The sequence below is a fragment of the Delphinus delphis genome, chromosome 15 (assembly GCF_949987515.2).
Source record: "Delphinus delphis chromosome 15, mDelDel1.2, whole genome shotgun sequence".
NCBI lineage: Eukaryota > Metazoa > Chordata > Mammalia > Artiodactyla > Delphinidae > Delphinus > Delphinus delphis.
In genome coordinates, this window is record NC_082697.1 from 69188786 (window position 1) to 69310681 (window position 121896).

At 40.5% G+C, this 121896-nt stretch overlaps 1 long non-coding RNA gene across 1 annotated transcript; it reads left to right on the top strand.

Moving 5' to 3' along the window:
• The first annotated feature begins 9925 nt into the window (after positions 1-9925).
• LOC132438813 (uncharacterized) lies at positions 9926-113418 on the top strand. Its single transcript, XR_009522226.1, has 4 exons — positions 9926-9959; positions 41124-41216; positions 49398-49487; positions 113094-113418. It is a non-coding gene; the product is annotated as an uncharacterized lncRNA (long non-coding RNA).
• Positions 113419-121896: the final 8478 nt, after the last annotated feature.

The following is a 121896-nucleotide window of genomic DNA, read 5'->3' on the forward strand; positions in this document are numbered from 1 at the left end:
CAGTTTTCTCTTATTGGATTAAGGTACTTGTTGATAATATTGCACTAACATAGATGCAGCTACTGAGCCGCTGGACTGCTCGTCCAAGTTTTGGATTGAGGCTGTATCTACTCCCTCCTGCCCGCCTCGCTCTCTCATTGTAGTAAGTCTCAGCTTTTTCAGCTTTCTTTCAGAGACGGGAAAAGATAGTCTATCTCCTGGGCTCGAGCAGTAATCTTGGCTCTTGTCCCCTTCCTGTCATGGGGAGTGTTCAGTCTCCATTTCCTTGCAGGAGCCAAACCCCTGGCCGCCTTTTACTGCTCCAGGAACCCCTTTACCATCTTCCGTTTCTGATGACACAGACTGGAGGGTAGGACTTTTATTTTGTAGTTAAAGGAGAGGTTGATTTTTCCCCTCTCTCATAGGATACGAATAAGGAAGCCTGTTGCTCTAATTAGTATAGAATGTCATCTTATTGCTGTAAAAACCCATCTTGTGCCCACAAAGAACTTTTGTATTAGGGCAATGTGTCAAACACACGAACATATCTTTTTAATCTTTGTTTTTTTGTATCATATGTGAATGTGCATCTTTGCTAATTACTTTTTATATTTTGTCATTTGTTGCCATGTATTTGGAATAGCAGTAGGGCTTCAAGACACCTACCTTATAATTCTCCCTTGACCAGAAGTCAAGCTATACATTTTCAACTCCACTTCCTTGTGTGGAAGCAGTGGTGAACTGCCCAGATTCCCCTCAGGACTAAAGCACTCATTCCTCAGCTGCTGGGAGTTTTGGCTGCAGACAGCTCACAGCTGAGTCACTCTGCCAGAATTGTTTTCAGCTGAAGGGAGTTGCCTTGCCAAAAGTTATAGCCTTTCCTCAGGAGCAGTGAAATTCTAGTGACTGATCAAGTGAAGGCACACAGGCCTGGCTTCCTCGCTTCAATTCAGGATCATGACAAAAGGCCATCCCCCCTTCAGAGCTCCCTGTAGGACAAGCTCAGGCCTTTGTTGCAACTGCATTTCTTTTTTTGTTTTTTTTTTTGAATTGGGGACAAAACATGCTTTTTATTTATTTATTTTTAGCATCTTTATTGGAGTATAATTGCTTTACAATGGTGTGTTAGTTTCTGCTTTATAACAAAGTGAAATCAGCTATACATTATACATATATCCCCCTATCTCTTCCCTCTTGCATCTCCCTCCCACCTATTTCTGTTCAACTTCTTCCTTTTATCAGTTTTGCTTCACTCACTGCTTTCCAGGTGCTAATTCCAAGAGCACCTCAAGTAATCTCCATCTCAGTAGTCTGTGTCTTTAGGGAACTTTATTTAAGACTCTGCTCTATGGGTGGAGAATATCTAGGTCTCCCTAAAGGCCTCATCCAGCTGCTTCCTCAGAGTAGACATTCGGGAATGTGCATGGAATAAATCCATGAATAAAAGCAAAGTTAGTCAAACTTGACCTGCTCAGTTTTCCCAGGCTACATAATTTTTTCTGATTTTGCTAACAAAACTTGGACCTTCAAAGTCTGAGAAATTAATCTTGGGCCTAGGTAAGGCAACATTCACTTACTCTGCAGGTTTCTATTTTAATTGAACTTTAATGTTGCCTGGATGAACCTAGCATGGTTGACACTTTTGTAATACATTGGAAGATGAATTACTTGCACACAGAGTATTAATGTGGGAGGTGCAGGCAGATAGCAGTGTGATCAAGAACTGAGCATGGGCTGTAAATCGAAGTTAGGCAGTAGAAAGGAAAGGCAGTGTTGGAAAATAGTAATAATGGTCATTCTTTTTCAGATGTCACTGGGGTTGGGACAGCATCATGGCTTTACCCCTCATAAAGCTGACTCAAAATCTTTGCTGGGGACTCGCCTCTTGGACTGGCAATTAAGAGCCTCCAGGCAACTTTCATCTCAGAGGGCACATTAAGTGGAGCCTACTCTCTGTAGGGAGGGAGTATAGAGAGGGTGATTGATGGGGAGGCCCGCATCTGGAGAAACAGTGTGGTGTGGTGAGGTGAGGAATTTCCTGAATGTGTTGTCAGGTGCTTGAGAGTTCTCCATGAGGATATTTAAATAGTACATTGCCATGTTGGCATTAATAGTAATTAAAATATAAGCATGTCCTGGATCACCCAACAATGGTTTACCTATTGTGTCCTATTTCCCAGTCATCTTTTCCAAAGCCCCATCTTTTCTTCAGGTATGCCCATGCCTCACTCAGCCCATGTTCTCAAGTTGGATTCTGGTTTCTTTATGCAAATCATTGCAATCCTATTTCCCTTGCAATTATTTGTTTCAGAAACACAGATTTAAGTAAGTAAACTAGCATTCCCTGATGACTTAAAAGTGTGGGGTAGGCTTGAGATTGCCAGGATGACTTTTTATATTGTGGTTGGGGGGAAGGTTTTTCTCCCCTCTCATTCACAGGATATAAAAATGGGAAAACTAGTTTCCCTAGTTGTCTCTAGTGACCATGAAGGAAGCCATCTTGTGTACATGCAGGAAATCATCTTATATACATGCAGGAAGTCATCTTTTTTTTTAAATTAATTAATTTATTTGTTTTTATTTTTGACTGTGTTGGGTCTGCATTGCTGTGCGCAGGCTTTCTCTAGTTGCAGAGAGCGGGGGCTACTCTTCATTGTGGTGCGCGAGCTTCTCATTTTCGTGGCTTCTCTTGTTGGGGAGCATGGGCTCTAGGCACGCAGGTGGGCTTCAGTAGTTGTGGCACACAGGCTCAGTAGCTGTGGCTCGCAGGCTGTAGAACGCAGGCTCAGTAGTTGTGGCACACAGGCTTAGTTGCTCTGCGGCATGTGGGATCTTCCCGGGCCAGGGTTCGAACCTGTGTCCCCTGCATTGGCAGGTGGATTCTTAACCACTGTGCCACCAGGGGATCCCCAGGAAGTCATCTTGTACACATGCAGGAAATCATCTTGTACACATGCAGGAAGTCATCTGTGTACATGCAGGAAATCATCTTGTATACATTCAGGAAATCATCCTGTGTATATGGATGAAGTCATGTTGTATACATGTAGGAAGTCATCTGTGGACATGCAGGAAATCATCTTATGTACATGCAGGAAGTCATCTTGCATATATGCAGGAAATCATCTTGTATATAGGCAGGAAATCATCCTGTATACGTGCAGGAAGTCATCTGTGCACATGCAGGAGGTCATTTGTGTACATGCAGGAAATTGTCTTGTGTAGATGCAGGAAGTCATCTGTGCACGTGCAGGAAATCATTTTGTATGTATGCAGGAAGTCATCTGGGTACATGCAGGAATTCATCTTGTATACGTGCAAGAAATCACTTTATGTACGTGCAGAAAGTCATCTGTGTACATGCAGGAAGCCATCTTCTGTACATGCAGGAAGTCATCTTGTGTTCATGTAGGAAATCATCTTGTGTAGATGCAGGAAGTCATCTGTGCACATGTAGGAAATCATCTTGTATACCTGCAGGAAATCATCTGTGTATGTGCAGGAAGTTATCTTGTATACATGAAAGAAATCATCTTGTATACATGCAGGAAGTTATGTACGTGCAGGAAGCCATCTTGTGTACATGCAGGAAATCATCTTCTTTACATGCAGGAAGTTGTCTTATGTACACACAGGAAGCTGTCTTGTATACATGCAGGAAATCATCTTGTGTATGTGCAGGAAGCCATTTTGTCACCGCATGGAAGCTAATGTGAGTCCACATACAGAGGAAAGCAGTCAACAAAATCTCAAAATTAAACAGTCCTGATTTTACTCACTGTGGGTTCTGCCTCCCCCTGATTTAATGATATATGAAATAATACATTTCCTTACTGTTTAAACAGATTGAGTTGAGGTTTCCCTATTACTTACAGGGAATACCATCGTATTTGACACATATCCTTATGATCAAGTACTGTCTTTGCATGTGGTTTATAATTTCACCAAGTAATCATTGGTGCCAATTAAAGGAAGCATTTACCTTTAAAGACCTAGGTAAGCATATCAGGCTGGCAATAGATTGGCATTTCTGATGCTAAAGTAACAATAATGACTTCTGGTTGAAGTTGACTGTTTGACAACATGAGTTTGTTCCCTTTCTCTACCAGTATCTCAGTAAAACGATAGTAAAGGAATGAAAATGATGTCTAAATATTCAATGATAAGAAGATAAAAAGAGAGCCATGAGAAGAAAGATTTTATCAAATTTCTGGAAGATGGATAAGATATGAAGAATTGAAAACTGGTGAAACAGAATAAGGAAGCCACAGCCCAGAGTATGTACAGAAAGGAGATTCAAATAAGGAGGGAGGCAATATGCCCTTCCACGTATTTAAGGGCCTCAGCACTATGAAATATCATGTATAAAAGAGGGTAGGGGGCTTCCCTCGTGGCACAGTGGTTGAGAATCCACCTGCTGATGCAGGGGACACGGGTTCGTGCCCCGGTCCGGGGAGATCCCACTTGCCGCGGAGCGGCTGGGCCCATGAGCCATGGCCGCTGAGCCTGCACTCCGCAACGGGAGAGGCCACAACAGAGAGAGGCCCGAGTACCACAAAAAAAAGAAAAAAAAAAAAAGTGTAGGATTAAAATTGTGAGGTAGAAAACAATGTGATTAATCAAAAGTTTATATATGAAACAGTCAGACCCACTCCACTCTGGAGGGCATAATTCTTGGAAGCTAAGCTTCTACTCTAATACTTTTTTAAAAAGGAGTATTTTCTTCCACAGAAACTGGAAGGCTCCAGAGAAATGTCTTTTACATTTTATCATTTAGGGGCTCACCAGGTTATGGTTTACTTGCTTCCCCAAACTGCTCTCACTTAGAGCAAATTGGCAAAATGAGCAAGGTTCATCTATACCACAGGACCCTCATCAGGTTTAACTGACTTCTTCTTGAGCATGAAAAGTCAAAGGTCTTCAAATGAGAGACCCTCAAACATGGAAGAGAGACATCAAAATGAACAGCCACACAACAGGGAACAGGATTCATGCAAAGAACAGGAGGGAACTTCTCCAAACTCTAATGTGTGTCCTCAGGGAGATTTGAGAAAATATTCAAACAAGCATAGAACACAGTGAAAATGGAATAAACACATACTAAGAAATTCTCTCCTAGATAGTAAATATGTATTTGTCAGAAGAGAAAATAATTCAATAGCAAAGTTGGAAAATTAGATCTGGGAAATATCTCAGAAGAAGAACATGAAAACAAAGCGGTGGAAAATATGAGAAGGAAACCCAGAGGGTCAATGCAAGAGCACTGAACATCTGACCAAGGGAAAAATGATAGGGGAAAGTATCAAAGAAGTAATGAGGACAGTTCTCCAGAACTGAAGGACTTTTAATGTTCAGATTGAAAATGTACACCTAGTGCCCAGTGAATTGAAACAAAAACAAAAAACCCACATAGAACATTACCACAAAATGTCATAACATCTATGATAAAAGGGAAACCCTAAAAGCAAAAAATGAGGAAAAAAAAATCAAAATGAAAACAAGAAGTCAGCATCATACTACTCATCATCAGCTCCAAACATTAGGAGCTTTTGACTTTCAGAGGGACAACTATTTTGATTTAAGATTCACTACATAGCCCACTTCAGACCTAGGGACACATATAGACTGAAAGTGAAGGGATGGAAAACGATATTCCATGCAAATGGAAATCAAAAGAAAGCTGGAGTAGCAATTCTCATATCAGACAAAATAGACTTTAAAACAAAGACTATTACAAGAGACAAAGAAGGACACTGCATAATGATCAAGGGATCAATCCAAGAAGAAGATATAACAATTGTAAATTTTTATGCATCCAACATAGGAGCACCTCAATACATAAGGCAAATACTAACAGCCATAAAAGGGGAAATCGACAGTAACACAATCATAGTAGGGGACTTTAACACCCCACTTTCACCAATGGACAGATCATCCAAAATGAAAATAAATAAGGAAACACAAGCTTTAAATGATACATTAAACAAGATGGATTTAATTGATATTTATAGTACAATCCATCCAAAAACAATAGAATACACTTTCTTCTCAAGTGCTTATAGAACATTCTCCAGGATAGATAATATTTTGGGTCACAAATCAAGCCTTGGTAAATTTAAGAAAATTGAAATTGTATCAAGTATCTTTTCCACAACGCTATGAGACTAGATATCAATTATAGGAAAAAAATCTGTAAAAAATACAGACACATGGAGGCTAAACAATACACTTCTTAATAACCAAGAGATCATTGAAGAAATCAAAGAGGAAATAAAAAAATACCTAGAAACAAATGACAACGAAAACACGACGATCCAAAACCTATGGGATGCAGCAAAAGCAGTTCTAAGAGGGAAGCTTATAGCAATACAATCCTACCTCAAGAAACAAGAAACATCTCAAATAAACAATCTAACCTTACACCTAAAGCAATTAGAGAAAGAAGAACAAAAGAACCCCAAAGTTAGCAGAAGTAAAAAAAATCATAAAGATCAGATCAGAAATAAGTGAAAAAGAAATGAAGGAAACGATAGCAAAGATCAATAAAAGTAAAAGCTGATTCTTTGAGAAGATAAACAAAATTGATAAACCATTAGCCAGACTCATCAAGAAAAAAAGAGAGAAGACTCCAATCAATAGAATTAGAAATGAAAAAGGAGAAGTAACAACTGACACTGCAGAAACACAAAGGATCATGAGAGATTACTACAAGCAACTATATGCCAATAAAATGGACAACCTGGAAGAAATGGACAAATTCTTAGAAAAGCACAACCTTCCGAGACTGAACCAGGAAGAAATAGAAAATATAAACAGCCCAATCACAAGCACTGACATTGAAAATGTGATTAAAAATCTTCCAACAAACAAAAGCCCAGGACCAGATGGCTTCACAGGCAAATTCTATCAAACATTTAGAGAAGCGCTAACACCTATCCTTCTCAAACTCTTCCAAAATATAGCAGAGGGAGGAACACTCCCAAACTCATTCTACGAGGCCACCATCACCCTGGTACCAAAGCCAATAAAGATGTCACAAAGAAAGAAAACTACAGGCCAATATCACTGATGAACATAGATGCAAAAATCCTCAACAAAATACTAGCAAACAGAATCCAACAGCACATTAAAAGGATCATACACCATGATCAAGTGGGGTTTATCCCAGGAATGCGAGGATTCTTCAATATACGCAAATCAATCAATGTGATACAGCAAAATAACAAATTGAAGGAGAAAAACCATATGATCATCTCAATAGATGCAGAGAAAACTTTCAACAAAATTCAACACCCATTTATGATAAAAACCCTCCAGAAAGTAGACATAGAGGGAACTTACCTCAACATAATAAAGGCCATATATGACAAACCCACAGTCAACATCGTCCTCAATGGTGAAAAACTGAAACCATTTCCACTAAGATCAGGAACAAGACAAGGTTGCCCACTCTCACTACTATTATTCAATGTAGTTTTGGAAGTTTTAGCCACAGCAATCAGAGAAGAAAAAGAAATAAAAGGCATCCGAATTGGAAAAGAAGTAAAGCTGTCACTGTTTGCAGATGACATGATGCTATACATAGAGAATCCTAAAGATGCTACCAGAAAACTACTAGAGCTAATCAATGAATTTGGTAAAGTAGCAGGATACAAAATTAATGCACAGAAATCTCTTGCATTTCTATACACTAATGATGAAAAATCTGAAAGTGAAATTAAGAAAACACTCCCATTTACCATTGCATCAGAAAGAATAAAATACCTAGGAATAAACCTACCTAAGGAGACAAAAGACCTGTATTAAAAAATTACAAGACACTGATGAAAGAAATTAAAGATGATACAAATAGATGGAGAGATATACCATGTTCTTGGATTGGAAGAATCAACATTGTGAAAATGACTCTACTACCCAAAGCAATCTACAGATTCAGTGAAATCCCTATCAAACTACCACTGGCATTTTTCACAGAACTAGAACAAAAAGTTTCACAGTTTGTATGGAAACACAAAAGACCCCGAATAGCCAAAGCAATCTTGAGAAAGAAAAACGGAGCTAGAGGAATCAGGCTCCTTGACTTCAGACTATACTACAAAGCTACAGTAATCAAGACAGTATGGTACTGGCACAAAAACAGAAATATAGATCAATGGAACAGGATAGAGAGCCCAGAGATAAACCCACACACATATGGTCACCGTATCTTTGATAAAGGAGGCAAGAATATACCATGGAGAAAAGACAGCCTCTTCAGTAAGTGGTGCTCGGAAAACTGGACAGCTACATGTAAAAGAATGAATTTAGAACACCGCCTAACACCATACACAAAAATAAACTCAAAATGGATTAAAGACCTAAATGTAAGGGCAGACACTATAAAACTCTTAGAGGAAAACATAGGCAGAACACTCTATGGCATAAATCACAGCAAGATCCTTTTTGACCCACCTCTTAGAGAAATGGAAATAAAAACAAAAATAAACAAATGGGACCTAATGAAACTTAAAAGCTTTTGCACAGCAAAGGGAACCATAAACAAGATGAAAAAACAACCCTCAGAATGGGAGAACATATTTGCAAATGAAGCAACTGACAAAAGATTAATCTACAAAATTTACAAGCAGCTCATGCAGCTCAATATCAAAAAAACAAACAACCCAGTCCAACAGTAGGCAGAAGACCTAAATAGACATTTCTCCAAAGAAGATATACAGATTGCCAACAAACACATGAAAGAATACTCAACATCATTCATCATTAGAGAAATGCAAATCAAAATTACAATGAGATATCATCTCACACCGGTCAGAATGGCCATCATCAAAAAATCTAGAAACAATAAATGCTGGAGAGGGTGTGGAGAAAAGGGAACACTCTTGCACTGTTGGTGGGAATGTAAATTGATACAGCCACTATAGAGAACAGTATGGTGGTTCCTTAAAAACTAAAAATAGAACTACCATATGACCCAGCAATCCCATTACTGGGCATCTACCCTAAGTAAACCACAATTCAAAAAGAGTCATATACCACAATGTTCGTTGCAGCTTTATTTACAATAGCCAGGACATGGGAACAACCTAAGTGTCCATCAACAGATGAATGGATAAAGAAGATGTGGCACATATATACAATGGAATATTCCTCAGCCATTAAAAGAAACGAAATTGAGTTATTTGTAGTGAGGTGGATGGACCTAGAGTCTGTCATGCAGAGTGAAGTAAGTCAGAAAGAGAAAAACAAATACTCTATGCTAACACATATATATGGAATCTAAAAAAAAAAAGGTCATGAGGAACCTAGGGGCAAGACGGGAATAAAGATGCAGACCTACTAGAGAATGGACTTGAGGACGTGGGGAGGCGGAAGGGTAAGCTGGTACAAAGTGAGAGAGTGGCATGGACATATATACACTACCAAATGTAAAATAGATAGCTAGTGGGAAGCAGCTGCATAGCACAGGGAGATCAGCTCGGTGCTTTGTGACCACCTAGAAGGGTGGGATAAGGAGGTTGGGAGGGAGGGAGATGCAAGAAGGAAGAGATATGGGGATATATGTATATATATAACTGATTCACTGTGTTATAAAGCAGAAACTAACACACCATTGTAAAGCAATTATACTCCAATAAAGATGTTAAAAAAAAGTTTCAATACATAGCTAAGTATCAATAAATAGTATGGTAGAATAAAGACATAATCAGACATTATCTCCAGGGAAACGGGAGAACTTGATAGGATACTAAATTTAAAGGAGAGGTTGAACAAAATTTACAATATGCCAAAAGTAATTAGTTCCAAAAAAATTGAACTCCAGGCAAAAAGTCATACGAGAAAGAACATTTAACTGTAGAGAGAAACAGTTGTGGTGAACCACGTTTTCACAGTCATAGTAATGAAATAACTATTGATTTTCATTTTCAGAATCAACCTACTGATAAAGCTCAGAGGAATTAATTACCATTCTAGAACCAAATGTAAGTATTGTAAATGTGACAGTATAAAAGTAACAATTCAGAAGAAGTTTGGGAAGTAGCGATGGAAACAGAACTGATATTTTATCTATATTCTCACATGAGGAAGTAGGAAATAAAAATACACTGTTTTGATGGAAGAAAAAAATAGTTTTTAAAAATGAATTTTAAAAATTAAAAAACAAGATGGCACATAATTTTGCATCTTCCGGTTCTTGTATTCACTTAGAAGTATTTTGGCAGGAATAAAAACAAAGATTCCTTTTTGCAATCGAAAGATACTTTGATGAAAGAAGACTTCAGCTTCTAATGTAATTATTAAATGAAAATTTTGATTTGTCATCATGAAAGCGATAATGTGTGACTTTCATTGTCACAGGCTAATGCAAAAATAAGAGAGGTGAGCATAATAGATAAAGGACGCTTTTGTATCAAGCGAAGGCCACATAACATCGTTGTGAGCTGTACAAAACTAAGTTTTGCAGTTAGTTCACACTAAAAATCGGAGGGACATTGCTAAAAGGAAAGGAAACTTGGCTATAGTAATTTATATCCCGCTCACTTAATGGGTGCTGATTTACCACAATATTAAACATATTACCATCGCATTAAATTGATGTTAAAAAATTAACTTTATTAGTTTTGTGGTTTTGCTACATTGAATGTGAAATTTTTTTAATTGTGAAAAGCAAGGCATTTTAGTTTCATTTGGAGAACTAAGAAGAGACCCATGTGGATGGCTGTGGGGTCTCATTTCCTTACTACTCTCTTCTCTGCTACTGTAGCAGTGAGTTGGTTCAGCAGCTTTGAATTTGCTCAGTGGCAGCATAAGTTGAGACCAGAGCCGGGCTACTCTTTCCCCACAAGGTCAGTTCTTTAACCACAAGCTCCATTGTTATATAGTTGCCTAGATCCTTACTACACATAATGTGATCTGTGGACCCACAGCATTGGCATCCCCTTAGGGATTTTAAGACGTGCAGAATCTTGGGCCTCACCCCAGACCTACTGAATCAGAATCTGCATTTTTAACAAGATCCCCAGCTCATGCCCCTTGCACCTAAATGTCTGGAAGGCACGGACGCTGCCCTTTCCCTATTACCATGGTCAAGTAGAGGAGCAGCATCCATCTCTGTGGAATCCTCACCCACGGTGCTTCTAGCCTATCTCTGCCCAGTCTGAGCGTCATCCCTCCTTGAGGACAATCATAGCTCAGGGGATCACGTGTGCTCTTGTTACTGAGTCCAAACTCGTTCTGCTTGCTGCACGACAGGCCAATAAATCGGGAGACGAGTTGTTGGGGCGAGGAATAATGACTTTATTTGGAAAGCCAGCAGACCGAGAAGATGGCAGACTAATGTCCTAGAGAACCCTCTTACCCCAGTCAGAATTCAGGCTTCTTTTACACTAAAAGGGGGAGGGGTTGTGGTTAGTTGTTGCAAACTTCTTGGTGTCGGAATCCTTTGTTCTTGCAGCTGTCCACATAGGTCAGGTCACAATGTTCCTGTAAACCTCCAATGAGTCAAATGTTATTCTCTGTTCAGCAACTTTTTATCTCTATATGAATGGAAGTGTTATACTCTTAAAGGTCAGAGCCTTGAGAATGGGCTACCCTGTATATTTCAGGATATAGGCAACATTCTTAACTGGAAGCAAAGGCAGTAGAATACAAAGGTTAAAGTAAAAGAAACAGATCTAATATGCAGTCAGATTTGTTCTTCCCTATTACACCCTGTCACTTCTCTGCTTGTATCTCTTAAACTCTCTACTGATGAGTATGCCTGAGCCCCCATTTCCCAACACTTTGTGGAACTGTGTTGTTTTCATCTGCCCAGATTCCTCATCTGTAAGTCAGAACAGTAATAACAATTTTCTCATAGAGTTGTGAGGCTTACATGGAATAATCCGTATAAAGCACTCCCTGCACAGAGTAACATCTCAATAAATGTGGTTATAATTATTAGCTATTATCAAAGAATCCCAGGGGATAACATCAGCAGGAAATGGCTTATATGTTAATGGTCTCCAGCCTCAGCTGTCGTCAGGTTCATTTCCCTCATCAATAGCTCATTACTTGATTGTCAAGTCACAGATGCTATAAGCCACACACCATCACACCGAATAATAGCAATTCTTGCAGGCTTAATGTGTAAAGCATTGCAGAGCCGGTATCCCTTTAATCCTGACAGGGGTTTGTCTGCTGGGGGTGGTGGTGATGCGGAGCAAAGCCTGTGTCGATGGGAGAACTCTCTCACCCTCACGGTCCAGTCTCATGAGCTTCCAAGTGATCCTGCCCTGGGTCCCAATGTTTTACAAAGTCATAACAGCTCTTTTCCTTTTGTTCTTCTTTTACTCATTTCTTTTTGCACTGCCTTCTCCTTAGTCAGCCAGGCATGTGTCCACAGGTGCTGTGTTAGAGCACAAATCTCACATGCTGTGCTGAGAAAGACCTTTTCGCTATTACCACTTCCCACTCTCAGATTGGAGCATTGTAACTGAATGAAACCCTTTCCCCAAGACCCTCTTCTTAAGATAATCCCTTTCCCAGATGGATCCTCAGTCCCCCAGACAGGCTTCCAGAAGTCCCTCTCTACCACAGCTGCAAACACACCTCCTCGTCTTGCTTGAAACCCAGGAATGACTGGGGTTAATGTCCATATGGGGGTCCCTCTACACTTGACCGGTTCCACTGAGTCTGGAAAAGAGAACACCTGGGGAGATATGAACATGGTTTCTTAATTTTGGAAGACTACAATGTGAAAGTGAGATTTGATATGTACTCAGGAGGGCATTCCCAAGATGAATGGAGAAGAAATAATAGAAAGAATGGAAACCACCACTATGACCCCCTTACTTCCTATGTGAAAGGGACAACATGCTGGCCAATGTCATCACATTTAATTCCTCAAACGAGTATCTGTTTAATAGATAAAACTGTGGCTTGCACAGGCTAAGTAACCAAGCTGGGATGAACTCGTATTTGTTTTATGCTAAAATCTACATGCTTTCCATTACATTATATGGCTTCATATGATGGAATCATCTGATGGGTGGTAGTAAATTCCTTGTCATGGAGAGCATTACAGCAGAGGCTGGAGGCTGGAAGGCTTGGACAGCCATCCCCAGGCCTGGAATGAAGTGAAGAGCACCTGAGCATCAGAGCCTGGGGTAATTCCTAGAGCAACACTATAAAGCAAGTGGTCTGGAAGAAGGTTATCGATTCCAAACAAGGTGAGAGAATAAGGAAGAAGCAAAACATAAAGCTAAAAGTATCGAGAAGCACAATCAGCTGGTATATTATGAGATGAATTGCAGAGATGAAGGAAGATCCAGAGCTGAAAACTGACAGCTCCTTGGCGAAAATCTGCCCATAAACATATCTTGTTTTGTTTTCAAGCATTAATTCCCTTTTATGTCATTGCCAACATCCCAAAATTGGTAGATTTACCCACAAATCCAGATTTCAAAACTTCTCTTGAAAAATGGAAAGATCTGGCAATCCTGGGCCCACATTTCTGCATGGCAACAGCCAGGTGGTGGTGGGTTCTATAAGCAGGGCACATGCTCTCTGATTCATAGGCTTCCACAACCTTATATTGCCTTATGTCTTTCTATATTTATTTGTTTACATTATCTGCTTAGACTCTGAAAATAACCAAAACGATTTATGTTTTCTGCTGCCATGTGCAATTCAGCTTAGAAAGGGATAGGCTGCATTTGCGGCACATCTCAGAGACTCACGTTCCCTTCAAGACTCACTTGAAACTGCACTATACAGAGAGTCTGAAAGACAAGCCATTAGGATATTTGCACTGATACAAAACCTTTACTAAAGCATGCCCCAAACAGTGAGCTATGCCAGTCACTGAGGGATGGAGAAGTGGGTGAGTTAAAATATGGAAGAAACCAAGATAGGCAAGAACTAGGGCATACATATTCCTAGCTACCACTGCCTAAAGACAGTAACAATATCCAGTGAGAAGACACCAATGGTTATTATTAAAATTGTGCATTAGGGACTTCCCTGGTGGTCCAGTGGTTGGGACCGTGCACTTCCACTACAGGGGGCATGGATTCAATCCCTGGTCTGGGAACTGGGATGCTGCATTCTGCCTGGCTTGGCCAAAAAAGATTGTGCTTTAGATAGTCTTGATTTCTATGGGGGGATCAAGAGAGAAGAGCTATGAGAGCGAGAGCGAGCGAGAGAGAGAGAGAGAGAGAGAGAGAGGAAGAGAGAGAAGGGTAGTGTCAAATTGCATGTAATGTTTTCTACAGCGTGGATTCAGTTATTTTCAACTAATTGTTTTATTGTTTTTATCAAACTGATTTTTTTAAAAAAACACTCCAAGTTTTGGTAAGATGAGATACCCAAGCCAGCTTAGTGACCAGATAGGCTGAGAAGCAGCTCCAACATTAGTGGAGGTTCTTGGTTTATAAGTAGTAAAAATTGACACCAGTAAATAAAAACAAAAGAGGATTTTATTGGAAGTATGTTGAGTACTCATGGCATTGATGGCAAGGCTGGGAAAAGGGATATAGATATAAGTAAGCACCCAGCAGTTCCTGTGGATAGAAATGTAAGTAATTCTTGGGTCCGAGAATCAGAAATTCCTCCCACATCTCACAAGGGTGCCAAAGCTGGAATAGATGAGTCCAATCATTTTTAGTTATTGTGTCATTCTGTTTACAATCCTAATTCCATTGAAGGAGCTTGACAGTTAGCCCCGCTTAGGCCAAAGGTAAGCTCCATAAAGTCAGAAGTGAGAAGACTATTAATTATCAATCTATGTTTCCAGCACCAAGGACAGTACTTGAAACAAAGTAGATGCTCAGTATTTGTGAAATGAACCACTGAACGAATGACAGAATGTTTTCATGCTATGACTAGGGTAAGATAAAAAAAGCATCTGGGAAAATAGTCCCGAAGCCCAAAGCCAGCGAGGAAGAGATAATTTTCCAAAGGGAAATCCAGGTGATATTACCAAGAGACCATTGAAGAGGTGCTGGGCAGCCAATAGAGTGGAATATGTAGAGAGATACTTTTAATTTCCCAGCAAGGTTTATATATAACATGGAAAATTTCAAATCTCTCCCAGTGTTTCACATTTCAACATAGTAACAGAAAAATCAGGGTCAAATGCATCTAAATCCATCCTGGTTTTCCTGTACACACACAGTGGTAGCCAGATTTGGGGTGCTGTTGACTGGTAACCTGAAGACCCATTTCCCCGCTGTTCTGGTTCTGAAAGGGAAGGCCGTAGGCTAGTGCCAGCCCCGCCCCGAGTGAGTTCCCAAAGATGCAGGCACATCTCCTCCAAGAACATGCCATATGTACAAGAGGCTGTTCCAAGGAGGAGCAAATTTGCACATCCCACTCAAAGGGGGAATGGAAAGGATGGGTGTGAGGAGCCCCCGGATTTTCTGCTCTTCCTCTGAGGCACTTTAGGAAGGAGCACACAACTCATTTCAAAGGATCGAGGAAAGAACACCACCTGGGGAGTGGGAAAGGGTCAAGAAGCCTCGGAAAACAAAGCAGCTTTAGGGTTGGTAATGAAGCAATGTCGCTTTCTTAAGTTGATCTGACTGATCATTGTTTTATGGCCCAACACACTCAGTTCACCAGCTGGTCATATATAATTTAGCTCTTAATTATAACTTGTCTTGTGAGGTCCTCAGAATGCTTAGTATGTGAGCTTCATTCCAACAGCTGGAGCACAGGCTCAGAGAGTCCTTCAGAACATTCCTTTCAACAAAAGTGGGCTTGCTTTCCAGCCTCTGTTTCAGCTGTAAGTTGGAGACCTTTGTGGATTTCTATTACTTAGGTTGGAAGCATGGATGCTGAGTACTGCGAGAACTTGTTTGGAGAAGAAGGGGAAAGAGAGCAGAGAGATCTGAGGGCTCATGGACCTAATCTGACAATATGCTTTTTTTTTCGCCTGGCCTAGGATTAACTTTTTAAAATATTATTTTCAAATTCTATACAATTTGGAAGTTTTACATACAAATCTGTATTTCTAATTTGTCTTGGAAGCATGTAAATTCTTGTGATAGCAGGCTGGCTGTCTCACAAGGGAGCGGAAGTGGAACTGAACTGAATAGTGGTGGCTGCATTTGGACGGGGCCTGAGCTCTCCACTCGGCTTGGTCATAACACAAGGTGTGTGTCTGTGTATGTGTGTGGTGGTGGGGCTACGTAGGTATATGAGTGTGCAACTCCCAATCTACATCTTTATTCCTAATTGGGTGTGTCCTAGGTCTTATATTACTAAAAGTCTTTTTTCTGCCTCTTTGGATGTGACTAATGACTATTATGGGATATGCATGAGGGTTGGTTAATGACTTGGGATCAGACCAGGAAGATGTAACATGGGGCCACGTCTACATATGCCTTGGGGAAAGTTAACCACACTCTGAGTTCGTCTTGGCACCTCTTATATTCTGATTTCAAGTTTTTAAGCAGGAGTGTGGCTTGTAGATAAGACCTAAATCACTTCATTATATGATGCACCAGATCATGAAAGGCCTTAAATACCATGCTAAGGGTTTATATATGGACAATGAATTTGAAAACACCAAAGCACCCCAAGTTCTTTCACCCCAGAGCGGTTTTACTGTGTGCAGTGCAGGGCCGTGTCATGCCAGACACTCTGTTTGAAGTCAGCTGCTCCCCACTGATGGCCAACAGAGCCATGTAGAATGACTCAGAACTCCAGGGACCCATCACCCACAGAAGGACGTTCATTTTTTTTGTTTGTACTTTCATAGCTTTTGGCCCATCGTCTTCCGTTTTGTGAATTTATGTCACAGATATTGGCATATGTGCACGATGACATATGTATGACCTATTTGCAGCAACCCTTTTGATAACTAGAGCCTGGAAACAATCTAAGGGCCCATCAGTAGGGAAGCTGAACTACTGGGGGCACATCCACACAGTTGAATACTGTGCAGCTATGAAAGGACTTAGATGTCTATGGCTCATACAGAATGATCTCTAAAGTATATTTTAAGTGAAAAGATCAAGGTATCGATTAGTATTTTTACTGTGTTTCCATTCATTTCAAAAATGTGCACTCATTATATAAGGTGGCATAGTTTTAGGAGGTAAACAACTGCTGGGGAGAGAGCATGGGGCACGAGTGTTGAGAGATAGATGTCCTTTTCATGGTATATCTTTCTGTATTGCTTGCTTATTTTTCCATGTTCATATATTGGTTTTTTCCCAATAATAAATATCAAGTTGTGTGGTTGTGGGCACTTAATTTTGAGCTTCATTTCTCCTAGAGACTGCTTCATTTCTTTTAGGAAAACATCTACACCACACAGTACAGTTTTCTAGAAGGAATCACTGGCCCTGCTGGCTGGCAGGACAGAGCAGGTCATCCTGGGCTCCTGCTGAGAGCTGGGGGTTTTTTTCTTGGAATTCTGGGTGAGAAGAGCTCTCGGGTACTACATGGTACTTCATGGAGCTGCTCAGTGAGTGGGCCAAGAAGATACAGAGCCAGATAATGATTCTGTGCTACCTTCCACATCTTGTCTTGCTGTGACAACTCCTGCCTGAGACTGTCTCCTTCCACGTATCAAATGGACATGATGCTATTTGTCCTTCCCACTCTGGGGACATTTCAGGAAATAAATAGTGGAGATAAAACTCTATCTTGGAGGACTATGTCCTCTCTTGCGGGAGACAAGGGATGTCCTTTGTCCCCCTCAAAGGACAGAGGATGATGGATCTCTTGCCTCAACACTTAGGATACAAGCAGAGTAGGGTAGGGTGAGTGGGACCAAGTTTGAGACCATGAAGGACTGGCAAGGGGATTATAGAAGATAAATTGCTCTGCAATCAAAAGAGGAAAAGGACTTCTGGGGAAAGGAAAGGAAAGGTACACACGCATCTTAGAATTGGTTGCATTTTAGGAAAAATGAGTAGCTCAGAGTGGCTGGGACACTGGCTGAAATGGGAGAAGCAACTAGGGGTGAGGCTGGAAAGTTCGGTAGGGAGTATAGAGTTTATTCTGGAAAAAATTGATTCCCAGAAGGTTTTTTAAAGAATATTTATTTATTTATTTATTTTAATTTTGGCTGCATCAGATCTTAGTTGCGGCACATGGGCTCTTTCGTTTCAGCACGTGGGCTTCTCTCTAGTTGTGGCACGCGGGCTCAGTAGTTGCAGTACGTGGGCTTAGTTGCCCTGCGGCATGTGGGATCTCAGTTCCCTGACCAGGGATCAAACCTGCATCCCCTGCATTGGAAGGCAGATTCTCAACCACTGGACCACCAGGGAAGTCCCCAGGAGTTTTTTTATATAAGAGAATAATGATATAATTTTATTTGGCGAAGATAACTAGCATATATATAGGGTATAGTTACTAGAACAAATTCCTCCTGGCTAGAACCAGGAGAGAGACAATTATTGTAATGATGCTTTCTAGCTCCAGATAATAAACCCTAAAGGAAGGCTGTGACAGTAGGGATATAGGGGTGAGGGCTAATCTGAAAGGGATTTGTGGAGTAAAATCCAATAGCTTGGTGAGAGACTAAATGCAGAAGTAGGAAGAATGTCAACAGTGACTTTGTTTGGCTTGGAGAAAACAGTGACTTGGTTCCAGGAGACAGAGCACACAGCTGGAAGAATAGTTTTTGACCCACAATAAGTGTTGCCTGTGAGGGAATGCCCTCTGATTGCATGAATTTACTTGACCAAACATTTACTGAGTCCTCACGCTGGGACCTGGAACAGGGATTGTGTCAGGTGTGAAGGTCAAGAAAGTCTTTGGAATTTAATATTTTAGATCTCTCTCCCCCTCTTCCAATAGAACCAGAAAAGATATTTCCTCCCTTCCAAAAAACCATGAAAGCATCTATAACAATTGAAAAGAAATCACATTATTTTTCTTTGAAGATCAACTTCAAGCCCTGCCACTTCAGGGCAATGTCCCTTCTACCTCAACGGCAGTAACTTGGGGATTACCCAGGAAAGACAGCAAGGAGCTGACTAAATTATGAGCCAAATCAGTCAAGAAAGACCGAGCAAGACTAGCAAGGATCATAGTTGCTGAGTGGGAAAATACTTTCCCTTTGTTGCAAGCAGCTCAGACCCAAGGGAAATGGGTGAATCTTTGGAATTGCTGGGAGGGACAAAGTGAAACAATGGGGTATCAACCCTCAACTGGCAGACTGGCTTCTTTGGCCACTGAGGGTCCTGCTCGGTGACACCCTGACAAGGCATCTTGGCCCTATTGGGATATGGTTGTCGTGCTGTCTTGGTGAGGGCAATTCCTCCTCTTGACAGTTTCCTGGAATCTGCTGGAATTTCTTTTGCCTCAAGCAGGATTTAACAAGCCGGGGAGGTTTTTGCTCTGTTGCTTTTTCTGCAACTCTTTTCTTGTTCAGGTGCCAGCGGGGCCCTCGTCCTTCTAGGATTCCAAGCTGTAGCTTCTGGGAATGCTGATGTAATGGTTCTCAACCTCAGAATAGAAGACCCACTTCCTGATAGATCTCTCTGGTGTACGTTCACCTTGCTGACTCTTCTTTCCTCACTTATCAACCCTGGTAAAGACCTACTGACACTTGTCAGCATCTTCCCCATGAAGATCCCTCCTTGGACCGCCTTTCCTCTCTGCCTATCACTCTATACTTGGGCGGCTCCATTAAATTGTATGTTTTCAGCTAATGGATCTATATAAGGAGACTCCAAAACACTCATTTCCAGGCTCAAGTTCTTGCCTGAATTCTGGCCCAGCATTCATTCATTCATTCAGAAAGTGTTTATTGATCGTCTATACTACACAGGCTCTGCCTTAGGCACTGGGCATATAACAAGACGGACACGGTTGACCCTCATGGAATCTCTGTCAATCTTCTAGCTGTCTGTTAGACATTTAGGCTTGCATGTGCCTCATTCCCGTCCTAGACAAGATATATATCTTTGTCCATCCAACCTATCCCTTTTCCTGGCAGACTTCTGTTAAGGGCATCACAATCTTCTAGTCGTCTGAGGTTGAACTTCATCTTCATTCTTCACTCCTCTCTCTCTTAACCTCATATCGAATCTGTTGCCGAGCTTTATTGATTCTGCCTCATTTCCCTAATTTGATTCTTCCGCTTCTTGCCCACCTTTACCACCTTAGTTAAGTTCTCATCATTCCTCACCTGTAGAGCTTCTTGACTGCTTTCAAAGATCCTGATCTTTTCTCCCCTCCACTCAAAATTGTTGCAGACCTTCTTGTTATTTAATGACCATCCATGGCTCCCCATCATCTTGAAATAAAACCCTCAGCCATGGTCTCTCAGCTGCATGATCTGCTCCTGACCTGCCTTTTGGGATGTATTGTAGCCTTCAGCAGAGCTTCCCTGGAAGAAGGAAGAAAGAAGGAGAGTAGAGGAAGGAGGGAGACAGGAGGAACAGGATATTCAGGCACATTGGGAACAGCAGATTGAGTGTCTACAATGTGCGTGGTTAAGCTGTGCTAACCTGTGCTAAACACTTTATTTTATTTTATCTTTTTCATCCCCCCCGCCCCCACCCCCCACTGTCCCCCCTTGGTGTCCATACATTTTTTTCTCTACATCTGTGTCTCTATTTCTGCCTTGCAAACTGGTTCATCTGTACAATTTTTCTAGATTCCACATATATGTGTTAATATACAATATTTGTTTTTCTCTTTCTGACTTACTTCACTCTGTATGACAGTCTCTAGGTCCATCCACATCTCTACAAATGATCCAATATCATTCCTTTTTATGGCTGAGTAATATTCCATTGTATATATGTACCACATCTTCTTTATCCATTTGTCTGTTGATGAGCATTTAGGTTGCTTTCATCACCTGGCTATTATAAATAGTGCTGCGATGAACATTGGGGTGCATGTGTCTTTTTGAATTATAGTTTTCTCTGGGTATATGCCCAGTAGTGGGATTGCTGGGTCATATGGTAATTCTTTTTATTTGTTTTTCAGAAATATTTGTTTAATGAATGAATAAGTTGACTCCTCTCCCAACAGATATTGATACACAGGGATGCGATTCCAGAGAAAGTTCCTGTGATTAATAGAAATACAAGATGAATCATAATAACCGCGATAATAGTGGCACTGGTGGCGATGGCAGCTACTACTATTTTTCTTGAGTGTAATAAGAGTGTCTGAGTGTCAGGAACTTGATATATATAACATGTCAAATCTCTTTAAAACCTTTAAAATTAAGTGTTATTATCCATACTTTACAGCTGAGACAAGTGAAGCCCAGATAGATTGCATAGCCTGCAGGGGGTGGAGCTATTGACCCCAAACTCTGCTATGTATTGTATTTCTCCTGTTTGTTTGTTTTTTAACATCTGTATTGGAGTATAATTGCTTTACAATGTTGTGTTAGTTTCTGCTGTATAACAAAGTGAATCAGCTATACATATATATATATATATATATATATATCCCCATATCTCCTCCCTCTTGCATCTCCCTCCCACCCTCCCTATGCCACCCCTCTAGGTGGTCACAAAACACTGAGCTGATCTCCCTGTGCTATGTGGCTGCTTCCCGCTAGCTGTCTGTTTTACATTTGGTAGAATATATATGTGCATGCCACTCTCTCACTTTGTCCCAACTTACCCTTCCCGCTACCCGTGTCCTGAAGTCCATTCTCTATTCCTGTCCCGACCCTAGGTTTGTCAGAACATTTTTTTTTTCAGATTCCATAAATATGTGTTAGTGTACGGTATTTGTTTTTCTCTTTCTGACTTACTTCACTCTGTCTGACAGACTCTAGGTCCATCCACCTCACTACGAAGCTCAATTTCATTTCTTTTTATGGCTGAGTAATATTCCATTGTGTATATGTGCCACATCTTTATCCATTCATCTGTCAATGGACACTTAGGTTGTTTCCAGTCCTGGCTATTGTAAATAGTGCTGCAATGAACATTGTGGTACAAGACTCTTTTTGAATTATGGTTTTCTCAGGGTAGATGCCCAGTAGTGGGATTTCTGGGTCATATGGTAATTCTATTTTTAGCTTTTTAAGGAACCTCCATACTGTTCTTCATAGTGGCTGTATCAATTTACATTGCACCAACAGTGCAAGAGGGTTCCCTTTTCTTAACACCCTCTCCAGAATTTATTGCTTGTAGATTTTCTGATGATGCCCATTCTAACCTGTGAGGTGATACCTCATTGTAGTTTTAATTTGCATTGCTCTAATGATTAGTGATATTGAGTGGCTTTTCATGTGCTTCCTGGCCATCTGTATGTCTCTTTGGAGAAATATCTATTTAGGTTTCTTGCCCACTTTTGGATTGGGTGGTTTTTTTTTTTTAATATTGAGCTGCATGGGCTCTTTATGTATTTTGGAGATTAATCCTTTGTCTGTTGATTCCTTTGCAAATATTTTCTTCCATTCTGAGGGTTGTCTTTTCGTCTTGTTTAAAATTTCCTTTGCTGTGCAAAAGCTTTTAAGTTTCATTAGGTACCATTCGTTTATTTTTGTTTTTATTTCCATTACTCTAGGAGGTGGGTCAAAAATGATCTTGCTGTGATTTATGTCAAAGAGTGTTCTTCCTTTGTTTTCCTCCAAGAGTTTTATAGTGTCCAGTCTTACATTTAGGTCTTTAATCCATTTTGAGTTTATTTTTGTGTATGGTGTTAGGGAGTGTTCTAATTTCATTCTTTTACATGTAGCTGTCCAGTTTTCCCAGCACCAATTATTGAAGAGACTGTCTTTTCTCCATTGTATATCATTGCCTCCTTTGTCGTAGATTAGTTGACCATAGGTGCATGGGTTTACCTCTGGGCTTTCGATCCTGTTGCATTGATCTATATTTCTGTTTTTGTGCCAGTACCATATTATCTTAATTACTCTCTGATTTCAGAGAGTCTGATTCCTCCAGCTCTGTATCCTGCTACTTTACCAAATTTATTAATTAGCTCTAATAGTGTTCTGCTGGCATCTTTAGGATTCTCTATGTATAGTATCGTGTCGTCCGCAAACAGTGACAGTTTTACTTCTTCTTTTCCAGTTTGTATCCCTTTTACTTCTTTTTCTTCTCTGATTGCTGTGGCTAGCACTTCCAAAACTATGCTGAATAATAGTGGCAAGCGTGGACATCCTTGTCTTCTTCCTGATTTTAGAGGAAATTCTTGCAGGTTTTCACCATTGAGAATGATGTTTGCTGTGGGTTTGTTGTATATGGCCTTTATTATGTTGGGGTAAGTTCCCATATGCCCACTTTCTGGAGAGTTTTTATCATAAATGGGTGTTGAATTTTGTCACATCCTTCTTCTGCATCTACTGAGATGATCATATGGTTTTTATTCTTCAGTTTGTTCATATGGTGTATCACATTGATTGATTTGCATATATTGAAGAATCCTTGAATCCCTGGGATGAATCTCACTTGATCATGGTGTATGATCCTTTTAATTTGTTGTTGTTTTCTGTTTGCTAGTATTTTGTTGAGGATTTTTGCATCTATATTCATCAGTAATATTCGTCTGAAATTTTCTTTTTTTGTGACATCTTTGTCTGGTTTTGATATCAGGGTGATGGTGACCTCATAGAATGAGTTTGGGAGTGTTCTCTCCTCTGCAATTTTTTGGAAGAGTTTGAGAAGGATGGGTGTTAGCTTTTCTCTAAATGTTTGATAGAATTCACCTGTGAAGCCATCTGGTCCTGGACTTTTGTTTGTTGGAAGATTTTTAGTCACAGTTTCAATTTCATTACTTGTGATTGGTCTGTTCATATTTTCTATTTCTTCCTGGTTCAGTCTTGGAAGGTTATACCTTTCTAAGAATTTGTCCATTTCTTCCAGGTTGTCCATTTTATTGGCATAGAGTTGCTTGTAGTAGTCTCTTATTATGGTTTGTATTTCTGCAGTGTCCACTGTAAATTCTTTTTCATTTCTAATTTTATTGATTTGAGTCCTCTCTCTATTTTTCTTGATGAGTCTGGCTAAAGGTTTATCAATTTTGTTTATCTTCTCAAAGAACCAGCTTTTAGTTTTATTGATCTTTTTTTTTTTTGCTGTACGTGAGCCTCTCACTGTTGTGGCCTTTCCTGTTGCGGAGCACAGGCTCTGGATGTGCAGGCTCAGCGGCCATGGCTCACGGGCCTAGCCGCTCCACGGCATGTGGGATCTTCCCGGACCGGGACACAAACTCGTGTCCCCTGCATCAGCAGGTGGACTCTCAACCACTGCGCCACCAGGGAAGCCCCAGTTTTATTGATCTTTGCTACTGTTTTCTTTGTTTCTTTTTCATTTATTTCTGCTCTGATCTTTGTGTTTTCTTTCCTCTACTAACTTTGGGTTTTGTTTGTTCTTCTTTCTCTAGTTCCTTTAGCTGTAAATTTAGATTGTTTATTTGAGATTTTTTTTGTTTCTTGAGGTAGGATTGTATTGCTATAAACTTCCCTCTTAGAACTGCTTTTGCTGCATCCCATAGGTTTTGGATCATCATGTTTTCACTGTCATTTGTCTCTAGGTATTTTTTGATTTCCTCCTTGATTTCTTCAGTTATCTCTTGGTTATTTAGTAATGTATTGTTTAGCCTCCATGTGTTTGGGATTCTTTTACGTTTTTTTCCCTGTAATTGATTTCTAATCTCATAGCGTTTTGATCAGAAAAGATGCTTGATATAATTTCAGTTTTCTTAAATTTACCAAGGCTTGATTTGTGACCCAAGATGTGATCTATCCTGGAGAATGTTCCATGTGCACTTGAGAAGAAAGTGTAATCTGCTGTTTTTGGATGGAATGTCCTATAAATATCAATTAAATCTATCTGGTCTATTATGTCATTTAAAGCTTTTGTGTCCTTATTAATTTCCTGTCTGAATGATCCATCCATTGGTGTAAATGAGGTGTTAAAGTCCCCCAGTATTATTGTGTTACTGTTGATTTCCTCTTTTATAGCTGTTAGCATTTGCCTTATGTATTGAGGTGCTCCTATGTTGGATGCATATGTATTTATAATTGTTAGATTTTCTTCTTAGATTGATCCCTTGATCATTATGTATTGTCCTTCCTTGTCTCTTGTTTGTTTATTTCTTTATTTTCTTTATTCTTTATTTTACAGTCTATTTTATCTGATATCAGTATTGCTACTCAGGCTTTCTTTTGATTTCTATTTGAATGGAAATCAAAATCTTTTTCCATCCCCTCACTTTCAGTCTCTGTTTGTCCCTAGGTCTGAAGTGGGTCTCTTGTAGACAGCATATATGTGGGTCTTGTTTTTGTATGCATTCAGCAAGCCTGTGTCTTTTGGTTGGTGCGTTTAATCCATTCACGTTTAAGGTAATTATTGATATTTATGTTCCTATTACCATTTTCTTAATTGTTATGGGGTTTTTTTTGGTTTTTTTTTTTTTTGAGGTATGCGGGCCTCTCACTGTTGTGGCCTCTCCTTTTGGGGAGCACAGGCTCCGGACGCGCAGGCTCAGCGGCCATGGCTTACAGGCCCAGCCACTCCACAGCATGTGGGATCTTCCTGGACCGTGGCACAAACCCGTGTCCCCTGCATCAGCAGGCGGACTCTCAACCACTGCGCCACCAGGGAAGCCCTGGGTTTGTTTTTGCAGGTCCTTTTCTTCTCATGTTTCCTATTTAGAGAAGTTCCTTTAGCATTTGTTGTAGAGCTGGTTTGGTGCTGAATTCTCTTTGCTTTTCTTGCCTGTAAAGCTTTTGATTTCTCTGTCGAATCTGAATGAAATCCCTGCCAGGTAGAGTAATCTTGGTTGTAGGTACTTCCCTTTCATCATTTTAAATATATCATGCCACTCCCTTCTGGCTTATAGAGTTTCTGCTGAGAAATCAGGTCTTAACCTTATGGGAGTTCCCTTGTATGTTATTTGTCATTTTTCCCTTGTTGCTTTCAATAATTTTTCTTTGTCTTTAATTTTTGTCAGTTTAATCACTATATGTCTCAGAGTGTTTCTCCTTGGGTTTATCCTGCCTGAGACTCTCTGTGTGTCCTGGACTTGGTTGGTTATTTCCTTTCCCATGTTAGGGAAATTTTTTACTATAATCTCTTCAGATATTTTCTTGGGACCTTTCTCTCTCTCTCCTCCTTCTGGGACCCCTATAATGTGAATGTTGGTGCCTTTAATGTTGTCCCAGAGGTCTCTTAGGTGGTCTTCATTTCTTTTCATTCATTTTTCTTTATTCTGTTCTGCAGCAGTGAATCCCACCATTCTGTCTTCCAGATCACTTATCCGTTCTTCTACCTCACTTATTCTGCTATTGATTCCTTCTAGTGTATTTTTCATTTTGGTTATTGTATTATTCTTCTCTGTTTGTTTGTTCTTTAATTCTTCTAGGTCTTTGTTAAACATTTCTTGCATCTTATTGATCTTTGCCTCCACTCTTTTTCCGACGTGCTGTATCATCTTCACTATCATTATTCTGAATTTTTTGGGAAGGTTGCCTATCTCCACTTTTTTTGAAAGGTTGCCTATCTCCACTACATTTTGTTGTTTTTCTGGGGTTTTATCTTGTTCCTTCATCTGGTACATAGTCCTCTGCCTTTTCATTTTGTCTATCTTTCTGTGAATGTGGTTTTCATTCCACAGGCTTCAGGATTGTAGTTCTTCTTGCTTCTGCTGTCTCTGTGCCATACGCTTTATATACAATAGTCCTCCCCCACCGCATCCGTGGGGGATTCTTTCCAAGATCCCCAGTGGATGCCTGGAATGGCGGATAGTATTGAACCCTATACCCAAGGGTTTGTACCCTAAACACAAGCACTGCAGTACTGGGACAGTCCATCTGATAACAGAGATGGCTATTAAGTGTCTAATGGGCAAAATATGCTGGACAAAAGGATGATTTATGTCCCAGATGGGACAGAGCAGGACAGAGTGAGATTTCAGCATGCTACTCAGAACAGCGTGCAATTTAAAACTTATGAACTGTTCATTTCTGGAATTTTCCATTTAGTATTTTCTGACTGCAGTTACCCACAGGTAACTGAAACCACAGAAAGTGAAACTGCACGTAATGGGGTGATTAATGTATACAAGGCTATGTAATAATCCTCCCCAAGGGGAAGATTTTTATTCCTCTTTTTTTTTAATTGAAGTATAGTTGATTTACAATGATGTGTTAATTTCTGCTGTACAACAAAGTGATTCAGTTATACATATAAGGGGCAGATTTTTTTTAATATCCCATTTAACTATAAGGAAAGAGAAATTCTGAGAGTTTAGACAATTTAGCCAAGGTAAATGAGATAATAAATAATAGTGGCCCACATCCGTTGAGAATTTAAAAGGGTCAGGCGCTGCCAAGTGTTTTACCAACATTATCTCCAAGAGGTAGGTGCCCTTAGGAGTCCCATTTTACAGATGATTAAACTGGGGCACAGAAAGGTGAGTGACATGCTGGGGCTGAGGCTTTCCACCCTCTGTGTGGTGTAGCTAAAACAAACTTTCATCCTATGTCAAAAAAATTTTTAAAGCAATTTAAATAGATACTGAATTCTTCTATAGGAACAGCAAAGGGAATTCTATTGCTAGATATAAAGAGAAGCCTCTTATCCTCTCTCTCCACCTTTCTTCTAAGAGTTCACACATCATAAGCATGGCTGGTACCTATAGTTTCTCCCCCAATTCCCCCATTGCTACCCCCCCACTTTCCTCCTTCCATCTCAGATCTCTTGTCTCATGGAAATAGTTCTGTTCCTTTTAAAATAAAAATCCATCGAGACTTTCTTGGCTTTATCCAGTTCTCCTCTCTACACCAAATACCCCAAACCAATGGGCTGTATTCAACCACCCCAAGTGTTTTTGTCCGGTGAACACAATTTTTAAAATAATTTTAGGTAACACTGAAAAATCGGTGGCTTTCACACTGACTTGCAAATTTCTGGCTTGCCTTTGCCTCATTTCTGAAAGATGTAGTAAGAGTGGTCCTGCATCCCTGGCCACCCAGTCACACACACTTTCCAATTTGTCTCATCCTCTCTGTTTATCACCACTGTCTCCTCATCTCTGAATCTTGATTCCATCCATGCTTGTTTCCAGGTATCCTTAAAGATAAGAAAGTGAAAGGTAGAGAGACATGTTGACGCACTGCATGTGTCAAGACCCCATATTTTCCTTTGGATGCAAACAGTACTCATCCATGTTTGAAGATTAAAAAGAAAAAAAGAAGATCAAGGGTCTTTGAAAAAAGAATACAACCCTGGCTTCTTCCTCATCTACATATTCCTGTTGGCACTTGAGTTTATGAGCTCTAGATCAGATTGACAGAACAAAAAGACCCCTTCTCACCCGCCCAAGCCCAGAACAAACGAACAACCAAGACCCAGTTGATCAGACAAACACAGAAACCACTTTAGGAGAGGACGTGGGAGGAGAGAATTTGTGGATTGCATGTTGATATTTCCAGCCATTCTAGTTGGAACTTTCAATCGCCCTTACCTTGTAACAAACAAACAAACTCCTTCCCAGCAAAAATCCCCAGCTGTTAAGTGTTCTAGATGTTATTTGAACTTAAGTAAAATGACTTCTTTGGCAGCTACCTGGCAGCCCACAGCTTTTACGACATGTTTTCTGATACAAACCGTTTCACAAAGAGCTTGTATCTTTTTACTACCAAGCATTACATTCTGAACAGAAAACTTAATAAGATTTTCAGTGGCAATTTTAAGAGGATCTATGGTACGACTTAACAACAACAGTGATCTATTCTTTTTAGCCCAAGTGTAAAGACCTGAGAGAAATAGCATTTTCAGTTTGACTTTATGGCCCTCCCAAGTTGTGTTCAAGTTAAGTGAAAGTTAAAACTTGGTGCTGGGGAAAGAGCAAAGATTTTGGACTCAAACTGATTTGAATTCCACTGTTATTCACTTATGAACTATTGCACTTTGGGCAAGTTGCTTAAATTAATTTGTGCCTCGGTTTCCTCATCTATTAAAGGGAGAAATTCCACTGTATAGGATTGTTGCAGCAAAGCTTTGTGGTACAGGGCCTGATACATAGTAGTTGCCCTAAATGCTTTAAGTTGTATGTGACAGTAGCCCAACTCAAGCCAGCTTAAGGAAAAATGAGAATTTCTTGGCTTGCCTAACTGAAAAGTTCGAGTACATTGGTTTCAGGCATAGCTGGATCCAGGGGCTCAAGCAATAGCTGGATCCAGGGGCTCAAGCAATAGCTGGATCCAGGGGCTCAAGCAATGTCCTCAGTACTCAGTCTTTCCCCACCTCTGGGCACTGTTTTCTTCTGTTTGACTTTGTTCTTCACTGAGCCCAGCAAACTAACTTGTTGTTCTTCACTGAGCCCAGCAAACTAACTGGTTATTTTTTGGAGCAAGCAGAACAGAGCTCTGAAGGAATATAGACCAAGATATGTAAAGCCTGGTTGACAGCCCTCTTTAGACAGGGCAAAGCTAGTTTGGGCAGCATGGTTTCCATGTGGGATGTCCTAGTGGGAGTGGCATTCAGGGCCAGCATAAGGACCCAAGACATTGCATCTTCATCAAAGCCACACAGAATAGGCAGATCCAAGACTATAATTTCTGTTTGGCAGATAAGGAAACTGAGGCTCTGTATTAGCTTCTTATTGACGCTATAACAAATTACCATAAACCTAGTGGCTTGAAACAACACAAAAGAAGTTCAAAATGAATCTTACTGGGGTAAAATCAAAGTGCCAGCAGGGCTGCATTCCTTCTGAGGCTCTAGAAAAGAATCTGTTTCCTTATCGTTTCTGGCTTGTAAGGGCCACTAGCATTCCTTGCCTCATGACCTCCTTTTCACATTCAGAGACAATAGCACAGCATCTTTAAATCTCTCTGACCCTGACCCTCACCCTCCTGCCTCCCTCTTTCCTCTATAAGGACCTTTGTGATTATATTGGGCCCACCTAGATAATTCCGGAAAATATTCCCATCTCAAAATCCTAAACTAATGACATTTGTAAAGTCCACTTTGCCATGTAGGGTAACATATTCACAGGTTTCAGAGATTGACATGGACATCTTTCAGGAGACCATTATTCAGCCGGTCACAGGCTGATAAAGGTAGAAGCTTCCTGGTCACTCCTTAAGGTAACAGCTGAGTCATGACTAGAACTGAGGTTAATGGTTCTAAATTAAGACAGTGCAGGTGAGAATCCTGGCAGAGTAGCTGGATGGCCTCAGTTAGGCTTCTCTGAGCCTCTGTGTCCTCATCTGTAAAATGGTGATAATGTTATTAAATGAGACACTATTTTAAAATGTCTAGCATAGCATCTGATATGGAGCAGGAAGTTAGTGATGCTAGGCATTCCTACTATTTTTAACAGCCTTGAACGAGCAGGTGCCTTTGAACATTTGGCTCTGGGAAAACTAGGGAAGAGCCAGTGGCATGATGGGGTGCAAAGAGCGTGGGATTTGAGTGTGCCATATGACCGTAGAGAACTTGAAATTCTCTTGAGTTCCAGTTCCTTATTCATACATGAAGATAATAGGTCCTTCCCTCACAGAAGGAAGTGGAGAATGTCTACCTGGTGCTTGGCATCCTCAATCAAACACCTCCCTCTGTCACTGCCTTCCTTTTATCTTCCTTCTCAACTTGTATCTTTCACTTTTTCTTTTCTCCCGCTCTTCCTTGCTGTCTTTCTTTCTCCTGTTTTCCCCTCCTCCCTCCATCCTGCTCCGATTTCCTTCTCTCCTTTCTTCCTCCCCACCTCCTTCCTTTCCTCTCTCTCTCCCTTCCCTTGCCCATTCTTGAGATGCCCATTTAAGAGCAGTTGATCAATTTCAGGGACTTCTGGTGTCGGCTCTTGGTCTCCCCTCTTATGGGTCATAGCAACCCATTCTTCCCACTCATCAGTTTCTCAGTTGTGCAATCTAAATGCTAATGATCCCTGCCTAACCTGCTCCTTTATCCCCGTCTACTGATACGACTAAACACACCCTAGAAAAACTGCCCAGAAGTAAACAGGATCTACTCCCCCCACCGCCACCCTTTGTGCAGGGTGTGGGCTGGAAACCTTGCCATCTTTGGAAACTTCTGACAGTCCAGAAAGGCGGGGGGAGTCCTTCATCTGGAGACCCCCAGAGCTTCTTCCTCCCCAGCAGGACCCTGTTTATCAAGCTGCCCGATGCCCACCCAGATGCCCTCATTCCTTTCATGCACTGGTGGTTTTCAGTCTGATATTGAAAGTGCAATATGCTTGCCAGTAATGATGTCTTATTGGAGTGTAAAGATTTTCCCATTTCACTGCTTTATCCTGAATTTAAAGTGTTTTGAAATTCATTTACATCGGAGAGGACCAGCAGCTGAACGTTTGCTGTAAATAAACTGGGGGCTTCTAAGGTGTTATCTCTGAAATAGGAGATGGGCTAGGTTACTGCTCTCCTGTGGGCTGGGCAGAATCAGTGGCAGAGTTTTTCCATCACAAGGACCCGGCAGCTTTTATGCTTCCAAGTGCTGGTCAGGGTATGAGGGCGCTCTGGCCTTGTGTTTTGAATCTATTCAATTGAAGTTTGTCCAAGGTGTTGAGTTGGAAGATCACTGAGCTCTTGAACACCTGCTTGGAAAAATCAGAAAATCTTACAGCTAATGCAGAGACTGACAGTAATTCAAACAGTGGGTAGTGGCGGTGATGGCTCTTATTATTGTTGCTGTTGCTATTATGATCAGTGAACATTCATTGAATGCTCTGTATTCTGCACCAGGCGCTCTGTTAAGGGCATTGCATTGATTATCCTCACCTAGCCTCTTAACAACCTGTGAGATTGTTGGGATGCCACCCAGTCTGGCTGGCCAGACAGATCTGATGCTCCTGGGAAATTTCTTAACATCTAGTATCAAGGCCATGGCCACAGGTGTCCATGGAAAATAAACCAGGGAAACTCCTCATGCAGGTTGCCTTAGTTGCTTAGATTTACTGATGTATTGCACTGGCCCATTGTGACCAGCGTGGCAAAGAGGGATGCCTGAGACTCTGGACCCAAAGGCAGTGTTGTGTCAGCCACCATGTATGACCTGGGGCCACACATCTCTGGGCCTCCGTTGCCTCTGGGCCTCAGTTCCCTCCTCTGCAAAATGTGAATAATCGTGGTACCATCTCATTGGGCTGTGTGAGGATTCCATGCGTCACTGTATGTAGAGCACTTGAACAGCGCCTGATATGTGGTGAAGGCTGTATAAGTATTTCTTTATTAAAACCTTTAAATACTGCTTCACCTTTTCAGTACCAGTGATCTTCTGCATTGTTTCCCATGGGTTCGGGTCAGTGCTATGTCCTGGATGATAAACAATAGAAAATGGGGCTCTAAAGCCATCTTTTTCTCTTTTCTTTCCTGTCCTTTCCCAAGGGCTGGATGTGGGAAGGTTGTGGTAGTATAGGGTAGCCAATTCATCCTGGTTTGTCTTTCCAGGTGTTAGCACCGCAGTTCCCAGGTTCGGGGAACCCCCTCAGTTTCAGACAAATCAGGAGGAAGTAAGATATGCTGACTTGCGGGTTTTGTGAGGATAAGTGTATGATTGGAGACTGTATTCATTTGCTAGTGTCGCCATAACAAAACACCAGAGACTAGGTGGTTTAAATAATAGAAATTTATTTCTCACAATTCTGGAGGCTGGAAGTCCAAGGTCAAGGTACCAGTGGGGTTGGTTTCTCCTGAAGCCTTTCTCCTTGTGTGAATGGAGGTGTAAGTCCCCTGTAGGGTCTTTAAGGATCACTCCAACACAGCCATGGAAATTATACTTGACGAGGCATAGGAAATTAGAGGAATTATTATACTTACATGTCCTAGAAGGGGAGGCATGGCACACTGCACAGGGGGACACATGGGAGGGGAATCCAGGGAGCAGGTTCACCCAAGCAAGCAGGTAGGGAGCTGAGAGAGAGAGAGAGAGAGAGAGAGAGAGAGAGCACGGGAGAGGGAGAGAGAGGACTGTAGGAAGTACCTTGACTGGGGGTCAGAGTGGAGTTACAGAAGCAAAAGGCATGAAGGGGGTTCATTGGTGCATTTGAACGTCACTAGGTTACACTCAGAGGAGGGCAAGAGGGGGAACTTGTAGAAGCACCAGCCTTATCACACGGGTATATGTGGTCACCTGGGCAGGTGCTCACAGTCTGTTTGTGGGGATGCTGAGGCATCAGGAAAATTAAGTTTTTAAAATGTACAAGACATACCTTGGCTTGCAGATGGCTGTCTTCTCACTGCGTCCTTACATGAGCTTTTTCTCTGTGTGCAGGCATCCTTGGTGTCTCTTCCCCTTCTTATAAGGGCACCAGTCATATTAGATTAGGGCCCCACCTTTATGATCTCATTTAACCTTAATTACGTCTGTAAAGGTCCTATCTCCAAACAGTCACATTGGGGGTTAAGGCTTCAGCATATGAAATTGGAGGGAACGCAATAACAGCCTCTGTGAGTTTTAAAGCAAAGGCTTTTCAGAGCATCCTTTCCTGCATCAGGAACTCAAGGCAACTGAAAGTGCTCTCTGCACATTGTTTTTCTGTCATTTCCCTGTTGGGGGCCTCTGTGGCACATGCAGTGATCTTTAATTGGAGGGCATATCTCAGTACCAAACTAGCACCAGGTGGAATTTTGATAACAAATTCAGATCCACTGACTCTAATGCTTCTAAAGCAGAATAAGGCCTCTCTCAACCTCTGCCTGCTCCAAGCCCTACGCAGCTGCCCACACTGGAGCAGCATCCCAGCTCCTCAGCTCCTAGAGGCCCTGTGCCATCCATGTGCCTCTCTGACCTTGACTCACCCACTTGCTGATGCTCCTTTGCTCTGCCAGGTCACACTGGTTTCCTTGAGAATGTTAAACTGGTCTCTCTCAGGGGACGTTTGCATTTGCTGTTCCTTCTGGTAAGAACTCTGTTCCCCACATCATCCCCTGGTGGCCTCTTCATTATTCAGGACTCCACCTCTTTTGCGTTCTGTCCACTAAATTCCAATGTTGGAGGCGGGGTGGGGGGTGGTCCCTCCCATACATCCAACAAGCAACTCTATGGACATCAACCAGGTGTCCAACAATTCAACTGAATTCCGACACTATCAATCCGGGTACAGTCAGATTCCACAGGTTAAGAGCTTAGTCTTACCCTCTCCAACAACTTCAGATGCCAGTCGAAAGCCCAGGTTGTTGTCTGTACTTCTGACCAACTGGCCATAAATCAGAAGTTCCCACAACCCCCTTCTCGGGTTTGATTAATGTGCCAGAGTGGTTCACAGAAATCAGAGAAATATTTTACCTTTTAGATTACCAGTTGATTACAAAGAATTTAACTCAGGAACAGCCAGATGGAAGAGATGCACAGGGCAAGGTATGGGAAAGGGACATGGAGCTTCCAGGCCCTCTCTAAATACACCACTCTCCCCAAATAGCCACATGTTCACCAACCCAGAACCTCTCTGAACCCAGTCCTTTCGGTTTTTTATGGAGGCTTCATTACATAGGCATGATTGACTAAGTCACTGTCCATTGATGATTGAACTCAATCTCCAGCCCCTTTCCCCTCCCTGGAGTTCGGGGGGCGGGGTGGGGGGGGTGCGGTAGGACTGCAAGTTCTAACTCTCTAATCTCAGGTTGGTTCCCCTAGCAACCAGTCCTCAACCTTAGGTGTGGTCCAGAGTCATCTCTTTAACATAACAATAAACACCTTTATCACTCTCAACACTAGGAAATTCCTAGGGTTTTAGGAGCTGTGAACCAGGAACCATGGACTAAGACCAAATATATATTTCTTATTATAAGTCACAGTATCACACCACCCAAATGCCACCTCGTTTAAATAACCTTCCCTCTGTGTCTTAGCCATATTACTCACCACATTTAACTTCTTCTGTCACTTCTAGGTGGTGGGAAAGATTAGGTGGGTCCTTTTGTCCGTTATCTATTTACTGGGATCCTCAGGTACTAGGCAATGGAGATTCAACAATAAACAAGAAATTCCCATCTTCTCCAAAGACCTTATATTTTGGAGTGGGGATAATAAACATATAAACGTCCAAATATAAATGTAAATATAAATCTCTCGTTCAGTGGAATGCTTTGAAAAAGCAACATGTAAAACTATTAGTCCTTCTGGAAAATTGCTGGACTAGTCCATGTGGCCTAAAAATCCATGTCTAAGATCCCACTTGAGTACACAGATAGAATGTTATTCTTGGGTCAGTTTTCAAACAAGGATAGCTGGGGAGAACACTTCCTTTCTCACCAGACGTCTCAAGCTACTTCCCTGTAGGAGTGGCTTTGGGCTGTCAGAACATTTCTTGGTCTAATATTCAAGCACAGCGTTGTTGATGGGGGTGGAGGGGATAGCCTGTTCAGTCTCTCTCCCCTTAGCTTTCCCGGATTCAAGGCAAGGAGCATACTTACAATAGCCATGAAAAGGAGGTCTGGTCTCAACAATGGAGGAAGACAGTAAAAAGAAGGTATTTTGCAGAGAAATAGTGCAAATCCCAGAGCCCAGCAGTGAGGAAACAGGCTTATATCCGTAACGGCTTATATACAACACTGATGACAAACTCTGGAATCTGCATGCAACTTTCCATATGTGCATCTGACTCTGGCTCTGTGTTGGCATGCTTGTTTCTTCTGAACTTGTATAGTTATAAATTATAGTGATCTTAAGAACGGTGAAGGCAGGAGAGAGTGTGTGTGTATAAGAAAGAATGTGTGTGTGTGCTCAGTTTGTTAACAGTGTGCTTATCCCGTATCTAACATTGAGGATAAAGAAAATGAAGAAAATTTTATAACAGCTGGCAGAGTACTCTTCTCCAGAGGACCCCTGGCTCTTAACTGAATATAAACTTGCTATGAAATCAGTGTCTGTGTCCCCTCCACATTCATGTGTTGAAGTGATGGTATTTGGAGGTGGGGCCTTTAGGAGATAATTAGGTTCAGATGAGAGAGGGGCCCTTCTGATGGGATTAGCTCCCTTATAAAGAGACATCAGGGGCTTCCCTGGTGGCGCAGTGGTTGAGAGTCCGCCTGCCGATGCAGGGGACATGGGTTCGTGCCCTGGTCCGGGAAGATCCCACGTGCCGCGGAGCCTGTGCTCCGCAACGAGAGAGGCCGCAACAGTGAGAGGCCCGCGTACTGCAAAAAAAAAAAAAAAAAGGGAGACATCAGGAGAGCTCAGCTCTTTCTATCTCTTCATCCCACCCACCACTTGAGGGTGTAGTGAGAAGGCAGCCGCTTGCAAGACAGGAAGAGAACTCTCACCAGAACCCGACCATTGCTGACACCCTGATCTCAGACTTCCAGCCTCCAGACCTGTGAGAAAATAAACTTCTGTTGTTTAAGCCACATGGTCTATGGTATTTTGTTACGGCAGCCAAAACAGACTAAGACAGAGCTCAAATCAGCAAATATTTACTGAGTGTCATCAGGCAATATGCCAAGCCCTGGGGACATAAAATAAAAAGGCCTTTGCCTTGGAGGAGCTCATAGTTTAGTAGTGAGACTGAAAACTAGATTGCACTACACAAAGAAAATTCTCTCAAGTGACCTCCGCCTACTCTTTTTCAGGGATTCTCCACATTTTCCCATTTCTTCTGTAAAACACTGTCGAGGGGCTGAACTGTGTCCTCCTCTGATACCTATGAATTTGGCCTGATTTGGAAATAGGGTCTTTGTAGAGGTAATTAAGAAACTCAAGATGTGATCAGACTAGATTTAGGGTGGACTCCAAATCCAATGACTGGTGTCCTTATAAGAGAAAGGAGGGGGAGACTTGAGATACACACAGAGGGGACAACCATGGAAAAATAGAGGTAGAGATTGGCATCTATCAGGGAAGGAACCCAAGGATATCCAGAGCCACAGGAGGTCAGAGAGAGGCATGGTTCCAGAAGGAACCAACCCTGCCAACACCTTGATTTTAAACTTCTGGCCTTCAGAACAGAGAGTAAATTTCCATTGTTTATAGCCACCAAATTTGTAGAACTCTGTTACGGTTATCTCCTGGTTGTTGGAGGATTGAATGAGCTAAGATGTGTAAAGGGACTAGAACAGTGCCAGGCAAGTGGTGAGTGCTACATAAGTACTAGCCATCAGCACTCAGTGATTTCCTCATTCTACAACTTTTTACCGAGCATCACTTTTGGGCCAGCACTGTGATTCTACCTCAATTTTGCATTGAAAGGTTTCAATGGATTGCATGTTAGTGTCCCCCCCGAAATTCATATGTTGAAATCCTAACTTCCGTTAGGATTTCAGTACCATCAATGTGATGGTATTAGGAGAGGCGGAGCCTTTGTGAGGAAATGAGGTCATGAGAGTGCAGCCCTCGTGAATGGGATCAGTGCCCTAATAAAAGGGACCCCAGAGAGTTCTTTTCCCCTCTTTCCACCACATGAAGACACAATGAGAAGTCTGCAGCCCAGAAGAGTGTCTTCATCAGAACCCGACCAAGATGGCATCCTGATCTCAGACATCCAGCCTCTAGAACTGTGAGAGATAAATTTATTTTGTGTATAAGCCACCCAGTCAGTGGGGCTTTGTTATACCAGCCTGAACTAAGACAGAGGTGTTTGTTTGTTTTTTTGTTTTAACATCTTTATTGGAGTATAATTGCTTTACAATGGTATGTTTCTGCTTTATAACAAAGTGAATCAGCTATACATATACATATATCCCCATATCTCCTCCCTCTTGCATCTGCCTCCCACCTTCCCTATCCCAGCCCTCTAGGTGGACACAAAGCACCGAGCTGATCTCCCTGTGCTATGCAGCTGCTTCCCACTAGCTATCTATTTTACATTTGGTAGTGTATATATGTCCATGCTACTCTCTCACTTCGTCCCAGCTTACCCTTCCCCCTCCCCGTGTCCTCACAAGTCTATTCTCTACATCTGTGTCTTTATTCCTGTCCTGCCCCTAGGTTCTTCAGAACCACTTTTTCTTTTAGATTCCATATATATGTGTTAGCATACGGTATTTGTTTTTCTCTTTCTGACTTACTTCACTCTGTATGACAGACTCTAGTTCCATCCACCTCACTACAAATAACTCAATTTTGTTTCTTTTTATGGCTGAGGAATATTCCATTGTATATATGTGCCACATCTTCTTTATCCATTCATCTGTCAGTGGACACTTAGGTTGCTTCCATGCCCTGGCTATTGTAAATGGAGCTTCAATGTTTCGTGCTAGGATTATGGCATGGCTTATTTAACCAAACATTTAAATTAAAAAAATTTTTTTCACTATTAAATATGCTATTGTGATGATAATCTTGTTGCATAAACTCACCCCCTCCCAGTCCCCAGCCCACCACCAGTATTTCAAGTGACTTCATTAAGCTCCATATTCCAATGTGTAATTGCTGGATCAAAGGGTGTGACCATTTTAAGGCATTGGATACACACTTAAAAGTGCTCTCTTAAAAAAGGCTGTGCCAGTTTACACTCTGATATGCAGTGTTAAGTACATACCCATTTTGCCACACTTGTGTTAATATACCTATTATCATTTTAAAAGACCAGCTAATTTGAAAAGCATGAAATGTGGTTGTTTTATTTGCATGGCTTTGATTAGTAGTAACATTGAACATTTTTCCCATGTTTGTTAAACTGTAACATTTCCTCTCTGGGGAAATATCTGTTTAGACCCTTTCTCTATTCATCCATCAGCATCTTTGTTTTTCTTAAAGATGTTTATTAATTCAAATATAAAAATACATGGTTCCTTTTTGTTATATTTGCTTCAGATGTGTTTCCCTGTTTATTGTTTTCCTTTTAAGTTTGATTTTTTTTTTTTATGGACAGAAGATTTAAATTTTTTGTAACCACATCTGCCCATCTTTTCCTTTGTGATTTTTTTAATCTTTTCTAAATCTACTCACTTCTCTGCAGAAGCTTGATATTCATTTCTCTTTTCTTGTTGTTTATTTATGCTTCGATTAAAAAGTAACTCTTTGCTCTATCTAGAATTTGTTTGGGTGCATGACATTGAAGAGACTTTTCACGTGGCTAATCATTTGTCCCAATATGATTTATTCAGTAATCTTATGTTTTCCCTTCTTTATTATATAGTAAATTCTCACATATAGTGGAGTATAATCTAAGCCATATGTTATGTTTAGCTGAACCAATGTACCACATTGTTTAAATGACTGTATTTTCAAAGTCTGTTTAAATACCTATTCATGCTGGTCCCCAGGTAGTTCAGGTTTAAGGAGAGACGTCTGGAATGAACTGTCTTTACTCTTTCTCCTGCCTCACAGCAAGAAACCTGTTTGAAGACAAACAATGGTGATAGTGACGTCACCATAAAACAAAGAATAATGCCAATCCCAGGAAACATGTCCACCTGAAAAGATCTTTTGTTCTTTTTCTTTTCATTTCAGCTTAATTGAAGTATATTTGTACAAGATGGTGATTTGATATACATGTACATTTTGAAAGGATTCCCCTGACCTAGTTAATTAACACATCCATCACCTCACATATTTATCTTTGTGTGTGTGTGTGTGAGAATATTTAAGTTCTATTCTCTTAGCAAATTTCATTTATACAAAACAGTGTTATCAACTGTAGTCACCAGGTTATACATTAGATCCTCAGACCTTATTCATTTTATAACTAGGAGTTTGTACCTTTTTACCAGCCTCTCCCCACTTCCCCCATCCCCAGCTCTTGGCAACCACTTTTCTAATCTCTGTTGTTATGAGTTTGACTTTTTTTTTTTTTTAAGATTCCACATATAAATGATACCATGCAGTATTTGTCTTTGTCTGGCTTATTTTACTTAGCATAATGCCCTCAAGTTCCACCCAAGTTATGAAAAATGGCGGCATTTCCTTCTTTCTCAGGGCTGAACAATATTCCATTGTATAAATATACTACATCTTTATCCATTCATCCATTGACAGATGCTTAGGTCATTTTCATATCTTGGCTATTGTGAATAATGCTGCTGTGAGTGCAGATATCTTTTGGGGATAGTGATTTCATCTCCTTTGGATGCATACCCAGAAGTGGGATGGCTGGTAGCTCTCTTTTTAATTTTTTGAGGAACCTCCATACTGTTTTCCGTGTTGGTTTCACCATTTTTCACCATTTCACCACCAACAGTGCACAAGGGTTCCCTTTTCTCCACATTCTCACCGACATGTGGTACCTCTTGCCTTCTTGAGGACAGCCATCCTAACAGGTGGGAGGGGATAGCTCATAGCGGTTGATTTGCATTTCCCTGATGATTAGTGATGTTGAGCATCCTTTCGTGTGCCTGTTGGCTATCTGTTTGTCCAATCACTGATCCTTGAAGATGATTTTGTGTCCAGCTCTCCTCTGTTGTCCACCCTGACGTCTACTCTTGTTACTCCAAGTTGGGACTGGGAGTTGAAAGAGGACGAGCTTCCTGGAGATGAGTTTTATTCTCACCCTCACCATGTGCAGCATTGTAGATCCCTTGGGTGACCAGAGCTCACTTCTTCACTAGTTTTTCTTCCATTTACCTCTGCCTGAATTTCCTTCTTCCCCTCCAGCCTGACAAGTGCCTTGCCATCATGGGCACCCACTGACTTGCTTTCTTTCTCAGAGGATTTCATTTCTTCCTGACAGGAGGCAGATGCCCCCCACCCAAGGTCAAAACCTTATTCTTAAATCCTTGGAATACATCTTTGTCGACTTCCTTCCAGACCTGATGATTTTCAGATTTTGTTACTTCTAATTTTCCTCACATATTCTCAAGTCCTTTGTTACACACAGCAGGGGATGAGAAGAGCTAAATTAGGGGGATGTAGAATTCATGGTAGGAAAGGGGGACCAAGGAGCTATTCCATAGGAAAACCCTCCAGGCTATCTAAGTGGAACTCCACGTGTCCCAGAAGTTAAAGGAGCAATATTCAGTACACATGCTGCCCAAAACAGTCAGGCAGGAACCTCTAGCTAACAGGGCAAACAGATCACAGGACATTAATACTCCACCATATCTGCAGGCCAGCTCAGACTTGTCATCCTCTCATCTTGCTATAGGAGCTGATAGTCTCTGTTTAGCATTTTGAAAATGAATTCAGATTCTAAAAGGGCATGTTTTCAAAATCCATCAGAACAAAGCCCATGAAAGGTCTGAGCAGATCATACCACTATGGATCAGATATCAGCAAAGGCGCCAGGTGTAGTAAAAATACCCAGGGCAGGATTTATTTGTTCACTTGTTTACTTATTCATTCATTCATGCAACAAATACTTACCAAATGCTTACTCTGTGGCAGGCATTCTTCTCATCCTAGAACTTGGGATCCAGTGGTGAAATCAGCCTGGTCTAATGGAGAAAGCATTCTAGTCAAATCAAATGGAGGAGACAGGTAACACAATGCATTATTTCTCCTTCAGTCTTCTTTTTCAACCTTCTCCATTAACGCTTATAAATGAAATGTGGAAATCTAATCTGGTTGCGGTTTACTGGTAATCAGTAGAGATACTTTCCACACAGGCAACGCTGCTGGAAGCTACGTGGTGAATATGTATTGTGACTCTTATAAATATGTTTCTGCTTAGCACTGCCTCTTGAGAAGAAATGATTTCACACCCACTGGGAATCTGCATCTGAGCTATTTTGCTAGTAAAACAACCAAAGGACAGATAACAGACAGTTCTTCCCACGTGGGATCAGAGAAACTGGAGATGTCTGAGGGGGTGGCAGAGTCTTTTCTTGTAGATCCACCCAATATAGCAGGTTGTTTGAAAACAAAGAAAAAAAATATTTTTCTTTCCCCTAAGGGGTTAAAAAAGGGAGGGTGGGGGGGGGGAAATGAACATTCAAATAAGGAAGATTCAAGATTAGTTATAGATACTTTATGAGCTTAACTGAGAGTTGGGAAATTCTTAATTATAAGTTAAAATCTCTTGACTTCTTTATTTGATTCTGCAAATCCATACTTAGCCATGGCTTATTATTGGCCTCGCACAGTGTTTGGCATAGAGTGGGCCCTAAATGAGTTTCTTTCTTTCTTTTCTTTTCTTTTCTTTTTTTTTTTTTTAAACAGGGCACTGTGACAGGTTCTGGAGATATAAGATACTGCCATTAGCCTTAAGGAGGGAAGACAATTTTGTGAACAGCTAACTCTAATGCAATAATTACCAATGTTTATTGAGCTCTTACTGTATTCCAGGCACCAGGCTCAACACTTAATGCCTGTTACCTCCTTTAAATCTTGTAACAATCCTATGAAATGGGCACTAATGTCTTCTTTGGTTAAGGATGAGGACACAGATGCTGAGAGAGGTTCACAATACTACACAGGAATGGTGATTGGAACCCAGATCTTTGTGATTCAAATGTCTACATGCTTGAGTACCCAGCTGCCTGGCCTCTCTTGCTGTCTCTGTTGCCTTGCAGGTATGGGTAATGTCTCTAGAAGGCAGGACAGGGAAGGTGGCTGGTTCTCCTGGAGGAGGGTTTGGAAAATGTTCACCGGGAAAGTGCATTTCACTAGGCACCTTGAAGGTTTCTAGCGTGGGTGAGCTGGGTGATTCAGCATGCCTTTAACTGAGACGCTGGACACTGTACCACATCATTTTGCTGCTAGTCTGGTTTTGTCCTGGTGACCCCAGCCGGGTAACTGCAAACTCATCCATCTTGATGGGCACCTCGGTGTCTGGATTGAGAGGAGAACTTGGCCCCCCTTCCAGCCCCTCTTCCTCGATCAGTGACTGAGGCTGTCTCCCTGACAGTGGGGCCTTCCTCCCTGTCTGGATGCCCTCTGGATCTCCATTTCTATTGTGACTTCATGCCGGGCAGTGCTGACTTTGGGCTGAGCTACCACTTCTGTTATTGACAAACGCACACTGGAAAATCGACCCAGTCGTCTAGGTTTTCTCTCTTAGTCTGTAACCAACCTTCACTCTGCAATCCCATCAGTGTGGATTCCAGTGCAGTGGCTCCATTAAGTCCCAGCTAATGGCCTTTTCATTCCCCTTCTATCATGCAGCTCACCCCACTTCAGGCCATAGGGAAAGGGCTGCAGCATTGCTCTCGGAGCTGGGCAAGAAGGATCCCCGTGCTTTGGAGGCCCCATCCTGGTTCCTCTCTGTCTATGTCCCCCTCCCCACACCACCCACACACATTATGAAAACTTGTCATGCCAAGGAACATACATATCCAGAGGCAGTGCCCTCCTAGACCACAATCTGCTCATCAGAATCCTGCAATTCCCTGTTCAAATGGCCCCATGCCCACTTTCAGGACCTGTTCGGGGGTCTTCCCGTGTCTGTCTTCCAGAGGGTGGGTTATGCTGGTATGTGCCTTCCTAGGCCTCAGGGCTGTTTGTGGCAGAGTGTGGACAGGCTTGGCCATGCAGTCTAGGGTATACACAGGCTTGTACAAGAGGATGTGGTGTAGAACAGAGCTGAGAGTGGGCCAAGGGCTCAGAGGTGGCTTTCCCCACACATGGAATGGGTTTGAGAACTCTGCAAGTGAACTTGGCCTTCTAGGTTGTTGTGAAGGTATATTTATCAAGGAAGCAGGCTAGAACATATGTTATTTAGGTTTTCATTTTGTTAACTATTTAACATATGGTATATGGGCCTTGTGTTTTTACTCTTGCCGTTGGCCCTTGCGAATCTTAGAGGTGAGCAGACCATTGTACTCTTATCTTTTATGAAGGAACCAAATCTGGACAATTTTTTTCTTTCTCCCAGGGAAAGGTGCATCTTGGTGTATTTCTTGCCAACATGAAGATGTTAGTTCTGGGCACAGTCACAAGATGCCAGATGGTAGCCAGGTACCAACTGCTAACTATTGATGAATTATACCATTTAGAGACTAGAAAATCCTGACTGCTTTCTATATGGCCCTATGGTAGCTCATGGGATGTGGGAAAGATTTACTGCCTTGTTTAAACAGAAAGGACCACATGTCAAGTGAGCAGGGAAATTCACCTCTCAAAGAGGACCCTTCCTATGTTTTATCACAAATCCCTATTATCATAAACCAGCCATTATGGTAAGCCAAGCACTTTCATACGTAACTCACATGAATTACATTTTATGGAATATTATTGGGAACGAATCACTCTTCTTTCCTCATTCAGCCTCTTGGAAATAACCCACATAGAAGTCATACACTCTTATCACATTGCTTTTGCTAAGAGATCTTGTATTAGTTATACACTGCTGTGTAAGAAATTGCCCCCAAAACCTAACAGCTTAAAATAGCAGCACTTAGGAATCCGGGTGTGGCTTAGGTGGGTTCTCTGGCTGAGGGTCTCTCAATCAGCTACAATCAAGTTGTGGCCAGGGCTGCTCCATAAGGCTCAGCTGCAGGGGAGGGAGTCCTCTTCCAAGCTCACTCACCTGGTTGTTGGTGTGAATATGATGGGCTGGCACTCCCATGATTCTATTACATCATATGGCCAAAAGGATTTTGCAAATGTAATTAAAGTCTTAGATCAGTTGACCTAAAGATAGGGAGATTATCTGGGTGGAACTGACCTAATCACATGAGGCCTTTAGAAGGGTAGCTACCACATGTGTATTTAATGAGTCTGGGTCTCAAGGCCAGAGATGAGGGAAGTCAGAGATTCAAAGCACAGGAAGGGTTAGACATGCTCTTGCTGACTTGAAGATGAAAGGGGCCATGTGGCAAGGAATGCAGGTAGCCCCAGCAGCTGAGAGCAGCCCACAGATGACAGCCAGGAAGGGAACAGGAACCTTAGTGCTTCAACTGCAAGAACTGAATTCTGCAAACAGCAAGAATGGGCTTGGAAGTAGATTTTCCTCCAGAATCTGTAGACAAGGATTCAGCCTGGCCCACACCTTGATTTCACATTCGTGACACTTAGAGCAGAGAACCCAGGTAACCTATACCCAGATTCCTGGCCCACAGAAAGAGTGAGATAGTAAATGCGTATTGTTTTCAGCTTCCCTGTGTGTGGTGATCTGTTATGCAGTGTTATAGACAGAATTGTGTCTCCTACCCTCAAATTCACATGCTAAAGCCCTACCTCCCAGTGTGATTGTGTTTGGAGATAAGAACAATGAGGTAATTAAGGTTAAATGAAGTCATAAGGTGACTGATCCAAACAGAAAGCTCACTCACTCTTTCCATACACACTCACCAAGGAAAGACCATGTAAGGATGCAGTAAGAAGGCGGCTGTCTACAAGCCAGAAAGAGAGCTCTCACCAGAAACCGAATTGGCTGGAACCTTGATCTGGGACTTCTAGGCTCCAGAACGGTGGAAAAATAAATGTCTGTTGTTTAAGCCCCCTCATCTGTGGTATTTTGTTATGCAGCCCAAGCTAATATATGCAGTGATAGAAAACCAACAGTAACTTTGCATCACTGTTGCTGTTTTGTTCATTAAAGGTAAAGTCACTAGATCCAGCCTACACTCAGGGGGAGGGGTTCCCTAGGGTGTAACACTAGGTGATGGGGATCATTGCATGCCAGCTTAGAAGTCTACCTGCCACAGTTATATTTAACAAAAAATACAACAACAAAACGAAAATATCATTTAGCACATATACCAAACATTAAGTAGGTGAACTGCACCCTGAGAATATTGGGGTAATTCCAGTCCTCAACACCATCCACTCCTTGTGCAGTTGTGGCAGTTTTCTATTTCCCACGTGGGCACGGCAAACCTTGGGGCAACTTGCTTCTCTGTTCAGCTGGGTGGCAATGTGGCGTAGTAGTGCTTGGCACATGGTAAGTTAAAGTCCCAGTTCTGCACCTTCCTAGGTATGTGGTCTTCTTGAGCAAATTACTTATATATTCTGAAACTTTGTTTTCTGACATGTAAAATGGGCATAAGAAGAATACTTGACCCACAACATCATTAAGAGGAATAAATATGCTGATGCATGCAAATGTAGAGCACAGTGCCTGGCATATAGTAGATGCTTAAAATTTTTATTTATGTTAACAAAATTTAATCTGAGTATATTTTAAAGATCTTATTGGCTTTATTCAATGATTCATGAATTGGACAGCATCCAATCTAGCAGATGCAAAGGAGCTCCAAAGAGCTGCACAAGGAAAGAGATTTTATAGGCAGAAGGAACAAGGAAGTTGGTTAAGGCAAAAAGCCAATTGGTTATTGCAGGTTTACTAGGGAATGGCAGGGGTTTATCAGACGATTACCTAATTAATTCTCATCAAGTCATTTCTGAGTGGTTGGTTTAAGATTCCACTTCTGGGGACTTCCCTGGCAGTCCAGTGGTTAAGACTCTGTGCTTCCATTACAGGGAGCATGGGTTCGATCCCTGGCTGGGAACCTAATATCCCACAAGCCATGCAGCATAGCCAAAAAAACAGAAACAAAAACAGAAAAGATTCACTTCTGGGAGAGCTGAAACATTTATTGAATCTCGGTTTGGTGACATGGGACTTAGCACAAGTGATTCCATTTTGGGTCTGTTGTCTTGTCTTTAATGTCTATTATTAATATCATTATCAGGAAGGTCTCCTGGGCTACCTACAATGCCACAGACACGTGATGGTGTCTGCTCTTCATCGGAGTAAACAGTTGATCTTATTCATATATTTTATTTCACTTAATCTTTACAGCACACCCTATGAGATAGGTATTTATTATACCCAACTTACAAATAAGAAACTTATTAAACCGTAGGGAGGCTAAGCAATGTCATACAGCAATTTAGCAATGAAGTTAGGATTCCCTGACTCTGAATCCCATTGCTTCCCACTCCACTGAGCTGCCTTTACTGATATCCTGATGCATTTACTGACGCCTTTACTGGGTTTCATGGGGCTCCAGATTTTAGCATCACCAGGTTGCATAAAAGAGCTCATCTTCTTTACATAGAGAGCACTTTTGGCCCAAGCAGAGGTTTGCCTTCATCCTGGATTCCCAGGTCACCAGGACAACTGAAATTATTTAAATTTTTTACCATTCCTCACTTTCACTTTTTACATTCTAAAACACCTCAAAAATCCAGGCCTGTTGGGAGGATTCCACACAGCTCTCTGGGGGAGCATGTGAGTGGTTGGAAGGGTGGGTTTGAAGCCAAATTCTCCAGATCTTCCCCAGCCTGGCTTGTGTTTCATCACCTACAGCCCTGGGGCTTTGTGTCTGAGGCTGAATGTGGGGACGGGGGAGGGCTGGGTGTAAATTCTTCCACCCCCATCAGTGCTGCTGGGCCTCTGGGAGCACTGTAGAGATGCAGTCCATTAAGGAATTAGCTTGGTGCTAATGCTTTCCACTGAGAAGCTATTCTTCTGGGGCCTCCCGAGGGGTAGCTGAAAGTGTTTCATTCCTATTCATTCTATTCTCTGCATTCCCCAATTTAATGAGGTCTTTACTTTTGCCTTTAAAGAGTGCTCTCACCCCTATGGTGTCTAGCTGTTAGCTGGAATTTGAATACAGAAGGGAGCAGGGAAAGAAGGGAAGAGAGGGAGCACAAGGGTAACCCCACGTGCACTGAGAAGGAGCTGGCTATCTCTGGCTCCCCATCTTTGGTCAGCCCTGCTTCTGCCTTTCCTGAAATTCCAAATTTTGTGTCTCAAAGACCTCCCACCTACTGGCTGAACCATCCCCAGTTACAGAGCAGACTTCCTTGGGGGCACAGAGTTTGTTAATTGTCTCCACCCCCAGACCAGTAGGGATCAGAATAAATTCATATTCTCAGAAAATAGAGCCAACACAATAGCTGGGCCTCTGGCTGCCTCCACTGTCTCTGCTCCTTCCCAGGCTCTGTTGGCGGCACTCAGACAACCCTCACTGGACAGAGAGTTCCAGCAGATACTTGGATGCCCACAGAGTGTTGAAGGCAGAACTTCTGGAATATGGAGTTTCATTCAGTGTTTATTCCATTCAAGAGACAGGGCTTCTAGCTTGATCGACCTTCCAGTGATACTGCTAAATGCTCTAGATTCACCCTTAGCCTCAAGCTCAAAGCCAGCATAACTCTCCAGAGCCCTCTTTACTCTTGCTACTTTCACCCACAATGGGCAGGTCTCCCCATTCTATAACCACAACTTGTCAGACTCCTAAATATTCCCCAGGTGACTGAACTTCTTGTTACCATGGCCTAAGTGATCGCTTCCCCATCTTTTACAGATGCCTCCAAGCATTAGTGTTGAGAGAGTCATATAGCCCTGGACTTTGTCTACATTGTTTAGTTCCCCTCTCTGTGCCAAGTTAGTTTTATCAGTGCCAGTCCCAATTTCCTACCATCATCCTATGACATCAGAAGAAATCTCAGAAGCTGATTTTATTCTTTGCTCTCTGTTTGTATATCTTTATTATAACCAGTACATTTCTTTCAACCTGGAATGGACTTACCAATAACAGAATGGAACTGACCTTAGCTTCTGGAAGAACTCAATGCAGTAAGCCACTGCAGAAGACTGTCTTTACATAAGTTGCTGGTAATCAGTCACCAGGCATCAAATTCAGAGTCCCAGGCAATTTTTCAATGCCCACATGGTCTGAAAAAAAACACTTCTTGCATATAGAGCTTGGCCCAATTTTTACTTCATTCAAGAGATTGGGCCTCCATCTTCATTGGCTATGCTATAGTCCTCCCAGTGACCCTACTTAATGCCATAGACTCAGCTTTAGCCACAAGTTCAACCGCAGCCTGTCTAGAACACTTAGACATGCTCAGGTATTCAGAAACTGGGTCAACAGCAAGGAGAAGTAAACTAAGATACGGCATGATGGAAGATTGAGGCACCACCATGAAATCAGTCTGATCCCTGTCCAACTACAAGAGAGTGACAAACTCAGGCTGGGACTACCCTATCAGTTAGTGTTCAAAGTCAGGCAGCTGTTGGCAGTGGTGTTATAGGAGAATGGTTCCTTCTTAATGTCACCTGACCTCATCTGAGGCTAAACATGGTTCTTTACTTTGGCTGCACATTAGAATCACCAAGGGAGCTTTAGATATATCAGATGCCTGGTCTCCATAAACAGAGATGATGACTTAATTGGCCTGGGCATTAGCAGTTTTGGAAAACTCCCCATGTCATTGTAATAGGCAAGTACGCAATGATGAGAACTACTGACCAAAAATGAATAGGACTCAGGTATTGATGGTGGCAACCAGACTGAAGGCTCTAGCTCTGACTTGGAAATGGAATATGAGGCAGAAGAAAAAAACAAACCTAATCATAGACTAGGCCAACCTAGATAAATTGGGTGATTTCTTCCAAATCCACCAGTTGCAGTCTAGCCAGGTCTTCCTCCCCAACCAACTGAAAGGCTGAGGTTCCTAGTGGACCACAAGAAAACTCCCTGGTGCGTTTTGGTTAAAGGACTGGACTGAACTGAGTTTAGGAGTGAAGGGCCTCACTGACCACACCTGGATGAGTCAGGGACTGACATTTTGGTAACATCACTCTTCCCATTAACATTACATCCTTAATATTATTCTCTGGCATAAAATCCTTCCAGGAGTCTCCTTTAAATTGTTACAATAAGAGGAGGCTATAGACCTGAGATGCATAGAAGATAAAATGGGCCATTGAAGAGCCTTATTTTTTGAGTGAAATGGACCAACTATATTCTTTTTACACAGTTAACCAGGAAAGAAAACCATCTGAAAACAAACCTTGCGGATGATGGCAACTTGCAGAGAGGAGATTGAGCCTGGAATGTGGTGTAGGAGGTAAGCAATGCTAACGGCTAATGATCCATTAGCTTGTGGAGTTGAGCAACTATTGGGTTTGCTACCAACCGCATCCAAGTGGGAGCCTTTCAGGGACGTGCAGTGGCTGTCAGTCCTCGGAATAAAGCTGTGTGAGGCTGGTGGCTGTGTGAGCTGTCATTGGCTGGTTTCAATGAGCAGATGTTGCCTAACATAGCTCAGTCTCATTTCCATACAAGCTGCCCATGCCCATCCCAGGCAACCTCTGAGCAAGGGCCTTTGCTTCCCCACAATCGGCAGTGCCTTGGTTCTAGGTGAAAATGGACAGAGGCTGCAGGGGTTGCTCCTAAAACCGATTTGGGGGGAGGGAATAGATAAACTCACCACTTAATCATACACTTTTCTCATGGCTAACGTGTTGTCCCTCACAGTCTACTTTTTGCTGGGACAGTACAAAGAATCTTATGTTTATTTATATAGAATATTTATCAAGTGTCTACTTTGGGAAAGGACTATTGTAGGCACAGAGGATGGAGCAGTGAGCACAATAGATAAGCTTCTGCCTTCAGAGTGCTAATCGTCTAGTGGGAGACAAAAAAGAACCAGGGATACCTATAAATAAATAAATATCAGTAAGCATAAAAGCCACGAGGAAAACAATACAGGGTGACCTGAGTATCAAGAAGTCAGCACAGGGAATGATAGAAAAAATAGACTAATTGGACTTATCAAAATGAAAAGCTTTTGTGCTGCCATGGAAGTGATGCAGTGAAAAAGGCAACCTAATTTTTATTTTTTAAGTAAAGGGCCAATGATCTGAATAGATAGTTCTCCAAAGAAAATGTACAAGTGACCAATAAACACATGAAAAGTTGTTCAACATCATTAGCCATCAGTCAAGTACAATTTGAAACTGTAATAAGATACGACTTTACACCTATTAAGGGAGCTATAATAAAAAACACAGATGAGAAGTGTAAGCAAGGACATGGAGAAATTGGAGCCCTCATATGCTGCTGGTGAGAATGTAAAAGGATGTGGCTACTTTGGAAAGGGTCTGGCAGTTCCCCCCCGCCCCCCGCAAAATTAAACATAGAGTTAGCATATGACCCAGCAGATCCACTCCTATGTATATACTCAGGAGAAATGAAAACACGTGCCCACACGAACACTTGTATGTGAAAGTTCCTAGCAGCATGACTGTAGTAGTCAAAAAGTGGAAACAGCCCAGATGTCCATCGAATGATGAATGGATAAATAAAATGTGGTATACCTATACAATGGGATATTACTTGGCAATAAAAAGTAATGAAGTACTGATACATGCTACAACATGGATGAACCTTGAAAACATTATGCTAAGTGAAAGAGGCCACTCACAAAAGCTTCCATTGTCTGATTCCATTTATATGAAATGTTCAGAAGGAGCAAAGCGACTGAGCCAGCAGGTAGACTAATGTTTGTCTAGGGACAGCAGGAAGTGGGGAGAAGGGGAGTGACTATGGGTTTTTGGAGGAGAGAGAAAAACGTTCTAAAATTGATTGTGGTGATAATTGCACAGCTTTGTGAAGATACTAAAAAACCACTGAATTGTATTCTGTACTTGAAATAGTGATGTTCTATGGCATATGAGTTACGGCTCAGTAAAGACTTTATTAAAAGAAGATGAAGAAGAAGGAGAATAAAGTAGCAGCATGTGCCCCCCCTCCAGCCATAGAAGGATTAAGGATTTGGGGGAAGCATTCTGTGCAGAGAGAATAGGTAATGTAAGTGCCCTAGATTTTCTGTTTGATATTTTGTGGTAAAATAAAAAGAACATGGGTTTGGGGCCAGGCACATCATCGTCTGAATCCCATACTGACCATTTACCAAGATTAGCTTCCTTTAAAACTTTTTTTAAGCTTTCTTCTTTGAGAACTTACTGTGTACTAGATATTGCGCTAATAGATTTCCATGCACTGATGTAATTTCCTCCGAGGGAGGTGGTATTATCTTCTTCTTACAGGAAGATGAGACCCAAAGTGCCTGTAACCACTACATGATACTGAGGGAATGACCTGGGATATGCACATCATCTTCTTGGCTCTTAAGTGTCTCATTTATGAAGTGGAGATAATATCTACCCAACATGGCCCTGTAGATGGAAACCCATGTGTACCTAGCAGTGTGCCTAGAATTACTTTAAAAGTTTTTTTTTAAGTTTTTATATTAAAAAAAATTTATATGATTATTTTTTATGAATGTCTTATTTCCACATTCGATTGTGAGCATTTTTAAGAAGTGGCAATGATTTACATGCCTTTCTAATTTTAACCTTATGGTACAACAAAACTGGGTTTGGTATTTGTGGCAGGTTAAATAATGGCTTTCCCCTCAAAAGATATGTCCAAATCCTAACTTCCAGATCCTGAGAATGTTACTTTATTTGGAAAAAAGTTCTTTGCAGATGTCATTAAGATAAAGATCTTGAGATGAGATCATTCTGGATTACCCATATGGGACCTAAATAGAAAGACAAGTGTCTCTATTAAAGACACAGACACCAAGGAGAAAGCCATGTGAAAATAAAAGCAGAGGCTGCAGTTATATATTCACAATCTAAAGAATACCTGGAGCTGCTAGAAACTGGAAAGAGCAAAGAAAAATCAGAGTGGGGCCCAACCAACACCTTGATTTCAGACTTCTGGCCTCCAGAACTGTGAGATAATACATTTCTGTTGTGTTAGGCCACCCAGTTTGTTACAGCATCCATAGGAAACTAATATGGTACTTATGAAGAGTTAGATTATGAATAAATAAATATTAGATTATGAATAAATAGCTATTGATTGATTGAGGGTGTTAACAACAAAGGCCACCAAGAAACAAGGAATAAAGGGAGGATTGTAATTAGTAATTTTTGAGCACAAGACACTGTCGTGATACTTTCACAGCTATTAACTTCTCTCTCGCTGGAGCCAGTCAGTATGGTTAATTGTATGGATTTTGAAGTTAGAGCCAGGCGCAAGCCTTGCTCCCACCACCTATTTTATATATGATACCAGGCAATCAGTGTCATTTATGTATATCTCAGTTCCTCCATCTGTAAAATGGGAAAAATCATTGCATCTAAGGTGGCTGTGTAGAGTAATGAGAAGTAAAAATATTTGAGACAAGCTATTTCTCTGATGAAACAGACAGTAGGGTCTTGAAAGGCTAACACTCCTACACAGAGATGAGCTCTAGACAGACATTGCTCCCAGAATTTAGTTATAGATTTTCAGCAGTCTGATTATGATAGGCCCAGGCATGGTTTTCTTCATATATGTTTTGTTTGCTGACCTCCTTGATTCTGTAAATTTATGTGTTTCACCAAATTTTGGAAGTTTTTAGCCACTATTTCTTCAAATTATTTTTTCTACTCTTTGTTTCAGCAACTCTAAAAATCCATATATTAGATCTTTTGATTCCCACACTCCCAAAAGTCCCTGTACATTTTTTCCAGTATTTTTTCTGTCTTTTCTTCATTTTAGGTAATCTTTATTTATCTATCTTCAAGTTTACTTTTACTGACTCTTTTCTATGTCATCTCCATTCTGTTATTAACCCCATCCAATAAATTCTAATTTCAGATACCATGTTTTTAGTTCTAAAATTTCCAGCTGATCCTTTTTCATATTTTCAATTTCTCTGAGTTATCCTATCTTTTCATTCATTATGAGAATATTTTCCTTTACCTGTGGAGCATATTTATACCATTTTAAAGTCCTTGTCTGATCATTTTATTTTTTATTTTTTAAATTTATTTATTCATTATTTTTAGCTGTGTTGGGTCTTTGTTGCTGCGTGCGGGCTTTCTCTAGTTGCGGCGAGCAGGGCTTACTCTTCGTTGTGGTGCACGGGCTTCTCATTGTGGTGGCTTCTCTTGCTGTGGAGCATGGGCTCTAGGCATGTGGGCTTCAGTAGTTGTGGCACGTGGGCTCAGTAGTTGTGGCTCACGGGTTCTAGAGCGCAGGATCAGTAGTTGTGGCGCACAGGCTTAGTTGCTCTGCAGCATGTGGGATCTTCCCGGACCAGGGCTCAAACCTGTGTCCCCTGCATTGGCAGGTGGATTCTTAACCACTGTGCCACCAGGGAAGCCCTGGTAATTTTAATACTTGAGACATCTCAGTGTTGGCCTCCGTTGACTGTCTTTTTTTTTTTTTTTTTTTTTTTTTTTTTGAGAATGGGTCACATTTTCTTTATTGTGTATATGTTGACTGGTTTGGAGTTGTGTTCTGGACATTGTGAATGCTGCGAATTCAGTTATATTTCTCCAAAGAGTATTAATGTGTATAACCTGCATTAATTTGGTTAGGTGGGTGGCAACTCAAATCTCAGTTTTAATATTTTATATTTAGCTGGGCTATTTATAGCCCATGCATATGTGGTTCAGGCCTGAGACTTGGGGCAGATTCTGTATGCAGAATTTAGTGTTATTCTTCTCTGATTCTCTCCTTATTTTGAGATTGCCTCCTCAGTCTTCAGCAGCCATAGTTGCTCCAGGTTCCATCCCTTTGTTCCTTAGGTCAGAAAATTGGGTTTTCTATGGTTTTAGATTCCCTAAATTATGACTGGAGTCTGCCATCAGGTCAAAGCCCCTATCCCCAGTGGGAAACTCACTTTATCATGATTTCATCTTCCAGGTTTTGACTCTCCTCCAAAATCTTTTGCCTTTGTTCACACTCTAGACCCTTCAGGTGGTTGTCTTAGGGGGTACTTTGTCCCAAGTTTATAGCTGTTTTCTGTAGGAGCATCAGTCTATTGAAACTTACTCCTTCATCATGGAGATAGAATCTTGCATTTAGCTATAGGTGGAAAATATAAGAAGCACTTAAATAACGTCTAGCCCAAGGTAATCCTCAATAATAATCACTACTTATTATTCTCATCATAACAGTGTGTAGGATTAGCATTATTATTCCCATTGTGCAGATTAAGAGTAAGGGCTCAGAGAGGTTAAGTAACTTACCCAGCATCTTATAGCTAGTAATTTGAGATTTATCAAAAGGAGTACATTTCAGTTTGGAGTTTTGGCTAGATATTTCCATTCCTGTTCTCTCTTGAATCTTCAATGACCTTGAATATCTAAGATTCATTGATTTCCGTCTGTAAATGGAGATTCATAACTGTGCTGCTGAACCCCTGATGCTACTTTTCATGAAGAGAAATGAGCTTGAAGAATGTCAGGCTCAGGTTCACCTTATGAGCAGATATAATAAATAACCACAATGACTATTTAAATGGGGATGAGAAAATGACCCAAAGCCTTTACTTGGCTACCACAAAGACACTCAGCTCCTCCTTTTATTAACTATGTGGCATTGATCAGTAATTTCTCCTTGAGTCTCAGTTTCTTCATCTGCGAATCGGGTGTAATAATTCCTAATCCCCACGCTGGGAGAGAATTCAGTGAGAAAGCTGACTTCCCCATGCCGGACTTTGTCCTTCACAAATGGCAGGATAGATTTAAGTTAGCAGAATTGGAATAGTGACTCCATAGGCAGTCCAAAGAAAGAGGAAACAGAAGTCAGTGGCACAGAGGAGACCAATAGTTTCTCTGGGGTTTCCTGTGGTACGGTTTTCCTTTTCAGATGGCTGGGAATGAGGCTTCTGCTTGCTGGAGAGGCCAGTCCTCGACAACAGTCCATTCTCCTCACTGCCACACACGACCACTTTTCCCCTTGAGTGGTCTCTGGCTTTGGCAAACAATTAGGCAATGGACAACAAGACTGCACACGGTTTCTGGGGAGGTGGCTTCTTCTTATTACTTGACGCTTCATTTTTATTTTTAGTTTTCTTATCTTTGCTCTCATCCCAGGGGAATCTTCACATATGCTGTATTACTAAATTCTTGCAATGGAGCAATGGAACAATGGAATAAGTGATAAAAAGTAGATTTTGTAATTCCCCAGTCTCTCTTGGGATGGGCTTGAATAGTCCAATCCTTTGGACTTATATTTGGAAATATTGGTTCATCTAAAGTTTATCACATAGGTTTTATTATCCCCCATTTAACAAATAAGGAAACTGAGAGGCAGAGATGGTATAACTTGTGCCAATCTCCACAGCTTCTTAGCGCAGAGCAGGTATTCAATGACATTAAGGGCCATGGAAAATTGAATGTAGCCGGAGGAACACCATTTCTTTAGACTCTGTCTCTGGCTTTTACTTATAACTTTATAGCTGCAGTCTAGATTAGAGACTTAATTTTATATTTTCTCAAAGATTTTGCTTTGGATTTTTTGTATGGGAACTTGGAGGGTGAGAACCCAGTGTGTGCATCCCTTTCAATTTGGAGATTGCATTTTACATGTCTGTGGGATGATACAAGAATAGACTTATACTAAACTGTTTATTTCAGGTCTGTTTACACTTCCCATTTTATTTCTGACACATAGCTCTTTTTTCCACTGCATCACAGCTCCGTCCTTTCCAGCACAATTCTTTCCTGTCTTCTGTATGCCCAGGAACCACATAAACAAATAAAAGACATAGAGCAGCACATGTAGACAGTGTCCTCTGAAAGTTGAAGTGAAATCCCCCGAGATGAAAACCTCAGTTCTCCAAACAGGCTCACCTCTTCCCCCACATGGCTCTGCTAAAGGATTTGTCTGGGAAGGTCTCTGAGTCCATGTCTGTTTGGTGACAGCTGTCCAAATGTAAGAGGTGTTATGCATTTGGAGAATGAAGTTATTTGGCTGAATTGATGGTGTGTGACCATGAGTGTCAGATGTCTGTTTTTGTGCTGGGCATTACATCCTCACTTCTTTTGGTTTCCAAAGCAGACATGTTGGAGAGAGATGAATTTGAGGCAAACATCATTTTCCTTTGTAGGAAAGAATAATATTATTCCCAGCATGTGAAGTCCTGCCAGGAGGGTATCTCCTAGAGTACAAAAGGAATCAATGCAAAAGGACACAGTAAGAGCTAGTCAAACTCTCTTTCTTAAAATTACAGTAGAAAATGAATAGAAGGGACCTTGCCAGAACTCAACCATCATTTACTGGTTTAGAAGGGGAATGGCTGGAGGCTGGAAGACGTCTGAGAAACATTGGAGTCTAAATCCCTTTTCACTACTCTTGAACTTTGCAGAGCTCGGAGGCCTCAGAGAGAGAGTGGAGATACAGCGCTAGGAAAGGGAGCCAGCTGTTACCACGTGTGCATGGGGTGAAGACAGGCCAAACAGAAGATGTCAAATTCTAGGTGATTGCTAGGTTAAGAAGTTGTAGAGAATATCAGTATGATGGTTGGGTTATTGGACTGCATAGCTCTTAGTATGTCTTCCTAACCTGAGAATATTTGATTGTGTGAGTTAGACCAAAGTTAATTCACTCTATATTCAAGTTCTCTGTTGCTCTACAGGTTTTGATCGACTGCCCCAAGGGAATGAGATGGAATATACACCAGAAACATGCTTTCAGAGAGAGTGAAGCATTGATATAAGTTATAATTCAACAAATTACATATATTTGAACACCCACTGTATACTAAGTCATGAGATTCCAAAGATGAAGAATAGATCATCAAATTTTAGATGGACTTAAAGTCAGGTAGCAAAGAAAGACAGTATATAGTGTCTTTATATACTTAGGGTATAGTGTGATTAAATGCTTTAATAGACCACTACTTATAGTGCTTGGAAACACAGATGAAGAATAATTAATCGGCCTCATGGAAAGCTAGAGAGAGGAGATGATTTTTTTCTGGGCCTTGAGTATTAACTCATGATATTAACTCATCAGACATTATGAGAAGAGAGAAAGTAATGTAATATGACTGAAACATGCAGTTAGGTAAGGGAATGGTCAGTCATCAAAGTGGAAAGATTGGTTGAAGCCAAGTTTTTTTGCCATGCTGAGGAATTAGTACTTCATTCTGCAGGAACTGGGGAGCCATTAAATTTACCTCTTAGAAACCCCATAATGGCAACATATCAAAATGGACTGAAGACTTCTAAGTAACATGGTAAGGGGAGTACATCAGAGATCTCTGCCCTCCAGTCCAAAAACATAGAAATGATCAATAAAATGCTTTGAAAATATAAAAATATATAGATGTGCTACAAATAAGCAAAAATAAACAACAAAAATACCTCCTGCCTTTTTCAATTCAGAATTCAACCGCAGGCTGTTGGTGGTTTCTTCATTCTGGTTCCTACTGATCACCACCAAAGATTTCAAAAAACTCAGAAGCATTCAAATCTTATTAGATTAATAGATCCCCAGAACTTATTCATCTTGCATAACTGGAACTTTTTGCCCTTGAGCAGCATCTCCCCATTTCATGTACAGCACTATGACTGCAGTTAATAATACTGTATTAGAACCTATAGGGGGAAAGAATCTGAAAAAGAATATATATATGTATAACTGAATCACTGTGCTGTACACCTGAAATTAACATGACATTGTAAATCAACTATACTTCAATTAAAATAAGTTTTAAAAAATACTATATTTGGGCTTCCCTGGTGGCGCAGCGGTTGAGAGCCTGCCTGCCGATGCAGGGGACACGGGTTCGTGCCCCGGTCCGGGAAGATCCCACATGCCGCGGAGCGGCTGGACCCGTGAGCCATGGCCGCTGAGCCTGCCCGTCCGGAGCCTGTGCTCCGCAACGGGAGAGGCCACAGCAGTGAGAGGCCCACGTACCGCAAAAAAAAAAAAAAAAAAAAGGAAAAAAAAAAATACTATATTTGATACTTGAAATTTGCTAAGGGGGTAGATATTAAGTATTTTGTTTTGTTTTGTTTTTGTTTTTTGGGGGGCTGAGCCATGCCGCTTACGGGGATCTTAGTTCCCCAACCAGGGATGGAACCTGTGCCCCCTGCAGTGGAAGTGCAAAGTCTCAACCACTGGACCACCAGGGGATTCCCGATCCTAAGTGTTCTTACCACAAAAAAGAAAAAGAAAATGGTAACTATGTGAGGTGATGGATGTGTTAATTAGCGTGATTGTGGTGGTTATTCACAATGTATATGTACATTAAAACATCAACTTGTACATCTCAAATATAAACAACTTTTATCTGTCAATTATACCTTAGTAAAACTGGAAAAGAAACTAATAGGAATAACTATTTTAACTGCTCTCTATTCTGTGCCGATCTAATGAAGATTAAGGGGTCCTTTCACATTCTTTGCTTTCAGATTCTTAAAGCAGAAATGTTATATGATTCTAAGAGAGGGACTCCTAATCATTTTCTGTGCCATCGGCCCCTTTAGGAGTTTGGTGAAACCTGTAGACTCCTTCTCAAAATAATGTTTTTAAGTACTTAAAATAAAATACATAAGGGAGACTAATTATGTTGAAATACAGTTATCAATTACAGAAAGAACCCCAAATCTGTAATATGGGAATATATGTGCTTTTAATTAACATATTAAATAAAAAAGATCCAGCTGTGGGTCTAATAACTCATTTTAAAGTGAGGAAGAGCATCAATAATATTTCTATATATCTGCAACAGCGGTAAAATGGTACGAAAATATCTGTGATTTTTATTAATGACAGAGTCACGGATACTAGTAAGAGTCATACTCAGAATTCAAATTTACACCTTTAGTTTGAGAATCAAACCCCACATAAGGCTTCTATGAAATCATTTCCAATGTTGACCCAGCAGATTTTGTGCACCTATTAGTGGTGGGGCATGTCCAATGACTATATGAATACCTGACACAAGGAAGGTACTCAATAGATATTTATTGATGAATGAATGAGTGAATGAATGAATGGAGCTGATCTACCTGAAGAACAAGCAAAGGAAAGTATTCTTCCCTCCTGCCCACACTTTCTGTCTCTGTCCTCTTCCTCATTCCTTCTCATCCCCACTTGTATATGCACACATCACTGCACTGATATTTATTGGGCAGATACTGTATTAAAGTCACTGTACTAGAATTTGTGGTTGACACTCAGATGAATGAACAAGTTATAAATCTGGCCCTAAGATAGACATAGTCTGGGAGGATGTGATGGGAACCCAGAAAAACCGTCCTCATGTTCAGCACATGACAATGTTTTATTGATTGCCTATTTTTTCCTTAAGCATTCCTATAAAACCTGGGAAACCATCAAGGCAAATCTCAAAGTTGGCAATAATGAAATAGCAGCCAGGTTGCAGTCTCTGAAAAAGAAACCTGTCACACACAGGGCCTTTTCAAACCATGCAATTTGCAAAGCTGAGTTTGGAAGAAGTAGGTCAGTTTGCAGAGTTAGCTGCCATAAGATTCTGCAAACAGCTGCCTTAGCTGGAACCTGTGTTAGCCAGGGAAAAATCACAGATGGGACATCTTTAAAATATGCCATAGAGTGGGGCTTGCTATTGGATTTTCTAAAGATTGTTTTATGAGATGTTTCCATACTGACTTTTTGAGAAATAGGTCACTTCTCCCACAAAATTTGATAATATCTGATTGGATGTGCAGACTTTCTTCTGTATGCTACCTCTAAACTTTCAGTAACCCCGCTCTACTGGTGGTTGATGAAGACAGCTACACAAGGGCAAATGTGGTGCTGGTTGGTTGTTGGGGAGACCTTTCCTCCTTCCACAGTGGTCAGCTGGCCTGTCAAGTGTAGATCCACAGCAGAACAGAAAATCCTGCCTGTTTTCCATTTTCCTGGTGAAGAAGTCCATAATCTAGAAGAGGGGTTGGCAAACAATGGCCCAAGGGCCACTGCCTGCTTTTGTCAACAAAGTTTTATTGGAATGTGGCCACACCCATTCATTTAAATTTTGTGGACAGCTGCTTTCATGCTACAACAAAAGACTTGAGTGGTTGTGACAGATACTTTAAGGCCTACAAACCTAAAATATTTACTCTCGCTCTTATTATAGAAAAAGCTTGCCAACACTTGCTTTAAAAGGCCAACAGTTCAGATGTGTCCTCTTGCTCATGGGATGGCTGGGATTCCCAGGACATGTTTGGGAATGCTGGGAAGCAATCTTATGGGCTGACTTAATTCAAACTTGCTTTCCTTTTTCAATCTTAAGCCCTGTAAAGATGCTAGAGGCTATCAAAATCTGCCCCATCTAAAGAGGAAGTATTTTTATTTTGTATAGGTATAGGTAAAATAAGAAAGGTCCATAAATAACTATAACATAAAGATCAAAGTAGTAAGAGAGATACAGAGAAAAGCACTCTCGGAGCGCAGTCTGGGAAAAACTACTTCAGACTTAGGGGAACAGAAAAATCTTTACAGGAAAAAAAAAGTATTTAATCCAGGCTTTGAAGCATGAATAGATCTGAACAAGAACCTTATTAAAAGGATCAGAATCACAGATCACATATGATCTGTGAGGATTGGGGGAGATCATCCAATCTCTTGGGTCTTCTACATTCATCTGTCTATGCATCCAACAAATATTTATTAATTTTCTACTAGGTCACAGGCATGGAATTATGGAGATCCAAAAACAGTGGTCCAACTCTTCTCCCTCTTCTCTCAATTTCTAAGGTCTTGCCAAAAATGACCCAAGGAGTACACAAAGAGATGTATAAGGGAAATTAGAGAAGATGGCGTATACATGCTACAAACATCAAGAAATTTCTCCTAGAATTAGAGAAGCTAGGACTAGATTAAAGGCAGTGTGATGGCTAATTTTATGTGTCAACTTGACTGGACAATGGGATGCTTGGGATTGCTGGTAAAATATTATTTCTGGATGTGAGAGTCTGTGAGAGTCTCTAGAAGAGATTAGCATTTGAAACAGTAGACTGAGTAAAGAAGATCTGTTCTCACCAATGTGGGTGAGCATCATGCAATCTGCTGAGGTCCCACATAGAGCAAAAAGGCACAGGAAGAGTGAATTCTTTCTCTCTCTTCTTGAGCTGGGACATCCATCTTCTCCTGCCCTTGGCCATCCCCGCTGTTCTCAGGCTTTCAGGCTTTGGGACTTACCCTAGCAGCTCCCCCTTTTCAGGACTTAGGGCTCTGACTCAATTACACCACCAGCTTTTCTGGTTCTCCAGCTTGCAGACAGTATATCATGGAGCTTCTCAGCCTTCATAATTATGTGAGCCAATTCCCACAATAAATCTCTTTTATACCTATATGTATTCTATAGGTTCTGTTTCTCTAGGGAAGCTTGACTATTACAAGAAGGCAGCAAAGGTCACAATAAGAGATGTGCAGAGTTAAGAAGAACACTGCACTGCTTTTCAAATGTGAAGAGGAACTGTCTAGAGGGAAGGATAAATCATGGTATGTAGGGGAAAAACTACATATGAATTTCATTTATCAGTCAAGAAGCTGCTGCTTCCATGGTCAAAGGTGGTAACAGCTAACGGAAGCTGGAAAACAAGAAGACTCGTCCATGACATAGTATGATTTCCCCTGATCCAGTTGGCAGCATCACTAGGAAGGTCAGTAGAACCACTGTGTCTACTTGAAACAGAGATTAAGATTCATAGACTATAAAATGAACATAACTGGTGCCCAGCTCAGTAGCTTTTCCAAATACAAAGAAAAAGTAAGGCAGAGACCTTCTATAGCACCTTGATTCTTATCCAATCTGTACAGTCTGTTAGATCCTGTAACTGATAATGAAAAAAATCATGATGCTATTGAAGCGTCCAGATGGACAGGAGAGAACTTAAGGAGATGGCTCACACTATCTTTCATAAATATGAGGCAAGGATCGAAATATCTTCCATCAAGCCTAAAAAATAAGAAAAAGAAACAACTTGAGACCCACGGAAAGATATTTCAACATAAAAAAGGAAAGAAAATATAGGATTCAAAAGAAGATATCTTTAGAAAAAAATAGAAGTACATTTTAGGTAACACGTACCTTCCACTCTCTATGAAGTGAAAGTAGAAAGACAGGATGATATCACAGCAGTCTGTGATGAAATTGTAGCCTGGGATAAAGGGAAAATACAAGAAAACCAATAATGGCAGTGCAGAATTTTAAATGACATTAGAAAACTAAGTCGGTGATATATGACTCATAAACTTGGGAAGCTCTAGAATGCAGAATACAAGAAAAGGCAATGAAAACAAAGAGAAGAATGTTACAACTTATGTCTAGAGGCTAGAGGCTGGAGATTCATGATACAAAGAATTAGTTGTTGGGAGAAAGAGAGAGAATGAATTTTATATAATAAAGACAAAACTGAATACAGCACTCCTGAACAGAGAATGAACCAAACCTACTGATGTACAGGTTCCAGCTAGTTGTGGGAAAATTTAACAGAAAGAAATGAACTCTGGGCTATCTTTCAGGATAAAGAAAATTCTATAAGCATAAAGAGTGTATGAAAATGATTACCTACAAAGGCAGATTATTAGGCTGGCAGGTTTTTTGAATATTGCCTTTCCCTTTCCTCATTCTTGAAAAAGAAGAAATCTTTCCAGGCTCAGGAGTTCATAAAAATCCCACATTAAAAACTTTTTTTTCTCTGTTTACCCTTATGGTATCTGAATCCCCTCCATCCATTCATCCAACCACCCATGCATTCTTCATCCATCCAACGAATATTTATTGAGCACCGACTCTGTGCCAAGTACTGTTCTAGACACTGCAGTTATATCAACAGACAAAAGAGACCAAATTCCTACTCATGTGGGAACTATATCCTAGTTGGGGGGAGGAAAATCATTAACAAATATGTGTGATAAGTGCTATGGAAGGGAAACAAAGCAGCCTCAAGGAAGAGGGGCAAACAGCTCTTCCCTAATAAGTTGGCATTTGCGCAGAAACCCAACAAAATTGAGGAAACAACCCTGGCAGATATATCCTAGGGAAGAAGGAACCATAAGTACAAATGACTTGAGATAGAAATGGGCTTGTCTGGAGTGTTTGAAGAAGAGCAAGAGGTGTGTTTGGCTGAAGCAGAGTGAGAGAGAGGAGAGTGGTTAGGATAGGAACTCAGACACATAGGTGGGTAGGGGTTCGACCACTACGGCTTTGAGACAATGGTTAGGAGTTTGAATTTTATATCCAAGTGACATGAGAACCATCCGTAGCATTTTGAGCAGGAGTGACATGATCTGACTTACATTTTAAAGGAATCTCAGTGGCTTCTGTTTGCAAGATAGACTATGGGAGGCAACAAGGGAAGGAGCAGGGAGACCCTTGGGGAGCCACTGAAGAAGCCCAAGAGGGAGAGAAAGATGGGTTGGAGCTGATGAGATCTTCCCAAACTGCCAACCAAAGGCAGGGTGTAGCGCTCCAGTCAAATCCTGTTTGTATTCAGCTCCTTTCCTCGTGAACCCCTATCCTCTGAACTGACATCTTCCTCCTAAACCCACGGCCAGCTTTCACACATCTCTGAACTGAAATTCTACCTGTAAAGCAGCAATTGCTGTCACGTGTGGCTACCAGACTGGTACCATGTGGTACAACACCTCCACAAGTTCAACCCACTTCCACTGTCCTCTCAGACTTGCCCCTCTGTCTGAATGTAGGAATATGTTGGGCCGTCCTTGAAGTAGGGTTGACCAGTTCTCTGATGGTTACAGTCCCCACATCCCTGAGCCAGGGGAAGTACTGGACTGGTGAAAATTTGTTTTACCTTTTTCTGGTGCTCTTGCTTTCATGAATCAACAGAAACAGAAACCCAAGCAGGTCTTAATTTTTATAAGTTTAGATCCATTTACCCTATAATTGAATTAAATTCTCCCCAGATTTAGGCATTGAAGATTTTTGTATGTTTTATTTATTTTTGCTGTAAATATTCATCTTTAGTGTCTTTGTCATTTTTAGAGAGTAGAAAGGCGAGCCTATACCTGAAGCTGTTAATCATTGACCATATTAAACCGGATATTACCCACATTGTACTTAACAGTGCAAAGTAAGACGGTAGAGGCTATCCCACTGCAGTCAGGGTCAAGACAAGAATGGCAGCCATTATCACTATTATAAGCATTTCCACAACAGAATAAGTTTTCAAAACAAGAATTAGATAAACACGACTAATTAATTAGGGAACACAGTTTATACCATGTGGTCCACTAAAGTTACAACAAAATCTCCATTTCTATATATGCATAGAGAAAAAAGCTGTTGTGTAGACAAGAGACACACACTTGCTTTGTTTTAGAGGTTAGCTGTGCTTTTATGTTGCATTATTTTATTTTGTTGTTGAATATCAATCAAAACTTCAAAGTCAAGGTCATGGATGATAGAGGAGGCCAAGAAATAGCTGAGTATGTAGAATGAAGAAAAAATAAGGCAATGTTTAGGTCCGTTTTTGTCAATTTTGATTTGGCATTTTTAGCTTATAATAACAAAAATACACTCAAAGTATTATTCTTCAAATCCCTGCAGGACAAAAAATGTTGTAAATCTAAAACTCTCTAGCTCCACGATTACCTTTTTTCCAATGGAGTCTACATTTAAAATGCATCTTTGAAACTTTTACAATATGTTTAAAACAAAATAATTCAGTTATAGAAAAACGTACTGTACATTGTTCTAGAGCTTCTTGCCAACATAATAAAATAAGAAAAGAGAAATTATCAGTATACATATTGGAAAAGCAGAGACAAAGTTATTACTTTTAAGTGATAGGAAAGTCTACCTTGAAAACCCATGAAAATCAACTTAAAAACTATTGGGATTAAAATGAAAGCTCAATAAGGTGACCAAACACAAGAGAAATATTAAAAAATTAACAACTTTCAAATATGCCTGAAGAAAGAAACAGTGAGAAAATTGAATGGATTGTAAAGGTGCCATTCACATAATGACCCAAAAATAAAATGTCTGGGAATAAACTTAAAATGTAAGAGTAGAATTCTTATGAAATAATATAAACTTGACTGGGGGACATAAAAGAAGACTGAAAAATAAACAGAGTCAAATAATGAAGAGACATATCAAGTTTTTGGATAGAAACATGGAATTTCATAAAGATTTCTATCTAATTTCCTAAAATTAATATGAGGTTTAGGGATATCCCAGTACAGATACCAAGATAGTTTTTAAAGGCAAAGAGGATGAAAAAATAATTTAATAGTTCATTTGTAAGAAGACATAGGATTATAGCCAAGAATATTTCCAAAAGAAATACAATGTGATGCACTCTAGTTATTAAAACATATGATGAAGTCACACTCTACTGAAACTGTATCATTCATTATAGAGACCAGCAGATCTTTGGAACAGAAAAGAAAGCATAGAAATAGATTTAAGTACAAATATGTATTTATTACACAAGGATGTTAGCATTTTAAATAAGCAACAGGATGATAGATTATTCAATAAATGACTCTGAGGCAAATGGTTGACTATTTGGGAACAAAGTTTAAATTCCCATTTAATATTGTGCACCAAAAAAAAAAATCCCAGATAGCTTAATACATTAAATGGAAAAAGTTAAAACATAACACTATGTGAAAAAAATGCTAGTAAATATGTAATGTAAAATTTAGTTAGGGATGACCCTTCTGAGTATACCACTATATCAATTTATTGTAACTCCATGCCAACTATTAGATATTTTGAATATCACCTCTAATGGAGACTCACATATGTTTGAGGTCATTGGTGGCCTGATTCGTTTTCAGAAAATTATTTTTGAGAGAGTGAAAGTGATTCCATTGTTAGAAAAATAAGTCAGGTGTGATAAACTTGACCCAGTGTCTAGACATAGTGATTATAGTTAAGAGTTTCTTGGGGATCCAGCATGATGGCTACCATCAGATTTTTTCCCTATGTAGCCCTGTGCACTAATTACCAGGGACTAGACAGAGACACCTGTAAATAAAAACTGGATGAATTGTTTCAGCAAAACTTACAAAACAGCAGCCCCACTTTGGTACATTTCATATCAGAATGAAACATACCAGAATGTGTGTGTGTAGGAAATTGATGGATATGTTTTCAGTCAGGCTAGGCTAGAGGATGCTACCATATAAATGATCCCAAATCTCAGTGACCTATAACAACAAATGTTTATTTCTGGCTCTCATTATATGTTCATCATTGCTTAGCTGCAGTCCTGCAGCACTACATCTTCATCCACAGTCAGGCTAATGGAGCAGCTTGGGTTGGGGTCCATGAGCATTCATGGCTAAGGGAAAAGAAACATGGTAAACCACACACTGTCGCTTAAAGCTTCCATTTGTAAGTGACACTTCTGCTTACGTTTCACTGGCTCATGTAACTCATATGACAAAGGCTGATGTCAATGGAATGAGGATACATAACCTTCCCACGAGGAGGGGCATCAAAAAAGAGCACAGGAACATTTGGTGGATCAGGAACACAAACTAACACACCCATTTTCCTAAAGACTACCTTGCTGCTCTGGGACCTACAGGTGCCTAGGCATTTCTGGTCCATTTGGAAAAGTGCTCTATGGCATCAGCAAGACACAGAGTATTTCTAGAAGCCATCTGCTTGCTCTTCCCTGCCTAAGGTGAACGTCACCCAGTGGAGCAGATGTTGGCTGCCAGGTGGTGCCAGACCCCGCTGTGATGGACAGCTCTTATGTTTTGTTTACTCTTCCAGGCAGGGTGATAAATTCTCCTTCAAATCAGGTTTGGTGTTTCTCCCTCTCAGATGCACCAACCTTGCTAATGAATGATTCACTGAAGTTAGCGGCTGAGACCTAGCATGCTGCACCCCGCTCTGCCTTTGTTATGCAAAGTCATGCCCTCACTATCTCCCGAACACAAAATCGAGTTCCCAGAGTATGGCGTGGGTAGATGATGGAGTGTACAACAGCCTCAGGTCATTTGCTCACAGTTATTCAGGCCAGTATATTCTGTCAAGTCCTCTACTGAATACATTTGGTTTAACTTGCTGAGGGAGAATGGTGCTTGGAGGGAGCTTTTCGATGTTGATCACTGCAAATAAAGTCCTGAGAGTTCCCAAGCTGTCAGTCCAAGGGACCGGATGGAGCTAGAGCTCTGAGCCTTGTCATTGGGTCCTGAGAAAGCTTCAACTATATATAGGAGGAAACCTAGGAGGTAACTCCAAGGGAACCCCATCCCTTGACTGCCACCATTGCCATGGCTTGACAGAAATTAAATCCAACAAAGAATGGAATTTTCTTTTCTTTTTCAAAATTCATATTAAAACCGAGACCAGTCAAAAAGAATTAAAGGAAGAGGATCTCAAACCATAGCACTTTTCACCGGACCTACTCTTGAAGCTACATTCCAAACCTGGGTATTAAAAATGGGGCAGGCTTGGGGGCAAGACATCCTAGGATGTTAGTTGTAGGGGCAGAGAAATGCACCTGGCTGTGTGGCCCATACCCTGATGAGTAGCAGGGTAATCCAATGTTGTGACTATCTAAAGGGTGTGAGGATGTTGTTTGGGAAAATGTTGGTATAACAGAAGATGAGAGGACTCAGCAGTGAGAGTACAGGTAGAAGTTACAGCTCAGAGTCAATTGGGAGGAAGAGTCATACCACACAACTGATTATTTTACAACCCTTAACCTGAGAGTTAAATCAGAGCCCATGTCACCTGATATGCAGGCTAAGTCAGAACTCTCATCACAATCCTTACCTGGACTCCAGGCATGGCTTTGGACAGTCAGGGGCAACATTGAGAATAACCAGGGGGAAGACTGGGATTCTTTGAACACTGGCCGCCGAATCTGCGCAACATTCATCGTGTCTTTGGGAGAAAATCGATCAGGGTTAGACTTGGTTTTGTTGATGTAAAACACACTGAAGTTAACTAACCTGTACTGGAAAGGAACCTGCAGTTTTAGGACTTAACCAGAGAGACAAGAAAAGAATGTCGAAAACAGGTGTGCTTGACAATGGTAATTCACTTCCCATTGGACCATCTTGATCAAGGATAACTTGTCAGGAAGAGAGACCCACTTGGGCCACCTTAAGTAAAGGGAATAGTAAGTGTAGTGGGTACAGATATCAGCCTAAAAACTTGAAAATGCAGGAAGTATCTCTCTTTGTTTTCTAAAACAATTAATCTGTCTCTCCAAGTCCCCGATCCCCCCCAATGACATCAGAAAACTAACTCCTATTCTATTCTTCCTGTAATGCACCTTCTCCCAGGGTACGGTTTTGATGTTAGGCTGCATGAAGGCATCGGTGGAACGGACGTTTGGCTTTCAGTTTCTGGCCTTCATAGAGTGTTGCTGAGATGTCCATCATGTCTGCCTACATGGCCCTTGGGATTCAGGGGCTCTCTGCTATTTTGTTTTCAGAGTGCTCAGAGTGAGGTTGCCCCTGGTCCCACCCACCTATTCACACCATGGAGTCTGTGTCAGTCAGGGTTCTCCAGAGAAACAGAACCGATTAGACATAGATATAGATATAGATATATAGACATACATCAATACATAGATATAGATGAGATTTATTATGAGAGATTGACTTATGCAATTATGGAGGCTGAGAAGTACACAATCAGCTGTCTGCAAGCCGGAGGCCCAGGGAAGTCGGCGCAGTTCCACTACAAACCTGAAGTTCTGAGAACCAATGGAGCAATGGTGTAAAGTCTTGGTCAGGGTCCGAAGGCCCAAGAACCAGGAGCGCTGATGTCTGAGGGCAGGAAAAGATGGAGCTCAAGCACAGAGCAAATTCACCCTTCCTTCCCCTTTTTGTTCTACTCAGACCCTAACTACTAACTACAATCCTACTCAGACTGGATTGAATGATGCCCACCTGCATTGGTGAGGGAAGATCTTCTTCTCTCACTCTACTCAATCAAATGCTAAGCTCTCCTGGAAACACCCTCACAGACACACCCAGAAATAATGTTTTACCTCTATCTCGGCATCCCTTAGCCCAGTCAAATTGACACATAAAATTAACCACCACAGAGAGATTTCCCCTTTGGAATCTAGCTGCTTTGTTGGTGATGTGACTGAGAAGGAAGGAATAGGGTCCCTCTTTTGGGGCCGTAGACATTGCACTCTTATTTTTTCCCTCTCTCCCCACATCCTCAGACTAGGGAAATGTCTTGGGTTAAATATCTGCTCTTCTTTGCAAAGCCTGAGAATACCTGGGACATTGATTTTGAAAAGAAAATCCAGGACAAGAAGACATATTTGGTAACTTTGATTTTTCCACTCAGATGCCTCCCTCCTTTGAGCCAATGAACATAGATAAATCTTCTATGAATGAAGGGAAAGGCAAGAAGAAAATGGAAGAATATGTATAGACCAGGCACATAAGGAAATAGGATATTTCAGGGAACTCAAAGAACTTATGTACAGCTGAATCTCATAGTGAACTAGAAAGCATCAAAGAACTGAGGCAGCCAGCCATGCTTTGTTTCTCTGGTTGGGGTCACGTGGCTTCTCATCTCTGCTCTTCTTGGTGCGTCTGATTCACTTTCCTTTCTTAAAAAACTGATTTCTTATTCTTGCTTATACATGGTCACCAATGGCTGCCCAAACATGGCATCCCCAGTTCTGGGCTTACATGACCTTGGTGTAGAGAAACCGTGGTAAATTACCCATAGCCCCTGGCTCCAGTTCCAAAAATCTGTGAGAAAGGATATTAATATTACCACTTGGGACAAGCCTGATTAGCTATAGTTTAAGGAAGTAGAAGCACATGGCACAAATACGACTCTGGGACCAGGGCTTTTTGGTGAGCACAGTTCTTAGATAGGGAGGCATGGGTTGGACAGGCACTTGAAAGGACATCCACCACAATTCCTCACTGGATAAATGGCACTTGGATGCTGTTACCACAGATATTGATTCTGTTATAATAGTAGGTTTCAAAGTCTATTCATGGGCAACGTGAGGAAGATCATGGTCTTCGATATTGAATGACCTAGCTGTGCATCTAGCCCCTCCAGCCAATAATTGAACAACTTTTCCTTTTTTATTTTTTAAATTTAGAAATATTTATTGTTAAATAAAGTTATTTCTAGTGAATTAAACTTTACAAATAGAAGTAATACATTTATACAACTGACCAAAATTTATATATATATATATATATATATATATATATTTTTTTTTTTTTTTTTTTTTTTTTTTTCGGTACCTGGGCCTCTCACTGTTGTGGCCTCTCCCGTTGCGGAGCACAGGCTCCGGACGCGCAGGCTCAGCGGCCATGGCTCACGGGCCCAGCCGCTCTGCGGCATGAGGGATCCTCCCGGACCCGGGCAGGAACCCGTGTCCCCTTTATCCGCAGGCGGACTCTCAACCACTGCGCCACCAGGGAAGCCCTTAATATATATTTTTTAACCATAGTGCCCTTAGTACTAACAATGAACAACGTTTTCTTAACTGCAGCCTGAATTTCTTCGCATGAAAGTGCAAGTGAAAGTAAACAGCTCATGGGGATGTTATGAGAAGGAAACTTACTCAATCTAACGATATCTTGAAAGAACACCGAATTTAAAATCAGAGGACACTAGCTGTGTGACTGTAAAGTATTCACTAAGTCTCTCTGGGCCTCATAGGCAAAATGGTGAAAACAATAGCAAAGTCATTGTATAGCACAGAGGCTAAGAGACGTTTGTGTCAGAATGCCCTGAGCTGAAGTCTGCTTCCACATTCCAAAACTCTGTGCCCCGTCTTAATGAGTTGTTAAACTGCCCCATCTGAAATCTCACCTTTTCCAAGAAGCTTTCTTGGATCACTGCCCTAGTCCAGGCCTTCATCATCTTTTATTGGTTGGTTCCGAGGGATTTCTAATTGATCTTTTTGCCTCCATGTACTCTGAGAATCACTTTGTCCCGTGTATGACTTACAGATCTCAGAATACCCCTTCCTTGTTTACAAGCCTCTAATGATTTCTTCCCAACTCAAGGATAAAATCAAAACTTCATCACTTTCATGCAAATTCCTTCATATTTGATCCTTCCATCTTCCTTTATCTCCCTTCCTTCCTTTATTTCCTCTCTCCCTTCTTCCTCCCCCCACTACTCTTTTTTCGAGTTGCAGAATATCTAGATACATTCTTTTCATAATTACCTACACGCATGTGTGTGTATTTAAGGCAGATATATACAAAATACAAAGTGAAAATTTCCCTTCTCATCCTTCTACCCCCACTCCCAAATTCGCACCCTCAATGTAGCCCTGGACATCAGGCTGACGTGTAGCCTTCCAATTATTCTACATATGTATATATCTCAATCTGGTTTTGCATCTAGAGCTATACCCACGTCTGTGTCTATGTAATCTACATCTAAATCTGTATCTATATAACGAGTGTTTGTGCATTATTTTTAAAATACAGTTCACCTTTGCCTTTGTGCGACTTTTTTCTTTTAAAAGAATAGCGTCATACTATATACATTACTGCAACTTACTTTTCCACTTAATTGTTGACGATATTTCTAGATAAACACATATAAATCTACTTCTTTTATTTAATAGCTACATAACATTCTACTACATAAATGTTCTATCATTTACGTGTTCTGCTACTGCTGTTTACAGACGGTGCCTGATTTAACAATGGTTTGATTTATAATTTTTCAACCTTATGACAGTGCAAAAGTAATGCACAGTCAATAGAAACTGTACTTTGAATTTTGCTTTTATTGTGGGCTAGTAGTGTGTGGTATGATGCTCTCTCCCAATGCTGGGCTGTGGCAGCTGCAGCTCCCAGGCAGCTCCGTGATCACGAGGGTAAACAAGCAATACACTTAGAATCATTCTGTACCCAGACAACCATTCTGTTTTTCACCTTCAATACAGTAGTCAATAAATTACGTGAGATCTTCAACACTTTACGATAAAATAGGCTTTGTGTTAGATGACTTTGCCCAACTGCAGCCTAATGTAAGTGTTCTGAGCATGTTTAAGGTAGGCTAGGCTAAGCTGTGATGTTTAGTTGGTTAGGTCTATTAAATGCACTTTCGACTTATGGTTTTTTTCAACTTACTGTGGGTTTATCAGGAGGTAACCCCTCGTAAGTTGAGGAAGATCTGTATTTTGTTCATCTCCAATTATATGTACCCCTCTGTGCCCATGTATGTCCAGAGGATATCTACCCAGATTTCTTGGCAGAAAGTCAGATGCATTTCTTTTAAAAAATTAATATATGTTGAATTGCTTTCTAGAAAAGATTTACCAGATTGATCTTCTACCAACAATGTATGGAAATGCTTGTCCATAGGCGCTTAATATTGCTTAAACTTTACTATTCCATTGGGGAAAAAAATCCATGAAATTTCACTGCTGTTTTATTTTACATTTTCTTGGTTACTAGTAAGATTAAACATCTTTTTGTTTGCATTTTCTCCTTTTTGTGCATTGCCTGTTTATATTGTCTGCCCAATTTTCTATTGTGTTAGTATTTATATCTTATTGATTTTGGAGAAATCTTGATATATTTGGATATCAAGCCCTTGGTTCATTTTTTCCAGCATTATTGAGACATATAACCTCATATAGGTTTAAGGGGTACAACGTATTGATTTGATACACTTATATACCACAAAATGATTACCACCATAACATTAGCTAACACTTCCATCACATATTTTCATATGTTTTCATGTAGCTAATTCATGTAACTAACTTCCTTTCGTTTCAGCTTGAAGAATTTCCTTCCAGCATTTCTTGCAAGCTAGGTCTAGTGGTGATGAATTCCCTCAGCTTTTGTTTGTCTGGGAAAGTCTTGATTTCTCCATTTCTGGAAGTGACTTTGCTGGATATATTTAGCTTTCTAATTCATCTAGAATTTACTTTTCAAGTACGGGGAAAGGTGGGCATCTACCTTTTTTCCTGTCAAAGAGCTAAATCTTATTTGTTGAATTGCTTCTCCACCACTTTGAAAATGCTGCTTTTACAGGATACTAAGCCCACATACGTTCACGAGCCCTTTCTGGGCTCTCTATCCTACTCCATTGAGCTATGTATTTGGCTAGTTCCATACCAGACCCACACTGTGATAAGCTGTAGCTTTTGAGGAGGCTTTCCTGGAGCTTTGCGGTAATGGAAAGGAGATACTAACGTATAACTGAGAGGATGACTTACGTCTCTCACCCATGCCCAGATCTCTCCTCAGGAACTCTGCCTCAGCCCCTTTCCTGCTTCCTGAGGGCAGGGGAAGCTTGTGCTCACCCCTGGAAGAGTTTCAGGTACTTTCATAATTCTATGATTGGCCTAAATTTACTAATAATCACAGAAAGAAGACAGAAAATTTCCCTGGTCATCTCAGTCTAGACCTGCCTCTCAAATCCTCTTGTCCTATTCAAGGGCTCAGCCCTTCCCAGCTTGACTGATGACAGGAGGAATTGCTCACTTCTGGGCCGACTCCACCTTAAGTGTGCGACCATGGGGGCTTTTGGATGGTCCCTATAAGGATAACCACACAATGGTCCAGCAACAGTGACTTCAGAGTGTCTGTCTTGTTTTCTATCATGTGTGCTGTCACAGCCCAGGTAGTTTTAGGATGTGCCAAGCCAATCTCATTACTGCTCAATTTCTTTTTTTTTTTAGCATTTATTAAATATTATTTTGATTTAAGTGCAGACTTAGAAATGGACAGTAAGCAGTACTTAGGCTTTTTTTTTTTAAGTAGTATAAATACCTTACCTAAACCCTCTGTCTATGACAGCTGCCATACAGAATCTATGACAGAACTGAACGGCTCAATTTCTTATCAAGCGTTGAAAAAAATAAACATGGAGTTCAGTCGCACCCAGGACCATACAGCTGTCCATTTATCACTAGACTTCACATCACAGCTTTTCATTTCTGCTTTTTTTCTCTTATTTTTTAAAAAAAATTTTAATTGAAGTATAGTTGATTTACAATGTTGTGTTAATTTCTGCTGTACAGCAAAGTGATTCGGTTATACATATATATGCACTCTTTTTTTATAGTCTTTTCCATTATCGTTTATCACAGGATATTGAATATAACTCTCTGTGCTATACAGTAGGACTTCTTTGTTTATCCATCCTATATATAATAGTTTGCATCTGCTAATCCCTAACAGCTTTTTGTTTCTGAACCTGCCTCTAGCTCTGGACTGTGAGCTCCTTTAAGGCAACGACAGCACCTTATGTGTCTTTAAATTTCCTTGTCCTGATTTCCAGGGCTGAGCACAGAGCCTGGCACAGAGTAAGTACACTATCACAATAACATTTGTCTAAGTGCGTTGAATAATTAGCATTGTCACACCTCCCTCCAACATCATCCTTTTTACATAAAGCTTTTTTAGCCCCAGTCACTCATCCCACAGTTTCTACTTGCTCCTTTGCCTCCCCACGATGCCATTGTATAACTTCTCTGTCTCAGTATTGGCTCAGTCGTCTGTGTGACCTCATGTCTGTCTCCATCAATGTCTTTTACATTCAATCGGGTATCTGCACCAGCGCAAGAGGCTCCTGGCAGCTTGATCAGTGAGCAATGGATCAGACAGCTGAACGGTTGATTTAATTGGCATAAAATAACTAAGCCATCTGTTCCGTGGAGCTGATCTTTTAAGTGTTACTCTCTTGTCTGCTCTGAAATGTCTTGGCCACTTGGAGAGACCATGTATGTCAGATGGCAGGTCACAAAAAATGATTGCTTTAAGATGGAGAGCAACAGTTTAAGGGAAATTGAAGAATTTTATGGTGCTATCTTTTATCCTGCTCTATCTCTCTTTATAGCACTTGTTAGTACCTGCTCTATTACATATTCACTTGTCTGTCTCTCTCAGTAGAGGCTAAGCACCAAGAGGGCAGGGACTTTGTCCTTTATGCTCCCTGCTGATGCCGGGGCTTAGAATACACGACCTACCTTGATTTGGTCACCAATGAGACATGCTTAGCTCCTTCTTGGGTTAATTCTGTGTGACTAGGTGTTACAGAGGTCCATTATGAATGTCAGATACATGAAAAAAGGGTGCAGAGGCTAACTCAGGAAGGAGTCTTAAGTCTAATTTGGCAAGTTCAATGCCTGCAGCAAGCTTGATTTTTGTGTAAGGTGGTGTGGGATTCAAAGGGTCCAATCTAGAGGAGCAAGGAGGGGTAGTACAGCACTGGTGGGTTGTGGCAGCTTAATGAAGTGGACATTGGGAATGTTCTTTCGTCTGTCTGAACTTAGGTACGCTCATTTGTAAAATGGGGGTAGTATTTACCATCTTGAATTTATGATGATTAAATGAGATAATGTACATGAAATAATAGTCAGCACTTGTAGCACTTACTACATGCCAGGTAATATTTTAAGAGCTTGTATATACTGACTCACAATAACCCTCTGGGTTAGGAACTATTATTATCCCCAGCTTATCCAGATGGGGAAACTGAGGCACAGAGGGTTGCCCAAGTTCTCCTAGCTAGAAAGTGCTAGAGCTGTATCTATCTATACTGATATCTATCTATCTATCTATCTATCTATCTATCTATCTATCTATCTAGAGAGCACTCTGAGAATCCAGTTCAACCATTCTAGTAGACAAATACACACAGAGAGAGCACACTAACATCCCAGACCTACTTCAACTATTGTAATACACGAATATACAGAGACAGCACGCTGACATGCATTTGCTCTAGAGCCTTCAGTCCCTTTTCCACACAGTAGCCCAGGTGATCCTATAAAAACACAAAGCTGACGATGCCAGGGTGGAGCCAAGAGCTCAGGGGAGCCCAGCAGTGTCACTTGGTCCTGGCTGTATCTCTTGGGTAAGGGGATCAGAGGATACATGGGCCCTCTAATCATTTGGGGATCACATGCTAAGAAATCTGAATTCAGTTGCCAGATAGGGGAGCAGCTGGGAAATGACAGCTTCCATTACCTGGAAATCTTGAGAACTCCCCATCAGGTGAGAATTTGAGTTCAGGCAAAACTCCTTTTATCAGAGGTGGGTGGGGCATCATCATTGTCTGACAACCTGCAGAATTTGTCGAGCCTCACTCTTCAGGAAATCCTGTTTGGTAAAAGCCTTTAAATGGTATTTCATTACTCTTGGATGAAACTCCAAGTCCCCTGCATTGCACACTAGCCTTGGCAAGAGCAGGTTCCTTCTCCTCAGTCACTTTGTTCCAGCCGTACTAGCCCCCTTTCCATTTCTTGAAAGCATCATGCTTCTCCCTGTCCCTGGACCTTTGCACATTCTGTTCCCTTTGTCAGCATCTCACCACAGCTCTCGCTTAATTAATTCTCATTCTCCCATCAGATAGCAACTCAAATGTCAATTATTGTGGGAAAGTTTTCCACACCTCTAAAAGAAAGTTTTTCTTTTTTTTTTTTTTTTAATTTTATTTATTTATTTATTTATTTTTGGCTGTGTTGGGTCTTCGTTGCTGTGCAAGGGCTTTCTCCAGTTGTGGCGAGCGGGGGCCACTCTTCATCGCGGTGCACAGGCGGGCCTCTCACTGTCGCGGCCTCCCTTGTTGCGGAGCACAGGCTCCAGACGCACAGGCTCAGTAGTTGTGGCTCATGGGCCCAGTTGCTCCACGGCATGTGGGATCCTCCCAGACCAGGGCTCGAACCCGTGTCCGCTGCATTGGCAGGCAGATTCTCAGCCACTGCACCACCAGGGAAGCCCCAAGAAAGTTTTTCTTTAAGAAAAGTTTTCTTGTTGGTACCCTATAGTTTTTCTTCACCACACTGAAATATATTTATTTGCTTCGTTCCTCTGTTTGCTTATGATTCGCCTCTATCACTGGTATTGTAATCTCCATGAGAGTAGAAGCAAACTTATCATATGTTTTCTTTGCTATTGTATCTTTAGTGTTTAACACAGTACCTAGAATACAAAGGTACTCAACAAATATTTGCAAAATATATGCATGAATCTTTAGAACATGCTTATTCAAGTTAAAACTATTCATCAATGAAATTGCAAAAACTCAATCCAACTTAACCCATTGCCTGGCCCATAGTAAGGGCTCAATAAATATTTGTTGACCAACTGACAAATGTCGAAGGAGGTAATGAGAGATATTCTCTAAACAGGCTTGTTGTCCTCAGCATCTCCTTTCCAGTCCGTCAGCTCAGCCACAGGCATCCCATAAACGTCTGCATCCACCTGCATCCTATGGTCCTCTGGGATGCTTTCTAAATTCTGCATCCAGAACCCACTTGCTTTGTTCTGCTTCCTCTCTATTGTTGATTATGTTTTAGTTCCCATCCCGTCTTTTTGTATGCTTGTGACCTAACGATTCTACTGTTCTGTTCCTTTGCTCCATTCTCTGCCACTGGAAACAGGCCCATCCCCCTCTGGGATTCTTTCTGGTATTTCAGCTCTTTTCTCTGTGTTCTGAAGCCCTGGACTAGTCCCATTTTCTCCCATGCTCAACTGGTCTTTAGAGACAGTCCAGACCAGAGCATTTGAATAACACTCAGGAGAAAAAGTCATATGGTCATTATCCACTGTGATTAATATTGCTATTTTGGACACTTAACTGGTCATGAATTAAGTTACAAAACCAGAAAACAGAGTGGCCTGCATTATAACTACATGATCAGGCAAAGCACCGAAGCCAGGTTCTATCCCTGACCAAATGGGCCATTTATGGATCGGTTAGTTTGGCCGTTGGCCACTCCAAGCATTGGCTGGCTATCCTCCTCCAAGTGGCCAAGTGTGATGGTAGCTTTATTTCTCAGCAAGGTCTTGGCTGTGGGAAGAATTGTGAAGTGCCGGGGAAAGCAGTGGTGTTGGCTTCTTGGGACTTAGGGTAGAGTCAGGGCTCCTACCCTGTATAGCCTCTCAGCATTTACTCCTAGGCACACGGCTGCTGTGCAGGAGCAATGGACTTCATCTACATGCAACTCCCATTCCCAAGCTTTGGCTGAAATCAAAAAATATATTCCTATCGCTCCAATTTGGACCAAATGCATAGAAGAATCTGATGTGAACTTCTAGGGTGGTGGTCTTCAACCTTGCCTGCATATCAGAAGCAACTGAGTTCCAACATGACTAACATAACTGAATTCTAAAAATCCTGGTGCCCAGTTCCACTCTAAATCAATTTGCAAAGTCTGCAGGCAACAGTATTTTTAAATCTCAAGAATTTCAATGCACACCAAAGCAATACAACCACTGATCTAGTCAGTGCTTCTCAAACTTGAATATGCAGAATAATCATCTGTAGGATGTGTTTTAATAAAAACACAGACTCCCAAACCCCAAACCCAGAAACTGGGTTCATTATTTCTAGGGATGGGCTGAGAATATGGATTCCTAACAAGCTCCCGGGTGAGGCTGTTGCTGCCTTTCCACAAACCATCCATTGAGTAGCTCTGTTCTTTGCTATTCAGTGTGTACTCCATGGAGAAGCAGCCTTCGCATCATCCAGGAGCTTGTTAGAAATTAAAAATCTCAAGCCCATCCCAGACCTGTTATATCAGAACCCATGTTTTTAAAAGGACTTTAGGAAATTTGTATGCACACAGGATTGAAAAACATTACTACGTAGAGGGTGCAAACGTTCAGCATCCAGGCCAAATTTTGCTGGCAGATGGATATTTCCTGGCTTGCGGAGCATTTTTTGAAATTCAGAAATGATTGACAACACTTAAAAGTTGGGATTTTTCTGACCTCTCTTGAAAGATTGGAAGATCGAGCAACACTGATGGTAACTGGAAGCAGACTATACATGCTCCCAGCTGCCACGGCGCCACTTGGCTCACTAAGGATATCTGCGTGGTCTCTGCAGGCATTTCTGTTCGCAGCTCCTACTTCATGCCCTCACCTCTCCACTTCTTTCCTAGTTGGGAATTACTGCTCCCAAGCATTTCATCTTGAGCCAGCCCATTTTATGTCTTTGAACCTCCCTTGATTTATCTGTAAAATAGATTGATAACACTTACTCAGGGTTCTGGTAAAGATTCAATGGAACTGGAGATCGTGCTTTAAGCTCTATACATCAGTTTTACACACAAGTTGCTCCTATACCCAGAGTTCCAGTCTCAAAGTATGGTCCTTGGACCAGCAGCACTCACACTACCTGGGAACTTGCTAGAAATATATTATTTCAGGCCCCATCTGCGACCTAAGTGCTTAATGAATTACCAGGTGTTCCAGGGGAGGGTGGAACTTCGTGTGAATTTCACCAGGATCAAAAGTCCATCATGAACTCCATAATTTATGAGAAGACAGTTCAATCAAGACTTGTGGGTGGGTGAAGTTCTACAGGTCAGAGAGACCAAGGCAAAAGGTTAGTATGGGTAGGCTGGAGCTTCCGCATCTCCTTTCCTCTGGAATTTCTGACATCCCCACCTGTGGGCTCACCTTTGCTCCCATCCTAAGCCAATGAGCTGGGCTAAGACCTGGTATCTGGACAGCTTACCCTGAACCTGAGCATTCACAGGCTCATAAAACAGGCAGCTTCTACTTTCACCACATTGGCCCAATCCAGAAAAAGCATCTTTTGCCTTAGTTTCCCCTAGCAGGCACCTGAGAACCGAATGGACATCTCCCCAGCCAATGCCATTGCCATCTACCTGTACTGACTTTGGGTGCTGCCTGCTGCCTGGGCTCCCCTGATTTCACCATATTCACTGAACTGGGCTCCTGAGATCATGATGTCTCTTCAACCTAGCCTGGAACTGTTGCCTTATATTAGACATTGTATGTTTGGACAAGTTCTATAGTGAGGTCAGTTTCCTTGACCCCTGCCTCTCTCCCTGTCTACACTGGCTGAATTCCTGGAGCCCCAGGATGCCTATGACCACAGCCTGCCTGAGCAAATAGCAGAGACCTGGAATCATATGACTTTCAGGGGAGGAAACTGTGAAGTGACCATACACTATTTTTAGGACAAGAAAGATCACACCAAAAACTTTTTTTTTTTTTTTCAAAAACTTCTTTGTCTTGATTGGGAGTAGAACACGCATGGAAAAAGTGGTGAAAGAAAAAGCTAGGAGGCAAGATATTTCTCCTCAAGGTGATGAAAGATATGTATTGTGCTGGAATGCAGAGGAATTCCTTGGGAACTCTTGCTCTGACAGTTTTTAAAGAGTGAGCCAGCAAGAATGACTCAGCCATCCTGGATTCATTTGGTTTAATACCGATGAAAACAAGATGATATAATTTTTCAGAACTACTTCTAAGCAGAGGAACCAGTCAATAATAATAATATGATATTGATAATAATAATAGCAGCAGCATTTTTGGAGTGATAGATATCATTCTAGGTAGTTTATATACACTATCTCAGGAATCAGCAAAATTCTGCTATAAAGGGCTAGACAGTAAGTATTTTAGGTTTTGTGGGCTACGTGGTCTCTGTCACAACGACTCAAGTCTGTACTTGTAGCACAAAAGCAGCCATAGGCAATAAGTAAACAAATGGGCAGGGAGGGCTGTGTTCCGATAACACTTGATTTACAAAAACACATTAGTGGGCCAGATTTTCAACACAAGCTATAGTTTGCTGACTCTGACGTTATCTCATTGACCCCAATGATACTGGGAAGTAGTACTTTTACTCCTCCCCATTTTACAGGTAATAAACGGAATCCCGGAGCGATGAAGTAACTTGTATGAGATCCCAGAGCCCTAAGTGGTGGATTCAGGACTGAAACTGTCAACTGAAAAACAATGCACAACCTAAAAGTTGAGAATTATGTTTTATTCTGTGGACTTTCTGAGGACTTCAAACCAAGGAGGCAGCCTAGCAGACGGCTCTGAGGGACTGCTCCAAGGAGGTCAGGGAGGAACCAGGGTATATAGGGGTTTTTGCAACAAAGACAAGGTAGTCGGACTTTCAAAAGACTACTGTTAATTAAAGAAAACCAGATATGTTAAGTTAATGAATTTAGTGCTTTTCTATGTAGGGGAAGATGCAAGAGTCTGGGCTCATTGAAATCATTCCTTTGATATGCAACTTAGCTGTCTAGGGCCAGCATCCTCTTCTTTCCCATCCTGAGTCCCCTCAGGGCTCACTGTTGAGGGCAGTTGGAGTGGCCGATGGTTTGAGGGCCACAGCATCCTTTGTTTGCTGGTGTGGCAGGCAACATTCTTCATCCACACAACTCAGGATTTCCTACACTATAGTGTCTGGGTAAGCTTTTTCATTCCCAGGGGCGTTTCATCACTCGGCTCCCCACGTCCCATATTCAGTTCTTCAATTATTTAGCAATTATTGGGCAGTTTCAACATACCTATCATGGTATATCATCTTATTTAACTATCAGGACAACTGCATGAAGTAGCACTGTTTTCCCCATTTAGTACCTGAGTTCCCAGAGGATAAGGTGGGATTCTCAAAGTCCACTCTTCGTGAGAAGCTGAGCTTGGAGTTAGACTCTGATTCTCAGTCTCTCTAAGTTCAGTGATCTTGCCTCCAGACCTATTGGCTCCAGATTTTAAAAATCTTTAACAATTTTTGAATTATCAAAGCAGTACATGTGTATTGTACAAGAATTGGAACGATTATAAAGATAGTGACAAAGAATCACTCACGATTCTCCACGCCCAAATAATCTCTGCTACCAATCTGATGCTTTTTCCCCCTCTTGATCCATGCTCATTCTCCATCAATTTCATGCTAAATAAAATATTTTGTATATTTTTTTACTAATCACATAAGATTGGGAGCAATTTCTTGAATTATTAAATTTAAAAAAATCATAATTTTAATGATTGCATATTTTTTCATTATAGGATATAACATAATTTTTAACAATTTAGATACTTTCTGTTTTTCTCTATCATAAATGCTTTGATTACATTCTTGTGCATAAATCTCTCTCTGAATCTCCAGTTATTTCCCCAGGATAAATTCCTAGAAGGGAAATTATTGCTCCAAAGGGTATTAGTTATTTTTAAAGTTCTTTATATATAATTCCAGATTGGAATTTTAAGAAATTTGTGCTAATTTTCATTCCTTTTAGTAGGGCAGATATACCTAACCCTAAATCAACAACAAATTTTTTAAAATTTGGTAATTTTGTGGATTAAAATGTTACAGTTTTACTTTGATTTTTATTAAGTAGTGGGGCTTTGAGGTTTTCTTATTGATTTGTCAGAGTTCTTTATATATTAAGGATATTACTAGTTCTTATTCTGGCAAATATTACACCTAGGTTTTTATTTACCTTTAAAATGAAAATAAGCTCATCTCTATTTACTTGTCATCTTATTCATAGCAAAGGATACTTCAGATCATGAGCATTCAACCCATCCAACAGCAAGAGTAGTAGCAAGAACAAATGCTTCCTCTATGAGTAGAATTTGCCAGGTGGCTGGAAATCCCAAGCAGAGAGGCTTAGCCATGACTTCCAGATCTCTGGTACAGACTGCAAACGTGCTGGGCTGTGCTTTCACACATGTAACTCCAGGGTAGAAATCAGCCCAAATAGGAGGCAGCCAGGGGATACAGAGAGGAGCTTTTGAGACTGATTGTAAGCCGTGAGCAAAGGGTTGCCTTTGTTCTACGTGCAGCCACAAAGCACTGAATTCCTCACCATCCTTTCAAATAAGTAGAAGGAGGTGAAAAACAATGTAATGAAAACTTTGTTAAGAAGTCTATGAAGTTGAAGACAGATAGGAGCTTCATTCTCATACTCTTTGGTACATTTAGAGAAAAGAAAAATGACTTGAGGCCTGACATTTTCTCTCCTCAATCCTCAGCATATTTCATTTTGAGGAAAAATAATCCTTCATGTCATGTAAATCCCTTCTTTGGAAACAATAACATTTCTTTCTATGTATTGGAGTGGGATATGGTAATGTTTCTCAATCTTGATACTATTGACATTTGGGGCAAAATAATTATTTGTTTGGGGGGGACTAAAGAATAAATTAATTAATTAATTAATGATTCAACAGTTTGCATTTAAACATTTGAAAAATTGTGAAATGAGAAATTCACCTTCCCCCCTCATTGGTCCATAGGGCCGAATTCATTACAGGGAGAAAGATATTGGGATCAGTGTAAGAAATCTTTGTTATAATAAAAACAATGCAAAAATAGAATGGTCTAGCTCCAGAATTAATGAGCTCCTGTTCACCGGAGGCATTCAAGGAGAGACTAGGTTGTTCTCAGATAGGATCTTGTATAAGACGTTCATACAAAAGAGGAGAGATTCAAAGTTTACGAGTATCTCTCATCCCTGAAATTCTATAAATCTGTGTTCCTTGCTGTCTTTCCTTTTTAATATTTCCTATGCAGGTAGTAATTCCACTTGAGGAACTTATTTCTTTTCAAACAGAAGATAAACTTTTCTAAAGTGCTCAAAAATCGTCACACATACTGCATAAACTGGCTTCTTTGGGGCTTCACAGAGAAAGCATGCTTTCAAGGCATTGAATTAGGGGTTTTCTGCAAAAACTAACTCATTTCCACTAGCCTAGAGCTGGAAGATTTTTCATGGTCTCTCAGATACCATATGATTGAAAACGAGCAATGGAGTCAATTGAGGGGGCTTGGGGAAGGCACAAGAAGTCTGTACAGGGATAGTGCACTCCTAGGCAGTTTCCATAATCAGTGCTACAGATTTCTGTTGAGGTTCCAGACCTTCCCTGAACTGAGATCTAGTTTTCTGGAACCCTGAGTTTTCTGAAGGGTTGGATCCTTTTCTTCTTCCCACTACAAGTCATGAGTGAACAGAAGGCATCGGTTAGCAGGAGCTATGTTTCAGCAAAAGACATGGGCCAGCAGAAGAAATAAATGAGTAGGGACCAAGGGTCATTAGGCGTCAGAGTTCAGTAGGATCCATGGAACAGTAAGAGCAAGGGGTCAACAGAAGCCATGGGTCAGGAAGAGCTGTGGATCTATAGAAACCAAGAGTTAGCATGAGCCATGAGTCAGCAGATGCCACAGGTCAACAGGAGACAGAAGTAGCTTTTGTAGGAGATTTTGTTCATCAGGTCAGTAGGAGCTTTTGTTCATCAGGAACCATGGGTCCATAGGAACCATTATCAGCAGGAACCATACATCAGCCAGAGAGAGAGTCAGCAGTAGGTGGTGGGAGCAGAGGCTAAAAGACACACAGAAAGAGCAGCACCAGACTTGGAGGCGGCTGATGCCATAGGACAGTGGACGCCATGATTAAGCAAAGGATGCAGAGTAACAAGAAGCTGAGTAGAGAGCACTTAGCAATAATAGTATTGATTAAGTACAGAGTATAAATAATTCACCATCATAACAGAGTAGGAAACAATGTGTTTCTGAGCACGTGTCAAGATAATGTAGGGTCTACAAGAGCGTTGAGTCCTGAAAGATCTAATCCTGAATGACATTCTAGTCTCTATGAGAACTGGTAGTTTAGCAAATGAGATTCTTGTCTTTCCTAATTTCCCAGGTATTCTTATTGTTTTAGGTTGAATGCCTAAAAAGGGGAATTCTTGAGATACAGTATACAAGGTTGCTTTTTAAGTTTCTTGATATATATTGCTAAGTTACTTTTCAAAAATGTTATATGAATTTGCTCTTCCCCATCTTCTAATTAAAATACTTATAAAAATGTATTCTCAAAGGTACAGAGTTTTAAGGGGGACTGAAAGCTATAAATATTACTATCTCTCAGGGGGAATTTCCAGTACAAAAATTTCAGATAGATGTTTGCTGTGTAGAACAAGAGGGCAAAGGAGATTGATACCTGCTATTCTGTTTCTCTCCATCATGTAAGTCAGAACTGTTTGGAGTCTCAGGGGAAAGAATCCAATTTAATTAAAAATGGCTTGATTCAGGGAATTCCCTGGTGGTCCAGTGGTTAGGACTTGGTGCTCTCACTGCCCAGGTTCCCAGGTTCCATCCCTGGTTGGGGAACTAAGATCCCACAAGCCACACGGCGTAGCCAAAAAAGAAAAAAGAAAAAAGAAAGGCTTGATCCAATGAAATAATTTATAAGGGCATGTAACTTGAGAGTTTGGAATGTAGTGTGGTGGATTTCAGGTATGAGTTGATCCAGGAGCTTGATGTGAATCAGGACAAACATGTCTACTCTTCATCTTCTGCCTCAGTTCTAGTGGTTGGAAGCTCTGATTGGCCGGATCAGGTCCATGGCACATGCCCACTCTTGGAGCCAGATGTTATGGGAGTTACTGACTGATGTCCACCTACTTCAAGTTATGACTTGGGAGAATTAATGGAGATGGTGTAGGCAAGTCAAAACAAATGTCAACAAGGCTCTTAATTTAGGCATGGGGGCTTCAGGACACCCTTCATTTGGGTAGAAGCTGCTTTTGAAAATGTTCAGAATGGTTTGGACATTCCCATCAGTTATCTCCACTTCATACATCTTCTAGAATCTAGGCTATAATTTTCAATGTTACAGTCTGGGGAAGGAAGGAATGTACTTTCCTGTTACATCCATAATGTAGAGTCAACAGAGATAAAAGTCTGAACCTGGAACAGCCATAGGAACAATTCCTTTTAAGCATCATTTAATTTATTTATTTTTTTGGCCACACCGCATGGCTTGCAGGATCTTAGTTCCCCAACCAGGCATCGAACCCGGGCCCACAACAGTGAAAGTGCTGAGTCCTAACCACTGGACGTCCAGGGAATTCCCTAAGCATCATCTTAAATAGCATAATAGTCTGTTACTTTTGGAGGATGTAAAAGCTGATGAAACCCCTTCTGTAGGAGGAACTTACTGTTGAGAGCAGCCTGGGTCTTCTCTACTCCCCACCCCTCCTCTATGGCATACTGGAGGAAGGGGCACCAGTTTGGGTTTAATTTGGGTCCTTCTAATACCTCATTATGTAAAAACAAGTGTCCCCAGATGCTCGGGAAATTTGGAGTCATCCCTCCTCTTTACTTGTTCTACTCCTGCATAAAGACATTTCCAGAATATCACATGCTCCTAAAAATGTACTTCCTTGTATGTGAAACCAGCTAACGGTTCCCCCGAGAAGTGTTTGAAGGCATAATGAGCACCCAGGTTCCCGGTGTCAGAGCTCTGATAGAGAGGCTTCTCTCCCGAAGCCAGAATTCCCTCCAAGAGCCTCCACCAGGCGACCCTGGGGAGAAGTTGGTGTTAACTCCAGGCTGCTGTGGTTGGGAAACCACTTACCATAAAAACTCAGTCCTCTCTTTTCTCATGGCCCCACCTCTGGGGTGAAAAATTGAGTCACCCACAGGCTGCTCATAATCTGCCTTCTTTCCCCTTCCAGAGAATCTGCGTCTAAGAAGATTAGAATCTATCCTCACAGGCCACGCCATTTGGTGGGGGACACAGAGGCATAATTAAGTAATGATGACAGAGTTTGAAAAGTACCAATTATAAGAATAATCAAAAAGCTAGAGTACCTTAGAGGTAAGAAGAAGAAAATTTGCCCAGGAGATCTGGGAAACTTAGCAAAAGAGGAAGCATTCAAATTCAGTCTTGAAAGAATAGGAGTTTGCTAAGTGGAGATAAGAGTGGATAATAATAATAATAAGCTAATATTTTTTGAGCACTCACTGTGTGCCAGTCACTGTTCTATGTGCTTTACATGTATTATTCATATGATATTTACATGTGTTACCTCATTTCATCCTCATAACAACCATATGAAGTAGGTGTTAATATTCTCCCCATTTTGCAGATAAAGGAGACTGAGGCCCAAGAGGTTGTTTGCCTAAGGTCACACTGAAAATATGTGGTAGACCTGAGATTCCAACCCAGGCATTTTGACTCTAGAGCCTGTGTTTTTAACCTATTTGCCATACTACCTAAAAGAGCATAGCATCAATGTCATCAAAGGCACGGAGGGATGGAGGTGGTTTAAAAATATGTCCAAATTCTTTGATATTTCTTCCTACGAGTGGTGGAGTCTAACTTCCCTCTCCTTGAGTATGTGCTAGACTTACTGACTTGCTGCTAATGAATACAAGAAAGCAGAAGTGCCCATGTGTGGTTTTGAAGACTTGGTTATAAAAAGCCCTGTGGCTACCTCTCCACTCTCTCTCTCTCCGATCACTTGCTCTGGGGATAGCCAGCTGACATGTTGTAAGGACACTGAAGAAGCCCTATGGCAAGGTCCACATGGTGAGGATCCTAAGTATCTGGCCAGTAGCCAGGAAGGACCCGAGGCCTCCTGCCAACAGCCATGTGAGTGAGTTTAGATGGAGATTCTCCAGTACCCATTAAGCCTTCAGAGACCATGCCCTTAGCAGACATCTTGAGTGTAACGTTGTGAGAGACCCTGAACCAGATTCACTCAACCAAGCTGCTCCGAACTCCTGACCCATAGATACTGTGGGAAAATAAATGTATGCTGTTTTAAGCCACTGAGTATTGGGGTAATTTGTTACACAACAGCAGGCAACCACTACTGGCGTGAGAATGTTTTGTGTCTTCAGTGTACATGGGCAGTCAGTATTTTGGAGCTGAAGCGCAGAGTTTATAGAGAACTGGCCAGGAGTGAAGCTTTTAGGATAAATTATAAAGCATGACAGCTATTCCTCAAGCTCAAGCTCACAGAGCCCACTTTCCACAACAACTCTCCCCGTCCCCAATCCTGAGCCACCCCACACCTAGCCAGAAAATCCTTCCATTTTCAATTCCTTGTCCATGCCACTATATGGCTTTCATTACACTATTCCTTGTCGTGCTACCAGCTGTGGATACTCCTTTCTTCCCCACTAGATGGAAAGCTCCTGGCATGCTCAACTCACATTTTATTCACTGTCCTCCTTGCATAAAACCCTTTGGTCACTGCCCTGTACATGTTTGGGGGATGAATGCTGCCCATTCTGAAACCTCGTGGCTGATGGATGGACTTCCATTCAATTCCAGCCAACATGCTCTGCTGTCTTGTCTTTGACTTGGAGTGTAATGTCCATGAGTGGGATAGATTGAGACCCAAGAGGCAAATTAGTTTAAAGTACCATTACGGGGACTTCCCTGGTGGTCCAGTGGTAAAGAATCCGCCATTCCATTGCAGGGGCTGTGGGTTTGATCCCTGGTCGGGGAGCTAGGATCCCACATGCCTCGGGGCAGCTAAGCCTGTGCGCCACAACTACTGAGCCCGCGCACTTCAACTAGAGAGCCTGCCTGCTGCAAACTACAGAGCCCACGCACTGTGCACAACTAGAGAGAGAAAAAAAAACCCACAGGTCACAACTAGAGAGAAGCCGGCATGCTGCAACGAAGAGCCCGCGTGCAACAACTAAGACCTGATGCAGCCAAAAATAAAAGTAAAATAAAATAAATATTTAAAATAAAATTAAACAAATAAAGTACCAGTAAGTATTCTGGACATTTTTACCACAGTGATGTGAAATGATTCACACCTATATGGATTCAGGTGTTGAGGAGACAGGGCAACAGACTGGGGAGAGGGTACTTTTTTTTTTTTTTTTTTTGGCGGTACACCAGCCTCTCCCTGTTGTGGCCTCTCCCGTTGCAGAACACAGGCTCCGGACACACGGGCTCAGCGGCCATGGCTCACGGGCCCAGCCACTCCGCGGCATGTGGGATCTTCCCGGTCCGGGTCACGAACCCGTGTCCCCTGCGTCGGCAGGTGGACTCTCAACCACTGCGCCACCAGGGAAGCCCCTAGAGAGGGTACTCTTAACAGTAAGTAAGGCTGGCCACCAAGGGTGATGCACATCAATACAAATTATAGTCTCCATGTAACATTTGAATTAATTCCTCTTTTCTGCTTTATTTTCCACTGTGTGCTCAGTTCCTGCACATAGAATATGCTTGATACATATTTGCTGAATGAAAGAATGCTGATATTGAGAATAATATTCATGACACCTACGTTCTCCAGGCTATTCCTACATATAAAGACTTTGGTCTTTTAAGAGGATGTTTATGGATAAAGAAGGACTCCAGCCAATCACAGGAGGCTAAGGGAAGGCATATCATAGGTACATACCAGCATAAGCGGGCAGGTGATGGTGGTCAGAGCCCCAGGAAACGGGGGAGGGATTCAGGGAAATAAAACACAAATAAGAGGAGAACCCCAATGTATCAGTTATTATGGGAGACATCTGCTGTTTTTGTTGTTGTTTATTTGTTTTAAGCTATCCACTATTTTCTCCTTCTTCCTTTAGTAATAGTCCCCTGAGTTCCTCTGGACAGCCGTCATTTGCTGATTCTTGCTCCATGTGACTTGAATGGAGTTAACCTTCTACCCCAGAATCCTAGCCCAGATCTGACTAATAGAAACTCTGTATTCTCCTGGTAACAGTGATTGGTTCATGAATGGGCATGTGACCCAGCTGGAGCCAATGAGAATCAATGGGACTTTTGGGACTACTTCTGGAAGAGAACTTGTCCTCTTTTCTGCTACACTTGAGCCAGGGAGGAGTAGGCATCAGAAATGCTGGTCTCCATGCTGCCAAGTGATAGAACTGGACAATGAAGCCAAGAGAGTGGCGGTCAGAGATTGAATGAAACAGATTCTAATGACACAATTTCAGATTCCTGAAGAGGCCATATCCCAATTACATCTTTGGGCTTTTAAGTTGCATATATGAAATTTAGTTTATCTTAAGCCAGCTTGAGTTTAGCTTTCTGTCACTTGCAGTTTTAAGATTCCTGACTAAAGGGACTGCCTTTGGATGCCATACCAGTAGCCAAGGGCCCACAGAGGGTACACAAAATATCAGGCTTAAGGCATCAACACTGAGTCAGTTTCCACTGATTGTTAACCTTACTTCTATTACTTAATAAGAAAGGGTTTTTTCCTTTATGTATTGACCTGTATAAGTCTAATATTTTTTTCCAAATGGCTAAGCAATTGTCTTCAAATTATTATCACCACAAATGTGAAATGCCACCTTTACAATGTTCTAAACTTGCATGTAATTTTCTTTGATCTATTTCTAGACTCTAGTCTGTTCCATTGTTATCTGTGTATTCCTTTGTCATCAATTTGCTGTTTTATAATTTAGCTTTATAGTACATATTAATATCTATTGAATGTTCATTACCCTTTTTCCCCCCAAAATTTTATTTGTTTCTGCCAGGATATTCTTATAGATGAGAATCAGGGTCTAAAGAAGTTCCATTGGGATTAAGATTAGAAATAATTGGAGATAACTGAGTCTTTCCCTTCAGGTTTTTGGTGTATATTTTTCATTTATTCAAGTCTTTGCATAGCTCTCAGTAAAATTTTATAACTTCATCTCATTAAAAAACAAACTATTCTTCTAAAGTTCAAGTCACTCAATTCTGACACCCTATCCCCTCCATAATTCATCTAATGACATTCTGGACCTTGCCTTGTTATTTATTTAATTTCTCCCCAGTTTTACCCCAGCTTTATTGAGATACAGTTGACATACAGCTTTGTATAAATTTAAGATATACAGAATAATAATTTGACTTATATGTATTGTGAAATGATTACCACAGTAAGTTAATGTCCATCATCTCTTTCAGATACAAAAAAAAAAAAAAGAATATGTTTTTTTTCCTTGTGATGAGAACTCTTAAGATCTACTCTCTTAACAACTTTCAAATATACCATACGGCAGTCTTAACTATAATCATCATGTTGCACATTACATCCCATGTACTTATTTATCTTATAACTGGAAGTTTGTACCTTTTGACCACCTTCTACTTAATTCTTGTCACACATTCTTCCTTTCCATCCCAGCCCTTGCCAGCATCTAGGCTGATTTCAATGGCTTTGTAATGCATCTCAGTTGTATGATTTCTTCACCTCTAATAACCTTCCCCTCCAACTCAGCTATTCACTCTGGCCAAAGCACCCTTCACCTTGTCTTCACTCCCAAACTCTTCCATTCTAAATTCCTAATTCAAGCATGCAGACCTTCTATCCTTCCAATTTACTTCCTCAAACTTTTTTTATTACTACTCTTCCTGCACTTCTTAGGTACCTCTAGTTCAATGTTTCCTGTATCCCTCAGAGCTCGTTCAAGAGAAGGCACCACAGTTAGCTGAGCAGAAAGAATTTAATATGAAAGAGTGCTAACGGGTATTGAAGAACTGAAAAGGCAAAACTCTCTAACTTTCAGGTGTGACTGCAGGAAGCAGCTAGCATCACTAGAAAGAAGAAACAGAGAGAAAATGCTGGAATTGCTAAAACACAGCAGCTTGGAGGAGGGGTCCCCTGGTGCTAGGTCCCAGATCTCTGAGGAGGGGCACTGCTTGGCTGGGTCTGCTGTCTTTGAGAGGGTGCCATGAAGCTAGTTCTGAGAGTGACGGAAAAGCTGCAAACTGGCTTCAGCTGCTGCTTCAGGAAGGAAGTGTCACTGCCAACGTGAAGAAGCATTGCTAGGGTGATGGTCGCAGGAACAACAGGCATACAGGGACAAGCAAGTCCCTCCTCCCACCTCCAGCCTTGCAATCACCCTCTAGTTTCTCTCTCTCTCTCTCTCTCTCTCTCTCTCTCTCAGCAGAGTCTGATAGGAAGCCAGCTGGCCATGCCCAAATGTCACTTTCAGAGCACCAATGCCAGCTCCAGGTGAGTTGAAAGCTGCGACAATAGCTTAATAATTGAAACAACTCTTTTACTTTCTTCCTATCCATCATCCCCCCATCTTCATTTTCTTGTCTGTCCCGCTTGAGATTAATTATCATCCTTTCGGTTACTCTCTGGCTGCTATCATAAACCCATTTTGTTCCAGACAAGCACATTGGTAGTAGCACTGATGACCAGCCCAATGCCACCCATACATCTCACTACATTTCTCTAGGCAGCCTGTTTCTCCACACTCGGCAAAGATTGCTTGAAATCTTCTCCCCTCTTCTCGAACTTCGACCTCCTTTCCCCTTTTGCTAGTTTCTGTTTCAACGATGGACGCTACCTCTCAGCTCTGAGAAGAAGCCAACGTCTGCCTCAACCTTCCTGTCCTCTCTCCTCTCACAGTGAGAAAGGTGATGTTTCTCTGGGTAAGGCCAGCCTGTTCTCTGGATCCCATCCTGTTCTTTTTTCTGGAATCTTTAATATTCACCTATGCCGACTGCATTTTGTATCTTCCCTCTGTTCCTCTGTACAGGTTCTTGCCTTTGGCTTTTTTTTTTTTTAATTGGCATATAGATGTTTTACAATGTTGCTTTAGTGTCTGCTGTACAACAAAATGGAGTTCCCTGTACTATACAGCAGGTTCTCATTAGTTACCTATTTTATACCTATTTTTATGCATTTTAATTTCATTCCCTAATTTTTTCTTGAATTTTATTTTATTTATTTTTTATACAGCAGGTTCTTATTAGTTATCCATTTTATACATATTAGTGTATATATGTCAATCCCAACCACCCAATTCATCCCACCACCACCACCACCCCCGCCACTTCCCCCCTTGTTGTCCATACGTTTGTGCTCTACATCTGTGTCACTATTTCTGCCCTGCAAACTGGTTCATCTGTACCATTTTTCTAGGTTCCACATATATGCGTTAATATACGATATTTGTTTTTCTCTTTCTGACTTACTTCACTCTGTATGACAGTCTCTAGATCCATCCACGTCTCTACAAATGACCCAATTTCATTCCTCTTTATGGCTGAGTCATATTCCATTGTATATATGTACCACAACTTCTTTATCCATTCGTCTGTCAATGGGCATTTAGGTTGCTTCCATTACCTGGCTATTGTAAATAGAGCTCCAATGAACATTGGGGTGCATGTGTCTTTTTGAATTATGGTTTTCTCTGGGTATATGCCCAGTAGTGGGATTGCTGGGTCATATGGTAATTCTATTTTTAGTTTTTTTAAGGAACCTCCATACTGTTCTCCATAGTGGCTGTATCAATTTACATTCCCACCAACAGTGCAAGAGGGTTCCCTTTTCTCTACACCCTCTCCAGCATTTGTTGTTGGTAGATTTTCTGATGATGCCCATTCTAACTGGTGTGAGGTGATACCGCATTGTAGTTTGATTTGCATTTCTCTAATAATTAGTGATGTTGAGCAGCTTTTCATGTGCTTCTTGGCCATCTGTATGTCTTCTTTGGAGAAATGTCTATTTAGGTCTTCTGCCCATTTTTGGATTGGGTTGTTTGTTTTTTTAACATTGAGCTGCATGAGCTGTTTATATATTTTGGAGATTAATTCTTTGTCCATTGATTGGTTTGCAAATATTTTCTCCCATTCTAAGGGTTGTTTTCTCATCTTGTTTGCAGTTTCCTTTGCTTTACAAAATCTTTTAAGTTTCATTAGGTCCCATTTGTTTATTTTTTTAATTTCCATTACTCTAGGAGGTGGGTCAAAAAAGATCTTGCTGTGATTTATGTCAAAGAGTGTTCTTCCTATGTTTTCCTCTTAAGAATTTTATAGTGTCTGGCCTTACATTTAGGTCTCTAATCCATTTTGAGTTTATTTTTGTGTATGGTGTTAGGGAGTGTTCTAATTTCATTCTTTTACATGTAACTGCCCACTTTCCCCAGCACCATTTATTGAAGAGACTGTCTTTTCTCCATTGTATATCCTTGCCTCCTTTGTCATAGATGAGTTGACCATAGGTGCAAGAGTTTATCTCTGGACTTTCTATCCTGTTCCATATTTCTATTTTTGTGCCAGTACCATATTGTCTTGATTACTGTAGCTTTGTAGTATAGTCTGAAGTTAGGAAGTCTGATTCCATAATAACAAATTGAAGAATAAAAACCGTATGATCATCTCAATAGATGTAGCAAAAGCTTCTGACAAAATTCAACACCCATTTATGATAAAAAAAAACTCTCCAGAAAGTGGGCATAGAGGGAACCTACCTCAACATAATAAAGGCCATATACGACAAACCCACAGCAAACATCATTCTCAATGGGGAAAAACTGAAAGCATTTCCTGTAGGATCAGGAACAAGATAAGGATGTCCACTCTTGCCACTATTATTCAACATAGTTTTGGAAGTCCTAGTCATGGCAATCAGAGAAGAAAAAGAAATAAAAGAAATACAAATTGGAAAAGAAGTAAAACTGTCACTGTTTGCAGATGACATGATACTATACATAGAGAATCCGAAAGATGCCACCAGAAAACTACTATAGCTAATCAATGAATTTGGTAAAGTTGCAGGATATGAAATTAATGCACAGAAATCTCTTGCATTCCTATACACTAAGGATGAAAAATCTGAAAGAGAAATTAAGGAAACACTCCCATTTACCATTGCAACAAAAAGAATAAATGCCTAGAAATAAACCTACCTAGGGAGACAAAAGACCCATACTCAGAAAACTATAAAAGACACTGATGAAAGAAATTAAAGATGATACCAACAGATGGAGAGATATACCATGTTCTTGGATTGGAAGAATCAATATTGTGAAATGACTATACTACCCAAAGCAATCTACAGATTCAATGCAATCCCTATCAAACTACCAGTGGCATTTTTTACAGAACTAGAACAAAAAATCTTAAAATTTGTATGGGGACACAAAAGACCCCGAATAGCCAAAGCAGTCTTGAGGGAAAAAAATGAGCTCATTGACTAATTTTTGAAAAAATTAAATTCAACAAAATAGTACAGCCACTTTAGAAAACAGCTTGTCAGTTTATGGTAAAATTAAACATACAATGATTATATGACTCAGCAATGCCACTCCCAGGGATTTACCCAAGAAAAAATAAAATTTATTTTCACACAAAAACCTGTGTGTGAATGTTTATTACAGGTTTCGTCATAACTGTCAAAATCTGGAAACGATGCAAATGCCCTTTAAGTAGTGAATGGTTAAAGAAACGGTGGTACATCCATACGATGGGCGGCTACTCAAGAATAAAAAGGAATGAACTATTGATACCCACAACTGCATGGATGAATCTGAAGTGTTTTTTGCCAAGTGAAAGAAGACATACTCAGAAAGGGACACACTATATGATTCCATTTGTATGTCATTTTGGAAAATTATCAGGGCAGTAAACAGATCAATGATTGCCAACAAGAATCCCTTTGAAATTTAAATAGAGAAGCCTCTTCTATTAAAAAAAGTACTCACAAAAGCCTCTTTTGAATCTCACCCTCCCCTGCACACTATTGCTAATATTACTCTGACTTTCACAGTAAATTTTTCAAAACAGTTATCTACACCCATTTTTCCCCCATTACTTCTTTCCACTGGCTCCTCAACCAACAGGAAAAGTTGCTTCACTTTTGTTTCTCAAACCCGAGAAATTTACAGATCCCCTTATAAAACTTCTCCAGAAGTTCTAGTGTCACTTAAGTTATTTTTATTCAAATATAAATTAAATATTTACAAATAGATGTCTTAGTTAAAAGTTCCTTATTCTTTTAGCTCTTACACAGTTGTAAAACAAAGGAAAAAATTTGAAAAAATTAAATACCAACAAAACCACAAGACCCATCCGTTTCACATCCACAGCCTTAATTTAATGTGAGAGGTGATGGCTTTCTGCTGCATCAAGTTGCTGCATTGAGGCCCAAAGCCAGTCCCCAGATTTGCCGGAGTGTGAATACAGGTGTCTACTGCCATATGTGGGTGATGATTTAATTCTTTCCCAAGCTTCTCTGGGTGCAAATTCTTCAGAAAACTTTATTCGTACAGAATGGGGGGTTGGCAAAACTTTCTGTAAAGGGTCAGACGATAAATATTTTTGGCTTAGCACGCCCCTGTTGCAACTACTCAATGTCGCCATTATGGCTTGAAAGCACTCACAGACAATACATAAATGAATGGGTGTGTATGTGTTCCAATAACCTTTATTGACAAAACAAGCAACGGGCCAGAACTGGCTTGTGGGTTATAGTTTGCCGACCTCTTTTCTAGATCGTGGACTTCAACCAGGAAAGCGGAAGATTGGTAGGATTTCTATTCAGCTGTGGATGCATACTTGACAAGCCAGGAGACTATGTGAAAAGAAAAGGAGTGACCACTACAAGCAACCATAAAATTTACTTACAAAGGCAGGCAATAGGCTGGATTTGGTTCGCAAACCAAAGCTTGTGAAACTTGGATATAGAAAAGTGTCAGATAACCATGACCTCTTTCCTTAACATCTGTATCCAAATCAGCTCACAGCAAGAATGATCATATTGCCACTTTCCTTGGCCCAGCATGTCGTTTCCACCCAGAGCCCCTCAACCTTAAGAGACTTCAGAGATGCCTGCATGTCATAACCACTTGTTTCCTGCTGGGACATCCAGAAGGGCGGGGTAATTATGGACTTTGCCCATTAGCCACCAGAGACTAATGCTTACTAACAGAGTCTGAGCACCATGATGTTATAATTCTGAAACTCTAAAATGCAGTAAGAAAGGAGACTTGGGAAAAATCTTTTTAATCTGGTACCTAACTTTCTATCCACACTGCAAGGCATTTGGGATCAGAGATTTGATTCTCTTTATGAAGCCCTTCTATATAGAGAATCACATCCTACCTTTATATTGCAGCCTGATACACCAGAGAATTAATTTTATTATTAACATTATGCTTTAATTTTAGACAAAGAATACATTTTGAAACAAAGAAGGACCAAGAAATACTACAATTTGGATAAGAAACAGTCTCCTTTAATAGCATGTTACAAGGAAAGAAAAACTTTGCCAAATATTTCCCTTACCTGGTTACTCCACTCTTCCCAAGATAGTAAATTCAGGGGGAAAAAAAAAAAAAAGAAGGATAAAGTCTGATTATTGTGTGTGTGTTTAAACTTCTCATCCTGGTGAATAGATGGATGGCTATTTACCAGCCAGGTACAGAGGGCGAGTTCTCCAGTGGGGCTTCAGGCATGTTTTTCTGGGTAGTCTTGGAAGAACTGGATTCCATTGCTCATAACCATACTTACCCACGCCAGGCTCTAAGGTGGACACTGGTAAACTAGAATGGAATACAAGAGGGAGCTTGCCTCCAAAGAGATGGCTCTGGGGCTTCCCTGGTGGCGCAGTGGTTGAAAGTCCGCCTGCTGATGCAGGGGACGCGGGTTCGTGCCCCGGTCCGGGAAGATCCCACATGCCACGGGGCGGCTGGGCCCGTGAGCCATGGCCGCTGAGCCTGCGCGTCCGGAGCCTGTGCTCCGCAACGGGAGAGGCCACAACAGTGAGAGGCCCGCGTACCGCAAAAAAAAAAAAAAAAAAAAACAACAAAGAGATGGCTCTGATATGAGTACCATCAAGAAGTGTTAGCTTTAATGAAGTGCTTACTGTTTTGCCAAGCACTTATGCTAAGCGCTCTACAATTTCTCTGGTTAATACTAATGACAACTCTACTTAGTAGATATTATTATCTTACTTTACGGATAAGAAAATTGAGACTCATAGAGGTTAACTAACTTGCCCAAGGACGGTCAGTGTTAAGCTGCAGAGTCAGTTTCTAATTTGATTTGCCCTAATCTCTGAGCTTCTCTACTGCCTTGTACAGAAGATAGACACCCAAACAGACAAGTTCAAGGCATTCTGTCAAGCTACAACACAGCAAGAACTGCAGAGGAGGCTCTGGAAGCATGGAAATTGTAAGGGTGGTGGGCTAAGTTTAGAGTATTACAGATGAAATTGATCAGGTCACATGACTTATGGGTGCGACACAAGCAAAACCCAGCTTCTGAGCCTAGTGGAGCACTTGGCTAAAAGTCCCATTTTAGATGACTCTGGACTATGTGGAGGAAAGAAACAACAACAATCAACCAGGCTCTCCTCCTAAAGGTCCCCATGGCTGATTCCCTCACCTCTTTCAAATATGTTTTTAAACGTTGTCTTCACAAGGAGAGCTACGCAACCAATTTATTTAAATTGCAACCTGCCCCTCCTCTCACAATCACTGTGATCTCTTTTACCCTGCCCTCCTTTTTCTTTTGTTATGGAACTGTTTTCACCTTCCACCAGATGGTACTGTATAACTTACTCATGCATTACGTATGTTGCTTATTCTTATTGTTTATTACTTGAATCCTTTCTTTAGAATCTAAAATCACTGAGAGGAAGGATTTGTATCTGTTTTCATGGACATATCCCAAATTCCTAGAAGTAGGTGCTCAATAACTATTTGTTAAATTAATGAATGAGTGAATGAATGCTTGAAAAACAAACTGTAGATATAAGTTTGCGCTGATTGATGTTGGTAGCCCATCCCAGACTTGGCATTCTGCTCCCATGTCTAAAAAAAAAAGCATCCTTCCATTGAGGATTCAGGGGTATTGGAAAGCAAGTTCTCACTTGTCCAGATACCTGATTTAGATCTCACTGGGATTGTGCTTTTGAACCTGGATTAAATCTACGTGTTCAATAAGCTCTCATCCTTGGTCTACTGTGCTCATCTTCATTCCAGTCCTGTGCTCTCCTGACATGGGCAGTTAAAGAAAAGAATTTAGTGCATACAGCAAATATTCCCCATATCTCAACGGCAGGCAGAAGAAACTCTGAGATTTGAGCTGGAAATATATATTTTTTTAATTCATGTGAGTGTCTTTGAGTTTGAATTGACATAATTATAAAATTTACAGGTATCCAGTGTGCTTTTTATAAGGCTTCTGTAACAGATGTGTCAAATGTCTAGTTTTGAAAGGACTTCATAATTCAGTTGCAATTTCCTCTGGGTTAAATAAGGGAGTCTGCGAGTTGGGAGTGGGGGGAGGGGCAAGAGTAATACATTCCTTGACGTGCCATCTGAATGCAAGATGAATGCACTCGGTATTAAAGGCTTCCTACTTTTCGTTTCTCATTATGTTGAGTCATACCCCCTTACTAGGGTGAGGAACACTCCCTTTCTTTAAAGGTTGAAACTGACTTCCAAATTCTTTCTCAAGCACATTTGGGTTTCCACCAGGCCTAGTTTCCTTTTCAACCCCAGGAATGGAAGAGATGGAGGGTACTAAGATTTATTTCTGTATAGCTCAATGGTGATAAAATCAGGAGCGCTGATTTGACAGTTGATGTCAATGAACAAATTTAGTGTCATTTTTTTGGTGCTTTTATTCCTTTTTTATGCATATTCCTTTGGTTTCTAAAGCCAAAAATTGTCAATTGATTGTTCCCTTGATTATTCCCTCTGCCCTATTTCCTTCCCTGGCTATCATTTAGTCATCAAGTTCTATCAACTTACCTCTAAATATTTCTTAAATCCATTCATTTCTCTCCATCCTCACTATGGCAGCCTTGATTATGGCCACCATATTGTTCTTCTGCTAAGGTCCAAAATGTTGAAGAAGGCCTGTAAATAAGGTGACCAATTCATCTAGGTTAGCCTGGGACTGTCCCAGTTTTAAGATGGAAATTCCCACAACCCAGCACCCACCCCCACCCCTCAGTCCTGGTCAAACTGGGACTATCGGTCATCCTACCTATAAGTCTTTGTAACTCTCTGCTTCCTTTGTTTGCTGCAGCCCCTCAACCTTCTTCCAGTTACTTGAACTTGACCATGTTCTTTCCTACCTCAAGACCTTCACACAGGCTGGTTTTCCCCCTGGATTGCATTTCCAGTCACTTTTTGCCTGGTTAACTCATTCTCCTTCACCAGACATTGGCTTAAAAGTCACAATTTCAAAAAGCCTTTCATGATCCAGCACCCAGCCCCACATTAATTTTTGATCTTGCTATAACCTCTCATTGGACTCTTTACCTTTCCTTCATACCACTTTCAATTGGTGGTTACATTTTCATCTGATAATTATATGTTTAAAGAAGCATTTCCTTATCCAAAATTCAGCTTCTCCAAGGCAGAAGACATACCTCTTTATACAGCTGTTTTGTCTCCAACACCTACTCCAAGACCTGGCAAGTATTAAGCACTCTGTAAATATATCTTCAGTAAATTAACTTTCCATGTAGTTTCCATTTCCCCTTGATTAAACTTGCAGACCTTTGTCTATCCTCTCTCCCTCCACCCCTTCTTCCTATCCTTCCTGTCTCTGGCCCTCTCTTTTCCCTTGCTCTTTCTTTCTTTTGTAGAAACAACTCTTGGAATTAGTTAATTCTACTGTTTTTATGCCCTTCAAACCAATAATTTCTGCTTTTATCAATATCATTTCCTTCATCTAATTTTTCTTAGGTATACTCTATTTTATTTTTTGAGCTCTCAGGCCCACTTGCCCGCACTCTCTGCCTCCCTCTTGATTTAGCTACACCGAGTCGGCAGTTTTCCTGAAGAGACTAAGCTGTTTAAACTTTGTCACTTTTGCTGCACATGTTGCTTTCTCTGTGTGATATGCCCTTAATTTACTGATCTGACAAATATTGAATGGATACCTCCCCATCTTGTCTACTCAACTACTAATTCTTTAAGACCTGGCTCAGCTGTACCTTGTCTATAATGCTTTTTTGCTTCCACCCACAGAGAGTTAATACATTTCTTTGTGTCATGAGCATAGCTCGAGTAGACATCCATTATAGCACTTATGCTGCATTATAATTTATACCCCACCTTCCTTACTGAACTCTGAGCTCCATGATGACAGTGTCTGACCTCTGTGTCTATTTTGGGGAAGGTTTAGATTCTGGAGGAAAGGGGCATACATAATTAGCATAGCTCTCTCTACAGTCTCAGCCCCCTAATAAAGACAGAGTTCCACTAAAAAGTAAGTACAATAAGTCAATAGGAAAATGGTCTAGGAGACAAATAGATAGGGAAAAAAAACATTGGGTCATAGGCCATGTACATTTTCAACTTTATTAGATAATGCCAAAGGAAATTTCTTTACTTGAGGTGAGAAAGAAAAAAGAGAGAGGAAAATACAAATATAAATTTGATGTAGATAGGAAAGATTTTGAGAAAATTCACATTGGATGGACTTGGTCCCCACAAAATATGATTTTGCAGGGTTTGGCGGTGGGAAAGGAATATGTCCTTTGATCGGAGTGGAATAGGTTTGAAGTCCTTTAAGAATATGTTATGGAGTCAACCAAGGAAAAATCAAGGATGTTAGAGCTATCACAGGACTCAGTAGATAAAGAGCAAATACCTCTCATGATTTTACTAAGTGTTGCCTGATAGTTGTTCTAGATATTGAAGGGAGTAGTGAGTGGCACAGCTGAGGATGGGAAGGCAGGGGTAATGGAAGTTCATGGAGGCAAGGGCAGTGGATGTTCATAAGAGCCGGTGAAGTGGCTGACTCTGGGCTGAAACAAGTGAGATCAGAGAGTTGTGAGATTGGAGCTCCTGGGCTAGTAGGTTCCAGGGGAAAATCGAGGCAAAGAGGTAGAAGGAGAAGCTACTATGACCAGTGGAGTTGATTTCAGAATTCACACTAGGTGTAGGGTAGGTCAGCATTGGGGTTACATCTTCTCACCAGCCAATAGCATGCTTTTATTCCATTTGATGGAAATGAGATAAGCATTATGAGATATTAAAAGAATAAAACTGGTTAAAGCCTTTATCTATCAAACCCAAAGCCAGGTACTATTCAGGTATTATAACCTACACTATGCCTGTCTTCTGGTTTTAGTCAGGACGGCCCTGGGCCCCAGAGTTACTATGGTTCATTTGCTGGTGGAACGTATTTCAGAGGGATTGTTTTACCGTGTAGCTGAGCCTTTGCTCGTGGGCAGCAGGGTGAGAGGGTCTCCTCCTCTTTGATTGGTGCTGTCCAAACACAAGATTTTTATCTTATTTGGAATTTGGGGGGATAAGATTCTCTATACATTTTTATAGGAATATAAAAGGCAAACAAGAATGAGTTTTAAATACATGGGACTTCAAGGTGCAGATTTGCAGACACATTTTTCCCTTCCTTGTTGCATATCTCTATCCTTTCTGGGAGGAAACACATAGATCTTGGTGTGGTTTTCTTTAAAACAAGAGAAAAGAGTCAAAACAGTTAATCTCACATGCTTCAAGTGATAAGAAAAAAATCAGCACAAGCTGGCGTAGGGGGACATGTAGGTAGTAGAGCCGAAGTAGAGAATTCTCCCAGTGGGTCCCCGCAATCATGCTGTTAGAGGAGGAAGACTCAGAATAATACCAAGATCCAAGGTGTGGCCAGGTCCGTGAATGACTCAAGTGGTATGAAAGTGATGGTCACATCCCAAGAGGAGGTCAAGGAATCACAGCCAGGACTATGGATGGTACTGGCCCTGAAGATAATATAGCAAAAGAAGAAATAAGAAGGCTAAAGGTATAGGGGCCAAGGTTTGAAACTTCAGCAACTAAGACGATAATGGTGCCATCAAAAGAAAGGCAAAGATGCAGAAGGAAAAGCAAACCTACACTGCGAAGGGACTGAGTGGAATGAGCCTGCTTGAGACTGTAAAGAGACGGCTTCTCAAACTGCAGGTGGGGAAGCTGGGGAAATGAGAGGGAGAATGGCCACTTTGACCACCTTCAAATTCTAATTCAACAGATGTCTAAGCTCTATCTTCTTCCGTAAGACGGAATGCTAGTCCTTTTGTTTCCTGAACGTGCATTTGGAAAATCAGTTTCTAAGGCAGACACCATAGTGACTGACATGGACGCACTAAGATTTGACAGCTGCAAGACTTTTAGTCTTGGGTATCCTCAAATCCCTACTTGCCATTCCTCTCCTCCGCCTCTGCACTTCCATTAGGAACAGTAACAGTTGTAAAGATTTTAAATCCCTTCGTGGGAGTTTCTACACACGTGCCAAGTAGATGCTGAGTGGTCAGTTGTTTCACTTACCATCTACAGCTTCAGCATCCAGCTCCATGTGTGACGTAAGTTCATCCCCCCCCACCCCGCCCTGCCACACAAAAATTCACAATTGTTACATCTCAGAGTCACTTTCAAATAGTCTAAATTTTAAGTACTGGATGTGTAAGTGACAGGGGACTGGCGTTTAACAATATTTGCATATGAACTTATTTCTGAGCTATTCTGTGGGTCTCATGCCATTAGTCAATGTCTCTATAGGCTCTTTAACGGTGAATTTATTATGTTTTATTAGTTTTGTGCTGTTACTGTTGCTCCCAAGGGGCTATACTGTGGAGAAGATACTTAATCATGGCTTTGAACTTTGAACTTTCTGATAAATAAACTCAAAAAACCCCTGTCTTTAACCAAATTAGTTTCATTTCAGGGAAAGAACAGATCTGGGATTGACTTGTTGGTTCTTAAAGATTAACACAGAGTAGCATTTATATTGAATTTTAGATTAAATGATTTCACTAAAGCCTCTAAAATATAGCCCTTTTTATTAGGTCAGACAAACAGCTTTGCTTCTGCAATGTCAGCACAGCCTCCGGGGTGAATTGCTTGTGTGCAGTGTCTCTCTCTTTTTTTTTTTCCCACCTCCACTTCCCAGATGAGAAGCTCTTAGGGGAGAGGGGGCTACTGTGTGGCCAGTTCTGGGGATGTTATTCACATATGAGTCTGCCCACGTGAATCTCCATCGTGGTTACAGGTGCAGGGATCAGACAGAAAAGTTGTTCTCAGTTATGTAGATGGATAAACCTCTTAAATAAAGCATCCTAAGTGGCTGAAGTCAGGATTCCTAGAAGCAGGGCCTGAGATGGTGGTGATCTTGGTGGAAGTGAATTATTAGGGGAGCGCTCTCTGTGGATGGGGTGTGAAGGAAGCAGGAGAAGACAGGAGAAGAAAACTAAGCAAAGCTGGGGTCTCAGCTGGAGACTAACTTCAGCTCGATACCCTGGAAGTCTTTGGTCCACCTTGAGGCCAGGCAGCCGGCCTTTTGTACCCTGGTCAATCATTGGCCACTGACTGACCGCTGGCCAGGAGTAACTTCCCAGGCAAGGCAGCTCCCTTTTAGCAATGAATACTCACATCACCTGAGGTCCCACCAGGGAGGGGGACCTGGACAGGGCATCAGCAGCATCCTCTATATTGGGGGCGGGAAGGGAAGATTAGAAAAGCAGGAAAGGAGGGCCTCTCTGAGCAAACAGCTTACAAGCTGAGACCAGAAGTGTAAGTAAGAGACAGGATAAGTAAGAGACTTGGAGGAGGAGCAGGGAGTAGGGTGTCCCAGGCAAAGGAAGTAGCACATGCAATGGCCCTGAGGCAGAGAAGAGGATGTTGGCCTCCTTTTCTCTTTCTTCAAGATGGTTTGGCCTCCTGATTCTGGGTTTAAGAGAAGGAATGTAGCTCCCATATGGCAACAGGACAAGCAAACATTTTCTTTATTTTACTCTGGAGTTCTGCAAAGGACCCAACAGATTTGTGCAATAAAATATTATGAGTGTGTACTGGGCTCTGAAGGTAGCTAATATCACCTTTCAAGTACTCTAATCTCTGTACAAAAGTATATTTATTTGCTTTAGGGAGATGAGTTAATATTTCTGTGCCTGGAAACTTTACAAATGCCTACCAAGCAAACTCTTGGTTTGCAAGGGCGAAGGGTCTTCTGTTCTCAATGGGTTTATGTGGTCCATCCCTTCCAGGTACGACATCCTATGTGCCATCCCCTATTGACATATGGCCCCCCAAATTCAATGGAGATACATAGATAGATGATAGATAATAGATGGATGGCTAGATAGATAGGTAGATAGATAGGAAGGAAGGAAACCAGGGAGTTAAAATACATATTTTTGGCATATGAATTCTGACATGTCAAAAGCAACACCTCCCTAGGAAATGAAACACCTGAAGGGTCCAGTGAAATTTAAGGGACAGGGAAGAATTAACCCTTGTGTTTCCTCAGTGTCCCAGCATGAGGTTTTTTTGATGAGTTATCCTCGACTCAGCTGGAACTGAGGAAGGCAGGTGCCTGCAGGGATAACTGGTGGGGGAGAAGGGCCTCAATTTTGTTTGCAGGTAAAAGATGCCAAATAAATATTTATTGGGTAGTGAGCAGATATCCTACTGAGGCCTCACCTCTTACCAGCCACTCTAGAGACAAGTCGACAGGAGAAGAAACAAAGAGAAAAATAGAGGGTAACAAAAGGAGATTAAGATGAGCTCAGAGCTACAAATTTAAAAATGAGATAAGAAGATTTCAATTAAAGACTGAATTAAGGACTGACATATACCAAGGTCCTTAAAAATGTAAAAACAAAACACCAACAACCCTGTGTTTTAAAAAGAATTAATCCAAACAACAAGGACCTACATATAGCACAGGGATCTATATTCAAAACCTTGCAATAACCTATAATGAACAGGCAGCTGGAGGACATTTTGACGCAATCCTAGAAGATGGAAAGCAGATGGATCTGACTGATGAAAACAGATCATAGGAAGTTGTAGCCCAAATGCTAGAGGGAAGAGGGATCCTTCCCATAGGAGTGTTTTAAAACTCCAAGCTCCTAGTCCACAAATCTAAAGGACAGGAATGAGATATGGCACAAGCATTAAGGTAATTAATACGTTAATTATAGTCCAAGTCCTCCCATGTGGTCTGTTTCCCTGACTTTATAACCTTTCACTCAGTCTCTCCTTTGCTCACTATATTACAGCTTTGTTGACCTTTTTTATGTCCCTTTAATATGTGTTCCCACCTCAGTGCCTTTGCGCTTGCTGTTTCCTTTGTCTGGAACAAATATCTCTAGACCTTCAAGTGGTTGGCTCTTCCTTATCATTCAGATCTTGGCCCACACTTCAGCTATTCAAAGAATTCTTTTCTGGCCACAATATCTAAATTAGATCCCAACCCTAGGCAGTCACTCTGTCACATCTCCCTGTTTCCTTTCCTTCACACTGTGTATTACTCTCTGAAATTGTCTTCCTCATTTATTTCTTTGTTTATCACCAGCTGAGGGCAAAGGCCTTATCTACTTTTGTTTATCTTGTATTCACAGTACCTGGAACACTAATACAATTTGGTGCTTATATCAGTTAGCTTTTGCTGTGTAATAATCTACTCCAAAACTTCATGGCTTCAAATAACAACTCTTAACTACTGTTGCACCATCATCCTGTTACTCAGCTGTTGAGTTTACTATTAAGAGTTCCTCACCTCGGGGCTTCGCTGGTGGCGCAGTGGTTAAGAGTCCGCCTGCCAATGCAGGGGACACGGGTTCGTGCCCTGGTCCGGGAAGATCCCACATGCCGCGGAGCAGCTGGGCCCGTGAGCCATGGCCGCTGAGCCTGCGCGGCCGGAGCCTGTGCTCCGCAACGGGAGACGCCACAACAGTCAGAGGCCCGCGTTCCGCAAAAAAAAAAAAAAAAAAGAGTTCCTCACCTCATTAAAGGAGTTTTAATGAAAAACAAAAAGCAAACAAACAATAAAACAAATAACAACTCTTTATTCAGTTCATGATTTGGATCAGCTAGGCAGTTCTTACCTGTGTGAGCTCAGCTAGTCTCTGCTGGACTCTTTCAAGCATCCACGGTCAGCTGTGGGTTGGCTGCTGGTTAGATAATCAAGAGAAGTCTTTTTTCATATGCTTAGTGTCTAACAGGCCGTTGATCAGAGCCATAAAGGCAAATGGGCCACATGCCTCTTCTTATATCCTCTTGGGCTTCTTCCCAGCACTGTTGCTTTTGATATCTCAGAATTCATATGTAAAAGAATGTATTTTTAACTTTCTGGTCTTTCATCTATCTTCCCTACAAGAGCCACAAGAGAGAACAAGCCCCAGTGTTCAAGAGATTTTCAACTCTCTTTCAGGTCACTTTTTTACAGTCCCATTGAACAAAGCAAGTCACATGGCCAAGCCCAGATTCAAGGGGGTGGAGAAATCGACCCCGACTCGTGCTAGGGGGTTCCAAAGTCATATTGCAGAGGTGCATGGGGACGGGGATGGGCAAAATTTCTAGCCATTTTTGTACTCTTGTCATTCAATAAATATATGTTGAATAGATTTGGTTTAAAGAACTAAAGCTGGGAAGTCTCAGCTAGTTGGACCTCATCACTCTTCCCTGACTTCCCCCCAAATATATACAGCAGATAACTTTTTGCTCCCACTTAAAAATCCAAGCTGTGCACTCTAAAGAAAGTGTCTCACCCACAAGGAGATGCCTCTTTTTCGAGTGTAAGACCATGAAAGGGAAGCAAAACAGAGTTCTAGAAAACTCTAAAACACACAGTTTGTACCTAATGAAAAAAGAAAGGCAAGGCAGCCTTTCTCAAGAAGGAATACATCAAAATAAACCACTGCCAAAGTCAAGTCCTCCTTTTTTTTTACTTGCTATCCACAGCCTACTGACCCTTTAACCACAACTCTTAAATGTGGCTTTCCAGTAATCATACCCCACCTACTGGTACAGAATCATCCAGGGAGAAGTTTTTTTGGGAACAGATCTATACAAATCCAAATGAAACGCTCATTACTTAATAGAGTAATGAGATTTTTCTTCATAAACAAGAACGAACAACCAAGGATCAACAAACATGAGAGAAAAAGAAATCACACGCAAGAGAAACATTAAAATTCACAAATAAAATAACTGTGTTTTTAGGAAACACAGATCACTCAGGAAACAAAACAATTTTTAAAACATTAACAAAGGACTCCAGTGAGATTGGAAGGATGTCACATACATAAGTCAGAACAGACTGCTACTGCAAAAAAAAGGAGCAATCAGAACAAAAATGAGCACGTGGTAATTAAAAATATGTTTGGCACTAAAAAAATAAAAAAATTCATTGGACAGACTGAATAAGAGAATGGCTATGTTTAACAACCATGTCGATGATCTGATGATAAAGTCAGTAGAATCCTGCAGACCTGAGCCAAAGGCAAAAGAATGCAATATATGAAAGAAATATAAAGCAGCATGGATGTTTGCTATTTCTTTTATTGGGGTTCTGGAGACAGAGAACAGAGGCAATAAAAGGGAGGAAAAATTCAGTGTTCTATCAGAAGATAATTTCCCTGAGAAAAGCCTAGGGAGATCTCTCAGGCCTCTTTTACAAAAGCACTAACCCCACCCATGAGGGCTCTGCCCTCATGACCAAATCACCTCCCAAAGGCCCCACTTCCAAATATCATCACGTTGGGTGTGAGGATTTAACAGATAAATTTTAGGGGGACACAACATTCAGACCACAGCAATGGGGCCGCAGAGAATGATATAATTTATCTTGCTTTGAGCATCTGGGTATACTGCAAAGGAGAGATGTCATTTCCATTCCACTTCAAAGGATAAATGAGAATGTTCCACTGAGCCAAGAGAGGCAAGGCATTTCAGGCAGAGGGAACCATATATGAACAGAAATAGAAAGGTCTGAAATTACCTGGCATGTTTGGGAAAAAAGATTAATAATCTAGTATGGTGAGAGTTTGAGATATATGGAAGGAAGTGAATAAATACGAAGTTGAAGAGATAGTTTGGTGCCATGTTGTAAAGAGCTCACATGTTATTCTGAGAGGCTTTTATGCCTTACACTACATACAGTTGGAAACCCTTGAAGGATTTTATACAGCAGAGTGACATAATCATAGCCCACTTCATTCTGAGTTATGATGATAGAAATACAATGACCTCTGAGTAGCCAGCCATTCCCTACAGATACAAAACTCAAGAGGAGATGAAGAATTTCAATAGCACTGGGAATTAGGAGTATTATACAATGTCCTGCTAGAAAACAGGAAGAATACCCATGAGTTAAATCTTTAAAGCCCATAGGTATAATGGTGGAACGATTAGTGGAAAAATATTTCAAGAAATCTCACAAGCCTGGACCTTCTTCCATCAGAGTGAAGGAATTCAAATCTCCCTCATATGGGAACTGTGGACTAGGGTATTCAGAGCCTTTTAACACCCTTACAAAGCATCAGTTGTGACATAAAATCTGCATCTGCAGAGAAATGAGCTGTGGAGTGGCCATGGTAAAGGTTGTAGATTTTTAGTCATAAATGCGGAAATAGCCTATTCAGGAATAAATTCTAAATACCATAGAGGGATAATGAGGGAGTGGTACTAAGATATCCCTCTTTAAAGCACCAGAATATTAAAGAATAATTGGCTTTTTAAACTAGAAAGTTTAATGATAGTTGGCTATGTTAAACTACAAAGCTGGCTAAAGGCTGCACACCAAATAGCTCTCCAACATCAGAGCAAAAAGGAGGACTAGATCACATTACAACCTGATGGGCACTCAGGGGAACTAAGGAGGAAATTTACATATGTAGCAAATAGGAAAAGGCTATACGTTTCTTGTTCCTTGATGAATAAGCAGAAGTAGAAATAAGAACAACGAACATCTCGGCCATTTATCTCAGACTTATTTTTTTCAAGATGATACAGCATGAGGACAGAAATATTAAGCTGAAGCATCAGAGGAAGGGTCTTTGAAACGGCACTGTTAGAGGAAGCAGAAGCGTGCTTTGGAAAGTGCTGTGCCTGTGTTCTCGATAAAATTTCAGGAAATTCTTTGCTCTGTGAACCAAGAAACGAAAAATTATACGGTAAATTGAGAGATTGAGATGAAAAGGGAGATTGGAGTATAATAAATAGAAATAGATAAAGAGGAAATATTTTGAAAAGGAATGTATTTCCCTTGAGATTAAATGCAGCTTACAAACAATAAAAAATAGAATTTATACTCCTGGGAATGAAATCAATAATGTTGAAGCCATTCTTGACAAATTCTCTCAGAAAGAAGGGCATAAAGAAAAAGAGAGGAAGTAATGAGTGAGAAGATTCCAGAGATGGAAGAGATTCCCACTATAAGAATGACTGCCATATCTGATGGAGAGGACAGAGAAAATGGGAAAAATAATATTTAAAGATATGTCAGAAAAACTTCCCTGAAGTCAAGAAGGGCCCCACTCATCAAAAAGGCGCATCCTATACTAGGCAAAAGTAATAACACATATTGAGAAAGTTTTTGAATTTAAAGGATAAATAAAATTTTCTAGGTATCTAGGAAGATAGAGAAAAAAAGGCCATATTTGCATTAAACTGCTCATCTCTGATTCTGGAATACAATGAAGTAATGTGTGTAGATAGAGATGAGGGGCAAAATTGTGTGAGATAAGCATTCTATAGCCAGACAATCTCTCAATCCTGAGTGAAAACAGAAAGAAAAAGAAACATTTATATTAATGTGCAAGGTCTCAGAAAATACACTCTATGCTATTCCATTTAATAACAATACTATAAACAGAGTTGAAAGATGAGTCAGACTCAGAAAAAATATTAGCAATACACAAAATAGACACATGATTAATGTTAACACTGAAGAAGAAGCTCCATAAACCCAATTAATAAACAGGCAGAGGGGATGGATAAACAATTTACTGAGAAGAAAATATGATAACCAATTATGCAAAGATGTTAGAATTCATTAATTAAAAATGAAATTGACAATGGAATATCATCTTCAACCATTATATTGAGAAAACGAATAATGCTGACAATATTATGTGTTGGAAAAGCATGTGACAATAGGTACTTGTAAACATTTGGGGAGAGTTCTCAGCATCTGTAAGATAATGAGGGCTCTCTGAATCCAAATCTCTTCACAGTCATCAATCAGCTCCATCCAAAAAATATAATCAACAGGGAGAACAGAGCTACATATAGCCAAGCCCTCAGCATTACAAGAAGACAAAGAATACCATAACCTTCAAATTATCTGTAAGTTCATAAGTAAACATCAAATTCCAACCAAGTTCCCACCACTACTGAAAGCCTTTGAGAGAGTGGAAGGTTAGAAGGTTTAAGGGACGTCATGAAAATGAGGAGAGGATCATGGAGGAATCAGATGAAATACAGATACAATCATCCCCCCAAATAAGTCCAACACTAAATGCTAAAATACTGAACACAGGTCTCAGGCTTGGTAGTTCTCAGCATTGGCTATAAGGAAGCAGCTTGAAAGTGAAAGCCTCTGAAGGTGTCAGCCTTGGAAAAGCATTGCTTCTGTGGGAGAATCAGAGATCTGGAAAAGACGTAATGCTCCTTAAAGATGTGGCAATGAAGGAAAAAGGAAGTAAGGAAACTAGAAATGAATACTAAGGATCTTGCATAAATGAAAGAGAAACAAAATACATTTCTCACTTCCCAGTAACATAATCTCTTAAAGAAACTGCACTTCATTACACTGACAGAAGTGGCCCCTCTAAAACTTGGAATCCTGTCCATAAAATATCTAGGAACAGAAAAAAATTTTTTTATAGAAAGTCACTGTAAGAAGAAAACAGAAAAAGTGAAACATAACATCTCAGCTAATAAAAATGTTCTCTGCTCCTCCAAAAACATGAAGGAGAAAAACTATAGCACAAAATTCCACATTTAATTATTTTAAACAAACATTTGAAAAAGTTAAAAAAAAAAAAAGAACACCTAGAATTAGAAATCCAGATACTAAGAACAGAAATGGACATGGCACAGAAAGAAATGAAGTGAGATTTGATCAAATTTAAGAAAAAAATAGACGAAAAATATAAAAGCATCTCAAGAAATGAAGACTAAAATAGATGTCTCAGCAAGAATGCATTTGAATGTGAAAATTTAGTAAAACCATTGAAGAAAGGCATTAAACCAGCAAATGGTTGAAATGGAAGATAGGCAAAGAATGTCCAAGCTACATACTGTTGGAAATTCTGGGGTTTGAAAGTGGGGTAGAAAAAACAACTGAATAAAACTAGTACTTAAAACTGTAGTTCAAGAAAGCTTTCTGGAAATTTTTGAAAACTTAAATATTCATTTTGAATAGGACCACAAAGTTCCTGGGAGAACTGACCTGGAAGAATCAATTCTAAGCCATATCCTAAAAAAATGATTAAAAATCAGAGACAGAGCTTCCCTGGTGGCGCAATGGTTGAGAGTCCGCCTGCCAATGCAGGGGACACGGGTTCATGCCCCGGTCCGGGAAGATCCCACATGCCGCTGAGCCTGCGCATCCGGAGCCCGCGTGTCCGGAGCCCGCGTGTCCGGAGCCCGCGCGTCCGGAGCCTGTGCTGCACAACGGGAGAGGCCACAACAGTGAGAGGCCCGTGTACCACAAAAAAACAAAAACAAACAAACAAACAAAAAATCAGAGACAAAGAAAAAGTCCTCTGGGCTTCCAGGCAGAAAATAAAAATCAAGTATATTTATAAAAATAAGAAAATTATGCTGGCATCAAACTTTTTAAAAGCAACAAACAATTCAAGGGAACAAGGGACCTCAAGGAAAGAAAACTGCTAACCAAAGATTTTATACCCAGCAAACTGTCCTTTATGTATCTAGGCTGTAGAATAATAGTTCTCAACTGAGGCAATTTCTCCCCCAACCCCACAGGACAACTGGGCAATGTTTGGGGGGATAAAGTGCTACTGGTATCTAGTGGTTAGTGGTCAGGAAAGCTATGTGCAGAATAGTCGTACATAACAAAGGGTTACCCAGCCCTAAAGGATAGTAGTTTTGAGGTTGAGAAGCCATGCTATAGAAGAAGTTTTGAACTTGAAAAAATTCAGGAGATACTATACACTTGTGCCCATCCTGGAGAATCTATTTGAGAGTGAACTTCAGCCAAGCAAGAGATAACTGAAAAAATTTTGGCCAAAGGGCTAATGGTGACCATTTAATATTTTTAATTGTATTTAACAAATATATTAAACATTTAATATATTTAAGTATAAATGTATTACATTTAAATGTAATAATATATAATTGTAATATGTTTAATTGTAATAATACTAAAACAAGGAAGGGGACATGAGTGAAAGAACAATATATAAATGTTAAATATTCCAATAATGTAGACAAATGCAACTAAGAATGCTGATGTTCTACATATTCAAAATAAAATTTAATCATCATAATGGGAAAAAACAAAGCCTAAATTGAACCTGAAAAGTGACAAATGAACCCATTTGTTTTGCAAATTTAAGACAATCAGCTGCAGGGGAAAATAGTAATGCAACTGACTTCCGCATACAGTACTTTTACTCTAGACCATCAGTCTAGGGAACAAAAAACTACAAATTAATCTCAAACATGTATTATTAGGTATGTTTTTCATAGCAATTCTGAGACTCTTTTATGTGTGACACAGGATTGTGCAAATGAGGAAGTGTGCTGATGTTTTGGAAGTCAGGGTTCTCATTGGGGTGTACGGAAAAAGCAAGGAAAGACTCTGTGGGGTTAGACTGGAATTGGAGGGAATATCAGTATCTACTCATGATTTCTAATGTACAAATATTTCAGTAACTGGCAAATGAAAAGACCTGGAAGCAATGACAGCTCAGTGCCAATGAACAAATCCAGAGCCCAGATCTTAGTTTCCAGTCCCAACAAAGAAGACCAGGAATCCTTGGAGGAAGTACTAATTCCAGGGTTAGAACATCCAAGAACTTGGAACATCTTACAGTGCCAAGAGGTAAGCAAGCCCTGACAAAAACTTATGGGAACTTATCAAAATGACACATGAACCTGCTTAAAGGGGATCCTCCTGGACAGATCTGGGGAAAGTTGAGTATCAAAATAAGTAAGGATTTAAATGTATTTTAACCCACTGAATAAAATAGTAATCCACTAGTCTACACTGATAGTAAATAGATAAGTAGATGGTATATGAAAGGGTGGATATGCAGACAGAAACATAGCAAAATAGTGAGATAGGTAGGTAGACAGACAGACAGACAGATAGATAACAAGAAAACTTTCTTTCTTCAGTAAAATGCCAATTGATAAATGTGAAGGGAGTGGTAGAGGTATAAAATCACCATTTTGAAATCATGTTTTAAAGACTTGTTCAGATAATAATTGTCAATGGATAGAATATTTAGGAGATGAAAGTCTGATGAAGAATAGAATATTATCTGAAAGTGTCTCCCTTCAGAGAATTTATTAGTTATAAGTGGATAGTAATTATTATACAGTGAAACTAGACAACACTTTCATCAGTTGAGAAAAATAAAAATCACCAATGAGGGGGCAGATGGCCAGCAAGTGCCTCCAAATGTAAACTTCTGAAAACAAAACATGACTTACAGTAGTGTATCCAGGAAGATATAATGTGAATCTAATCATGAGGAAACAACAGACCAACCCAAACTGCAGGACATTCTGTAGGATAACCTGCCATGTTTTACAAAAACATCTCAGTCATAAAAAACAATGAAAAGCTAAGGACTATTTCCAGAATAAAAGAGATTGATGAGTCATCACAGTTAAATGCAAAACATGATTCTAGAATGGATCCTGTACTGGTGGGGAAAAAATACTGTAAGAGACATTATTGGGACAATTGACAAATGGAATGTAAACTGTAAAGTGGATATATGTTAAAATTTCTGAACTTGATGAGTGCACTGTGGTTACATAAAGGAATCTCCTTGCTTTTAGAAAATACACAATGAAATATTAGAGAACAACTTGGTGTTATATAGACAAACTACTCTGAACTCAGAAAGAATGCAAAAGGGAGAGAGGAGAGAATAAAACAAAATGTTAACAATTGGTGAATCTTGTTTGGAGGTATTTGGGAGGCCTATGCATCAATCTTGTAATGTTGTATAAATTTAATATTTTTTCAAAATAAAAAATTAGAAATAACTGTGTGAAAATATAAATTGCAACATATTTTTAGTTCTTCAAATTATGAAACCACTTGAACCAGTTGACACAGCAATTCTACTGCATAGAAATTTATGTATACACACTCATATGTATTATATATATGCAATATTTGTGCAATATGTATATATATTGCATATGAATTAAATTTATATGTAGTTTGTATATATACACACTCCCAAATTGTAAATAATCTAAATGTCCAACAGTAGAATTGTTTAATATTTTATGATAGATGAATTTCTGTGTAATACTCTTTTCTAAATTTAATTAATTTATTTTTTATATATCAGGTTCTTATTAGTTACCTATTTTGTACATATTAGTGTATATATGTCAATCCCAATCTCCCAGTTCATCTCACCACCACCGCCCCACCCCGTGTAATATTCTTTTGTTACTAAAAGGAATGGGGTAGAGCTATACATATTGATTAAAAAGTCTCCTAGTAACTGCTGAACAATCATCGAAAGGAAGACACTGGAACTCACCAAAAAAGATACCCCACATCAAAAGACAAAGGAGAAGCCACAATGAGATGGTAGGAGGGGCACAATCACAATAAAATCAAATCCCATAACTACTGGGTGGGTGACCCACAAACTGGAGAACTCTTATACCACAGAAATCCACCCACTGGAGTGAAGGTTCTGAGCCCCATGTCAGGCTTCCGAACCTGGGGGTCTGGCAACGGGAGGAGGAATCCCTAGAAAATCAGACTTTGAAGGCTAGTGGGATTTGATTGCAGGACTTTGACAGGACAGGGGTAAACAGAGACTCCACTCTTGGAGGGCACACACAAAGTAGTGTGCGCATCGGGACCCAGGGGAAGGAGAGTTACTCCATAGAGACTGAACCAGACCTACCTGCTAGTGTTGGGGGGTTTCCTGCAAAGGCGGGGGGTGGCTCTGTTTCACTGTGAGGACAAGGACACTGGCAGCAGTAGTTCTGGGAAGTACTCCTTGGCATGAGCCCCACCAAAGAGCCCAGGTAGGCTCCAGTGTTGGGTCGCCTCAGGCCAAACAACCAACAGGAAGGGGACCCAGCCCCACCCATCAGCAGACAAGCGGATTAAAGCTTTACTGAGCTCTGCCCACCAGAGCAACAGCCAGCTGTACCCACCACCAGTCCGTCCCATCAGGAAACTTGCACAAGCCTCTTAGATAGCCTCATCCACCAGAGGGCAGACAGCAGAAGCAAGAAGAACTACAATCCTGCAGCCTGTGGAACAAAAACCACATTCACAGAAAGATACACATGATGAAAAGGCAGAGGGCTATGTACCAGATGAAAGAACAAGATAAAATCCCAGAAGAACAACTAAGTGAAGTGGAGATAGGCAACCTTCCAGAAAAAGAATTCAGAATAATGATAGTGAAGATGATCCAGGACCTCGGAAAAACAATGGAGGCAAAGATAGAGAAGATGCAAGAAATGTTTAACGAAGACCTAGAAAAATTAAAGAACAAGCAAACAGAGATGAACAATACAATAACTGAAATGAAAAATACACTAGAAGGAATCAATAGCAGAATAACTGAGGCAGAAGAACGGATAAGTGACCTGGAAAACAGAATGATGGAATTCACTGCTACAGAACAGAATGAAGAAAAAAGAATGAAAAGAAATGAAGACAGCCTAAGAGACCTCTGGGACAACATTAAACGCAACAACATTTGCATTATAGGGGTCCCAGAAGGAGAAAAGAGAGAGAAAGGACCTGAGAAAATATTTGAAGAGATTATAGTCGAAAACTTCCCTAACATGGGAAAGGAAATAGCCACCCAAGTCCAGGAAGCACAGAGAGTCCCATACAGGATAAACCCAAGGAGAAACATGCCAAGACACATAGTAATCAAACTGGCAAAAATTAAAGACAAAGAAAAATTATTGAAAGCAGCAAGGGAAAAACGACAAATAATATACAAGGGAACTCCCATAAGGTTAACAGCTGATTTCTCAGCAGAAACTCTACAAGCCAGAAGGGAGTGGCATGATATACTTAAAGTGATGAAAGGGAAGACCTACAACCAAGATTACTCTACCCAGCAAGGATCTCATTAAGATTCGATGGAGAAATCAAAAGCTTTACAGTCAAGCAAAAGCAAAGCGAATTCAGCACCACCAAACCAGCTCTACAACAAATGCTAAAGGAACTTCTCTAAGTGGGAAACACAAGAGAAGAAAAAGACCTACAAAAACAAACCCAAAACTGTTAAGAAAATGGTCATAGGAAAATACATATCGATAATTACCTTAAATGTGAATGGATTAAGTGCTCCAACCAAAAGACACAGGCTTTCTGAATGGATACAAAAACAAGACCCATATATATGCTGTTTACAAGAGACCTACTCCAGACCTAGGGACACATTCAGACTGAAAGTGAGGGGATGGAAAAAGATATTCCATGCAAATGGAAATCAAAAGAAAGCTGGAGTAGCAATACTCATATCAGATAAAATAGACTTTAAAATAAAGAATGTTACAAGAGACAAGGAAGGGCACTACATAATGATCAAGGGATCAATCCAAGAAGAAGATTAACAATTATAAATATATATGCACCCAACATAGGAGTACCTCAATACAGAAGGCAACTGCTAACAGCTATAAAAGAGGAAATCGACAGTGACACAACAATAGTGGGGGACTTTAACACCTCACTTAAACCAATGGACAGATCATCCAAACAGAAAATTAATAAGGAAACACAAGCTTTAAATAACACAATAGACCAGATAGATTTAATTGATATTTATAGGACATTCCATCCAAAACCAGCAGATTACACTTTCTTCTCAGGTGTGCACAGAACATTTCCAGGATAGAGCACATCTTGGGTCACAAATCAAGCCTTAGTAAATTTAAGAAAATTGAAATCATATCAAGCATCTTTTCTGACCACAACGTTATGAGATTAGACATCAATTACAGGGGAAAAAAACATAAAAAACACAAACACATGTAAGCTAAACAATACATTACTAAATAACCAAGCAATCACTGAAGAAATCAAAGAGGAAATAAAAAAATACCTAGAGAAAAGTGACAATGAAAACACGACGATCCAAAACATATGGGATGCAGCAAAAGCAGTTCTAAGAGGGAAGTTTATAGCTATACAAGCCTAACTCAAGAAACAAGAAAAATCTCAAATAAAAAATATGTTACACCTAAAAGAACTAGAGAAAGAAGAACAGCAAAACCCAAAGTTATCAGAAGGAAAGAAATCATAAAGATCAGAGCAGAAATAAATGAAACAGAAACAAAGAAAACAATAGCAAAGATCAATAAAACTAAAAGCTGGTTCTTTGAGAAGATAAACAAAATTGATAAACCATTAGCCAGACTCATCAAGAAGAAGAGGGAGAGGACTCAAATCAATAAAATTAGAAATGAAAAAGGAGAAGTTACAGCAGACACCACAGAAACACAAAGCATCCTAACAGACTACTACAAGTAACTCTATGCCAATAAAATGGACAACCTGGAAGAAACGGACAAATTCTTAGAAAGGTATAACCTCCCAAGACTGAACCAGGAAGAAGTAGAAAATATGAACAGACCAATCACAAGTAATGAAATTGAAACTGTGATTAAAAATCTTCCAACAAACAAAAGTCCAGGACCAGATGGCTTCACAGGTAAATTCTATCAAACATTTAGAGAAGAGCTAACACCCATCCTTCTCAAACTCTTCCAAAACATTGCAGAGGAAGGAACACTCCCAAACTCATTCTATGAGGCCACCATCACCCTGATACCAAAGCCAGACAAAGGTACTACAAAAAAAAAGAAAATTACAGACCAATATCACTGATGACTATAGATGCAAAAATCCTCTACAAAATACTAGCAAACAGAATCCAACAATACATTAAAAGGATCATACACCATGATCAAGTGAGATTTATCCCAGGGATGCAAGGATTCTTCAGTATATGCAAATCAATCAATGTGATACACCATATGAACAAACTGAAGAATAAAAACCATATGATCATCTCAATAGATGCAGAAAAAGCTTTTGACAAAATTCAACACCCATTTATGATAAAAACTCTCCAGAAAGTGGGAGGGAACCTAACTCAACATAATAAAGGCCATATATGACAAACCCACAGCAAATATCATTCTCAATGGTGAAAACCTGAAAGCATTTTCTCTAAGATCAGGAACAAGACAAGGATGTCCACTCTCACCACTATTATTCAACTAGTTTGGAAGTTTTGGAAGTCCTAGCCACAGCAATCAGAGAAGAAAAAGAAATGAAAGGAATACAAACTGGAAAAGAAGAAGTAAAACTGTCACTGTTTGCAGACAACATGATACTATACATAGAGAATCTGAAAGATGCCACCAGAAAACTGCTAGAGCTAATCAATGAATTTGGTAAAGTTGCAGGATACAAAAATAATGCACAGAAATCTCTTGCATTCCTATACATTAATGATGAAAAATCTGAAAGAGAAATTAAGGAAACACTCCCATTTACCATTGCAACAAAAAGAATAAAATACCTAGGAATAAACCTACCTAGGGAGACAAAAGACCTGTACTCAGAAAACTATAAGACACTGATGAAAGAAATTAAAGATGATAGCAACAGATGGAGAGATATACCATGTTCTTGGATTGGAAGAATCAATATTGTGAAAATGACTATACTACCCAAAGCAATCTACAGATTCAATGCAATCCCTATCAAATTACCAATGACATTTTTTATGGAACTAGAACAAAAAAATCTTAAAATTTGTATGGAGACACAAAAGACCCCGAATAGCTGAAGCAGTGTTGAGGGAAAAAAGTGGAGCTGGAGGAATCAGAATCCCTGACTTCAGACTATATTACAAAGCTACAGTAATCAAGACAATATGGTCCTGGCACAAAAACAGAAACATAGATCAATGTAACAAGATAGAAAGCCCAGAGATAAACCCACGCACCTATGGTCAACTAATTTATGACAGAGGAGGCAAGAATATACAATGGAGAAAAGACAGTCTCTTCAATAAATGGTGCTGGGAAAACTGGACAGCTACACGTAAAAGAATGAAATTAGAACATTCCCTGATACCATACACAAAAATAAACTCAAAATGGATTAGAGACCCAAATGTAAGGCCAGACACTATAAAACTCTTAGAGGAAAACATAAGAAGAACACTCTTTGACATAAATCACAGTAAAATCTTTTTTGACCCACCTCCTAGAGTAATGGAAATTAAAAAAATAAACAAATGGGACCTAATGAAACTTAAAAGATTTTATAAAGCAAAGGAAACTGCAAACAAGATGAAAAAATAACCCTTAGAATGGGAGAAAATATTTGCAAACAAATCAACGGACAAAGGATTAATCTCCAAAATATATAAACAGCTCATGCAGCTCAATGTTAAAAAAACAAACAACCCAATCCAAAAATGGGCAGAAGACCTAAATAGACATTTCTCCAAAGAAGACATACAGATGGCCAAGAAGCACATGAAAAGCTGCTCAACATCACTAATTATTAGAGAAATGCAAATCAAACCTACAATGAGGTATCACCTCACACCAGTTAGAATGGGCATCATCAGAAAATCTACCAACAACAAATGCTGGAGAGGGTGTGAAGAAAAGGGAACCCTCTTGCACTGTTGGTGGGAATGTAAATTGATACAGCCACTATGGAGAACAGTATGGAGGTTCCTTAAGAAACTAAAAATAGAATTACCATATGACCCAGCAATCCCACTACTGGGCATATTCCCAGAAAAAAACATAATTCAAAAAGACACATGCACCCCAATATTCATTGCAGCACTATTTACAATAGCCAGGTCATGGAAGCAACCTAAATGCCCATCAACAGACGAATGGATAAAGAAGTTGTGGTACATGTATACAATGGAATATTACTCAGCCATAAAAATGAATGAAATTGGGTCATTTGTAGAGACGTGGATGGATCTAGAGACTGTCATACAGAGTGAAGTAAGTCAGAAAGAGAAAAACAAATATCGTATATTAACGCATATATGTGGAACCTAGAAACATGGTACAGATGAACTGGTTTGCAGGACAGAAATTGAGACACAGATGTAGAGAACAAACGTATGGACACCAATGCGGGGAAAGCGGTGGTGGGGGGGTGGTGGTTGTGGTGGGATGAATTGGGCGACTGGGATTGACATGTATACACTGATGTGTATAAAATTGATGACTAATAAGAACCTGCAGTATAAAAAAAAACGCTAGTAAAACTGATATGCTAAGGAAAAAAAAGTCTCCTAAATCTTGTGAGAAAATGAATTTGATAAATAGCATTATTTATAGCATAATCCAATTTTTATTTATATATTTAAAAAGAAAGACCAGTGGCAATCAAACTGTTAACAATAGTTACTTAGGGCAAGTCTACACTTTGGGATAGATTAGGTTCTGAAAGGATATTTGTCAGACCATATGTTTTCAACTCCAAAGCAACTAAGACAGATTTAAACGTGTGATCTCCACTGCATTTCTGCCTGACAGGAACGTGAATCAACTTCTTTGAAGCTTGAAAAGCAGGCATATTCTTCTCCCTCTTACACATATGTTTTCTAGCAGATTTATTTTCCCCAAATAGATAAATTTTGTCTTCCTTGGAAATCTGTTAAGGCAGGTATTTGTCTCTTCCTGCTTAATCTTTGCAGGAATCATACATCATTCTTTAGCAGTTTGAAGTCCACGTGTGCTAGTTTGCCACTCACATTGATGGTGTCTTGATTCAGATACGCTTTCAACCCTGGTGGGAATGATCCATGAGACAAAAGAGTCAGGAGTAGCCTGTTAAGACCTACTTAGTCCTTCAATTCCCCATATCAAGTCTTGTCAACAGTGAACACTAGGCGGATGGATGTCTGACTTCTTTCTCTCACTCAGTCAAATAGTTTTTCTCACTTCTTGATGAATATAGTGGATTTCATAGCCACAATCCTCTTTTATCTCGCGCAATTCATTCTTACCTCAAAATCACTCACACTCTCAAATAATTCATGCCATGCACATATGACACCTTCTTCCTTCTCTTGCCTTTTATTTCCAGAAATCTCTTTTTTTCTTTTTTAATCATGTGCCGTTTCTTAGCAACTTTTTCAATATCCTTGCTGCTGCTCTTCTATTTCTCAGATATGATGGTTTCCATAATATTTGTAAAATATCTAAACACCAAGCATAAGCATGGGAAATACAGTGTAGACCGAATGGCAGCTTGAAGATCAGGGTAAGCAGCATCACATCATCCATCATTGGTGGACTCAATGCATTTTAACTTTGAAAAGTAGCTTCCATGATATCTATGAGAATTCACAAATTCAATATTTGTTAATAGAGGGGCTTCCAATTACATCTGTATTCTCGGATTTATTTTTTGCTAAATTCTCTACCATGTATTCATATTTTA